This window comes from Mixophyes fleayi, chromosome 11 (assembly GCF_038048845.1).
Source record: "Mixophyes fleayi isolate aMixFle1 chromosome 11, aMixFle1.hap1, whole genome shotgun sequence".
Lineage (NCBI taxonomy): Eukaryota > Metazoa > Chordata > Amphibia > Anura > Limnodynastidae > Mixophyes > Mixophyes fleayi.
Genome location: NC_134412.1, coordinates 90,233,459 through 90,377,637, shown reverse-complemented (window position 1 = coordinate 90,377,637; position 144,179 = coordinate 90,233,459). Strand labels below are relative to the sequence as shown.

Here is a 144,179-nt window from a genome sequence, read left to right as displayed (position 1 = left end):
TCCTTCGGCCTCAACTATCATCTCTACGCTGACGACACTCAACTTTACCTCTCCTCTCCTGTTCTCTCTCCCTCCCTCCTCTCTAGGGTGTCCACCTGCCTCTCTGCCATCTCCTCCTGGATGTCCTCTCGATTCCTCAAACTTAACCTCTCTATCACTGTCGACAACACCTCTATCTCCCCTGTCCCCCAACTTCGCTGCCTCGGGTTCATCCTCGACTCCTCTCTCTCCTTTGGCCCCCACATTCTCTCTCTTGCTAAATCCTGCCGCTTCCAGCTGCGTAACATCGCACGCATCCGGCCCTTCCTTTCCCAAGATGCCACTAAATGTCTTATTCACTCTCTGATCCTCTCCCACATAGACTACTGTAACCTCCTCCTTACTGGCCTCCCCCACTCTCACCTCGCTCCCCTTCGATCTGTACTTAACGCTGCTGCTAGGCTCATCTTCCTTTCTCGCCGCTCCTCTTCTGTCTCCCCCCTCTACCAATCCCTTCACTGGCTCCCCTTACCCTACAGAATCCTGTTCAAGCTCCTCACTCTTACATACAAGGCCCTCGCCAACTCCACAGCACCCTACATCTCCTCCCTCCTCTCTATTCATGCTCCATCCCGCCCTCTCCGATCGGCCAATGACCATCGCCTCTCTTCCCCCCTGATCACCTCCTCCCACACGCGTATCCAAGACTTCTCCCGCACTGCCCTCCTCCACTGGAACCAGCTCCCCCGCTCCATCAGAACTTCCCCTAATCTGTCCAGTTTCAAACGGTGTTTAAAAACTCACCTTTTTCTTAAAGCTTTCCAGTCTCCCACTTAACTTCCTACCTTTTCTTCTGACTCTTCCCCCTCATTCCCCTTCCCCTATCCTTATCCTCCGTTCCTCCTTCTCTCCCTCTCTCCCCTGTGTCTCTCTGTCAGTCTTCCCCTCCCCTTAGATTGTATGCTCCTTCGAGCAGGGTCTTCACTCCTCCTGTCTTCCACCACTTTTACTCTGCTCACCAGCTACCTAGCCTTACTCCTTGAGGACCCTCTTCCCCCATCCCCTCTCGCTTCCTCCTCTTCCCCTGGGGGTCTCCCTATAATCCGTGCCCTCCCTCCTTGGTGCCGTTGTTGGCTGACCTTCCCCCGCCCTTCTAGCTGTGCCTTGAGCTCACTGAGTTACTGTGATTATTGTTTACTGTTCTGTGCCATCTCTCCTCGTATTGTTATTTTGTTTGTCTCTGTACGGCGCCGCGGACACCTAGTGGCACCTTATAAATAAAAATTAATAATAATAATAATTCTGTTAAATAAAACATTTACTGTAAAAACTACTCACATTATGTCACTGCCCCTGTCACATGTAGCCCTGTCCTCACTAATACAGCACTCATCTCCTAACATATTATATGCTGCTGGGGTCCCTGCTCCTTCCACTATATAACTCTCAGTCTGTGACTTCCTTCTGCCTCCATTCCCCTCCTCACATCATGTCACTGCCCCTGTCACATGTAGCCCTGTCCTCACTAACACATCACTCATCTCCTGATATACTCTGTGCTGCTGGGGACCCTGCTCCTTCCACTATATAACTCTCAGTCTGTGACTTCCTGCTGCCTCCATTACATTTATCTAAATTTATCATTTTAATATTATGCATGGACTGTGTATTTCTCTTGGAAGGTGACCTACTGCGAAATGTGATTAAATTTCATTTTGACACAAACCTAAAACTTTATTGTACATATGGTTTTCCTATAAAGGGTTTTTTATCATGACCACCTCCCCTCTTTAAAAAAACATTAGTGTAGAAGCTTCTACTAAATCGATAGGCTGTCTGTAATGAATGTTGGTACCAGGCAAGAATATGTATGACTCCTCTGCGTGTAGAATACATACATGTCAGCTTTATCAGAGTTCTCATCTAACTTCCATATATCTCTAGGTAGAGTGCAGAATTAATTTTCAACTGCGTTCAGCGCCTCCTGCCCCTAGGAAATCAATAGGCTGGAGTCTCAGTAATAAGTAGTACAATCTTCAACAGCTCCCAATCCCATTTTGTGGTATAAAATGTGCAGCTTGTGTTCACCCTTCCCATGCGCCATTTGCGTTTCAATTTTGCCATATGCGGTTCACGCTAAGATTAGCATTTTTAAATGTTTTGATTTTTAAACACTGCTTAAATAATATTTGTAAATATTACAAAAAAAGTTAAATGTTTTTCATTGAAAACAGTGAACACTACACTAAAGTCCCGATGTCTCAGTACGCGTTTCGCCTTTCAAGCTTAAAAAAGTTAAAATGTATCAATTTAAACATGTTTGAGGTGTTTTTTCTTTGTGTGAACTGTTTCAAACATGCCTGAGCAGATGGTAAGTATATGTGAACATTTTTGAACAGACCGGAACATGGTCGAACCTGTTAGGCTTTATATATCTTGATGATTTTTTTGTATTTAAATCTATCTAAAATTCGAGAAATTCCATGAAATTTGCACATTTTTTAACCACTTCGACAAACTTGAGAAGCAATTTGCAGCAAGTTCAAGCAACTCAAATTTCTACAGTCTATAAATGGCACCAATTATGTGTAGATGGTATAAGAAAGACAGTTTTATTGTTATCTCTTTTAAGACAGCTATACTAGTAAAAAAAAGAAAAAAGTACAGGATTGCCTCAACATCCCTCAACCAGCCCCCCCACTGCCCCGAGAGACTCTTCTAAACATACAAAGCGGATTTTGAGTTACTGGGATTCATACCCAATGACATTAGTATGCTTTACATCAAGTAATTCCAGGAACTGTGAGGGATAAACCCTCACATCTTATGTCTTCCAGGAACACCACGAGCCAGGAATCTATAGTACAAAACAGCGTCGCAACTGCCGGATTCCATCTTATGAATTCTAATCTGTATAGAGTTAGCAGGACGAAGCTTCAAGACTTGAAACTGTATTTCTGTGACTACTTGTAACACAGATATGAGACGGAGACAGGTGTACTGAATGTATTCACTCAAAAGTCAGGTTCAGCCTACTAAGTGGCAGTAGACGGCAGTATTAGCTATTCAGTGATTATACAGTAACCTATTGATTCATTGATTTTAGCACATTTAGAAGTGACAAGCTCTTGAGGGCATATTTTTAAAGGGGCGAAAAGACCTCTTGCATGCGGAATTGGTTTTTTTTTGCAGGCGGTAAGTTTGTTTTGCATATCGAAGGTTACCTCCCCTATTGACGGTAAAATACCCGGGGCATTTAACATTTAACGCAGCGGTACCTTGTGCCTCTGCAAAACTTGCCCTGTTTTTGCTATCACGCTATGGTGATAATAGATGGAGTCATTTAAAAAAATGTTTTATTTGTTGAAATGTTTTAAACATCTTCGTTATTTAAAAAGCATGCATATATCAGGGGAGACTGGAAAAGCTACAGAATCGCTCATCTGTCCCTGCAAGATTTTCGTGATAAATTGCGACATTAGTCATCCTTATCACTCCCCATCTGGGCTGCATTGATAAGTTGGTCCCCAGAGGGAAAGACTGCTGGTAACAACTGCAACTTCCAAACAGCAAACTCTAAGGGACATATTTACTAAACTGCGGGTTTGAAAAAGTGGAGATGTTGCCTATAGCAACCAATCAATTTGTAGTTAGCCTTTATTTAGTACATTCTACTAAATGATAGCCACAATCTGATTGGTTGCTATAGGCAACATCTCCGCTTCTTCAAACCTGCAGTTTAGTAAATATTCCCCTAAGACTTTTGTGTTCCTATTGTTGTGTCCAGTTTTCCTATATTGTCCTGTCAGCAGCTACTATGCAACCTATTAAATTTCAATGACGAGCAAACCCCAAGTGTTTGTTACCAAAGAACTGCGTTGTGAGCAATATTATTTACTTACGTAACCTAATGATTTTCCGGCCATTTCTTAACTATCCTTGTTATTAAATTAAATTACGTGGCTAAGGCGACATTAGCAGCTAACAGCGGCGTTGTGATGCTATAAATTGGCTCCCTTGTTTGTAGTGTATAAGTCGGATCTCGGGAAGTGTAATGAGAATGTTGCCATTTCCCGAGCCCTAGACTATAATTGGTCACTGGGGGGGTCAGTGAGTGTTATAAAGAATTGCTAAGTCATTGATGTAAGATATGATTGATAGCTCTTGCAGCCCATTTATTGCAGGTATTTACTGAAATGAGTTTCAAGTTCATTATAAGATAAACCGCACACATGGTTCTAGAGATGGGACGGAAGCTTACGGTTTAAAGAGGGCATTTGAGTAAAGGGTGCAAATTAGTTTATTATTTTGCACATAAGTTAAATCCTGGCTGGTTTTTCATGTAGCACACAAATATCAACTTTAAATTTCAGTGAACAAATAAACTATCAAGTATTTGTGTGCTACATGAAAAAACAGCCAGTATTTAACTTATGTGCAAAATAATAAACTCATTTGCACCCCTTGCATTGTAACATGGTTTGTCCCGGAGAAAACTGAAGTAAGAAAATTTACTCAATTTCTTGCTTAACTTTCCTTAATGAATCAGGCCCTATATTATTCCCAAGCTCATTATTATAGTTTTAGTTGTTTAACTTTTTTACTCTATTCTGAGACAGCCTAGGGAAAAGTCTCTTCTTGACATATCTCCATGTTAGACGAACTCGTCTCTGCTAGCATATTCTGAGCACATCACATACCCATTGTCATACGTTATAAAGTAGAGTTGATATTGTTTCTGGGACTGAAGTGATCTTTTCTTTAGTGTTGCTGGAACTGTGAGTATGTTTGGGTTATATATTGTGTAGAGGAGCTTGTATTGTCTGCAGCTCTTTCCAGGTAGGTGTATGTATGTACCTAACGTTTATTCAAAATCACCACTAATGTATGAAGCGCTTAACAAAATTTAAGAAATATATATACAAGAAAACCATATACAATAAATGGTACTTTGCAGCATAAAAGAAATGCTCTCAATGACCTGACCTAAACAACTGAATTTCAAGCACTATGTTGTTAAAATATAAAAAATAACACTAAGAGAAATTTGTTTTCAAAGCAAAATTGCAGGTATCAAAACATGAGTATTGAAAATATTTTGCAAATATTCAGTTTGCAAAACCTCTAAATTAAAATATATATTTCACATCTTAAATACCTAAATTAAGCCAAATCGGTAAATAAATAAGAATGGAGTGACTACAATCACAAATCTCAAAAAAGCAACACACTTTATTTAATGCACTGTTCATCAAAAAATATAAACCATTTAAAAAACATATAAGGAAGGGTGACTCATATACATGTGGACTGTCAAATATATACGTATCATCCCTTATAAGGAGGAAACCGATTTCAAATATCCTTAGATAAATCACATCATAAATTGTATAACTTCTACAAATGTCATATATGCTGAAGTGTTAATGCATATAGTATGATAATATATCAAGGAACAATTAATGCCATCCTTACAGGGTAACTCTCTTAACTGATGCTGCCTAGTTAAAATCATTGGAAGCACAACTTGCTGAAATAATTTCTGGTTCTTGAAATAGGGGTTCTGCCTGAAATTGCTTGTTTAAAACTCATTAACATACTGTGGCGACCGTATGGCAAGGACTGTGTATCTGTATCTTTCTAAGGAGAAAGTTGGAAGTGAAGGGAGGGAAGGGAGCTTTGGTGACAGCTCGGTGTGGAGCTGCCAAAATGGCCAGTTGAAGATGGACAAGGGATTGGTACAGAGGAGAACTGGATTACGTTAGACAGGACCTCAGAAGAAAATCCACAGTGACTAGGTGAGAAAGGAACCTTAGTAATACAAGGACTATAGATGTAGGTGGGGCAGCACGGGGGCTAAGTGGTAAGCACTTCTGCCTTACAGCACTGGGGTCGTGAGTTTAATTCCTGACCATGGCTTTATCTGTGAGGAGTTTGTATGTTCTTCCCGTGTTGCGTGGGTTCCCTCCAGGTGCTCCGGTTTTCTCCCACAATCCAAAAGCATACTGGTAGGTTAATTGGCTGCTAACAAATTGACCCTAGTCTGTATGTGTGTTAGGGAATTTAGATTGTAAGCCCCCATGGGGTAGGGACTGATGTGAGTTCTCTGTACAGCACTGCGGAATTAGTGGCGCTATATAAATAAATGATGATGATGATGTCTAAGTGGGAAGTGGCCTATACATATCATTTTTTTAACATGCACACTAACTTTAAGCCTTGAAGTCTCTGCATCTTAGTATTTCCTAACTACACTCTGTGTGATATCACATGCTGTGACCACAACCAATCAAAAACCACTGACGGTATAACTTCTCTTATTCTAACTTATCCATTTCTAATTAAAGTCCAATTGCTATTCCAGCAGTCTCAGAGGACCCTGACTAATACAAGATTTGCTGAACAACGCTCAATTATTGATGGTTTTACAGTATGGCCTTTCACCACAAAGTGGGAGTTTTCTATTACATACTGTACATTATGAAAATAAAGGGATTATTTTTTTCCTAAGTTTTCTATGTAACTATCTGCCTTTGTTGTTCAATACCTCTTCAGTGTTTCAAGGTAAAGAGCTAGCATGTCAGTGGAAATAAATCGAGGTTACAGCATTAGTGCTGCATTTTGCAGAACATAGTGTGCAAAGGGCAAGGTCTGTGGAATATACGTTGCTTTCTGGACAATGAACATGTAATTGATAACACGGTCGGAAATGCGTTCGTGGGTAGTTTTAGAATGTGAATGTTGTGTTCATTGTATTCCAGGAACATAAACAGCTATGAATATGGGGCCAGAGCTACCATTAACCTCTTTCAAACATTAAAAAAAACGATGAGAAAAAAACACTATAAAGGTGAAAATATTAAAGTAGAACTTAAAAACATATTCGCCCAAATAGTAGAGCCACGTAACATTCTATTGGGTCTAGTCATTAGCACCGTGTGGTAACTATCACTATGCATCATGGTAAATCAAAGAGATACATAATAAATTACCGCCACAATTTACCATGCCGGACTGGCTCTTCCACCAAGCTGTTTTTGCTTCTTTAGCGTAACGCTGCCGGTTGATGGAGGCAGTGCTGTGCACTTTAACAGACAAGGGATGCAGCAAAGGCTCGATCCCATTGTAATAAAAAGCAATGCTATTCGCAGCTTACTGATTTGACTAGACCTGCTGTTCCCATAGAGGTCTATGGGAAGAGTTTGACTTTTCGAAGCTAGTACTCAAAACCTAATGCCATCTCGGTACGGTGTAACTTATCTTCTCAAATGGAGTGCAGTCCCACCGGAGACGATCTTCACTGGCTCCTCATCTCCTTAGCCTTGAGTTGACTTTACTACTAATGCTCGATGAAACATCTAGACAAGAGTTCCGTTGCAGAGAGGGATTTGCGTTGAAGATCTCCCGGCAGGTAAGCATTCTTAAACAGAGGCGGTACAATTTTCTGTACCGCTTCGATCAGCTACGACACAGATCCTAAAGTACCGCCGCACCATGCCCACCAATGTTAGATAGATCCCTATGCCTGGGATCCTTTGGTAAATGTACAAAGCGGATCATCCAATCCGCTCTCAACTGACAAACCTACACCGAGCCATTTGAATGTGTCCTCCTTGAGAAGTTCCGCGCTAGCAGGAGGGAGAATTTCATTGCAGGTGTAGTAATAGGCGATTTGGGTATCCAAAGGTGACTTATTGGCGTTAGGTCCTATTAGAACCCATACACAAACCAGAGCCCAGGGCTTTTTTCCGAACCACAAGAATTACTGAATCTATTAAATGTAGATCCTTATTGCGTCTGACTGTATCCATCTGTCGAATAACGGAACATTGCAGGAATTCCGCGTGATGATGTCTCTCTGCAGCAGACCCACAAGATGTAGCCGTCTGAAAGTCTCCTATACCTTCTGTGTGCCAGAATCGCACAGGATCTAAAACTAAGAGATAAGGCAGCAAAACAAGACAAGAGAATGAGAACAAACAACGGCAAAAAAAAAAAATAGAGGCATTCTACAGACAACAATAAGGACAAGCTAATATAGACATCCAGACGACAATGGGCAATAAACAATGAGGGGCGCACAAAATAATGGAAGGTGTGACACTGGAAAGACGTGAAAAAGGGGCACATAATGGAGGCACAGAACATGGAAGTAAGAGGGGAAAGATAATGGAGTGTTGACCACCTTGAGAAAGACACACAGTGGGGGAGGAATAAGGTAGGTGTGATGTATTGTTTTATATCTCCAGTTTATTTGTGTGTCGGGCATTATAAGGAGCTGGGATTGGCAGTAACACCCAGAGTGTTGAAGAGCGCTCTAGGTCTAGAGCTACACCTTGACTTCAGTGGACCCTGGCATGTGGCCCTTGAGGTTCTATTACTTAGGGAAGGAGAGGAAATGGTTTCATGGAGTCCATCTTTACTTCCCAACCACTGAATGTTACAAACCAATGGAGCGTTGGCCTCCTTGTCTACCGCGTGCTTCTTCTGAGAGTGTTGAAACTGCTAGTCCTCGCTGTCCATGACAGCTGGCGTTGCACCTGGAACCATTTCATTCACGTTCTGACACCCAGATCATAGCATTTAGCACTTGAAAACCACGTGCAGCTTTCTCACCTAGGGCCTGATTCATGTCTGAAGGCAATTTAGATGTAAGTGCTGTGTTTTAAAAGACCACCCAATTTATGTGTAGGTTCAAGATAAGTCTCGATTTCAATCTGGTTGTAAGTGCATTGGGCCTGATTCACAAAGGCACGTATCTGACGATTATGAGCGTATCGAAAGCGAAATCACTCTGCGCATGCCCAAAACCGGGACATACACCAGTCTTCTAACGCAAAGGACACTTACTATAGCCTATGATTTCGGGGACTGAATGGGGCGAGGAAGGGGCGTTTTGCCATAGTCAATGTACAGTAAGGGCGTGCTAAACTCAAGCGCACAGAGCACATTCGAATGAGCATGGGCATCTTGTATCTCTTGCTTCAGCTAAAGGGCTAGTCTAAGTCCTGATCACTAGTGATGACAGTCTTGTATGCATGCTATAACATGTGTTTTGTCTTTTGTGAGCTAACAGCAATGTACAGTGTTGGTGTTACCTGGTACAACTTATGTACTTTTCTTCCTATGCCTATAAAGAGGGACTCCGCCGGTGGTTCTCTTTATGATACAATGGGAATCCGCCGGCGGTTCTCTTTATGATACAATGGGAATCCGCCGGCGGTTCTCTTTCCTATTTCTCCTAAATGCTTCTGTCTCTGCTGCCACAATCAGTACTCTACCTGCCCCATAGCTAACATTCACCTGCAATGTTTCGTCCCCTGTATGTTCCGCTATCTATCCCTTTCATTTTCCTGACTAAAATTTCCTTCTATCAAAGCTTACAGCAGCTATTCTACTTTACTCTGTTACCTCTCACTTTCCGTCATGCTCTGGTTACTTTCCATTATCCCTCCTATTTACTGAGGTTACTAGTAGTCTTGCTGTCTTCAGGTTTTGCTGTTTACCTGTCCCCCGTTCTCTGCGTCATCCTCTTCTCTCTATCTGGTTTTGTCTATGGAGGTTTCTCTTTGTTTCTGTTTTAATTATTTTGTTTAGTTAAGTATGATTTTCTAATGTATCTCTGTATTTTACTTTACTTTATATTTCTTCTGCTAATCCTGTCTTCACTCACCTTTTTCTGAGTGTGCATAGCATCACTCATTCAGTGTTTTTAACGCCCAAATGTCGTCCCCACACAGAGCGACGGTCGCTGCCAAGGAGGACAAGCAGCCATCAATTTCCAACATGTAAAGTTTCTCTCTCTCTCTCTTTCCGCCCTCTTTCTGTGTTCCTCAGCTAAACCCATACCTCTTTGCGGGGGTCCCTGGAGAAGACCAGAGGCACGTTAGACTCTACACCTGCCAACACCAGCAGGTACATTCCAGTCTTATACTAGTTGTGACATGGTCATTACTTGGTTTCTTGACTATTCTTCTGGTTACTCAAAGTGTAACCCAAAGTGTTGGATAAAAGGACAAGAACTGGTGGCGTGCAAGGGGCATAGTCACCCACAATCCTTAGGGCAACAAAACCACCTCTAAACACATCTTACCCTGATATAAGTTATGTCTTTCTGTATGTCATATAACAAGCAACGGCTAAGCAAAAAAAATCTGCCCAAACGTTAAGTTATTCTGCTGTGCAGTTTGTGAATCTGAACAATTCGATATCTGGATCTTGCAGAAAAATTCAGCTCAAAGATTTTTCAGCGCATAAAATATCCAACGCTTTGAATGTCATGTTATATTCGCTATTGTCGCGCAGTTCTGGATAAGAGATACTAATGATCTCGCCTGGTCGTATCATCCAGAGGGGCTCACATGACAATGCTCGTGGCAAGGAAACACCGACCCCTTCAATTTCAGATTATTTCCTGGCAGAGAATCATCCCTGAGAGCTTGGGTCTAACTGCGCTGATCTGACACTCCATAAATGTTATAAACGTTCTCAGAGCTAATTACAAACAATGCTAGAAAAATTCAAATTTGCATGTAAATTGTTAGAAAAGAGAGCGAGAATTAACATCCGAAGCCTGAATTAAATGCAATCATCCAGGTTCTGGAAATGTACATTTCCAGGTGTCGTCTCTGCACAATTCATCACATTAGAAATGTAGGAAATGATAAATGGGACCATGGACCGTGTGAGACAGGGAGGACAGCTACTGTCACAGGACAGGTGTTTGGGTGCGCTAAAGGTTTACGGATGAGCTAAACTGCAAAACACCATCTATAATAATAATATTCTGTGCTGTCGTATCTGCTTGCACACCAAAGGTCTTCCCTTGGAGGTCGGGGGTACAATAGAGGTGAATATGCCTGTAAGGAATTATTTACGGGAACAGGGCCCTTTTGAACTGTGAATGTTCTTGTGGTGATGATCAAGTAGAATATGATCTGTAAATGAGCATTGGAATAGGACAACGTTCTGCAAATGCTCATCGGAACAGGACAACGTTCTGCAAATTCTCATCGGAACAGTACAACGTTCCGCAAATGCTTATCGGAACAGAACAACGTTCCGCAAATGCTTATCGGAACAGGACAACGTTACGCAAATGCTTATACGAACAGGAAAACGTTCGGCAAACGCTGATTGGAACAGGACAATGTTCTGAAAATGCTTATCGGAACAGGGCAATGTTCCGCAAATGCTTATCGGAACAGAACAACGTTCCGCAAATGCTTATCGGAACAGAACAACGTTCCGCAAATGCTTATCGGAACAGGACAACGTTCGGCAAACGCTGATCGGAACAGGACAATGTTCTGAAAATGCTGATGCAAACAGGACAACATTCTGCAGATGCTTATTGAAATAGCACAACACTCTGCAAATGCTCATTGGAATAGGAAAATGTTCTGCATATCTTTGCGACGTTTGGTAAACTAATAATTAAAATAAAAGCACTGCAATATGAATATATGTAAAGTCATTCTAGAAAAACTCTTTAGAAATGTGTATTAAGATATAAGATAAGGTGTAAAATATTGTATTTCCGCTGGGAAACAGTATTTTGCGATTCTCTTTGTAATTAGAAACTTACAAGAGCTTCTTCATTTTTTTACTCTTCAGGATCATAGTACCATTTAAAGGTTCCGCAGGATCCCTCAATTGGCTGAAGCCCCCCAAGGCAGCCCCCTTTATATGTTGGAAAATAGGAATATGTGAGAAAAGTGATTTATGGCCCTTTGGCTCTTACAAAATGTAATATGTCTATATTTAGATTACCTAAACTGTAGGGGGTAGATTTATCCAACCTTCTAAAAAGTAAAAGAGGAGGTCTTGCCTACAGCAACCAATCAGATTCTAGCTATCATGTATCTAGTACATTCTAGAACATATTAGCTAGAATCTGATTGGTTGCTATGGGCAACAACTTCACTCTTCCTTTTTAGAATGTTTAGTAAATCCCTGAGTGTTTTACTTATGTGTCACAGAATCATGAGCAAACGTAAAATACTGCCATAATCTACAGTACTTATATTGCAATGTTGTTTGTAATATTGAAAAGTAATAATAATATCCTGGAAAACATGTCCCCGTTGACATCTGTCCATCTGTGCTCTTCATGCACAAGGCCGGTTTTGAAGACAAGGGGCCTGATTCATTAGTGATCTTATCTGTCGTTTTTTGCTTATCTTAAGCAAATCCACTCTGTTCATGCCCAGAAAAGGGAGATAAGAAGCAAAATCCACTGTGTAAGTGAAGAATTTCTTAAGTTAAGATGAAAATCCATCTTAACTTCACTCTTATCTCCCTGTTTCTTCTTAAAATAAGCATCTTAACTTTTGCACAAGATATGATTACTAATGAATCAGGCCCAAGGCCTTGCCATGGATGTCTGGCATTGCTGGGCCCCTCTCACCTATGGGGCCTGAAGGGGCCACACGACCATTGAGTGCACTCCACCTCCAAACGCAATGGTTTTGTCGCTTCTGATTGGTCCACCCAGCTCAATTCAAGGTGCAAACTAAAAGTGCCCCTGGTGTGCAGAGACGCACTATGCAAACGTGTGAGCATCACCTCGAAAACCACCCTCTGACCACTTTAGTACAAGCCCTTTTTATTATAATTAATCATTTAGATTTTGTCTGACATTGATGCTCAGTTTAGCCTAATTTATTTAAATCAACCATTTTGCCACATAAAGTAAACACCTTTCATGGCTATTTATAAAACCCTAAAAGGCCAGTTTGTGAACACAAAACTACCGTAAAAAAAAACAACATAAATCATAATTGCAATCAGTGAAACTAAAGAGCAAAATCAAAATGCACAGGAAATAAAACAGCGAATCAACTGAAACAAACTTTGTTTACATCTAGTATGAGAGTGAAACACCTTTTGTTGGAGTTTCAAGCAAAACGGAAATTTCACGCCAAAAGTAAACTTGTGGCACCCCCACGCCGGGGAACATGTACAGAGTAGAAAGAGGACCCTGTTAGTATCGGAACTGAGTGTCTTGAGTGAGAGCTGATGCAGCCAACCCTACATATGTAACCCTAGACATAGGCCGGCCTTCAGGTAAAATTTTATAAGGACTTATTTAAACCAATACAGTGGAAAACGCTCGCCCTTTAAACTCAATTTCTAAGGTTGAATTCAAAGTTTGCAGCTCACAGATAAAAATGTTTTCCCTGCTGGAGTTTAGGTGGGTATATTTGCTAGGATGGAGGTACAGAGTGAGACATTGATAACCCCTTCTCTCTCCAGCACAAGTTGTTACACAGTACCATCATTCATTTATGTCTCTTCCACTAAGAACCATCGCATTAGAGGTGACCTGCAAATCTTCTCCAGCACCTAATCCCCCAGATCCTTGTTATGACCTTCAGCAAGGCATTGCAACTACTTAAATGTGACTTGTGCCCTCCTTACTAAATCATTACTAAATCTCTGACTACACAGAGATTTAGCGAGACCCCTTACTTCTGGGGTAGGGTGGGTCCCTGCCACATCTGAAAGCCCCTGTGTTTGGCAGGAGAGGTCCAAACTAAATAGACATAATATATATTTTGCACTCATTTTGACCGGTGAAACAAAGAGGAGTGTAAAAGATGATTCCAAGTAAAGAGAACTACGCCAAAGCGATAGAAATAGGCAAAATAGTTGAAAATGTAATTAGTAGCTGATAAACATTAATAAAATCATGTCAGAGTATGCATACAAGATAGAGAAATATGAAATATGTCAGCCCTTTATAAAGAATAGACAATAATAATAATGAGAATTGACAAGAAACCAGCGATATGAATTAGACACTTCAGGAACGAGATTTGTTAGGCACCTAATCAATCGATCGGCTGCAATGACGTATAAATATTAGCTCAGCCCAATAAAAATGGCCGCCTGCACCAGGTACCCTTCAAACTTTTCTACAAGAAAGTATTTTTGGATTCATTTACAGTCTTCTCGTCTAATTTACACATATCCCTGGAGAAAGGGTCCTCGGTGGATGAATGCAAAGAAGTTCAACTGCACCTCTAGAATTCTATTGCAATGACCCTTCATTCCGCATCATGTGACCTTGTCCATTGTCGAAGAAGCCGGCATCGTTTTCTGCACTTTGAACAGAGTACAATCTGCCCAGCGCGGGCTTCATTCTGATTCCGAAAGGTACCCAGAGCAAGCCGCTAGCTGAAATTAGCTCTGAATAATATTTATGAAAGACATTTACAATGAATTTTAATCTGCCCCATTAGTTGACTTGCGAATGTTCCCAGAGATGAGGCTGAGAGGGGTTTGGAATATTAAGTTCTTAAAGGTTACGAGGGACGTTTCATTTGGTACGCTGTTATCCCAACTAATTGGATTCCTAATCACCTGGAGGTTACGATCTCCGTGCAGGTGCCTGGATTAAGAATCATCGCCCAATTAGCCAAGCATCATCTTCCCCACCTCGGCAGCTTGAAATTTGCTTGATTGTCCCTAACGCCCGAGTCGAGAACTCGATGGCCAACAAAATCTCAGCTACAAAACGCAAACAATGCAACAACATTTCTACCAGCACATTTAATAACCGCAGGCAACATTTTAAAAGTCATCCCCTGCTGCCTTTACATTTTAGAGGATTATATTTCAGTCACTGCTTCTTCTTTTTTTTTTTTTTTTAAAGAGTGATTTTTAAAATGTTTCACAGCTACTTCAATCCTGGCTTCATGTTGTAAAACTGTGGGAGGCTATAGTGATGGGGACACAGTTCTGTCTGTTTTCGGATAACTGCAGGAAAAAGAATCTTAGGCTTGTCCTTGTTATTAGCCCATTACAGCAGTCAGTGTGCACGAAACCCAGCGTACGGGTGTCTGAGAGCACACAAAATGTTCCAGTGTATGAAAATGCAGAGCTGAAGAGAGGAACATTTTCGGTGGCTGTGCTTTGAGGCACGCTCTTAGCATTATTTGACAGTAACTATCTCCTGCAGGCTGAAAGCTAAGTGCTCGGACAACAAAAATGATTCCATCTAGCGCCTGTAGGAAAATATGGATTAGGAAGAACGCTTGAAATCTATGAATGGTACTGTGAGCTGTAATCATTTTGTTCCATTCTCTAAAGCTGCCTCTGTCAGCTGTCGTGCATCAATTTGTAGGTATACAACAGGCCTGTGATCCAGAGTGAGAGGCTCTTACCGGCCGGACTGTGGGACTCAGGAGCCAATTATGAAAATGTGCTGATAATGATTATTTATTTTTTTAACGCTTACTGCCGTGTTAGAAAAAATATTTTGTTGACGGAATTAATTCAATAAATCTTGACGATATTTAGCTGCCGCGGCAATACTGGCCTGGAGCAGTGAGGGTTGACCTACTGCTTGGCCAGTGGCTGCCGATATGTGCATGCCGGAATTGGCTTGCTCGTGCACAGTGAAACTGAAAGCTCAGATTTACTTTGTCCTGTCACCTAGGCCGCTTTTTATTGCTCACTGCATTTTTTTCAGGGCCGTCTTTCAGACTGGGCACGATAGGCAGGTGCCCGGGGGCCCCGGGGCAAGGGGGCCCAAGGCAGGACTCTCAATGAAAATAAATAATCCTGTACAAAAACAAAACAAAACAAAAAACTTACCTTTTGCCATCACCTGACCGTTCAGGTCAAGTGGTCAGGTCAGGTGGCGATCCGGCTCCCTCCCTGGTCCCCTCTTCCGTGCTGCGCTCACAGTGAATGTTGGGCGTGATGACGAAGAGCCCTCTACTACAATGCTCTCCCCCCATAGGAGCACAGCTGCAAATGTACACATACGGTAATGTACGCCAGTATGAGCTGTTTGTGAATGAACTGTATGTGCCTGAGCTGGCGCACATTATTATATGTGTAATTGCCTTTTTGGAACGTATTAAAATGCGGTATATAGCAGTGCCCACAGACATCTATAGGGACTGCTCTGGATGTAAAAAAAAATGCAACGCAGCAGATATCTAAGATATCTGTTAACGAATTTGCACACTTCTTAAATGTGCGTCAGTTCCCTGAAAACAGCCGTTTCCGGGAGAATTTAATGAAAAAAACAATAATAAATCGGCCTCCATGGGTGGAACGGAGCACGGCGAATGATGCTCTTTTCTCGTTGGAAACGCGTGGAAAGGATTCACGTGATGCCAATCTTAGTCCGTAGAACAGCGAACATCTGCAGCTAGTTTAAGTGACATCAATAGCAGGAAATGAGAAAGAAAGACTGGGGGAATTGAGTTTAATAAGGGACTTTTTGCAAATACATTATAATAAGCTGTCGAAGTCAGCAAATTGGATAAAGTAATTTCAATTAATATCGAGCAAACTTGGTTGTCTTTGTCTGAAATTATGCGTAGAGCACGCTACGGCGTGGAAGGGCATATCCAGCCGCAACACGTGGCAATAACAAGGTTTTACACTTTTACTCACATTTACACGAACACACACACTTGTAAATAGTACACATTAATTGTAATTGCAACACATAGTTATTTATGTCGAAATATAGTAGTATTTATGTTTAGTAAGATAAGATATATGCATTTAAGTGAAACCCAAGGTTCAGGTTGCAGGAACTGTGTCATGTTTAGTATCATTTTAATCTCCTATTCATCAGCAATTGTCCGGTTCATTCGCCGAAGAGATCGCATATTGCATAATCTAGTTAGTGATGTTAGGGAATAAATGTTTAAAGTGATACTGACTTTAAAATGCTAATAGACTAGTTGAAACTGGAGTCTTGGCAGGAAAGTCGGAGCACATCCCCTGGAGAGATGACCCCCACCTTTGGATATTTTGGTTTGAACTGGCCTATGACCTGCAGTTCCCTGGACCTTCCTGAAGCCTGGACCAATAGAAGCAAGCCACATCATTTGCATTGTTTTACCCTATTTCTGACTGCATATAAGCAGGAACTTTGGGCTTAGTGACCAGTCTTCTTTGACCACAGCCTTCAGACCTGAATGACTGTTCACTGGATCCAGAGCGCCTGCGAAAAGTAACGGCTGTACTTATTATTATTTCGCTTGAATTATTCTGCTACTTTTGGATAATAAATTACTTTGTGCTTTTGATACACAAATCGAGATTCGACAATCGTTATTGGATAGCGACAAAACGTGCATAACAAAGCTTATATTGCAAAATAAGATTTTACTCAAGCTGCTTTGTTAACATTGCATTTTTCACTAATAACCTTAATGGTTTGGCGATCGGAATGTATACATAGTACAGTCATGGCCAAAAGTTTTGAGAGTGACAAAAATATTATTTTTCACAAAGTCTGCTGCCTCAGTTTCTATGATCGCAAATTGCATATATACCTCAGAATGTCATGAAGAGTGATCAGATGAATTGCAATTAATTTTAAAGTCCCTCTTTGCCATGACAATGAACTTTATCTCAAAAACAACATTTCCCCTGCATTTCAGCCCTGCCACAAAAGGACCAGCTGACATCAGATCAGTGATTCTCTGGTTAACACAGGTGAGAGTGTTGACGAGGACAAGGCTGGATATCACTCTGTCATGCTGATTGAGTTAGAATAACAGACTGGAATCTTTAAAAGGAGAGTGGTGCTTGAAATCATTGTTCATCCTCTGTTAACCATGGTTATCTGCATGCACAGTGAGGATGGCCTGGTGTCAAGAAGGCCAGCAAAGAAGCCACTTCTCTCCAGGAAAAACAGACCGGACAGACCGATATTCTGGAAAAGGTACAGGGATTGGACTGCTGAGGATTATGGTAAAATCATTTTCTCTGATAAATCCCCTTTCAGATTGTTTGGGGCATCTGGAAAAACACTTGTCCGGAGAAGGAAAGGTGACCGCTACTATCAGTCCTGTGTCATGTCAACAGTAAAACATCCTGAGACCATTCATGTGTGGGGTTGCTTCTCAGCCAAGGGAGTGGGCTCACTCACAATTTTGCCTAAGAACACAGCCATGAATAAAGAATGGTACCAAAACATCCTCCAAGAGCATCTCTTCACGACCATGAACAGTTTGGTGAAGAACAATGTCTTTTCCAGCATGATGGAGCACCTTGCCATAAGGCCAAAGTGATAATTAAGTGGCTCAAAGATCAAAACATCGACATTTTGGGTCTATGGCCAGGAAACTCCCCAGCCCTTAATCCCATTGAGAACTTGTGGTCAATCCGCAAGAGGCGGGTGGACAAACAAAAACCCAAAAATTCTGACAAACTCCAAGCATTGATTAGCAAAGAATGGGCGGCCATCAGTCAGTATGTGGCCCAGAAGCTGATTGACAGCATGCCAGGGCGAATTACAAAGGTCTTTAAAAATTATTGTCAACACTGCAATTATTGACTCTTTGTCATGACTGTATATTGCAAAACCTATAACGGTCTATCTATCAAAGGGCTAGAAACCCTGCTGTCTGTGGAAACGGGAGATTTTTTTAACGCATAGGAATTACGCCAAACGATAACTGCGGAAGCAGAAGCCTATTTATCAAGTATCGCTGCAGTACTTGTACCACCGTTCTGTTAACAGCGTGACCGTTAAAGCTTTACAATTTCAAAATGAATTGGGTTCTTATATTATTATTATATCGAACATTTTTGTTTTATAGCTAAAAGTTTATTTTTGTTTTACATGTTAGATTTTACTTGATATTTTATTTTGGGTGATAAAATGATGGTAAATTGTGGTGATAAGTATTTTTTTGCTGCCATGATAAGCAGTGATACAAAATAATACTTTTGCCGCAACAAGGATGATAAAGATAGACAGATCGGATAGTGTTGGACAGGGGTGAATATTAGGTTTTAGTCTCTCGTCTCCAGAGATGCCAGACTGATTGTTTATGCTGTGTGGACCTCGTCTGGAGGGTGTTGCTGTTATGCAGAAAAGACGATAGAAGTGTAACCACCAAACCGCTTGTCAATCACGGCACAGAATGCCCTTTCACACTCTTTCCGGCTTATAGCTTTCAAGTTGTTCCTTTATGTTCAGTAACCTTCTTCTCCCTAAAGGAATATGAAGACGTATCATTGAGGAACTCTGTAACAGAGAAAAATATAGATGTCTCTATTGCTGCGTTCTAGAAACAGCTGTTGTCTGTTTTTAATTAATATCTGGCAATAACATAAATACAGAGATTGATGTATAAACCGAAATTAAACAACATTGCCATAATATGGCACTAAAAATATTATCTCTAACTAAAACGTACTTAATATGTGTTGGTGTCAGTGACTGTGAAGTTAATATAAATAAAATCTCTAAAATAAATTATTTTAGCTTTTTATTAGGGCTGTGCCAATAATAAGGCGACATGAGGCAGCTGTCTCAGGCCGCAGGTTTTTGGGGGACAAGGAAATAAAGGGAATTACTATAAGATGCCATATTTATTGATGGAAAAACTTAAATTATCGAGTATGGATTGTTTTGGTAGATGTAATATGGCCCAAAAATGACAATAATTTTTCCTTTAAAGTGAACAAATATACAGTCAGGTCCATAAATATTGGGACATCGACACAATTCTCATATTTTGGGCTCTATACACCACCGCAATGGATTTGAAATGAAACTAACAAGATGCGCTTTAACTGCAGACTTTCAGCTTTAATTTGAGGGCATTTACATCCAAATCAGGTGAACGGTGTAGGAATTACAGCGGTTTCTATACGTGCCTCCCACGTTTTAAGGGACCAAACGTAATGGGACAATCAACTCAAAAGCTATTTCATGGACATGTGTGGGCTATTCCCTCGTTATTTCATCATCAGTTAAGCTGGTACAAGGTTTGGAGTTGATTCTAGATGTGACATTTGCATTTGGAATCTATTGCTGTCGACTCTCAATATGAGATCCAAAGAGCTGTCACTATCAGTGAAGCAAGCCATCATTAGGCTGGAAAATCAAAACAAACCAATCAGAGAGATAGCAAAAACATTAGGTGTGGCCAAATCAACTGTTTGGAACATTCTTAAAAAGAAAGAATGCACCCGAGAGCTCAGCAACAGCAAAAGACTCTGTGCTGCTGGGGGCCCTGCTCCTTCCACTATATAACTCTCAGTCTGTGACTTCCTGCTGCCTCCATTCCCCTCCTCACATCATGTCACTGCCCCTGTCACATGCAGCCCTGTCCTCACTAACACATCACTCATCCCCTGATATACTCTGTGCTGCTGGGGACTCTGCTCCTTCCACTTTATAACTCTCAGTCTGTGGCTTCCTGCTGCCTCCATTCCCCTCCTCACATTATGTCTCTGCCCCTGTCACATGCAGCCCTGTCCTCACTAACACATCACTCATCTCCTGATATACTCTGTGCTGCTGGGGGCCCTGCTCCTTCCACTATATAACTCTCAGTCTGTGACTTCCTGCTGCCTCCATTCCCCTCCTCACATCATGTCACTGCCCCTGTCACATGCAGCCCTGTCCTCACTAACACATCACTCATCTCCTGATATACTCTGTGCTGCTGGGGACTCTGCTCCTTCCACTTTATAACTCTCAGTCTGTGGCTTCCTGCTGCCTCCATTCCCCTCCTCACATTATGTCTCTGCCCCTGTCACATGCAGCCCTGTCCTCACTAATATAATCACAATGCCTGTTTCCAAATCAGCTCATCTCCTGCTTCAGTGAACATTCCAAATATTTGATTGGCTACAGGTTCTTTTATCCATGCCCACTTCAAAATTGTGGGCACACGGGACAAGCAGGAGATGCTTATTGATAACAAGCTGTTCTGATCCTAGTCAATTGCACCTTAAAAACTTGCACTTGTTGTGGAGTCCTAAAAAAGTTAATTAAGTCAAAAGTACCATCCATTGTATTAACCATAAATCAGTACATCATATGCAGATTTAAATTGTTCCAATGCTGTTTTTTTCTATCAAGTATAGTAATTCATATTTGTGATTGAATTGAAGAAAACAAATTGTAGTAGACAGCAAGGGGTACATACAGACATCAATAAAAAAAAAGTTAAACAGGGTTTTACAAACCAGTGACCAGGATTTTGTGCAAAACCTAAAGCATCTTTTATATAATTGCCCCCGGCACGCTGCTGTCCTCTTCAGTTGTCTTTACTGATTTATACCTGTAGTAATGAACTTAGATGACCATTGGACACTGCACTAAGACATCTTTCATCTCTATTCTCAGCCTTCTCAGTACTTTTCAGCATCAGTTACCGTCACACAACCTATAAGGAGAAGTCCTTAGCAGCGTTGTAACTCTGTCACGGCAGGGGAACTGGCTATAAGCAGCCCATCAATCTTTATTTCAAATATTCAAATCTTACAAAGACCTGTTGAAAACTATCTGTAATCACTGGGATGAAGACCGTTTGATTCTATGCTTTGTAATTGGTTAAGTACGTTGGAGATGTGAGAGACATGAGTGACTTACATATAGAGCTTCGGTGTTAGGAACCCCTCCAGCCGGCACAACACAGCCCAGAGTCTACTCCGTCAGTCAGGTGTTCACTGGAGCCCCTGATAGTGGGGACAGACTGGGCCGCAGACTGACAGAGGGTCGTGAAGTGTGTACCGGCTGGGGAGAACCCAGGCAAGCGTAGTGGGGTCCAAGCAGAGGTCAGGGGTCACGAGCAGACAGGGAGTACGGTATTCAAGCCAGAGGTCAGGGGTCACAAGAAGCACAAGCAAAGTCCAAATCCAAGCCAAGGGTCATACACGAGAAATCAGCAGCGAGTCCAAAAAACAGGAACAAGGCAGGGAGCAGGTTAAGCTGACTGGACACAGGAACTATAACCGGCAGTGAGGCTGCAGACCTCACTGCCTTAAGTACTGAAGACCACCAATCAGAGCCTAGCTCTGAATCAAGCACAGCCCCTGTAGATTAATCAGCCCACAGGCTGGCCTGTCACACATGCGCCCAGCTACTCAGCCTGCCGGAGCGCCTACAGCCTATTTTCGGGGTCTGGCCATTGCCCTGGAAACGGACGGCCCGAAATACCGGAAGTGACGTCATGGTGACGGCCGGGACGTCGGAGAGAGGTAAAGTGTGTCGCGGCGGTGCCCGCGGCCGCCGCGACTGTCTAACATTCGGGTGATGTCTTCAGTGCTCCTGTCTTGGACTCCTTGGAGGTCATTTATGAAGCCTGCTCTTTGAGCAATGGAAAACACCTAGCTTGTACGCCGAAGCATCTGGATTGTCCGTCAAGTTTTCTTCAAAGTGGGCACCTACTTTGAGACCTTAAGAGTCGCCTCTACCTCCAAGGGAGCCAAGGTGAGAGGTGAGCCAGAAAAATCTCTAGAGGCCTCGCAGCGACAAATGTAAACATCACATCAACTGTATAGATCCAGATCTTCTGGTGGATTTGCACTTCCTAACTTGAAATTATATTATTTTGCCTCTCAATTGGTCCACCTTAGGGCATGGGTTTCGGACCCCGATTACCATGAGCTACATTTGGTGTTGGTACACCAATTTAATTCTAATCACACTCCCTTACAGTCACTGCTGGCGGGGCGGCTTGGTATGCGGGCGCCTCCGCTCCTGATTCAGGCAGTTAAGATTTGGACAATCTGTAATAAAATAATGAAACAAACTGACATTGATCCATATACTCCTATCTGGGGGGCAAAGAAATTTGAGAAGTTGAATACAGTGAAGAGGGCCAGGGAGTGGTCTCGGTTGGGTGTGGTGTCGGTAGGTCAGGTTTATGATACAAATGTACTTAAATCCTTCAAACAGTTGGTTGGGGAATTCTCTGTACCCAGAACAATGTTTTATTCTTACCTTCAGTTACGACACGCCCTAAACACACAATTTAAAGGGGAGACTTTGGTGTTTGGGGTGGATCCACTGAGGAAACAATTACAGGCCTTGGGTTATAGAGGTCTGATCTCTCGAATGTATTCATGTCTTCTGTATGAATCCACTGCAGATGATTTGGATGGTTTGAGGAATCAGTGGGAAATAGATATTGGCCCTTTATCAGACAAGGAGTGGGAAATGGTTACAGACAGTACTAAAGGTTATACTTCATCATTAAAATTTCAACAAATACAGGTGTTTATCTTACACAGGGCCTACTTTACCCCTATTAGATTGGCAAAATTTCGCCCGGATGCTACCCCTAACTGTCCGAAATGCAATTCGATCAATGCTAACTTTTGGCACCTTCTATGGGAGTGTTCATGTATACAAATCTTCTGGCGAAGGATCAGGAGATGTATTCAGGTTACTGGAATTGAAGTGTCTCTTAGTTCACCGGCCACTTGTCTCTTTGGGCTCCGATTGAAGGGGAAAGTTAATAAACTGACAAAAATGTACATTTCACAGTTATTGATGTTGGCTAAGGTCTGTATAGCGAGGCTGTGGTTGGCCCCGACGAGTCCCACGGTTAAAAATTGGAAGGCACTGGTCAATACCACCATAAGGCACGAGAGATTTGTTTATACTAGCAGACAGGCTCTGAAGGAATTTGAGAATATATGGTACAGATGGTTAGAGTCTCCATTCTATCCTATGTCATCTAGTACAGATGCTCTATCTACTTAAATATATGGCTACCGCAGTTCTTATAATAAGTATCTGAGTCCATGTAATAAACCCTGCATGTGTAACATACTTATGTATAAGCATTTACGATGTATGATCCTGAATGAATATAGCACATTTATTATTATTATGCTTTAATGTAATCTTGTAAATTCCGTCATTTAATTCCGATATGTATGCGATTGTTTTTCTTTTCTTTTTGTTGTTTAGTATGTTTATATCTTAAAAAATTTCAATAAAAATACTGGATTTAAAAAAAAAAAACATCACATCAAAGTCCAAACTCCAACCAATGTATAACCAAACCTATGGGCAGAATGCAGGAGAATGGGCTGCTCTCCCTGGGGGTCCGGGATACCAACCCGGAATTTGGGAGTGTCCTGAACATTCCGGCAGACCGAGCAAGTATGAGTAGGAGCACAGGTGTACATACTTTTGCAGAGCAGTCCGAAAGCGAGAATTCGTTTTGCGGAGCAACATGAGATAGTTGGTGAAGAGGGTGCCTTTTTATGTGGTGGATTTACTGTATAGGTTGTAAAGGAGGTTTGTGACACTTTTGTGTGTATTTTTGTTATGTCAGGATGGGATTGATTTTTACTTAAGTTAAAAATGCTGCTCCTTTTTTACGGACCGTCAAATTTACAGACGGTTGGCGACCTTCGTATGTGCGGAATTGGGGATATTTAAGGCCTACAGACGTTAGGCCCTTTCGATGCCCAAGTAATAAAAGGCATTTAAGGACTCGAAGCTAGTGCAGGAATTGCGAGTAAAAACAATGTTTTGCACGCTCATTAAATTTAAATTATACAAAAAAAAAAAAACCAGAACATTTGACTGTAAAGCTGCTATATTTTAGACAACAAGTCCTTCACAGAAAGCAATGTAAACAGACAAACCAGCTGCTTATTTAGGGGAAGAAAATGGAAACGCAGAGAAACAGCATAATAAAGAAATGTATTTATGGGTTTTCTGTGTGCAGTTTTCCGCAGCAATCTGTTGCGCAGAACAATTTAAAAATTAAAAATAAAAATGACAACTCCTCGCACAGAATCCAAAGTGTGTTCTTTATAGTGCCGTTGCCGTCTGTATCCACATGAACAGGCCAGAGAGGTACAAGAGTCTGGTGTGAATCATTAACTCCTGCAATGACATTTATCTTTAGAGGCGGCTGAGAGCTAAGGCTGTAGTGAGGATTCAGCAAGAGCCAGAGCCTGACCAGTGACATAACCTACGCAATTTAGATTCCCTTAGATTGTACGCTCCTCTGAGCAGGGCCATCTCTCCTCCTGTTTCCACCACTTCTAACTCTGCTCTCCAGCTACTTAGCCCTCCTCCTCGAGGGTCCTCCACCCCACGTCCACTCTCGCTCCCTCCTCCCCCCTGGGGGTCTCCCTGTCTTCCGCGCCCTCCTTCTTGGGCCCCGTCGTTTGCAGATCCTCCCTCCCCCTTCCCCGCCCTCTCTAGCTGTGCATTGAGCGTACTGAGTTGCTGTGTTTACTGTACTGTGCTGTCTCCCATTGTATTGTGATTTTGTTTGTCTCTGTACGGCGCTGCGGATGCCTTGTGGCGCCTTATAAATAAATATTAATAATAATAATAATAATTTCCAGACTATCCATTCACCTCTAAGAATACCCACTAAATATAGGTACGACCCACTTAGCCTTCTCTCCTATCTACTGTAACTCTCCAACCCCATTTGTTACCAACGCGCTTTCTTCTGTCTGTATTGGTGCTGAATTAATTCACCATATTAACCCGCAACACATTTATTCCGAGATTGACTTGTAGATTCTTCTCTTCCAGTGATGAGGTGTTACTTCGCTGTTCTCAGCTTTCACTCTGCAGATTGGTTCCTGCAGCAACGAAAAGCTTTATTCCCGAGTCCTGGCCTTCGTCTCGGAATGTGTTTTCATTCTCTGCTGCTTCTAATCTGCCAGAGTGAGACATTGGAATCTATTTTCACAAAGTTTGTGATGTAAGCCGAGGACTTTGAGGATTTGTTCACAGTTGGGTTTTGTTAAAGGTTCCAAATTTCCGTGGACTATCGCATGTTTTGAGGACATGTTCCTGTAAATTTCCTACAGTGGCATGGTGGGAGAGGTCTGCGAGGTACCGAGGGCATGGTGTAGGGAGGCCTAAATTGGGCCGTGATGGTATGGAGTCTGGGGATCCAGATGGTGCAGAGGACTATGTTCAGGATGGGGCAGGGACCTAGAAGGAGCAGGGGCCATGTTGCTGTCCCGGCCTAGGTAGTGAAGGAGCCCGGAATGTGGCAAGGAAGGTATGACAGTGGCATTGTGGTCAAAGGGGTAAAACAACAGCAAGGCAATATTATAACAGTGATGTTATGCTGGAGCAGTACAATGGCATACAGGCCCTGATTATTCAATAGGCTGACTACTCTGCAGCCTAGGGCACAAGGGTATTTTGGGCAGGGGGGGGGCGCAAAAAGGTGACAGGGAGGGGTATAAACTGAAATTAATTTTAAAATATTACAGAATAGTTGTTCTCCAAAGTAATATGAAAGAAAAATGTAGTAAGGTTTTAATATTGATATATTACCTGGGTGAAGGCTAAAGACAAGGAATCATCCTTGGGTGGGTGCTCGAGGATAAGCGAGTAGGAGAGACCAGGATGGTGACAGGTGTAAGCGTGGAGCCGGGATTTGAAAACACAAAAACATAAAGTTCTCCATAAAATGGGAAGGGGAAGGAAACCAGATTTTTAATTAAGGGCAGAGTTCATTTCTACCTACGCGTATTAACCTGGCATGGAGGCGAGGGGGCGCTATGAGTGTATTAGCCTAGGGCGGCCTGCATAGACAATGCAGTGCAATAATGGAAGAGTTAAGAGCAGTAAATATATAAAGGCAATGTGATATAGAGTAGGGGAATTAGGGCCAGGAGAGAAGTGAAGAGATAGGGGCAGAAGTGAGATAGTGATACAGCAGAGGTGAGAGAGTGTGTGGAAAGCTGAAGTAGTAAGTGAAAGGGTGAGAGAGAGAGGGAGAGAGGGGGGGAGAGAGAGGGGGGAGAGAGAGAGAGAGAGAGAGAGAGAGAGAGAGAGAGAGAGAGAGAGAGAGAGGGAGAGAGGGAGGGAGAGAGGGGGGGGAGAGAGAAGGGGAGAGAGAAGGGGAGAGAGAGAGAGAGGGAGGGAGGGAGAGGGGAGAGGGAGAGGGGAGAGAGAGAGGGGGAGAGAGAGAGAGAGAGAGGGAGGGAGAGAGAGAGGGGAGAGAGAGAGAGGGGGGAGAGAGAGAAGGGGAGAGAGAAGGGGAGAGAGAGAGAGAGGGAGGGAGAGGGGGGAGAGAGAGAGAGGGGAGAGAGAGAGGGGGGAGAGAGAGAAGGAGGGAGGGAGAGAGGGGGAGAGAGAGAAGGGGAGAGAGAAGGGGAGAGAGAGAGAGAGAGAGAGAGAGGGAGGGAGGGAGAGGGGGGAGAGAGAGAGAGGGGAGAGAGAGAGAGGGGAGAGAGAGAGGGGGGAGAGAGAGAAGGAGGGAGAGAGAGAGGGGGGAGAGAGAGGGTAGGGGGAGGGAGAGAGAGAGAGAGGGTAGGTGAGAGAGAGAGGGGGGAGAGAGAGAAGGAGGGAGAGAGAGGGGGGAGAGAGAGGGTAGGGGGAGGGAGAGAGAGAGAGAGGGTAGGTGAGAGAGAGAGGGGGGAGAGTGAAAAAGATAGGGGGGGAGAGAGAAAGAGAGAGGGGCGGGGGAGAGAGAGAGAGGGGTGCGAGAGAGAGATGGGGGAGAGGGGTGAGAGAGAGAAAGGGACAGGGGGAGAGAGGGGTGGGGGAAACAGAAAGAGACAGGGGGGAGAGAGAAAGAGAGCTGGGGTTGAGAACTGGATGGTGAGAATGAGGGAAACAAGAGAGAGAAGACAAAGATATAATTACCATGTTACAATGTCCAGGAACATGAACTAAGAAGTACAGTGGCAGACTGCAGTCGATGACGTTAGTTATTGGCAGACAACAGAGGTCGCTCCCTGTCTCTTGAACTGTGTCGTTTTCCTGTGCAATTCCATAACACTTTGTAAGAAAAACCAAACAAGTTCTTTGTGCTCATCCGCAGAAGTAAAAAATTGCGATATACACCAAAAATGCAACTCAACATGAGCTCCTTAGTGTAGAAAACCCCCAACACGTCTTCCTTTAGAATGAAGGCTCAGATATAGCTGGGATGAAAACAAACTAGCTACATCTGTATAAACTGGTCAGCTGATAAAAGGGCAAAACTATTCTACTGAACATAAGCAGGAGGAGTGTCTTAAACTATGCTTCACTGACCTGCAGTCTGACACAGTGTTATACTCAACTCTCCTCGCTTTGGCGCCATTCTCACTCACTGCATCGGGACAGCGTTTCCGGGTATGGGCGCTCTCATGACTGCATGTCATGGCTGGGAATTTGATTTCACTATGTATATAGACCTTGCTCCTGATTGATTCTTGTGTACGAGTTCTTGCCTGTTTGACCATTCTTGCTGTCCTGCTTTTGTGCACCGATCTTGGCTTGTTGACTACTCGCTGTCTCTGTGTTAGCTACCTTAGTGCTACAGAGCTTGGCTGCCCTGATCTCCATCCCGCCTATTGTTCCTGTACTCCGCTAACAGATTGTATTACCAGACCCGACTAGTCTAGACCTTGCTCCTGCCTGCTGATTCGGTTCTTCATTGTCAGATTGTGAACTAGACTCCGGCTTGTCCTGACTCCATCTTGCCTGCTGACTTTCCTGCCAGTTTGTGTACTGGACCCTGCTGTCTGACCAATCTCTACGTTATCATCTATTGGCCGCCTGTCACTCCTTGTTCCACATTGCTACATCTAGAGGGAGACCAGTGGACCCTCAACCTGAGAGCTCTCGGCAGCAAAGCCCATCCCACCTTGTGGCGTTTCTTGGTGAACACCGGGGGGCTCGTTAGACTCCCATCTGTTACACACAGGTCATAGATTAGGTGAGGATGAGAGGTGTAGCAGTTGATGGACATACTTGTAAAAAACACTGTTTACAAAACATATTACCCAGTGCTGAACATTAAGTGCACAATGATTTAAATACTTTACCGATAACAAGAAACTGTAGGTAAAGATGCCCCTGTCCAATTGAGTTTACAATCTAAGAGGTGTGGGGAATAATTGTTGCATAAGATAGCAGAATACAAACTGTAGTTGCTTACGGGGAAAGTGCGTGGGGCCACTGTAAGGCGTAAGCATTATCAGCCACTAGTTACCGAAGCAGCCGTTGGCGGCTGGAATTTCAGTGCAGCTACCGGTGGTGCCGTACGGTTGGAGTGCATGTGCAATGTTGGTCAGCAGTAAGTGAATGGAGAGGTGCAAGGTTGGGAATCTATAGCTGCCTGAACCACAGAGAAAATAGATGTGTAGTGTCAGTCCGTCTCCCAACTTTGTTATTAGACAACATCTTACACTATGTCAATAAGCAACACTTTGCAACTTATCCGTACTTCTTATTTACAGAAAGCAATGTGACTACAGAAAAGTGTCTTTTGCAGGCTTATTGTAGCAAGTTTTCCTCTGTTCCGAAATAAATCGAGAATTTGGAACCCTCCCGTCCCCCTCTAGAATTCCTGGATTCTTCAGGAGTTACTCTGTGGTTTGGTCTTTCAGACCCAGAGACCAGATCTGAACAAAAGCATCTGGTCCTTCTAATGATTGTGCATTTGGTACAGTCACGACATGCTGGTCACTACCACATGTAAAGAACATGACGACTACGGGATCACTGACCTTTTCATACAACTAAATCGCCATACAATCTAATGGCCCAAACTTGCTTCATAAATGACACAACTAGCCCACGTTACCAACTGGTCCACGATGATAGGAATACAATAGTCTCCAAACCAAAACATACCAACCCCAAGGTTTCATCTCACTTAGTAGAGGGAACTGATCGCCTTCACCCGAATTAGAACCGTTCCCAGTGTCGTAACTAGGGGCGACCCACCAGGCCACAACGCTGAAGAGGGGAGCAGTTTATCAATATTTTAATTTAACTTCATTTGGTTAAAACTGAAGGATATGGGGGGGGCATTTTTCTTTCTGGCCCCAGGCGCTAACATTTTAAATTATGGCTCTGACCGTTCCTTGACTCTTATCTTTATTAGGTAAAAAGTTAAGAGCGTCTTACATCAACAGAAGTTATTTTTTTGGTAAGATTTCCAGCTTGGTTTAGGTGACCTCTTAAACAGACAGGTTACGCTGACTGCAGAAACGTGTTTTTGATGTAGTATTCCCTGGCGGAGACTTCATACATCCAGAGATCTTCTCTGTCTATATGTCATGCTAGTAATAGATTGCTTTGGGACTCGTGAGAAGAATCGCATGACTAAACACCAGCTTAAAGTGCATTCGTCAAAGAGGGAAAAAAATAACTTTTTCTTTCCCTTTTTGGGATTCATGCGTAATGATGAGTGAATTAAAGTAACAACAAAGCCAGCTGATATATCCCGCAAAGCTTAAACAGATAAGCAAAGGAGAAGAGGAAGGAAGGTTAATGAAGACGTTGGAGAATTACAGCGGCACAGCAACGAGACGGGAAGATCTAAAGGTGAGCGCAACATGCTGACAGGCCGGAGAGGCAGCCTTACACATTAATCCCAGCATCTATTGCTATATATATAGACACATCCAAGATTTCTGCAGCCAGGAAAATAAAAACGAAACACTTTGACGGGGCCAAAAGGAGGATTGTCTGAATAAGAACAAAGCTCTGAGGTTCTATAAATTGTTTGCAGCTCTTTCGTCTGTCCTGCTAAACCTGTAGGATTAAAATGTTATGAAGCTTGTTTCCAGTGTCCCCACGAACATGTTATATATCAGTGCTAAATGAATACATGGGACAATGCACCCTTTAAAAGGTTGTATGTGTCCCTGCTGAGTTCTGTGACCAGGTACAAGCTGAGCTTAACAAAAAAATAAAGGACCCAAAAATATTACATTTTTGTTCAGTGATGGAAGTTGTAGACAATATACATCCAGATCACCGGGGAGTAGATTTACCAAAGATTCTAAAAAGGAAAAGGGGAAGTGTTACCCATAGCAACCAATCAGATTGTAGCTATCATTTATGACACATTCTAGAACATGATCGCTAGAATCTGAGTGGTTGCTACGGGCAACACTTCCACTTTTCCTTTCTAGAAGCTTTGGTAAATCTAAACCCAGAGGGTAAATTAATCAAGCGGCGGGTTTGAAAAAGTGGAGATGTTGCCTATAGCAGCCAATCAGATTCTGGCCGTCATTTTGTAGAATGTACTAAATAAATGGTAACTAGAATCTGATTGGTTGCTAAAGGCAACATCTCCACTTTTTCAAACCCGCAGCTGGATAACTTTACCCCAAGAACTTCAATTCAATTTTTTTTTTTTTAAATTGAGCCATCAATTTAACCACCTAGGGCAATGTTTCGGCCATCAGGGTGTTCAGATTGCGGTCATGTTCTACGCGTATTATAGCGACTTAATAAAATCAGTTGATGACTGAAACGTTGCCTGATGCAGTTAGATTGTTGGTTCAATAGACAATTCAGCATCCAATTAAAGTCTTAGTTCAGCTAGTGACCCAAGGTCTCCCGTGATTGCTCCGTGAGTACCGTGTATCCACGCATTTCATTATCACCAGCATTTGCCCACAATGACTAGCAACGAAGCCTCTCTATAAATGATCTTCTAACGTTGGTAACTATGGGTCTGTCTGGCAATAAGTGTATTCGCTCTTTGTGTACAATGACTGAAAGCTGACATTTCCCAGCAGAAAACACATATTTGTTGAGCTTCTCCTTGAAGATACAGTGGTTAGGACAAAAATAGGACAAGAATTTATCTTGTCTTGAAATCACAAGTCATTGCACCTGATCAGTACCGCAGGGACTCATAATTAGGGAGCTGTCAGGGGAGATGGATATGAGCGATGTCTGGCTGATTCTTCATCAGCAATGCTATGGTAGCTACCACTTTCACATTAACATGCCAAAAAGCTGTTAAATCTTAATTGGATTGACCATATTTGTACTCGGCTGACATAGATTACTTCCACTTTCTTTTTAAATTCTAAACAGACATCAATTGCAAAGACAGAGAGTGTGTGCGTGCGTGTGTCTCTGTGCGTGCGTGTGTGTGTGTCTGTGTGCGTGCGTGTGTCTGTGTGTGCATGTGTGTGTGTCTGTGTGTGTCTGTGTACGTGTCTGTGTACGTGCGTGTGTGTGTCTATGTGCGTGCGTGTGTCTGTGTGCGTGCATGCGTGTGTGTGTCTGTGTGCGTGCATGCGTGTGTGTGTGTGTGCTTGTGTGTGTGTCTGTGTCTGTGTGCGTGCGTACGTGCGCATGTGTGTCTGTGTGCGTGTGTGTGTGTGTCTGTGTGTGTCTGTGTGCGTGTCTGTGTGCATGCGTGTCTCTGTGTACGTGCGTGTGTGTGTGTGTCTGTGTGTGTGCGTGTGTCTGTGTGCGTGCATGCGTGTGTGTGTCTATGTGCGTGCGTGTGTCTGTGTGCGTGCATGCGTGTGTGTGTCTGTGTGCGTGTGTGTGTCTGTGTGTGTGTGCGTGTGTGTCTGTGTGCGTGCGTGCGTGTGTCTGTGTGTGTGCGTGCATGTGTCTGTGTGTGCGTGCGTGTGTGTGTCTGTGTATGCGTACGGGTGTGTGTCTGTGTGCATTATTTCCACAAGTCTTATTTATATTACTAAAACACTTAATGGCATATAAATTAAAATAGAAATAAATTAAAATAGAAGTAAACCTAAAAAGCAAAACCATGGGGGTATATTTGCTAAACTGCGGGTTTGAAAAGGTGAAGTTGTCTATAGCAACCATTCAGATTCTAAATGTGTGTAGAATGTACTAAACAAATGACAGCTAGAATCTGATTGGTTACTATAGACAACATCTCCACTTTTTCAAACCCGCAGTTTAGTAAATACACTCCCCTGTGTGTAAAAGCTCCATGCAAGAGGCATTAAATCATACATGATAGAGACACAATGGCAAAATATAACTATTCCTAGTCCACGTGCTGAAGCTCGTAGTTCAATATCCGCCCTGAACCAAACTAATTTTGGGAGCTGGTACAGAGTTGGGCACAAAATGGGAATAAATTACTCTTAAATAAAAGTGCACGGATAAACAGCGTATTTCCGCCCATATGCCAACAAGCCATCATCATTAACGTGTATTTGCTTCTGCCCTATAGCACCTCCAAACAGGCGCATGCGTGTTGGCGTAAACTCGGCTAACGTTAGTACGTTAGAGGCCCCTTCTAACGTACTAACGTTAGTACGTTAGAAGCCCCTTCCCTGTCCCACCGCTCAGTGAGTTCCCCGTCCCACCGCTCCAGGCACAGGCGGGTGTAAGTGGCAGAACCTTGCAAGCCTGTATAAGCATATTTGAGCGCGCCCACGTTCTGGGCACTCACAGAGCAGTTTTCACGCCAGCTGTGCTGCGCAAACTGGCGTAGGCTCCAACGTTAATAAATGAACCATACTCTTACACCAATTTTTGCCCTATTTTTTTTTGTTTGCATCAATAAAAATAAACAAATCTGCCCGATGAGATTGGCAAGGCATGCTGGAACTACTAGTCCTACAACAGATGGAGCGCCACTAGTTGCAGCACAGTTCTACACAACTACCTTTATCCAACATCGTCTTCACCCTACTTATTCCATTCCAGCAGACGTCCCATTATTAAGCCTGTTATTGTCCCTTTATTACGGTAAATGTTGAGAGTGTCGCACATTATGGCTCTTTTCATCCAAAAATATTTGCAAACAACCAGCTTTGAAAAATGATGTCATTATTGTCTGCGGATTACCATATAAAACATCCGTTCCCTTTATTTTATTCCTGACGTGCTTAATTTTTGAGGAGCTAGATCACCGCGCTGCGCCCTGCGATTTATTACCCAGCCTGGCGTTAGTACAATGGTCTTGTGAAACAATGATTCCCGTCCGCTCATTACCATCCATTTTGCAGTTCTTTTAAATGACTCCAGATCTTCTCTCTCCTTTGAATACGTTCCCCCCACACACAAAACAAAAATATTCAATAAATAGCACAAGCAAGGCTATGCTGCACATTCATTTAAAAATAAATAACTGTTGAATTGCTTTCGGCAGACATACATATATATGCATTTTACAGCAAATGGTCTAGTTGGAGTTTTATTTGATTTTTTTGTTTCTTTCTCTCTCTCTCCAAACTTTTATGATGCTTCATCTTTGGAGATTGCAGAAGAATATAATTAGTAAGTTTCAGGCAATTGCAGCTGTCTACAAGTTATAAATGAGTTGGTCGTTTCCTCCTAGCACTCCTGCGCATGCAACATGTACATAAATTAACATCCCAGTAAATAGTCAAGAGGCCGGAGTACTCATTTACGAGGTTATGTTATCCTATGATTTAATCTTTCACTGCAAATTTATTTGCAAAAAAACAAATATGCTTTATGTCACTGGTGCACAACATGTGGCCCAGTTTCGGGAGCCGGGACAAATATAGGTAGCCAGAAACACTATTGCAGTATTTCTGACCACGCATCCAGGTTCCCCCTATATCTGTCCCACATTGTATTGGGTCATAGCTGCAGTGGCAACCAGCTATTCCTCAGTGAGGTCGGTCTGGCAGTGAATCAGAAGGAAAGAGCTTCTCTGCAGACTGTCCTTGTGCTACTTAGGACCTTGGTCTCAGGCTCTATGAGGGGCATTAATCTCGGTGTATTGACTATTCTATTAGCTAGATGGGAAGCAGGTAAAGAACTGGGAATTGTTCAAAAGTGGACAACCACTTTAAGTTGAATTAAACCTTATTTGTGTGTACCTGAACTGATAATACTTATGTACTTGGTGAATAGGCAACAATACCAGCACAGAACGACAGGGATAGCGCAATCAAATTACAATACATTTCAGACAGTGGTGTAGCTAAATACGACTTGGTCTAGTGCAAAATAGGAACAGTGAGCACCCACATATGCGTAAACAGTGATCTTATCTTATGGTGCTCCTACAGACAGCCTCCAAACACTGCTGAACAGGTCATACTGGTTCTTCTGTGATAGCAAACCTTCACTCGTCCTGCTCATCCTCCACCTGCCCCCTTAACCTTATCCCACTCCTGCTGCCTGCTCCCCCATCACCCACCATCTCCTAACCCTGTCTTCTGGTACCTTCCCCTCCTGGTATCTTCCTCTCCTCCTGTCCTGGTCTTCCCCATACTTACATAAACCCTACCTTGACCCTGTCTCATGGTCTAATTACTGCCCCTTCTTCCGTCTACTGTCCTCCTCCAAGGTTCTTGAGAAGGTTGTCTATAGTCATCTTACCACCTTCCTCTCCTCGCATTCACCCCTCGATCTGTTTCAATCTGGCTTTTGAAGCCTACGGACCACAGGAAATGCCCTCACCAAGGTCAATAATAACCTCCTCCCTGCCAAACCTAGAGGTCATTACTCATCCTTCCAGACCTCGCTGCGACATTTAGCACTGTTTGCACTTGCAAACCTCTAACTCCAATGACATCCACGACACTGCCCTCACCCACAGCTTCTCCCTCTCTGAGTCCTCAAATCCCTCCTAGATTGGGGCCCTCTCTCCTAGTGTATTCCTTACATAATTATGCAATTCTGCCCATTGTAATTATGTCAATTTGTTTCTAATAGGCTGCGAGCCGAGTCTTGAACCCTCGGGGTAAAATTTTCCAGGAAACCCCTGTAAATAAAGGATATTAATAAATAAAATGATTGGGGTAATAGGGGTTTCAGAGACTCTGTACAAGACTACAACCCTCTGCCCCCCTTACCGACATTGCTGTGTGACCAGATAATATTGCCCGCTAGACACTCTTTAACTCTGCATTCTGCCTAGAGCCGCTAGACCAATATGCGGTGTATGTAACTTGACCTCATGTATCAGACTCCCATTGTCCTATAGATTGTAAGCTTGCGGGCAGGGTCTTACCTCTCTGTCTGTCTGTATTACCCAGTATTATTTTATTACTGTGTTTGTTCCCAATTGTACAGCGCTACGGAATATGCTGGCACTATAACATTAAATGTTGATGATGATGATGACGACTTTGGGCTCAAAGGCATTTGCAACCACTAATTTCATCCATATACCCATACTAAATATTTCTGCAGGACTCCCATATGCTGGATAGATAGAACAGATCTTTCAAGGATAAAGGTCTGTTTCTAACAGAAGTTCGTTCTGCAATAACCATATGTTCTCTGCTCTCGCTGCATACAGTGAGTGGGCTGCAGTTTCCAAGGTGTACTCAGTATTCTGGTTCATAATGTTCAGCTGTAAAGCCCTGAATAAAAGTTAGACTCAGGAGAGCTATTATACTGTCCATGGAACTGGTTTTATAATACCTTAACCCCAGGCTCTAAGTTATTAACATTGTAAAATATAAAAAAAATCTATATAATAGTTGTTAAATACAGTTTTTCTACGTTCTTTGGAAGAAAATAATAACAAAATATTCATCCCGTCTGAACTCATCGCCAATTTATCTATAGGGCAGACGCAGGATTTGTAGAGGGGGGGGGTCCCACACCACGCCGCCAGTGGGCGTGACCAGCATACATGTGGGCGTGGCTATAATTTTAGACAGTGCTTGGCTGCTCTCCAACTCTTCCTATCCCCATAATATACATGGGCAATGCTGCGTGCACTACTGTTAGGTGCACGCAGCTCTCCCTTTTCAAGCAGAGCTGTGTGAAGCGGGGGCAGGGTCCAGCCATCTCAATTATACAGTGCCCCAGGCTTGGAGGGGGGTTTCCAGGCACTAGGAACCCCCGCTCCCTTCAGTTTGCCTATGGGTATATCTCCCAATAGTTCTGATAGTGCAGTCCTGATATTTGGTTTTAAATAGGGGTGTGGCCTGTGGCTTGACAGACAGGATCAGTCGGAGGGCGTGTTTTGTACTCATTTTTTATCATCTGTTGGGAGGTATGAATTAGTCAAATGATAATAAGAGACCTGATACGTTGCTATGGGTTACAGCTTATGGTCTACCTGCACCACTTTACTGAATAAGCCCCATAGTGACAACATGATGTGCAATAATTCCCTATATCTGGGTTCTGTGTACATACAGTACGTAATTCTCATATAATTTACTGTCTAGAGCTGTTTGTACACCTGATCACTAAAAATGGTACTTGGTGTCAATGTTATTAATAAGCTGAAACAAAACGGGAAAGGAAAAGGGGGGTTGCCATAATTTGCACTACGTGGCTGAGAAGATAACTGGGGAGATATACTGTAATAGTTTCTTACAAAATGACTGAAACTGATGCCTTGAGAACTAATGTTAATATTAAAACTTGGAGATAGATTTACTAACCCTTCTAAAAAGGTAATGTGGAGGTGTTGCCCATAGCAACCAATCAGGTACTAGCGGCCATTTATCTACTATGTTCTGGAACATGATAGCTCACGTCTGATTGGTTGCTATGAGCAACACCTCCACTTTTCCTTTTTAGCAGACCTTGGGGTCTCTGTACAAAAATATATATAAACTGCATCACTTGCCATTCAAAAGAAGCCTGAGAAAAATATAATGAAAATATGCCATTTTGTCTTTCAAGAAATGTTAAGAATATGCTTTGTTTATATGTGTGAATAACTAATAATGTATTAATATAATGCACAAGTGATGCAAATATATGAATAGACCCCTGTCAATAATATCTGTATAAATGGTTCTGTTATCACTTCGGTTCTTTCAGGAAAACCTGTGCATTAAAAGGTAAAATGCAGCCCACACTTTAAGGGGTATATTTACTAAACTGCGGGTTTGAAAAAAGTGGAAATGTTGCCTATAGCAACCAATCAGATTCTAGCTGTCATTTTGTAGAATGCACTAAATAAATAACAAGAATCTGATTGGTTGCTATCGGCAACATCTTCACTTTTTTCAAACCCCTAGTTTAGTAAATATACCCCTAAGTCTTTTTTAACTAAAAGTTCTCATATTTTCTCCATTGCCGTAGTGTCCATGTTGAGTGCAAGAAAACACAATTCGGCTTTATAACCTCTGGCGGATTTAGAAATGTCAAAATAATAATCTGAGTAAATAACTGACAGTTATCTATCAAATATAGCCTCTGCCAAAACACAACCAATCAAAGTCTTTTATTTTTCCAGCTTTGTATGCAAAATGAAAGCAAAATGTGTGATTGGTCACTACATGTTTCAGCACAAGTAGCCTAGGAATGTGGTCCCAAAAATGCCTTTCGACCCCCTCTAGTGAAATATTTTTTAATTCCTTTTTTATTCAAGCATAGCAGATATTCAAGTTGCATATATTGAATATAAAGTGCGCTATAAGTTGTTATATATAGCTGTGCGATACAATAAAACAACACCAGGGGGTAAATGTATCAAGCTGAGATTTTTCGGCGGGTTTGAAAAACCAATCAGATTCTAGCTATCATTTATTTAGTACATTATACAAAATGATTGCTAGAATCTGATTGGTTGCTATAGGCAACAGCTCCCCTTTTCAAAACCGCCGGAAAACTATCAGCTTAATACATTTACCTCCAGGTGTACAGTTTCACCTAATCAAAGGAAAACGTATCTACAGTTTTCACATGAAAATAGTTAACTGTTACAGCTAGGTATGTTGAGTTATTACATGGAGTGGGAGTACCTGTGTTAGGACAACTGGTAAATAAAGTAGCCAAACTTAGGGGCCTATGTATTAATGGCTGCATATGCCTCCCGTTAAATACCACCCCTTATCGCAATGAAAAGTTTTGCGGCCATTTATTAAAAAATCACCTCTCGACAGCGCATCGGATAGAAGTCTGCATCGGCTATGACTTTCTTTATGTCACGCCAGAGGATCTGTCCGTACCCAGACTGGGTGGTGTCGCTGGTGACTACGTACACAAAGCTGGGTGGCCTGATTATGTTCCTTTGCATGTAGGTGAAAGGACAAGAACAAAACCAGAATGCTGGATGATGGAACCGAAACAGAACTGGAATGCTGGATGACGGAACTGGAATAGAACCGGAATGCTGGATGACGGAACTGGAATAGAACCGGAATGCTGGATGACGGAACCGGAACAGAACTGGAATGCTGGATGACGGAACCGGAATGCTGGGTGACAGAACCGGAACAGAACTGGAATGCTGGATGACGGAACTGGAATAGAACCGGAATGCTGGATGACGGAACCGGAAAAGAACTGGAATGCTGGATGACGGAACCGGAATGCTGGGTGACAGAACCGGAACAGAACCGGAATGCTGGATGACGGAACCGGAACAGAATCGGAATGCTGGATGATGGAACCGGAACAGAACCGGAATGCTGGGTGATGGAACCGGAATGCTGGCTGATGGAACCGGAACAGAACCGGAATACTGGATGTCGGAACCGGAACGGAACTGGACTGGAATTGGAATGCAGACTGCACTGTCTGAGCTGGAAGGATAGAAAGACTGCAGACTGCTGGGAACCAGGTTGGCGTTTGAAAATAATAACGTTGCACTGGCAACAGGTAAGGGCTCCCAGAAGTTCTTTTATAGTAGTTGATGATTCCTGATTGGAGACTGTGGTCAGCTAGGCAGAAGCAGCACTGTGAATTGCTGAGATGGATCAGGTGACTATATCCAAGTCACCTTCCAGGAACTGGTTTTGGAGGGAAACCACTACTGGAGGCTGCTATCCCCTGATTGCCTGGGAGGAATCATGTGACTGAATCCAAGATGGCAGCGCCCATACCCCGATTCTGGAAGGATCTCTGGAGTGGAGACAGACTGGGCAGCATTTTGCAGAGAGATCTGACACCAGCAGAGCCTGAGGAACGTAGTGACAGCTTGGATAGACAACGGAGAGATAAGTGACACCTTACTTCTAAACTGCGGAGACTTTACTGCGCATGTGAGGGCTTAGGGTGGAGACATTCTGCAGTAGGGTAGAGGGCCTTCCTGCTCTACCGGAGGGTAGAGCATGAAGGCTGCAGAAAGAGATCTGAAGATCCCTCTACTGCAATGCTCTCCCCATAGGGGCTAACGCCAACTTCAGATGACGTTAGCCGTCGGGGTCAAGCTCTGAAAAGCTATGTACAACGAATGTTGTACCAAGTGGTGCGGACAAAGCACCTTCAGACGTGACGCTTTGCCATGTTCTAAGGAACTTTGTAAATTTTGTCTTTTTGAAGTTGTGCTCGCAGCCAATCCATCCTAAAAAGATGAAAAAGCTTTGCCCTAAACAAAAATAAAAAATGCATAGTGCACTTAATTCACATTTGGAGGGCGGTTTTATTGTCGAAACAGCCAGTTTTAGAAATTCTGATTTAATTTGGTAAGACAACCAATATCGCCCCAATAGTTAACTAGATGGTCGTTGTCGAACCCCTAAACCCACAGCCAGAAACTTTTAGGACAGCTCCAAAGAAAATGGAAAAGTTCAGGCATCGGAGCGTCACATTCTGGACAGCAGCGGTTCTCAGAAAATCCAGTAAGAAGCCTTGTATGTAGTGATAAATAGGCTATATGGTATATGTGGAGAAACATTTCCGCATAGGTGGTAGCGAGGAGAAATCCAAGGGACGACGTGGGTAATTGCTCAGACCACTGTACCAGACCAGATTTGGTTTTTGCATAGTCTAACATGGTCATGTAAGAAGTAATTACACAGAGCTATTGCTTCATGTTTTGGGGAGTGTTGAAGAAGAGGACATCTAAAGTCTTGTCCCAGTTAGAGGCTGAGAGTGCCCCAGCCACACCGCTGATGTGATATTCAGCTTGAAGAAGACAAAACAATCTGCTCATAATTTTTTGCATCGTTTGCAAATCTATATGTCTTTTGCAATAAACCATTGATAGTTATGCTTCGCCCCAAGTGGTCCGGTCAGCTTTAGCAAACCTCTACTTAACATTTTCCTCATGCTCTGAATGAAGATATTACTGCTGAGGGAGAGATTGTACAGTGCAGGCAGCGTGAGCAGATCTTTAAACATTTATATGACGATATAACTTATGGATCCCACTGAGACTCGTACGATGGTGGCAGTAGAAGTCAGCACTCGGAAAACAGAAACTAATGTTCTCTCTGCCTCTTCCCAGCACATGCTTATCTCACCCTTACAGATGGCTCAGTGCTCTGACATTCAGCGATGGTCTAGTCTGGCCTCCCGGAAGATGCAGCATTATTAAACGCGTAACGGGAACAGCGATAATCTTACAGAAAAAGTTCCGCTTACATGTGTTGGACACAACATACACAGGGTATGAAACGTGTGTATTACATCTTCTTTATTTTGTTACCATGAAGAAATACACTGCGATGTGCTGATACAATCCCAGGTATGTCCTGGGGTAAATATCTCGGGCCTCATTTAGTGTTGCTCCTTTTTTTTTGTTGCCCCTACCTCTACCCCTTGGTGTTTATTCTAGTAACCGCACACAATTTACAGTATTTGCAGATCAAATAATTAACAAATATTTATGGGAGTTACAGTGTACAGGTGAGTTACATTGGCTACACAGAATGGAGGTGGCAATTTTTTGGCCCGAACCAATATTCACTAGAACGGAAGATGTCAAAATACAAAGGGGCACATTTATCAATCTTCTCATAAAGTGAAAAATAGTTTCCAATCCTCGCATTGATAAGGATTGAACTATTTCTAAAATTTATGAAAAACGCAACACAGAAACGGCAGTTCCGATAAACTGCTGTTTCTGTGATAAAAAAAATCACACTTCCCCCGCCTCTTTGGAACGTGATGCCTGTGGATCTCCTCCTGGTCCTCTTCATTTTTCTTCATACTAGAACTATCGTTGCAGAGAGAGAGCGGTGAGTGACAGGGAGGGATCATGTGATCCCTCCACACATGCGCTCTCCAGCTCTGCTCTTCGGAGCAGAGCTGACAGCACTGAAATCCTTCAATTATGATAATGTACGCCAGCTTCAGCTTCATGACAAATTCCTGAAAAAAAATGTTTTTCCGGAACTTGTTAGATTGCGGTTGGGAGCAGACACCATACCATTGAATGGTGACTGCTCCCAAAAACGAAAATATGCCCCATAGTTGTTCAAAACTCCGTATAGATCTATTCAGAAACGTAAAAGTACTAGATGGTATTTAACGGACGTAAGTACACTAGCGCTATGATCTATGTCTCTGCTGAATGGGGCTACCCCAAAAAGCTCTTGCAATGTGCAGAGCAAAGGAGAAGTAGGAAAACGTGTCTGTCGGATATACCTCCCTGAGCCTTTAGTTCTAGACCTCACTGCCATAATCCATCCGAATATTCTTCAGTCTTTATGTCTGCACCTCACCTCTGGAATTCTCCACCGGGGGGTTATTAATTAAATAAAATCAGTAACTATGGACAGGTTGAATTCCAGTGTCTGGTTCCAAGCACTTCTGTTGATCAAACCTCTGGAACAAATGATAGATTTATCAAACATTCTAAAGGGGAAAAGTGGAGGTGTTGCCCATAGCAACCAATCAGATTCTAGCTATTATTTAACTAGTCCATGCTAGAAAATGATAGCTGGAATTTGATTGGTTGCTATGGGCAACACCTTCTTTAGAATGTTTGCTAAATCTACCCCTGTATCTGATTCTCTTGTCTCTATGGTCGTAACTCAAGTCTATAATATATTGTCAAACTTCATCAACCTTCCCTAAACCTGGAATTCCCTGGCATCCATTTCTCCTACAGCCTGTAGTTCTGAACGTCACACAACTCCCAACCGTCCCGATTTCAGTGGGACAGTCCCGATCACACAACTCCCAACCATCCCGATTTGAGTGGGACAGTCCCGAATTTAGGGCACTGTCCCGCCCTAGGGACATATTTGTACCATGGGTGGTAACATTGGGGGGAGGGAGATATCTAATGAGCAGCCTAGGGATGCAACCCTCTGGGAGTGTGGCCACTCCCCCATTGTGACATAAACCTCCCTCCATCATGATGTGACCACTCCCCCATTGTGACATGACCACTCCCCCTGTCCCGCTGCTGGGGACTTGCATGTTAAATCAGACTCTCCCTCCATCTTTAATACCACCATCCTTTGCTACATGCAAAAGCAGCCAGTATTTAACACATATTTTAATATTTGCACGCAAATAATACCCCCAAAATTTGCATTTACACCCCTTGTGCTGCATCATGGTTCGCTCAGATGCAAATTTGCTCCCTATAGCTGGATTTGCTCCTAATGCTACGTGAGTCTTCAGCCCTGCGCTTCAAGTGTTTTGTTATACTGTGTGATATGACCCTATTTTTCCATTGTCCCCCTTTCCTCCATTTAGATTGTAAGCTCTTGCTATCAGGCCCCTTTGGATCAGTCTGTATTTGTAGATGATGTTACATGTAACCAATACAGTGTTGCTGCTGCTATACACGGAGGATAATCTGTTTATTTGTTGTAGAAAAACAGCTATATGGAAAGCTCTCATGAGCAGGGACCCGCTTGCCTAATAGCTCTCTACCTATTTGTAATTATTTACCTTGTTATAGTACTTCACGGCTCTACAGAGCTGCAAAATATGTTGTCACTCAATGATAATAACAGGAGTGTTTCATAGGCTATGGCAATTCAATAAGTGCATTATAGACTTGTATTTGGTGGCACTGCCATCTGCTGGTGGAGTATGAAATCGCTGTTTGTTGTTGTCTCTATGGTACAACTGCTGTTACCCGGAAACCCTGGGATAATCTTTAGCATCTACTGCTATGTAATATTTTGACAATTGCAGTTTTATGCATTCTGATGTGAAATGTTATTGTACTTACGCATGTGGGTATACTGCAGTCTGTTCTGTCTGTACCTACCGATGACAAGTACTGTGAAGGCAGAGCGGACTTACACCCAGATTCAAATTGGGTTTGGATACAGTCGGAACTGTCACGAGCCGCCGCGGCTCGCTTCCTGTGTCCTCTGGCGTCCCGGCCGTCACCTTGACGACCGGGACGTCATTTCCAGTTCCTGGCCGGCCGTTGCCAAGGCAACGGTCCGACGCTTCTCATCTGGCGCTGCGTCCCGGCGGTACTAGTAGCCGGGCGCATGCGCGCTAATTAACACAGCCTGTGGGCTGATTAATTTAATTAGTATAGGGGCTGTGTGAGAATCAGAGCTAGGCTCTGATTGGTGGTTTGTGGTATTTAGGGCAGTGAGGTCTGCAGCCTCACTGCCGGTTATAGCGTTCTGCCCTCAGTTCTGCTGCCTGCTTGTTCTCTCTGTTGGTTATTGCTACCTTGGATTGACTACCCGTGTTTTGACCTCTGCTTGTTCCTGGACCTGTGAACCTTCTCTTCTGACCTTGACCTTTTTGCCTGGATTCCGGATTTTGCTTCTTTGCCTGTGTGTCTGACCCTTCGCTTGTCCCTGGATTTTGTATCTGTGCTAGTGACCTTTGACCTTGGATTCCCTCTTCACTACAGCCCGCCAATCACTCCACACCTGGGTGCTCCTTTAAGTCAGTATACGTTACTCGACCCTCGGTCGGCCCGCATCCAAGTCTGTCCCCACCACTAGGGGCTCCAGCAAACACCGGGCCTTCAGAGTAGTCCCCGAGTTTCACTGTACTGGCTTGGGAGTTCCTAACAGGAACTACGCACAAATTCCGTGCTCTTTTTAAGCATACAATTTACACGCAAGTTGTGTTCATACATGAATCGGGCCTGAGGTATGCTGAGTAATGCCATACTTGCCAACTCTCCCAAAATGTCCGGGAGACTCCCGCATTTTGCGAGAGTCTCACAGACTCCCGGGAGAGTGTGGCAATCTCCCGCATCTGGCAGAATTCTGCCCACTCCACTTCCTAGTGTAGTGGGCAGAATTTGGGCCAAAACGACGCATTTCACCGGGAATCGCTGCGTTTGGCCCCGCCCCCTGCTGTCATTACGGGGGTGGAGCCAAAATGACGCCGATTTTGGAGCCCCGCCCCCATCACGCCCACCGCTCCCGGAAGCCAACTTCAGCAAGTTGGCAAGTATGAGTAATGCACCCAGAGCACGGAATAAAGACCACAGCAGAGATAAATGTGTAATAGGCAAAATCTGGTCCAGGCAGCAAACAAGATAATCGGGGTCACAAGCAAAAGTCAGATACCAGGAAGCAGACAGAAGAGCACAGACCTATAACCAGGGCCGCCATCAGGGGGGTACGGGGGGTACTGTTGTACTGGGCCCGGGCTCACCAGGGGGCCCGGTACAACAGCGCAACACATACTTCCCTGGGGGCCCGCTGTCTTGCAGTCCGCTGGTCTCCGCTACTCTGGCTGTCACCGTGACAGCCAGGCACCAGAATGCGATTGCAGGGGTGGAGGAATCATTCCCCTGCGATCATGTGACCCCCAGGTAAGTATGTGTTGCGCTGTTGCTCATGGGGGGGGGGGTACGGGGGGGCCGTACCGGGCCCCATGATTTCTGAAGGCGGCCCTGACTATAACTATTCGCTGACACATGCTATTTAAGGTAGCAAGAACCAATGAGGAACAGCCACAGATCAGCCTCCAGGTTATATATCAGATCCTGTGATCGCACTACACAGGTAAAGACCTGAATGCTTGTTAACAGCACAGCAATTAACTCCTAACTGCTCAGAGTAGTTACCTGCTGTTCCTAACTCCTCCACTAGGTGTTGGTGACAGATATCATTTACAAAGTCTGACAAAGCTGTATTATACTGTAACTCACCTGTTAGATGCAACAAATCGCATTCTTTCACATGAAAAGACATCATGTTTTGTTGCATGGTGTCACGTGACAGAGTTATCATCACCATCATCATCACTCACATCAGTCCCTGCCCCATTGGAGCTTACAGTCTAAATTCCCTAATATACACAGAGACACACAGACAGACACACAGACTAGGGTCAATTTGATAGCAGCCAATTAACCTACCAGTATGTTTTTGGAGTGTGGGAGGAAACCCACGCAAACACGGGGAGAACATACAAATACCACACAGATAAGGCCATGGTCGGGAAATTAACTCATGACCCCAGTGCTGCGAGGCAGAAGTGCTAACCACTGAGCCACCGTGCTGCCCCAGGTATGACTTAAGCCAACAAAAAACCGAGGGGGGGCAGGGGTGTTGCACGTCAAAATCACATGTTGTTGCTTGTGAGTTTCCTATGCTAAGATAATTGCACGTGTAGCTGTACTCTCTTGCTGTTATGCATGAAGCAATATCATGCAAACTGTCCCGAAATTGTGTTGTCGAAATAATGGATTGGACCATATCTGGAGATCTGGGCAGTAGATGGACACTCACCGGTCCCCAAATCTGGAGACTTATTGGTCAAACTGGAACAGATAATAATGGTCGGCACTTTTGGTCAGCAACAAGATTGGCTAATCTGTGTGGCATTCTAATAAAGTCAAGCCTCTGAGTTTGAGAACCGCTGCTCAAAATGGATAAAGTAAAGTTTGTCTTTTGGCTTTTTCACTCTGAAACCATGGCATCAATTTGTCAAGGGGAAGGGGGGGGGGGGGGGGGCACTATTGCTTTTTTTGCCAGCCATTGGGCTTTTGGTGCTTCGTCCTATATATTAAAGGGGTTATCTTGTACGATAACCCAGCTGGTGTTAAGTATCGTTGGCACATGCCGAAGAAGGCTTCCCCATGGTCTAGCCTGGATATTAAGTACAGCAGCGGTAATGTTACTGCTGCAATGCCTGTTTTGTTAATACCTGGTGGGTGTGAGACTGGGTTCATATAAGGACGGGGGATTTTCGCATTAGACAGTTGGGTGCCGGGATCCGAGACATACGCAGTATCTCAGAGTTTCAGATGAGGGGTGGCCTGTGGTCTGAAGCCGCAAAACAGTTTGAGAGACCTGGAAGCTGAGTGACCTTTAAGTGGACAAAGAGCGAACTATAGAGAAAGACTGATGACCTGCACATGGAGAGTCTACATGCCTATATGGAGCTATGGAGCCTGGAATGCAAGGAGTCGGCGTTACTAATGTGAGTTAAACGTTAAACCTCTTTACTACAACTGAGATACTAAGCACTGTGCAGGAGGAGAAACACTTCTTATGTAACTACCACAACTAAACTAGTGTGCAGGAGGAAGGGTTTATTAGTTATTTAACTACTGAAATTAAACTAATGTGCAGGAGGAAAGAGAAGGGATATGGAGATATTGTTTCAAAAGGTAAGAACTGTGCAGGAAGAGAGAAGTGTAAACAAATTGTATCTTTTATTATTTTGGGAAATAGCGCCCATTTACTTTGTCATCTGAAACTCACTTACACCTTTTTACCAACCCTGTATGTGCAGTGGAGGGGGGGGGGGGGGAGGGGCACTGTACATTGAAATTCCAGCCGAGACTGAGAAGAGGAAGCAGAGGTGTAACTACCAGCAGGGCAGCCCGTGCAACTGTTACGGGTATAGTCAGGTGGGCTTGGTGGTATGTATGCTTCTGTCACGGAGATATGCAGTGGGGCTAGACGTGGGAGCTGAAGGCTCAAGCGATGCTATACTGCATATGGGCCGGACCCTGATCAGGGCAGCTTTGTCCTGATTGGTGGGAAGGTTGGGGGTGGATTCTGTACACTGCTGCTCTGCATGGAAATGAAGGGTTGTGGAGAGGAGAGGACAGAAAGGGGCAGCCTAGTGCTTTAAAAGTACTAGTCACCCCCCCCCCCCTCCAGTCCCGCTGCCGTTGGGACAAACATTGGGAGGTATGTGCATGCTCCGAAAGGCAGAGCCTCTGTAGGGCATGTAGACATATTGCCCCCACCAAAAATATTGTTATGGGTCTCTGTGGTCATGCGTTTACCCCCAGGGAGGAAGCAGGAGCCAGCCTGTGTAGGACCAAATCAGAGAGGTAGATGTCTATGTGAGATGCACCTACACTGGTCCTGCAGGGGTTACAGAAGCAACAGAAGTCCTGTCCAATTGGACCACACATTGGATGAGATTGGGCTGCTCAGTTACTAAGCTTATTGGGATCATTATCAAGCATGAGGGTCTTACAGGGGTCATTTGCCTGATGTTGGTTGCGTCTACGCACATGATTGGCAGGCTGAAAGCTATTCACCAGCCTCTACTTGATATAAGATTAATAAACCAGCAGAGGAATTTCAGAGCCCTGAAGCAGACAATATAATCAAGAATTACAGCAAAAACCTGTTCTGCTGCTAGCAGACGGCAGTGTTACTGGAAACAACACCACCGGGAGTTTAACATTTTCCACCCTAGTAGGGTAGAAGATCTCAGCGCTGGCCCACTAGTGTATGGAGGATGACCCTGATGTCGTCCCACGGAAAGTAAACAGAACTTTGTATTTTATTTAATCTCAGTGAACTTCCCCCAAATCTATTTTCTTCTGGGCTGATTTATCAATTATATACAAATACAAGACGTGACATAATAGCTCCTTGTATAAAGACATAGCATTACCTCTACACCCCCTTCCACACATTGCTGCCAAGGCTTGTTGGGACTTGTAGTTCCACAGTAGCATGTCACTTTTGTTCTTTTTTTTACTTAAAACTAGCACTCTGGCACCAACAGAAATGCCAGGATGAGCCCCAGCATTATTTAGAAAGGGGCTGATTGGTGGGATGAGAGCCCACTTGTTTGATGGGAACAATTTCACTAGGGGCTTCACATTATGACGGACCGGCAACAACGTTGAGCATCTCGCTACTATAGTACGACCAACCCAGCTTGGCAAAGCCTGGCGCTGGTAACCAAATTTACAGGGTGGCCAGTGTTCTGTGACCCTCTGCAAAAGTGGCAATAAGCCCAAGCTATGGCAATGATGCTGATAATTAATTTGGGAGGAAGGGGCACACTGTTTTTTAAATGAGTTTATATATTTTACACGATTAGTCAGCTGTAATTTAAGTTGATGATGATGAGTTTAGAACAGCCCTTAAGGGACATGCAGTAGATTCACCTCCTAAAAGGTGTATCTAAAGATATGTTTATCATAAACAGGTTATATCTCCGGGGGAGGGGGGATATACACTCACGTGTCCCCCACATTACTGTACTAAGCTTGCACATTAATGATCCCAACCCCTCTCCAGTTGTAGGGGCCCACAATGGCATTTTATGTGTATCTATAAAATTGGGTGTATTTTTTTTTGCGCATGGATAGTGTGAGAAAGCCCATTCTTACAAGGCCTGCGCAATTATCATGTTGATCACATGACTGACGACCATTTGGTCAGATATCGCACTTTCATATTTTATCCTATCAAAGCACATCATGTAGTTTCATTCGATTTTAAACACGTCCTAAAAATGACAATCAACTATAGAACTATGTCGGGCAGATGTGGCAGTGTGTACGACGCACTCACGCCCAGCAGTGTAGGCGGATCTCTGTAGTGTGTACAGAATGCCGATCTTTTCGGCAGATGGTTATGAGAGATGAAGATCACAGATCTGTAGATAAATTGTATAGGTGTATACACAAGAATCTGCATGCTCATCAGGACTTTCAGTCGTTGGTAACATCGTTACAGAAAATCGCATCTGCACTAATTTTCTGTACTGAGTACCCAGCTTTAGATATACTAAATTAGTTGTACATTTTAGTAAGACTGTAGGGTTAGGTTTCATGTCACACATCAACATTTTCTACATTGTTGTGTAGTAGGGATATAAAGCAGTTCTACAGTGATCCAATCAGCTTACAATCTATAATATTTTAATTTGATTTCCATTACTACTATTTCTATATTTATGTCTATAATTATGGCCTATGGGCTTTTTTTACACATCATGCTTAGACGAGGAAGGTCATAACTGGATTTCACAATCAAGAGCGTCAGCGAGTGAGTGAAGAAAACATAAGTGTCCATCCTGTAACTGGGAAAAGACTCCAAATATGTTTTAGGGTGCGATTCTCCAGTGCATGTGATATGTGTGAAAAATTCATAACTAACAATAATAAGAGAAGTACAATATTCCATACTTGCCAACTCTCCCTGAATGTCAGGGAGACTCCCTGAAATAGGGGTGATCTCCCTCACTCCCTCAAGAGTCTGGCATTCTCCCTGATGCTGAGCCAGTACAAGACGTGGTTGGCTTCGCCATCTGTGCCATGATGACACAGTTCAGAAATTGTGTCCTATATCCATGTATTGATGCCTATGGAGGTGGCCATTTTCATGGAGACCTAGATTTAATCAAAGACTGACAGGTAAGACAACATGACTTCAGTAATGGAGACAGAAATGTAAAGGACACTTCAGCCTCTAGAGATTCATTAGCTGCTTTTCTTTAACACATAGTTGTCTAATCTCCCGGATTGTCCAGGAGACTCCCGCTTTTCTGGGAAGCCTCCCGGGAGATAATAGATAAGATAGATAAGTGGGGGGGGGGGGGGGGGGCAGGGCTTAATGATGCAAAAATTGTGCCAATCGTTTATGGGGCGGGGCCAAAATTATGCAATTCGTCAAGCCCCGCCCCTGCACGCCCCCCTCCTCCGGACTTTCCCTGAAGCCAACAAGGAAAAGTTGGCAAGTATGCAATATTCATTGTTTTGCTTTAATGTACAGTAAATCCAAGCAAAATTTTCTAAATTTACAAAGATATAAAGGAATATCTTAAGTGATCTTGTTTTCTAAATAGGGTTGTTTTTTGGACAGTCGTTGGTGTTTCAATTCTTGATAAAGAAAATAAAACCGTTACACAAAAAAAACCCCGTAAGAGTTTCCTTTTATTTCAATAGCAACCAACTTCTTCGGATGTGTAAATAAACTAAACCTGTTTTCTCACACACAGACGTAGATGGATATACATTATACCCAAGTCAGATTACATTGCTCATGGGGAAAACAGCTGAAAAATTATTTCTTTTCTGCTTTATTCGTCCATTTGCCCTTTAAAATACATAGAAAATAAAGGGATTAGTATTCAACAGCTTTACCACAAAAGCGATCTCTGTCCTCCTCCCAAAAAATAAATACAAACAGAATTTGGGTACCCAAAGTAATGACAGTTATTCTCGATTCAAGACATAGTTAAAATGCAGAATTTGTCCTGGTTATTAAGGTGTAAAAACCTCTCGTCTCTCGGTAGCAAAAGGTGAAACTGGGGCATTTACGAAGCATAATATATGCAAAGGAATACGTGGTCAGCAACTCTGACATTGCAGTTCTAAACCTCAGTGTATCCATTCTATAAGAGACATTGTTATTATAGGAACCTGTCCATCTTTGTGCTAACGCGTTCATTCAAAAGCAGGCTCATTGGACACCTACAGTTCCCTATAATGTAGATGTGCCTGCAAGCACCTCAAATCACCCTTTAAAACTCAATATTTAATGGTAATGTACTGTTGGAACATTAAGAGAAGCTTTAGTAGAACATGAAGATCATTATAATGCAGAGACTCTACGTAGAAGTTGCCTGTGGGTGGTGGGATGATTATGTGTCCATTCAGGATGATGAAAGTACATTACTTGGGGACTCGCACACAGCAGCCAATTTAAAAGCAATCAGTCTTGCTGTTACAGCGAGGACACTAGACATTGTTTTATTTCAGGACTAAACTTCTAGTTTAAACACAACCCCCCTATGGTAGTATCAGTACGTGGAGCAGGGACAGGTACAGATCCAGGATTGTATCTCTGAATCGTGAAACGCGTGTGCCCCAAATTGACACAAATAGTGCAATGTCATCAGTTTACTGGTAGACTGTAGGTTCCTTTGATACAGAAATGTCAGATCCTCATGAGAAGCTTGGGTAGAGACCCTGCTGGTGCGAGAACAATACCAAACACGTAGAAAAGTCCGACCAACAGGTTCAACTTGGCTGTTTTCTGTGGGATCCCGGTGAAGTTCTGGCTTCTGAACTGTCGCTCTAGAGAAAAGGCTAAGGGGATGGTGAGGAGCGGCAAGGCCATGCTGATGGTGTAACGAGTGGCCAGGATACAGAAGATCACATATGGGAGAAAGACCAGCAGGTTGAACAGCATGTAGGACAGCATTGGGCCAATGAGGATAGCCATTGTGACAATGCCAGCTTGCCGGTCGGAGTCCATGTCTCTGGTGTTATTGCTGTGTAGGATGGCTTCGGTGCTCAGAGCCAGCGGTACAGCATACAACAAGGGAGTGGCGGATAGGTATCCGACTTGTACTGCATGGGCAAACATGACCGCCAAGGGCCCGAATGTAATGAGGATAACCAAGTCTCCCAGGGCCACATACTTGAATCCAATTCCTACGAGAAACACAAAAAATCATCAACCGGTCTATTATAGTACATAACAATATGCATTATATTATTCCAAAAAAAACAAATCTACTTTCCCTACAGTTCAATAAAACCCGGGGCCTGCAGTATTTTTGCAACCGGACAATAGACAGGCTGAAGAATTGCAGCTCAGTACATCCATATTATCAAGCAGATGCATTAATTAAAGCTTAGGGTCTGCACACAATATCACACACTGTCTAACCCTTAACAGTTCACATTAATGGGCTTTAAACACATTCTGGCCGCACTTCACTGTTAAAGTTTGCATCAGAAACCACAATATAGTTTATATAAAGAACTTTACAGGGTCCCATCTCTGTTATTCCAGGAAGAATTGCAGGGTTTCATTTGATCAGCTAGTACCGTTGAGCCAATTAGGAATACAATAAAAGCTTTTTTTCAGAACAGTAACTTAATTTTGAAAAACCTACCTCCAGTATAAAGGAATGAACTTGACAACCCCCCAAAATATATCAAAGCCATGTGCTCCAACTTCAGCTTAGACAGGAAGTACAGACAACCGGCGCACACACATCCCAAGGTGTAGAGGAAGACACCAAAGCGGACCACATCCTGGGGTTCCAAGATCTGGTCTACTAGAGTCCTGTCGTCGCTTTTCTTGTGGTCGATACCTTTAGAGAAGTCATAGTAAGTGTTCACCAGATTGCCAGCTCCGTGGACGGCCAGGACAGCCACCGCACAGACCAAGAACACCAGGATGTCCAAAGTGCCTTCAGAACGGTAGGCGAGGGCAGTGCCCAAGGTCACGGGGATAAGAGAGGCGCTAAAACTCCAAGGACGGAGAGCCAGGACGTAGGAAGCGCATTTCACTTTCCAACCAACGGTCTTAAGCACCTCTCTGTCTATTAGTGGTTCTCCAGGGCCGTTTGAGAATGAAGTGGAGTCTACTAGATTGTTGCTGAGCTCCACTTCATTGAAGTCCTCTGTGCTAATGCTAATGTTATTGACACAGTTGTCAGGCTTCATGCTCCCGGTTTAAAAAAAATGCAAGGTGCATTCGTAGAAGCAGTGTGGCTGGACTTCTGCAAGATAAGTAACACAATTATTTCAAAATGGGAGAAGCATTATCAAAATATATTAATACTGTGCAAGAAGAATATGGACTTCTACAGTATATTTGATAAGAAGAAAACACTCATTAGGTTTCGCTGTTGAAGAGTCTGGTTGGCAACACTAGTTTAGCTTGTCTACGAGAGCATCTGGTTACAGACCAGAACTTCTGCACGCAGTGCTAGAATACTCTAAGAAATTATATACACAGATTTTACATTAAAAAAAAATATCTACTAGCAATGAAAACATTTTTATTCAAGTTGACTGATATAGATGATCAACTAATATTATGAACATTAAGGTCTTAGAAATAAGATGGGGATTACATTTTCAAAATAGACCTAATTGTTTGCTACATACACTCTAGCAAAGTGTATCTAACCGGTACCTTTACCGCTGCTCCATCTTTTGTCTATACTCGCCAAGGCGTCAAACAGTCAACGTTATAGGATTTTAACTGACCAAAGCAAATAGTTTTTTTAAACTACTGAACTTGTATTGTCATGATTATTATGCTTGTTGTATCTTATTAAAACATAAATAAAGCTTAAAACATTACAGATTATGGAGATCTGAAACCACTTCCAAATAATTCCACCAATACACAGGCAGATCACCAGGTACTATATCTTAATTTAGAAACACTCATACAATGGTCGGAGAATGAGGGCATCACCATTAATATCTAAAAGACTGATCAGAATTGGGGGATGTTTGGGACCTATATACCCTGCAATTTGCTGCCATTTACATCCACAAATGATGCAACAAGTTGACAGACATGCAGGGGGTATGGGCATCTTATGAGGGATGTACATGATAAGAACATGCGCACATTAGATAAAATCAAGCAAATCCTTACTACAAAAACACTTCTCCTGATAGCAACTGTAGTAAAATACTATTTTCATGCCAGTATTTTAATTGCTTTTATCCATAGGACATCTTTAGATGCTATATACATGGAAATAGTTTAATGAATGAACGTCTAAAAGGAAATGCAGCATTATAATTACCTGTATCCACTAGGAAACTCTAAAAGAAAACTAGATCAGCAGGAATGGTAGGGATTCCCTTATGAATCATTTTCTGGGATCCTCAAATGTCTCCACAAGAAGAAAACTGAAAGTATAGATGAAAAAAAGTTGAGTTGATGCTGTTATATACAATAACACAAGTCTTAGGGCAGGCTTATGTACGCATAGGGCGCTCCTGGTCTGAAGGAACTACAAGTCACAGCTTAACCTGTCAGTCAGAGGCTGCCAGGGCATGCTGGGACTTTTAGTTCCACAGCTGTTGGGAGAGCCACAGGTCACCATTTATTAAAATACATTAGTCCTATAAAACGAGTGCACAGCCACATAACCCCAGTATGAAGATTTGTCATCTCACCTTTCCCCTGTTTCTACTTCTCGACGTGTCCCCTGGGCGCCGCCATCTTTGCGGAGTCACAACAGTTTTACCACCTCCCCGCCGCTCGGTATCACTGCGCGCTCGTGTTCCTGCGCGCACTATATAACGTGCGAATGTCGATTTTTATAATATTATAAAACCTTCCTGTTAGAAATACCGATGTGTGTGTGATAATGCTGAAATCTGGAGGGGAGGAGAGGACACTGATTTCCTATCGGGGGATTATCAGTGTGACCAGTGGTTTCGCATTTTATAAATAGACATAGTGGCAATTTGCCCTTTAATTCCATGGGAAGTCCGATGTGTTCATACGTTTTCCCTGGGAAATTTTGGAACTGGGAATATCCCTATGATTCAATATTGGTCAACAGGACAATATTCCAACATTAGATGCAATTGTCACTGTCAATTAATGTTTTCTGTATAAGTTCATATTCATAATATTTATTAACAAGGAGTACTTAAATTGCAAAACATGACATTGTAACCAAGTGAAATAACCTTGACATTAGTGCACAGAAAGCAATGCGATTCCTCTGAACCAGTGTCCATGGAGTTATTTTAAAATATTGGTAACTATGTAAATACCATTTGTGGGGTATATTTACTAAACTGTGGGTTTGAAAAAGTGGAGATGTTGCCTATAGCAACCAATCAGATTCTAGTTATCATTTATTTAGTACATTTTACAAAATAACAGCTAGAATCTGATTGGTTGCTAAAGGCAACATCTCCACTTTTTCAAACCCGCAGTTTAGTAAATATACCCCGTGCCTTAAATCGAATACAGTGAACCCTCTGTGGATTCTCATTTTTTGGTGCCATAGACTAGAATGTACCCAGATGAGGAGGGTGTTACAGGGCAGTAAGTGTGGCAATCACTTTTCTATGCATTTTTTATAGAACTATTTTTTTTTTTACAGTATTATTAATTTCCAGCCAGGAGATGACATTCCCTGCAATAGTAATTCTGAACTGATGAGATTCCAAGTAATCTTCAGTAGCAAAGGAGCCCTAACTAGGGCACACTATAGAGCAGTGGTCAGAGAACAGGGGTAAAATTACCCCAAATGGGGTAAAAATGAAATTCCTGGGGTAATGCTGCCGATTCACATGCTGTCAGTTGGATTGTAGACCCCTTTAAATGTGAAATTGCTGTTGTACCAGAAGAGCCTCAAGGGTTGGCAGAGGCACTTCTTGAGCTTTGATGCAATAATAAAGCACATATTGCATTTAAAAAAAAACAAAGCAGATCTGTCATTTTTGGATGCCAACAGCTGCAAAGGCATTCAAAATTGCACATGAAGAGGCAGGCAAAAAGTTGCATACTATTAATACTATTTGCAACAACCCACCTTTGCGAACAAGGATTTTCCACTCTAACGAACATAAAAACAAAGCAGAGATATCGATTGTACGCTGAAGACTGTATCCAAATTGCTCGGACATCAAAATACCCCAATATTGATGCTCTCATATAAAAAATGAAACAACATCATTTCTCCAAAACCTGAAGTTTTGAAGTTGAAGCTTTCAAAGAAATTTTGAATAGATTCAATAAAATTTTGAATTCCAATAATTAATATGTGATTTCCTTCCTTTCACATCAAGGGGTAATATCGGCGTTTCTAAATATATTTTGGGGTAAAAGGTAAAAAAGTTCCCTAGCCCCTGCTATAGGGCAACTAGCAAGGACCAGACCGCAGTGCAGTGTAGGACAAACTGGCATATTACGGGAGTTGCTTCTAGTTTGTCAACTTAGAGGGCAAAAGCCACACTGTTTTTAATTTAGGATTACTGGGAGAATCAGAATGGAGAAGAGCAAAAACATTTTTGTGTGGAATTAGGAGAGATATGTAAAATGTCACTTACCTTTGCTCTCCCACTCCAACTACAGATGCAATGCCTCTACTATAACAGTTCCAGTAAGAAAAACTGTCCAGCAAATTGCTTCAACTATGTAGCTTTCAATGCTGCTGATTGCGGCTTGTCCCACATCAACTGTACAATCATAATGTAGGCAATATTTACAAATTGCTGACAGGTGTTATAACTTATGACTAGTTCAGGAACTGAGATTGCAAATAATTTATTTAGCGACAGTGATAGTTTAATATCCTGTGTTATGTCAACATTTCATGTGTTTGTCTGGAATAAACATCAGGTGCAGCGCCCAAAGGGAGTGAGTATCTCTAGAACTGTGGAGACCCTAGCCTTGAAAACCCATGATTCTTCTAGTTATGGGGAGTGGGTACATTGTGGAAACAAATAACTGGAGTGTTCCTTAAAAAAATGTAATGCAATAAAAATATTTATCTATGAACCTGGTTGACTCACTAGAACATCAGGCCATGACTCAAGCAATACTATTCCCTGCTAATACCTGAACCACAAGTTTTAAACATTTAAAAAAACAAAACTTTTTATTTATAACAACAACAGAGAGTACAAAAAATATAAAGGAAAAACACATTTGTCAAACACAAAAGAAAGGGCTATTCAACAAATAGTAAATCGGTAGTATTACAGGTGGCAGTCTTGAAAATACACAGAGTACATAAGTGGACTGTTGGTATTTATTCTTTTTACGGGTATAGTGGAATGAGAGGGGATCCCGGTAAGGAGTTGTGAAGACCCGGGATATTAGAACTTAAACTCACGAAGGGTACCCTGGGACTTCTGGGTCAAGTCACGCAGATGGGACACATGGAAATACACAACAATATCGTTATTAGAGAGTTGTCTAATACAAGTTCTCAAAATCAGCAAAAGGATGAAAACAATCGACTATAAACCCGTCTAACAGGTCTCAATAAACCCCAGTTTAGTGCTAGTCTTCCCAGAACTATTCCACACTGTCCATGACTAATGTCCAACTGATCGAGATATGATATGATGGCGTAGGACCACGTGAGTCTCATAGACCTACTGTTGAGCAGAGCCAGCAAGTCCACGAAAAGCTTGTAGTCCAGTAATCACTATACCGCCAGGCACAGTCCTCAGCACACTGACAGCAGCCGAGACTCCAGCGTCAGTGACTTTCAATAGTCAAATGACACCCACCTACAGAGCTCCCTAGCACCCTCTTCTATAAAGGGGTTCCAATTTCCACAACCAAAATCCATCCTACCAAGGGTTGTTTTTAGGAAAAGGTCTCCCTTGATTGGTAGAGTTCAATAAGGGGCTGTACAAGAGAGTAGTCATCTGTCAGAGACAAATGATTCCCCCGCCCCCCCTGCTGCTTTCAGGCCACAATGTCTGACTCAGTCCTAGGTGGAAACAATGGGATCTTGATGTAATTAATCCCTTGCTGATGGTGGGTGATAACCAGTTATTTTAATCCCTTCTTGTGATTTCAGAGGGACTCCCAGCCCCCTGTCCTTAGTGTCTTTACAGGACTTGACTGGCCCAGAATAGACCATCACACCTGGCCCTGTTTACAAATAGCTGACCCCTCCATCCTCTACTCTGGCTGACTGCTGGGAAGTAACAATCCTGTTTATGTCCATTCTGTCACTGGAGGAAGTATGAAAAGAGTAAAAGATAGAAACACAGAATTTGACGGCAGATAAGAACCATCACCATCATCATTTATTTATACCACTTGGCCCATCTAGTCTGCCCATTATTTAACCTATGGTAACCTCAAACCCTATTTGATCCTTAGTAGTTCTTTATAAGGATATCCTTATGTCTATCCCAAGCATGTTTAAATTGCTCTACTGTATCAGCCTCTACCACCTCTGATGGGAGGCTATTGCCCTTATCCACTACCCTTTCTGTTCCCATTCTTCAGAAGTTTGAAACTTTAACCAACTTTTTAGTGACTTACTGACATTGCGGGTTTAGCTTGGGCTAGATCAGGGTCGCTTTTCAGAAGAAGAAGGTCAGGTAGTTATTGGGGAAGAGACCAGGTAGCTGTTATAATTCACTCCTGAAGCGATGGGGTACTTAGGGGTGGGGGGTGGAGCAATTTTAAACTAAAACTGAAACACAAACCATGAACAATGGAATTCAGAGTGACTGAATGTGCGGCTGCTGCTTCAGCTGGGTCACTGGTGGGAAGGTGGAAGTCTGGAGACCATGTGTCTACTAACACCAAGCAGTACAGATCAGGGAATATTAATAACAAGGGACATTGTCAATGACTACTGCAATATGTAACCTGGGCCTGCACAGGCAGAGTGTTATAAGACAACCACAGCACATGATGGAAGGGTTTACTTGTACAATGCTCAGACTGGAGACCAGTAACCGGCTTCAGTCCCTGACAGTCGGAACCAATTTGCCCCGGAACGTTCGCGCACGGGGACCTGTTCCCGGTGTGCTCCCCATACGTCACCGGAAGTTACATCCGGGACACAGCTGGGCCCGTCCGCTCGGCGGGATGGCTGTAAGGTGACCGGGAGGAAGCGGCCGGGCTGTAATCACGGTAAGCGGTGTGTCCAGCTGCTCGTCCCCTGGTCCGTGTGACGTCCTCCCGGGAAGTGTCCGCCGCCATCATCGGGATAAACAGTCCCTGTGGTTACAGCCCGCCCGTGTGCACACATACATCATACATAACACAGTTATATATATATATATATATATACACACACACACATACATGCCACACAATTCTTATATAAATATATACATACATAACACACAGTCCCTATATTTACACAGTGTGTGTATATATGTATGGTCATTCCATTACATATATATATATATACACACACACACATGCATACAACACGGTCCCTATATGTACACATTCTGTGTGTGTGTGTGTATATAAATATATATGATATAAAACATGGTCATTCCATTATATATATATATATATATATATATATATATATATATATATATATATATACACACACATACCCACACACACTGTCCCTATATTTACACATTGGGTGTGTGTATATGTATACATGGTCGATCCATTTTATATATATATATATATATATATATATATATACACTGTGGCTAGATTTACAAAACTGCGGGTTTAAAAAAGTTGAGATGCTGCCTATAGCAACCAATCAGATTCTAGCTGTCATTTAGTGCATTCTATAAAATGATAGCTAGAATATGATTGGTTGCTATAGGCAGCATCTCAACTTTTTTAAACCCGCAGTTTTGTAAATCTAGCCACAGTGTGTGTGTGTGTGTATACACACACACACACACTCTTACTTTCCTTATACACTGCCCATGTAAGCCCGTTTCACATGGTCGGTAAATACACTGACCTTGATAATACAGTGTCTCTGATACCACTACCCCTGACCTTATGTTGTATCCAAAGTAAAGTCCACAACAGAGATAAACAACTTACCGTAATAATCATTGTTTCTTTATAAGGTGCCTCAAGAGTCCCCAGCACCAGACAGTCCGTACAATAAGATCATACGAATAAACAAATTAAACATCCTGACAAACCATAGGTATAGAAGGTTGAAGGAGAATGCACAGGAGTGAGAGAGGTAGAGACTGAGAGGGCCCTGCTCTTGAAAGCTTACAATCTAGAGGGGGAGGGTGATGCTGAAACAATAGGAGCTAGGAGGCTGGTAGTACTCTCTGTGTACTCAGGTGGGGGCAGGGTAGGCTATAATTAAGAGGTGGGTTTTGAGAGAGCTCTTAGAAGGTTGGGGGGAGTCTGGTCAGTTCCATAAGAGGAGAGTGAGTGACACAACACAAGAGAAGTGTTGGAGGCGGGAGTAAGAGGTGGTTATTAGAAGAGAGGCGATGGCTGAGGGGGAGTGCTTTGAGGGTGAGTTGCTTGATATAGAGATATATGTAAAAAATATGTGTAAGCTTTCAGCAAAAAGTTATTTAAGTTACAAGACATGTATAAACCCATAACATCACAGTGGAAAACCCTTTAAATAAGAACACCATTCAGTCTTATGAGGGTAGCAAACTGTCCAAAGGTATAAAGTTCTATGTGACTCACTTTCAGATAATGGTCATTGTGTGTTCACCCTTTGAGTTCATATTGACACAATCAGATACTAAAGAGTAACAGACCTAAACCAGACCAGAATAATGAGATACACTGATGTATCAAGCTGTTTTCCTTGCATTTGTTGTTCCCCATTTAAATGCATCTTTTGGGACACTTATGAAATGTCCTAAATATCCCTGTATTATAGTACTTTGTTTATCACCTGCCCTCCACAATGTTTTTTTACACTTCATTTACAGCAGTCACACACCCCACCGCCCCCCCCTAATGCTTCTGTCTTGTCTGCTACACACTAATTATCTGCTTGCATACAAATTAGCTGGGTGACTGGTTCCTACAGCACTATTTAACAAAGGTTATCTTTGTGAGCACATGGGACTTTACCCCTTGTCTCTTGTAGATTGTAAACTGAAGATCAGGACCCTCTCACCTTCTTTTTCATTGTTGCTGTATTTAATTGTGGAATCTTCAACTTGTTTCTTCTCCCTGTTGTTCAGTGCAGTGAAGTATGTTTGCACTATATAAGTGATAAGAACAAAATTCTATTTGGCTACAACCTCTAGTTTTTATTGTAAAATCTGCACGTGATAACTCTTCTTTCCAGATGTATTTATATTTGCTGGCCACTTTATTAGGTACACCTGCTTTTTAATGGAATTATCTATTTAGCCAATCTAGTAGTAGCAACTGAATGTATAAAAAGCATGCATGGTCAAGCGGTTCAGATGTTGTTCACCTCAAACACCAGAATGGGGAGAAAAATTACCTAAGTAACTTTGCCAGATTGTTTGTGGCGCATGGGGGGCTTTGCGTATCTCTCAGAACATGCTAATCTACTTTGATTTTTCACACACAACAGTCTGTAAACTTTACAGAGAATGGTACGCAAGACTTGCAGCGAGAGGTAGTTTTTGTGGGTGAAAACGCGTTGTTAATGAGCAGGGTCAGAGGAGAATGGTCAGACTGGTTCAAGCTGACTGGAAGGCGATCGTAACTCAATTCAATCGTAATCTAACAGCAGGACTACACACCATGTTCCTGGGGGGAGATCACGTCAACTAAATCTTATTGACTTGTTTGACTGGGTGACTTAAGTAATAGTTCAAGGAGGGGCTGTAGATATAGCTTATCTAGACTTCAGTAAGGCTTCCGACACTGTCCCACATCGAAGACTGTTAAATAAACTCAAAAACTTAGGATCGGATTCTAAGATGGTGGAATGGATCAGATCTTGTTTGCAGGATACAAAACAGAGAGTTATAGTAAATGGAGTACATTCACAGGAGGGATATGTTACCAGTGGAATAGCCCAGGGATCCGTACTTGGACCAGTGCTTTTTAATATCTTTATTGGAGACACTGCAATTGGTATTGAAGGGAAAGTATGCATTTTTGCAGATGACACAAAGATATGCAACAGAGTACACCAGGAGGGATAAAACAAATGATTGATGATCTAGGTAGACTAGAGAAATGGTGAAGAGTGGCAACTACAGTTTAATGCCAAAAAATGCAAAATCATGCACTTGGGTCTCAAAAACCCAGAAGCTAAATATAGTATTAATGGCACTATAATGAAAACTACTGAGGAGAAAAGTGGTCTAGGGCAGCACGGTGGCTCAGTGGATAGCACTTCTGTCTTACAGCACTGGGGTCATGAGTTCAATTCCTGACCATGGCTTTATCTGTGAGGCGTTAGGAGTCACTATTTCAGATCAAGTAAGCAATGTAACAAAGCAATGAAGGCAAGTCAGATGCTTGGTTACATAGGGAGAGGAATCAGTAGCAGAAAGAAGTAATAATACCACTGTATAGGTCATTGGTACGGCCTCATCTAGAATACGGTGTTCAGTTCTGGAGGCCATATCTCCAGAGGGATATAAATACATTAGAAACTGTACAAAGAAGGGCAACTAAAATGGTTCATGGTCTACAGCACAAAACTTACCCGGAAAGACTAAAAGATTTTATTATGTATAGTTTGGTGCAGAGAAGGGAAAGGGGGACATGATAGAAAGTTTCAAATATATCAAGGGTATAACAGGAGGGAAACATTAAAAGGAAGAGAAGTACTAAAACATGAGGACATGTACTGACACTGCGGGGAAGTAGGTTCAGAGGAAATCTGAGGAAAACTACTTCACAGAAAGGGTAGTGGGTAAGTGGAATAGCCTCCCATTAGAGGTGGTAGAGGTTAATACAGTAGAGCGATTTAAACATGCTTGGGGTAGACCTAAGAATATCCTTACAAAAGAACTAAGGATCAAATAGGGTTGGAGGTTACCATTGGTTAAACAATGGGCAGATTAGATGGGGCAAATGGTTCTTATCTTCCATCAAATTCTATATATTTCTATGTTCCTATGTTACAATCTGCAGACACAGAAATACAGAAATTTCCGATCATTTTTCTTTGCATCCCATAAAGGTGCACAGAAAATGAGCTGATGTATCTTACTGTAATAGCCGGCAATGTGCACACGTGGACATCGAGGTAACGTTTAAAGGCGCTGAATTGAGTCTGCCTCAAAGAGTCAGTTTTATAAAAACAAACCAAAAAGGAGTAAACTTGTCTGTATATAGAGATTGTGTTGTAAATATCAAGTTCGGTATTGGAATCTTAGTTGTACTGATGATTTGTACAATATTCCATCTTAGTAGATATTCTGGTGCTGTTGATGGCCATTATTATTATATTTCCTATTAAAATAGTATTCTCTGTATTTTATAGAGTTTGTTGTTCAATAAATGCAATTTTGTTATGACCATTTAACTTTGTCTATTGTTGTTTCCACAATTGTAAAATAACCCTGGTTGCATTTGCAGATATTTTTACGTTTATTTTAAACGTTGTTTTTGCATCGTGCTAGGAATTAATGCAACACCTGCTTGTAGCCCTTCAGCTTGGCTGACAGCTGTCACATTACACAAACCTGCAGCACTGTTCTTGGTAGAGACAAACCCTGAAAAAGTTTTTGCAGTTTTAAACAACAGAGATGACTCCTATGGCTAAAGCCTTATGGACATGAATACAATATAACGGTGATGATTTACACAGTAATCCAGGCTAATCCATATTGCTACAGGAATAGATGATTGGTACCATATATTTGGCATATCCATTTTTCCTCTACACAGCTATATGAGAACTTGCATCAGAGGAGGCTCATGTTTAGTTTCTGAGGAGAACATCAGTAGTCTCACAATCATCATCAGTACAGAGAACTCACTCATATCAGTCCCTGCCCCATTGGAGCTTAGTCTAAATTCCCTAATATAGACACACACACACACACAGACTAGGGTCAATTTTGATAGCAGCCAATTAACCTACCAGTATGTTTTTGGAGTGTGGGAGGAAACCGGAGCACCCGGAGGAAACCCACGCAAACACAGGGAGAATATACAAACTCCACACAGATAAGGCCATGGTCGGGACTTGAACTCATGACCCCAGTGCTGTGAGGCAGAAGTGCTAACCACTGAGCCACCGTGCTGTCCTAGCCAAGTCTCTTGTCTATAATCAATATGGATTATTGATGTCGCCTACATGGATTTACATGCATATGACGTGTTGAATTTTAGACACCTGATGTGTTTTCATTTGCCCTGCAGGCCCCCATGAGGTCACCTTTGTAGATTCTGCCGGTCTTGACATGGCCTCAACCAACATGTCCACCATAATGACAACGCTGCAGCAGTTCGCCACCGGCCTGAGGAGCAGAAGTGAAGAGGCTCGTACCAAGGCGGCCAAAGACCTGCAGCATTATGTCACCACTGAGCTGCGAGAAGTGAGTGGGCCCTATTAATGTGGAGCGGGTACTGGCTCTTTTCTCCCTACTGAACAGACCAAGTTGGGGTGTAAAGTAGGGTTTATTCGGACAGTTCGCTCAGGCACCAGCCCAACTTCTTTCTAAAATTCTCTGCCCACCCACGAGGATTCAAAATTCATTTTTCGCATTGTGCTAAACCCTTACTGGTATAATTTGTTGTGCAGACAAACTTTTGTCAAACAGTAGATTCCTCATTTTAAAACTGGACATTTTAACTTGCATGGGGCCGATAATCTTAATAATCCATTTTCTGTGCCATCTTCTGTCTGACTTTTCACCCCTTGCCAATTAGCATGGCACCAAGAAGCGCCACCTTTATATTTTTGTGAGGTTATTTGTTGAACCGCACGGCTTTCACTAGACCTTAAACATTGAGCCTCTATATGCTGCTCACTGAACATATGGTTGGTATCAATAGCACATTTGTGAAATGCGTTGTGCGCCAAAAACAGAGCAAGCAGCGTTCCGTGTCCGTCAGATCCGTGACAATGTACAGACCATGTATTCCTTATAGTCCTCTGTCTTACAACTAGTTTTAATTCTCACTCTAGATATAGTGACTATACCATTTGTGAATGAGAAACCGCTCATAAGGCCTGGGCAGCCTCCACTTGGTAGACGATGGTTCTGGTTTAAGATATCCACAGACGTTTTTGCTTTTGTATTCATTTTATTTTCCCTTATGGGTTGTAATATAATATTCCCACTGAGTGTAGTTATTTATCTGTAGACTTTCTGTTTTTGTAGGTTTGTGCTGAATTATAGTATAGTTAGGTTGCAGATTAATATGAAGGTAACTTTACAGGATGTTAGCAGAGATTGAGCTTCATCAGTCCTGATAGTCAATCTGTCACATAGGGATCTGCAAACCATGCAATGGAGGAAGTATAGACCACATACCCGTAATAGATTAGTTGTTAATGTTTTATTACCAGGGAAACGTATTCTCTGTCCTGAAATGTATTACACAAGTAGCAGCTAATCGCAGAGCTGCTTGGTGGAGCAGAGAGATACATTGTTTCCTCTGCTAAGCCCCACTTCCTGTAGCGCTTAATCATGAAAGGGGCTGATCATAGAGGTCTATTGAAGAGGACTGGATGGATTATATACAGGAAACCGCATGGTTCCTGACTTCCTGTTTGTTATATGGATGGGCAGGTTTTATTCAGGGATGCTGTCCAAATGTGGACATCTATCTATCCCATTGCCTTCACAATTTTGACACAAGATGACATTATTCTACTACACTGTATCACACCGCTCTCAAATACTCTCAAGCACTCAATGAGAGCCGATAAAATATTACTTGGCTTTATGCAAATTCACCTTTCTGTCCCTCACCCGAGGTGAAACGTACAAGTAGGGATTACTGATTACTCCTGTCACACCTACTGATTAAAGATCAATTATCATGAAGCCAGAAAGCAGCTAAACAATACCCTGAAACTGCGGCTCCCTTAGACCCCGTTCACACGAACGTTAAAATCCAGCACTAAAAGTGCAGTTACTGCACAGGGACAAAGCCTAGTAAACGTGCTCTGACGCCAGGGCACCTGAAAGTAACGTAACAAATGCACACGGTGCTCACTCTGTGTCAATATCAGTGTTGCCTTTAGCGTTCGTGATCATAAATGCTGGATAAAACACTAGTTCTGTGGGAGCACTCGTTAAGTACAAGCCCTTAGTGTGACCAGCAGTCATTAAACTGGTAATTATGACGCCACTCTTTGATCTATATGATCACATTTCGGAAGGTTTTAAGTTATGTTTTCTTGAGCGGCATTTCTGAACAAGACACACAAAGCTCAGACTAGAAACGTACAGAGACCATTAAGTTGCCCTTAACCGCAGCATTACATACACCTAATTTATCACATTGTATGGAAAGATTTACTTATGCCTGTGCTATGATATGCCTTTGCCTATTGCATTAACTTTAAGTTTTTTAACTTTAAGTGTAGAGATGCTGCTTTAGAACAGATGAACAGAATAATGTCAGTATAACGGCAGGGAGATTACTGTTCAAGAATCAAAACGTTCCAAAACTGTTTTACCACGAAGAAGTTACATAGAGATCATGTGTCATTCCCAGGTCAGCCAGGAGGAGGCGACACAGTTCTACGATGAGCTCAACCATTTCATCTTCGAGTTTGTTTCCAGCTCTGACGTGAGCGAGAGGAAAGGAGGGATCCTAGCTATAGGTATGCTATGTGCCCTGTGTGTGTACGTTTTAGGGTTAGCAATTATTTAGTATAGCAGGAAAGTCGCCCCCGTTTTCATAATCTTTCTGTGACGGCCTATTCTTTCTGTACCTCGCTACTGCTCTGTCGCTTTCTGCTGCATTAGTAATTTAGTGCTACAGTGATGGTAGAAGCCCGATGTGCTATGTGCCCCCCCGGTGCTGCCTGTCATGGGGGTGCCTGAAAATGCTCATGGTGATGGTGGACACCTGTGCACAGAGTACGGCACTTACCGCTACAGCACTTACCGCTACAGCACCTTGATTTTTCAGCGGCACCACTTTCCTTTGCCCTGGCCTTTTGGCTGGGTGCAAGGATAATTTTTAGATTTCCAGCCAAGTAACTGGGGTCTTAATTGGCGTTGTTTGGTTATTTATACTAGCACGTCTTTTATACGTTTTTGTAGGTTTGTTTTGACTTCACATTTTACCAGGGATTTGAGTATAGACCCTTTACGGGCTACCCTCTCCTCAAGTTTTCGTGGGCTCCCTCAATATGTGGGGGAGCTGAACAGTCGGTTCCTCTGGGGACAGCTCTGGCCTACCTGCGGGGAGAAAGGCGCCTGCGCGAGCCTTGCGTTGGGGTGGGCATGAAGACACTTACCTCCTTAAGGGGCCTTTTCGCTCCAGAGGTCGGGAATGTGAGGGGGACCTCCCTAGCTTTGGCAAAGGAGTCCCTGAAGACCCTTGTCTCTCTCTGGGGCATTTTTGCCACCTGGGGGATGGGGAGGAATGGGGCCCTTTTCCTTTAGGGATGGACCCACAAGACCCATCCCCCAGTTCAGTCTTTGCATGCACCTCGGGCTTCAGTCAAACGATAAACTCACAGTAGAAAAGTTCTTGTATGGTGGACAGTTTAGTTTTGTGTCAGTGAGGGCTTTGTATCCAGATTACTATTAAGAATGTTTGTGCTTTAGGTTTTTACACAATGATTCTGCTTCTAAATGAGCTGTTTTGCTCAGTTTTCATTTCCCTCACAGTCAGCCTGATCGGGGTGGAGGGCGGAAATGCCACCCGAATCAGCAGATTTGCCAACTACCTACGTAACCTGCTGCCCTCCAGCGACACCGCTGTCATGGAGATGGCCTCCAAAGCCATGGGGCGCCTTGCCATGGCGGGGGACACTTTCACCGCCGAGTACGTGGAGTTTGAGGTGAAACGCGCCCTGGAGTGGTTGGGAGCTGACCGTAATGAGGGACGGAGACACGCTGCCGTGAGTTCAATTCCTCCCGTGTATGGGTCATGTGCGCAGTATTGTAACGTTCTATTATTTTATGATTATTCTATAAGTTATCTATTTTCAGACAAATATACCTTTCATGCCAGTATCTTTATCTGACCTACTCTGCATCTCTCTATATTGCACATTGTATATTTATTGTAATTATACGCACAGTGGAAGGAGATACTTTGTGGGCTAGGCTGATATACATGAAACTGCAGCCTATTAATTATCTTGGTACCAGTATCATCAAAGTTGAAGCAGCCATTCTATGAGCTGAACCATTGTTCATGATAATTCAGGCTACTGGTGATGTCACGGTTTCCCGTGAAGTGATACATTGCATTCTTTCCTGTACCTGCTCACCCTTTGTCTGTAGTGGATGTTGTATTTCAGTAATAGGCTCCGTGTATTCCAGAAGTCGAGTGTTAAATCTCCGTGTTCCTCTCTGCAGGTTCTAGTGCTGCGGGAACTGGCTGTCAGCGCGCCCACGTTCTTCTTCCAGCAGGTCCAGCCGTTCTTTGACAGCATCTTCTATGGTGTGTGGGATTCCAAACAGGCAATTCGGGAGGGAGCAGTGGCGGCTCTGCGAGCCTGTCTGATCCTGACCACACAGCGGGAGCCCAAGGAGCTACAGAAACCCCTGTGGTACAGGGTATGGATCTGTTCTCTCTATGTCATGTAGCAGCTGTATGTCTTTTGTGGACCACAGAACGTACCAACATTTTAGACTTGACATTCACATCAGTCCCTGCCCAATTTATTTAATGTTTTTATCATAATCTATAACTTGTAATCTATATACAATCAGAGTGTCAATTATGTATGTGCTTTCTTCTCATCATGCATTTATCTGTCATTTAGCAAACGTATGAGGAAGCTGAGCGAGGGTTTGATGAGACATTATCTAAGGAGAAGGGAATGAACCGAGATGACCGGATCCATGGAGCTCTCCTGATTATTAATGAATTAGTGAGGATCAGCAGCATGGAAGGGGAGGTAAGATAGAAAATAATAAAAATAGCGATTACTTTTATATCAACTTGTATTCAAGTCTTAGTAGTGTTTTTTCTTTTTATAAATTTATTTTTAAAATCTAAACCTTGCCCTTTACACAATTGCATAAGATCCTCTGTGCTTAGTCTAAATTACCAAAACACACACACACACACACACACACACACACACACACACGTCAATTTTAGTAGCAGCCAATTAACCTACTAGTATGTTTTTTGGAGTGCGGGAGGAAACCCACGCAAACATGGGCAGAACATACAAACTCCACACAGATAAGCCCATCGTTGGTAATTGAACTCATGACCCCAGTTCTGTGAGGCAGAAGTGCTAACCACTGAGCCACCGTGCTGCACAATGTTATTTCATGATACTCAGCGCATCTCCTTATTGTCAGGACCATCACGCACTAGATTCTAACGTTTAATACTGGACTCTCTGATTTTTCCTCTAGCGCCTGAGAGAAGAGATGGAAGAGATTACCCAGCAGCAGCTGGTACATGACAAACACTGCAAGGACCTCATGACTTTTGGCCTGAAGCCGCGTCATATCACACCCTTTGCCAGTTTCCAGTCAGTGCAGCCCCAGCCTTCCAATGCTTTGCTGAGCCTTTTGGGGTACACGGGGCAGCAGGGGATTCTGGGATATGGATCTGCGCCGATGCCAGACAAATCCACCTTGGTGGAAAGCCGCACGTGCCGGGAACTAGTGGAAGAGAAGTTTGATCAGGTAGGTGTGTAGTGGCATCTCTCTCTCATCCATATACTTCTGTAGGTTTTGTCTAACTTCATTTTTATTTTTTTCCCTCGCAGATTTGTCGTTGGGTCTTAAAGTGCCGAAGTAGCAAAAACCCTTTAATTCAGATGACCATTTTGCACGTTCTCCCGCGTCTGGCTGCGTTCAGGCCTTCTGCGTTCACGGGTAAGTTTAGCGTTGACTGCTGGGACAACCAGTCTCTTCATGTTCTGTTCTTTGCCGTCTTTCGCTAGTCTTCAGTTGCTGTAAAATACTGAATTTGTTCTGTGTACTTTTTCCTTAGCGGATCAATACCTCCCAGACACCATGAGCCACCTACTGAGCTGTGTGCGCAAGGAGAAGGAGCGCACTGTGGCCTTCCAAGCGCTGGGACTCATCTCTGTCGCTGTCAGGGCAGAGATACGTTGTTATCTGCCCAAAATCCTGGAACATGTCAAATCCGCTCTGCCTCCTAAAGACTTCGCTCACAAGTGAGTGTGCGCCGTTCTTGTTTAACCCAAGTTTGAGAACTGCAAAATAACGACATGGCTGAAATAAAATCATATTTCCACATGTTTTATCTAACATGCAACACAGTATAGAGGGGAAGTGTAACCTGTGGTCACCAGACCAGAGCTCTTCTAGATGAAACACATTCTTTTAAGGGAACCGGTCACCAGTTTGTTGACATAGAGGAAGCCCATTGTTTTTGCTTATCTAATGCCCAAGGCACTGTGTAATAAGCAAATAAATTGGCAATGTAGACAGGCTAGCTTTATGTTGTTTCTGGAAGTGTCAATGAATGTAGTGCTCATAGCACTAGTATCGATACTGTTCTCATCACACCTCAGCATCTTAAGAAGTTTGTGCGATTGGCGTCGGAACACATTCTGTATTCATTCTTCATTTCCTGTTTGTTAAAGTAACACGGTTTGAAGTGGGTGGGGCTAGAACATCCTGTAACCAATCAGATTGTTTTAGTGAATTAATGGTTGTAAGTCGTGGACAGTGTGATAATATGAGGGGGAGGGGATTGGAGACAAATGGAAAGCCAAATATATTGTGGAAATTGTACTTGGTGGGGGTAACACATCTGTGAGCCAAATGTGACCATTTAGCAGCCCTGATATATGAGATTGCGGGGTATTTTAGTGATGAATAACCAATACTAATTCTGATGTATTTCAACCATTTGGTCTTATGTAGACTTCACTGTCCCCAGTTAAATGTGTTGTTTTTCTCTACATAGGAGACAGAAGTCTATGCAGGTGGATGCAACAGTCTTTACTTGTATTAGTATGTTGGCTCGATCGATGGGACCGGCCATCCAGCAGGACATTAAAGAGCTGCTAGAACCCATGCTGTCTGTGGGCCTGAGGTGAGTAGTATTAGGGTCACACTGGAAAAGTTTAGTACCGTGTCTCGGGGTTACTAATAGACTATTGCTTTCTCCCAGCCCCGCGTTGACCGCTGTGCTTTATGACCTGAGCCGACACATCCCTCAGCTGAAGAAAGACATCCAGGACGGGCTACTGAAAATGCTGTCGATGGTTCTCATGCACAAACCTCTCCGACATCCAGGGATGCCCAAAGGCCTGGCACATCAGCTGTCGTCTCCTAGCCTCACCAATATCCCCGAAGCCAGCGACGTGGGCAGCATTACTTTGGCTCTCCGCACCTTAGGCACTTTTGAGTTTGAAGGTAAGGGCCTAGATGGAGGTCTTTTAGTAGACTTAGTAGACTTTAGTAGACTAGATCTTTAGACATACTGTGTTTCTTGATGAAATAACAACCTTACTTTGTGTCCCTTACCTTGGAAGCTTTCAGACAAATTAAATATTTTGCCCTATGATAGATTCATTCTAGGGTGTGACATGTTCTCCTGGAAAGTCAGCTCAAGGTCATTTAGTCAAGGTCAGGCATGGCCTTAAGTCTGAAAGGCCAAAGAACATTGGGCAGGTAATTTGTTTTAAGTCCATCAGACCCCTTGAGTGGGTCAATCAATGGAAGTCTCTGTTCCCCTTGACCATGACACACGAGGAACGGTCAAGCAAACAGCATTTTCCAGGGAGGTTTATGGGTTTCAGTAAGGGAAAATCACTATCTTGGCTGCAAAGGACATAAGACTCTTTCAACCACAGAGCCAAAGTAAATGTCTGATTGCATGTTGGTCGCCCCTTTTTCTGTCTTGTCAAGACCTGGACCACATGTGGCAGCACTGGGAGTCTGTATACAAGAACAAGTCCTTCTGGTTTGTGAAGGGCAGACTGTAGATTCAGACACTTCCACCTCTTCTAGCAGAAGTGCTAGATGGCTTCTGTCATTGGTACCTCCCCCCACCAACCATCTTCACAAGATTCCTAGGTCCACTAAATGTGTGCTTTATTCAGCGCTCCCTCCTCCTTTACATGTTCCATCAGACACTCTCTTTGTAGCTCAGAATCAGGGGTCATTACCTGATTCTAGAATAAAGAAAGTGCAAACATGCCTACAATTCTAATTTCTAAACCCCAACAGCTTTTCACATTTATTTTTTTTAATAGTTCTGAATGCATCCAATGTATTAAGTTTAGATGGCTTATAAATTAAGTATTTTAGACCAGTCATCCAATCCATGTCTCTAGGGGTTTTTATCAGTAGACATAAAGGAATGATATACCCTTTAAAATACTACCCAATAATGGATCATGTCTCTTGCTGCCCTATGTATGGGTGAAGATGAAGAGCACTTTACAGTTTGAAACAGACAGTAAATGTAAAGAATGAATGTGTTGTTTGTTATAGGTGATCTATTCACTTAAACCTTTAACTGAATACATGTCTTCCCAGTGATTTTTATAATGACAAACCTGTATTACAAGAATCTGCTTCACACACAACAAACTGTCATATAATACAGCAATACTGTATGAACAGCTGAAAGATATCTTCATGTTTGACATCTGTCCAGCAACAATATCATCATCTTTCAGCATGATAGAAATGTTAGGACCTATGGTATCCACATCAACATTTGTTGATGTCTTGTGTTTGAACAATACATTCACCTTCTCTCTCGATTCATTAAATCCAATTCATTCAGTTGCAGAGTTACCTGTAAAGCTCCAGTAATCTCCGCCCAGTTCTAGAACACTGTGTATACTCTTGTTTTATATGTGATATTATTCTGTTCTGCTCCGTCCAGGTCACTCGCTGACCCAGTTTGTGCGTCATTGTGCCGATCACTTCCTCAATAGCGAACACAAGGAGATTCGGATGGAAGCCGCCCGCACCTGCTCCCGATTGCTCACTCCCTCCATCCAGCTTCTTAGTGGCCATGGACATGTGAGTCAGACCGCTGTTCAGGTTGTGGCCGATGTTCTGAGCAAACTGCTTGTGGTGGGAATTACAGATCCAGGTAACATTGGATAATGTGGACTCTCTGTATTGGGACAATCAGGAGTGATGCAGGTCTCTGAATGCAGTGTACGTTTCTGTTCCCCCTCGCAGACCCTGATATCCGGTACTGTGTCTTGGCGTCATTAGACGAACGCTTTGACTCTCACCTGGCCCAGGCGGAGAACCTTCAGGCTTTGTTCGTGGCCTTGAATGATGAAGTGTTTGAGATACGGGAACTGTCAATCTGCACCATTGGCCGCCTTAGCAGTATGAACCCGGCCTTTGTAATGCCTTTCCTGCGCAAGATGCTCATCCAGGTGAGTAGCGCTTGGTGGTTCTTTATGCTCCCCTTGAACTTTGATATGAGGACAAGTCCGTCACCTGGATGTATGTGTTGGGTCTTGTTTATTGAAAAGTCAAGAGAGCGGAGACTGTCCATCAAATCACCCAGCACTTCTTATTGGTTGGGAGAACTGTTGAAGTGGAGGGGCTGCAGAGGGATGATGGCACTGCCAGCGTATGCTGCTTGGCATATTGTGTGAATGGATTGGGGGGGGGTGTAAAACAAAAAGTAATTTTGCAACGAATGAAACCGCCTCACTCGGCTACCTAGGTCACGGTTACATTTTCTGTCGTCAGATCTTGACAGAGTTGGAGCACAGCGGTGTTGGAAGGAACAAGGAGCAAAGCGCACGGATGCTGGGACACCTTGTATCCAATGCACCGCGTCTTATCCGCCCTTACATGGAGCCCATCCTTAAGGTAACGTTTCTCCTGGGGTCTCTTCTGCTACTTATGGAACTTCTGAGTTTATTTTTCTATAACATTCCAAGCATGTTGGGATATGTAACCCCATTCCCTCCTCCCCATTCCCTCCTCCTACCATTGTGTCTCTGTCCGTCCTACCCTCCCCTTGGATTGTACGCTCCTCCGAGCAGGGCCTCCTCTCCTGTTCTCCACCACCTTGACTCTGCTCTCCAGCTCCTTGTCTCCTCCGTGAGGTCCTCCGGCCCCTGTCTCTGCCCCGCTGGGGGCGCTCACCTCTAATCTAGCTGTACATTGAGCTTCTGAGTTACTGTGATTTCTGTTAACTGTTCCGTGCTGTCTCACCCTGTATCGTGTTTCTGTCTGTCCCTGTACGGCGCTACGGATACCTAGTGGCGCCCTATAAATAAAAATTAATAATAATAATGTTGGGATATGTAACTTTGCACAGAGAACGTCATTTTACAAATTTGCATAGAAGTCTGAACGGTTATATTGCTGGGCCTGTTAAGGTAAACTGACAGTCAGACTCCACTTAAATCGTTCCCTTAGTGTTCAAAAGAGTCTAGTTGTACAATACTAAAATCTCTGGAGAACATAAAACTACTGTTTCATTAAACAAGGAGAGCTCTATAGAATGGCAATGAGGAACAAAGTATATGTTGAAAGTACATTTTGACTTAAAGAAATGGATTGATTTTCAATATAATGGGTAGTACCTGGATAATGGTTGCCCACTGTGTCTCTACAAGAACCATGCACAGCAGTGTCACCGGCTGACACTCTTCCTGCTGCTTTATGGTCAGGATTGCCTGTTATCTAGCGACAATGCAGCCACCCTACTGTTTAGCAGTATAGCGGGGAGTGACAAACCAGAGATGATGAGGGTGATTGCTACAGAGATAACCAGCTTTGACAATCTGTCTCGCCAGCTGTTGTGGAATAAAGTGCCAGCAAGCCCTATCAGACTTTCCTCAACAGCAGGTGGGTGGCGGGTTGCTTGCCTCTGGCGTAGGGCAATGATGGGGGTTGTAGTTCCACTACAGCTGGAGTATCACAGTTTGTCCTTCAACAGATGTATGTACATGTTGGGACATTAAGGTTACTTTTTCCTAATGCATTCAAATAATGTGTAACACTTCCTTTCATTAGGTATGGCTTGTCGTAAATTACGCTTACAGTAAATCATTCAGGCAGAAGATTTCTAACAGGTTCTCTATGTGTTATCCCAGGCTCTGATCTTAAAGCTGCGCGACCCAGATCCCAACCCCGGGGTTGTGACAAACGTCTTGGCAACAATCGGAGAGCTCGCCCAGGTAAGAGCGGATAAAGCGTAGCCTTTGTCTCCTCACCGAGGAGGCAGACATTTTGTGTGAGGAATCTGCAGTATGTGACGGCACTAGGATCCAGTGACGTCAATGAGACCAGAAACAATGAATGTGTTTTCAACATACACAATTTTATGTCTGTGACAGCTGCACTTCAATGTGTTATTCTTGTATCTGCTCTTGTGTGTAATGGGCTGAATTTTCTACCACCAGGTCAGTGGGTTAGAGATGAGGAAGTGGATGGATGAATTATTCCCCATCATCATGGACATGCTACAAGATTCCTCATTGCTGGCTAAAAGACAGGTCAGTAACGTGATGTCTCCTGGTCAGTGCTGGAGTGGTGGCAAGTAGTCTGACCCCTTCATGCTTTCCTCCCTAGGTTGCCTTGTGGACTCTGGGACAGCTGGTGGCCAGCACAGGCTACGTGGTAGAACCGTACAGGAAATATCCTTCTCTGCTGGAGGTGCTGCTCAATTTCCTAAAGACCGAGCAAAACCAGGGCATCCGCCGTGAGGTGAGCTAACCCGTCCATCCGACTTATCGCTGCACTGTAGTCGGATATTCCAAGACAACTGAGCGCTGAATTGGCATGTATTCTTCATTCTAGGCTATCCGTGTGCTGGGCCTCCTGGGGGCTTTGGACCCATACAAACACAAAGTAAATATCGGAATGATCGACCAGTCCAGAGACGCTTCAGCTCTAAGTTTGTCCGAGTCTAAGACCAACCAGGATTCTGGTAAGAACGTGTCATTAGAAGATGTCAATTCATTACTGCATTTTATCAAAATGAATGGAAAAAAAAATAACATGCGCTATCTAGGTTTTCATCCATAAACCCGTTCTATCAACCGTCGGTCAAGTTAGACGCACAAAATGACGGAGACTGTATTCATTAGGCTGCACCCTATCCAGTGACTAGGAATGTTGTGCCTCAGCGATGTCACTAGATCTTACTGTATTGATAGGCTGCATTATAATGGCTCAGAACCAATATGGCGGCCTCCATGGAGTGTGACAGGTGGGATATAATTTCTTTATCCACCAGCTATTGCTGGGGATGGGAAACAAGATATAATGGTGGCTCCTCTTGTCTTTCTATTTAACACTTCTGCTTCCACAGTGTGTTTTCATGTCATTACACAAGGTGATATTTTCTTTCTCTTCTGCTTTAGCTGACTATAGTACCAGTGAAATGCTGGTGAACATGGGGAACTTACCCCTAGATGAGTTCTATCCAGCAGTGTCTGTGGTCACACTAATGCGGATCCTGAGGGACCAATCTCTGTCCAATCATCACACCATGGTGGTACAAGCCATCACCTTCATCTTCAAGTCTCTAGGACTGAAATGCGTGCAGTTTCTACCTCAGGTGATGCCGACCTTCCTGAGCGTTATCCGCTTGTGTGACAACAATGTTCGGGAGGTATGTATCTAGACTCGGAACGTTTGTATCCATATGTGTTGTTGGCCATGCTATCCACGCGTTTCTGGGTTTTCTGTGTAATGTTGTTATATTGGAGCAGAGAGGCCTAGGTATTTGGAGAGAATCAGGAATAACGTCCTGTAAAACATATGATTGTTATCCCTGTATTGAGCCCTAATAGTTTCTTAAACCCATAAGGCAGAGGCTGCAGGTGGTCTTGGGAAGCTGGGCCCAAAAATCACTTTGGCTGCTAGTTAGAAAGACTGCAATGTATAACAACCGTAGTACAGTAACTCCTGTTTCTAAACTGCATTTTAATATTCAATGCTACAAAGCTTCCTGCTCGTTCTTCCATTTAGCACTGTCCAGCTCTCAGTATTACAACGTACAGATATGTATATACAGAGAGTCTGATGACAACGCGCAGCGGCTGAATGTAGTGGAGTCGGTGCGATCTTTGTAGTTATGTTACAGTACACTTGTTATGGTTTGGAGGTGTGAAGTTTTGGGAGTGTTCGCAATCATTATTAATTTTGTTTCTTTTCTCCACAGTCTCACCAACCTTCTCCTCAAGTAAGTCATGAAGAAACACCAGCAGGCAAATGTGAATTGTGTTATCTCCTATATCTTCTACACTAGTACATGTTATAACTAATGATGACAATTGTTTATCTAGATGTTACTACTTGTTCAGTTCACCATAATGTTTTAACTTCATCTTTCATTTGTAAGGAGTGTCTACGTTAAAAAATATTTCAAATTACTCAAGATCAGGGAGAGGGGTGCGCTGAACACTAATTTTTAATAGATCACTATATTTGTACATAATGTCAGTTCGTTTATAGGGCAACTAAATGCATATTGATTCAATGCAAATGAACTGCTTTAAAAATACCAAAATAAATACAGAATCGAAATATGTGGCAGTGAGGTGGGGCCGAGGGGGTCTCTGTGGGAGAGGGGTGGGGCCGAGGGGGTCTCTGTGGGAGAGGGGTGGGGCCGAGGGGATCTCTGTGGGAGAGGGGTGGGGCCGAGGGGGTCTCTGTGGGAGAGGGGTGGGGCCGAGGGGGTCTCTGTGGGAGAGGGGTGGGGCCGAGGGGGTCTCTGTGGGAGAGGGGTGGGGCCGAGGGGGTCTCTGTGGGAGAGGGGTGGGGCCGAGGGGGTCTCTGTGGGAGAGGGGTGGGGCCGAGGGGGTCTCTGTGGGAGAGGGGTGGGGCCGAGGGGGTCTCGGTGGGAGAGGGGTGGGGCCGAGGGGGTCTCGGTGCGGCCGAGGGACTCGTATGGTCTTATTCTTGTGTGCTGCCCCTATAGAAATACTGTGTGCGGTTTCGCACCAAGAATTGGGCTGTCATTGGCAGCCTAAGACACCCTCTCTAACTGGTAGTGTTGCTATACTGCTTTCTTTTTTCACCCTACATCAGTCTAACACGATTTCCTTTTCTCTCTCTCGTCTTTTCTCATTTGATTTTGGCCCAGAAGAGGACAGGACTGATGTCGCCTCAGGTAAGTGACCTCCCATTGCTTCTGATGAGAACCGTTTTAGAAGAAAGGCCACAAAGACTTTGGGCGATCTGGCAGATTAAAGCAGATTAAAAGACAGTTTGAACAACTTATTATAATACAGATTTATGAAGACCTATTAAAGTGCAAAGTAAAGCCACAATTAATGTTAATATGGAAGGTCGTAAAATATATTACATAGATGAGTAACATAACATATGGAGTAACTGACATTGTTATACATAGTTTCCATGTTAGAAGGGAGGTTACTCTTTCAACACGCAGACAGTGACTGACAGCTTGGCTGGCAGACTTGATTAGAGGAGTACGGTTGGGAATTGGTTGATTCGTACACTGGGGAAGGGGCGGTGATGTGTTGGCAACTCAGCCTTTCATTATACATCATCACCATTTATTTATATAGCGCCACTAATTCCGCAACATTGTACAGAGAACATTGGGGGTTACAGTCTAAATCCCGGCACGCATGCACACGTCAATTTGTTAGCAGCCAATTAACCTACCAGAATGTTTTTGGAGTGTGGGAGGAAACCGGAGCACCCGGAGGAAACCCACATAAACACGGGGAGAACATACAAACTCCACACAGATAAGGCCATGGTCGGGAATTGAACTCATGACCCCAGTTCTGTAAGCACATGTGCTAACCACTGAGCCACCGTGCTGCCCACCATCCCAACATCATCAGTGGGTCTTTTGGTTCTGTTCCTGTTCTCATCTGTGAATTTTTTTTTTTCTTTTTACTTCTCTACAGTTCATGTTTCAGCAGTTGGGGATGTTGGTTTCCTTTGTGCGAAGCCATATCCGCCCCTACATGGAGGAGATCTTCGCCCTGATAAGAGTATGTATTAATGTGGCTTTTTGCTTCATCTCATGAGTGGTAATAAGCGTCTTTGATTAATGATTGTTTGACATGTGTTAGTCATTGCTTTGATGAAGGTCTTTATTTAAGAGCAACAGAACGAAACAGTCTTTTGTCACTTTCGAATTCCAGCAATAAATTCTCTGATAGGGGGAGAAAAAAAAAAGAAACTCTTCCCTCAGTCACGGATATACATCTGAATGCTGACAGTATGAGTTGATATAAGGCGTTTTAACCATGAGAAACTTTAGATGTAGCGATGAGCATTATTCTTGGTAGAACTTGTTCACTGGCCTCTAAATCATTGGATAGGGAGTCTCTGTTATGTATTGTGCTCATGACGAGGGCCGCCATCTTGGGGTGGGTACAGTTGTAGGGGCCCCGGACTGACTAGGGGGGGCTGCCGGTGATGACCATCCTGGCCCTGAACTTCTGATTCGGGGATCTCAGAAGCAGTCGGCGGCTGGGATTATTGGAGGTCTGGTCATGTGGTTGCACTGGGCTGCACGTTACACCTCTGTGGTGGGAGGAGGGGTGGGGAGCCCCTATACAGTGTTAATATCTTATGACTCGGTAACGTGGAGTTGTGAGGGGTCACTTATCCACTTCCAGCGTGGCATTGGTAGTGTCTAATCCTTTTTTGTCTTGCAGGATTACTGGACCATGAACAACCCCATACAGAGCACGATCATTTTGCTCATTGAGCAGATTGTGCTAGCGCTGGGGGGAGAGTTTAAGCTGTACCTGCCTCAGCTCATCCCTCACATGCTGCGAGTGTTCATGCACGACAGCAGCGCGGGCCGGTCCGTGACTATTAAGGTAAGCAATGGGATAGAGAATGGAATGGATTTCTATATAAACGCTATGACTGCTATAATATGTGTTTTAATCCCTCCTCAGCTTCTGAATGCTATCCAGATGTTTGGGGCCAATCTAGACGACTATTTACATCTCCTGTTACCACCCATTGTAAAGCTGTTTGATGCACCGGATTCTCCTCTACCAGCTCGAAAGTAAGAAACGATTTATTGCTGAACATACTGAGCTTATGTGTACACATATAATAAAATGTACCACATGGATGTACCACAGGAAAGGAAACTGTCTTTTAATAAAACAATGGAGTTAAGCGTGATACGGCCTGGTGTATTCAGGCAGCTTCATAGCCTTAGAAGAACGTAAAGAAAAGCAAGAAGAATTAGTTTGTGGCAGATAAATGCAATGGGAAAAGAGTATCCTGTTATGTTGGTGGGAGGTGTTGCTATAATGCTGCCCATGAGGGAATAGCAAGTTATTACATTGCTATGCTTTCTTCATTTGTCTTCCCTTGAAGAGTACCTATCACATATTCACAGAGAAAGGGGCTGTTTTATTTACTGTGCCAAGTTTCCTAAGAAGGCTGTTCATGAATTCACTAGAAACTGGTGATGTCACTGAGGTTTCAGGGACTAATATTGGTTCGACCCACATTGTAGCGGCTGTGACTGCACGTAGGGGACTGGTAGGTGTTAAGCAGCGGTGGACAAGAAATGCATTCTCTGCAGTCAGTAATGTACGATGTACCCTAGAGAGTGATTCCTCTGGTTTATGTTTAGCAGAAGCACAGATGGTTTTGCTTTCAGCTGTTAAGTCTGCAGATAATGTGTTTGCATCATTCAAGTAAATTCCAGCTGATAAAGAAACAAATGTGTGTGTGTGTGTGTGTGTGTGTGTGTGTGTGTGTGTGTTACAGTTGAAAGTGAACCTGTTGCCTTAGGTGGTTGGTGTTTGTTTATCTAGTGCCTTGTGCTGTTTTTCTCTGTGCCCTGTTTGCCTCCGGAGCCATATGGAGGAAGCTGGCTTGGGAGAATGCATAGTGCAGACTTAAGCTTAACTCAGTCAGAGTCAGACAGTCGGCATACAGGGGACACTGTATTACTTCCCAGCAACTAAGGCATAGCTAGATGTACTATGGCAGTAGTATTACAGGGCTCACCCTTTACACTGCCAACCACAAACTTAAACTGGCATTATAGTGAAGGTAGTGTTCTAAAAAGTTCTCATATTTCTATGAATATATTTTTAATGTATTTAGCGAATATACCCAGAAGTTTGTGCAAGGATGGAGTTACAAGGGAGCGTTATAAAGAGGGAGCACTATACACGAGAACACAGGGAGCTAATTCTTAGGGATATGTTGAGATGCCCCTCACGCCATGCCCCTTCTCCTAGCATAGTACCAGTCACATGGACTTTTTTCCTAATAGACATGCGGGAAAGTCTATGGATGCTCTGTTATTGAGCTCTCGATTTGTGAGAATATGCGTTTGTCTCTGCTAGCATAAAGTATACTCTTGGTTGAGTCAGGAGAGGAACTCGTGGCTTAAATAGAACAGTGATAAAAGTATTGTTGGGAATAGAAGCACTTGTGCTGCTAGCTCCCTCTCCTGCACTAGGCGCTGCCTGACCTGCAGTGTAAACGCCATGGACAGTCCTGTCCCTATTATATGCAGTAGTGATGGGACTGTCACTCAGAGGGGCGGTGGTGGTGTTACATGGTAAAGTGGCATTTCCTGTCCATATGGGGCTGGTTTAGGGTAATTCCGGGTAGGTTTCCTGGGAGGACCAGGTAATTCTCCTGCATACTGCCCACTTCTTAGTTAAGGAGCCTCAATGACGCGAATTGCAATATTTTGACTAACCCTCCAAGAACCCCCCTCTTGACAAAATGTTGCCTTTTGTTGTGTGGATGGGCTATAATGACGTAATTTACTGTGACCCGCACCCTCCAGCCACGTCCCCCTACCGGAGGACAAAAAGTCAGTGTTGGCGAGTGATTTAGGGCTGCACTGCTTCCCTTAGAACCAGATGGAAGAGGTTTACACTCAGACCCACCTCGTCAGACCTCTCCGGACCTTGTCCTGCCCTCCAGTGATGTCTCGATGACAATACTCATTCTCTCCACAGGGTGGCTCTGGAGACCGTAGATCGCCTGACCGAATCGCTGGATTTCACAGACTACGCCTCCAGGATAATCCATCCTATCGTTCGCACGCTGGATGTCAGCCCCGAGCTGAGACAAACCGCCATGGATACACTGTCTTCATTGGTCTTCCAGCTGGGGAAGAAGGTACAGAGATATCCTAAACATCCCTTACAGTACTGTCTCCTAGCAGTCCTTACGGAGAATGGCACAAGATTGCCATGGTGATCAGATTACTATAACATTTCCTGGCACTTTGTCCGTTTATCATGGTAAAGAGATTACAAACATTCTTTGGCCCTATCTTCATATTGGACATTGTTGTGATTTGACAATTGTTACTGTGCCCTTTTTATACAGTGGAGGAGAACTGAAAGATAATGTCACAAATAATTTTTGTGTGCGAATGTGTTCTAAATAAAATCTCACTTATGTTTTCCCAATCATCTGACTGCTGCAAGACCTTTAACAGTCCCAGCAGAAGATCCTCTCTCGCTCGGTTGGAGCTTTCCTCAAACTCCTACTGGCATTGCTTCTCTCTTGGATGAATGAGGAGCTTTTCTGTGTAGCATCTTGACCGTACCTCTGAGCAGCAGAGAGGGTCTCCTGCTCGGAATGGTAAAGGTGTTGCAGGAGATTGAGGATCGTGGTACCTACATTTTGCGTTTTCGATGGATTTATCCCTCAACCATTGCTGACCGTAAACTTTTGTTGGAAGTTTAAAACCTGTTGATATTGGAGTCCGCTGGGGAAAGGTTTCTACGCACACCAGACTTCTTGGTTGTAACTGTTCAATGGCTTTCGCTCAGCTGGACAACAAAGGGGTTACATATAACTTCCATAAAAGCTGCTGGAGAGAAATACCCCAAAGCGTTCTCCTCCTGCAGGAAGCGGGTGGATAGGCTGCTAATCCTGGGAAGAGGACCCCCTCCTCTCCTTATAAACCCCCCCCCCCCCCGTTCCTTCTGCTCCTAGTCCACTTATGTGCTCCTCTACATGAGAACAGAGGTCTTATTTTATCACATTTATGTTTAATTGTTCCCCATTCCTTATTTCCTAGATTGAGGCTGTACCCTAGAGCAGGACACAGGGTCCTCTAATTTGCTCTCACCCTGCCTCTGGCCCCCACCTCAGCCTGCAGTGGACACTCAGCTGCTTAGAGTGAGAATGGCAATATCTGACCCCTGCATTTTCACAGTCGCTCCATTCCTAACACTGCAGTGACTGGAGCAGGGGGTTTAAATGGGGGGTGGAATATCTAAGAGCCCTGGTGGTCTGTCACTCAATTCAGGGGATTTAGCAGTGGTTTACGACACCTAGTTAGCGTCTATCTGGAATACTTCACATCAAAGGAAAAGGCAGTATGTCAGATGTTTTACATGTGTATTTTTTTTCCTGTTTCCAGTTCCAGATATTTATTCCAATGGTGAACAAGGTGCTGCTGAAACACAGAATTCTACACCAGCGCTATGAAGTCCTGACATGCAGAATATTAAAGGTAGTAAAAGTTTTCATTTTCCAGATGTGTTGTAAAGTGTCACTACTTCCACCACCCACTAGGAGGCAGTGCACCAAAGGCAGAGAAACTGTTGACAATCTGCATTTATGCAGCTGGATAAAGCAATCCAACATTTTTACTGACAGGGGTCATAGTGCATTTTTATAAAGAAGAATGAATCTCTAACATTTCCCCAGTAATTTTGTCTTCCCCTACTATGGAGACCTACTAGGGTCCCTGTCTTATTGACAAATCTCCATTGAGTGGACCTTCCCCCATTCTAACTGTGTGTGTTTGTGAATAGGGAGAGGGGTTATTTTACATTTGGTTGCGGTGCTACTTTAATTATTTTTGATTTTTAAAGCAATCTGGATTAAACATGCCGTTTCTTTAGAACAGCCAAGTTTCGTACCAGTCTAAGCAAATCCCAGGGCTCTTGATGACTGTGAACTATGTATAACAACAGGGTTTAGTTTTAAAGGAGGAGTGTAGATGATTAAGGAGTAGTCCAGCTAAAAAAACATAAGTATTGAGTCAAATGACTCACGGGTAAAAAAAAATAATTAACTTCCCAACACTATTGCCTCCCTCCCGTAATTCAATTTAGAAGGTTCCTGATACACTCCGCATGTGTGTCTGGCAGCCATAAATGGCTGTGAGTTCTTGGCCTGTCAAGAGTATTCTCAGGCCCCTGTGAAACTACTTCTATGCAGCAGGAAGCTATTGGTTCACACAGTCACTCCCCCCCCCCACCTGCAGTTCAGCTCTGATTGGGTCAGAGCCTTATTCACACCTCCACACAAATACTTCGTGCCTGCCTGCCCTCACCCCCCCGTTAGCACCTCTGTGTGCTTCATACACAGTCAGCCTACTGTTTTATATGCTGTTGCGGCTGTCACTTTTATCCTTTTGCCTCACTTATGTCAACCATGTTGCTTCTCTCTTCACACAGGGGTACACACTTGCTGATGAGGAAGAGGACCCACTGATTTATCAGCATAGAGCCCTGAAAGGAAACCAGGGAGAGACTTTTTCCAGCGGGCCTTTGGACAGCGGGCCGATGAAGAAACTACATGTTAGCACCACTAATTTGCAGAAGGTATGGCAGGAACCACCCTTGTCTGGTGGTATTAGTTGACTTATCCCCTACACCTACCTGTGCGCTCAACCAGCATGCAGCCTATCAGTGTGCTAGGAAGCGGTGACATCACTGAAGACCGGCCTAATGTATATTAGTGAGTCCTATTCATGAGATACTGACTTCTGGTGAATTGATAGGCTGAGTATTCAGGCCACAAATGACTGTATCCGCTGTGTGTAAGGGAAAGGTCCTCTTCAAAGTCCAGACATTATATTTGGTTTCTTGACTTCACAGGCTTGGGGAGCAGCTCGCAGGGTCTCCAAAGACGATTGGCTAGAGTGGCTGAGACGGCTCAGCGTGGAGCTGCTTAAAGATTCCTCCTCGCCCGCCCTTCGCTCGTGTTGGTCTTTGGCGCAGGCTTACAATCCGCTGGCCAGGTGGGTGCTCTGCTTCCACGTCTTATTCTGGCGATATAAATAGATGTCTCTTTATGGGACTGAATGTTTGTCTCTTCCGTTTGGCTGCAGAGATCTGTTTAACGCGGCCTTCCTCTCCTGCTGGTCCGAGCTGAACGAAGATCAACAGGATGAGCTGATCCGCAGCATTGAAATGGCCCTGACCGCTCAGGACATTGCGGAAGTCACACAGACCCTGCTGAACCTGGCGGAGTTTATGGAGCATAGCGATAAGGTATGTGAGGACCTGATGGACAGCCCAATCATTTTACGTGTGGTTCTCTCTAAACTTTAAAATTGCAGATGACTTTAATGTATCGTCTCATTTGACAGGGATAGGCTTGCTCTGCCACCCATTACATGTGGCGTTTCTGCCTTTTTAGTACAGTTTTCGCACACATTTTGGTAGGGGGTGATCCTGCCTCTATATTTAACCAGTCCAGGTTGATTCTCTTCTTGCATGTGAATCAGCCAGCAGCATGTTCTCACTTCTAGCATTGTACTCTGTTTCAGCAGTCTTTCTGTACTGGCGCCACTAGGAGATTTATTGTAAAAACTCCTTCCGCAAGTGTTTTCCAGCGTTACTGCCCTGGAATATAGCGCCACATCCAAGACAAAATCAGCATGTAGGGATTGTAGCCATAACCCAGTATAGAGGTCCTGTTGCTGATACTGCTACCCTTAGTCTCAGTGTGGCGCTGTGCCTACTGGATTTCCCAGGGGGCAGTGTGTCGCCCTCGTTCATTTGAAGGCACGATTAGAAGCCCCATCAGCTGCTGCTGCAGCCTCTTCACTGGACCACGGGGCATGAGAGATCCTTTATAAAAGGAAACATTGCCCCAATTGTAACTAGTAAAACATGTCCCGCAGCACATGAAGACTGTCGGGGGGGGGGGGGGGGGGGCGCGGCTACACCTTCTGCAACTTTTGCTAAATACATTGCGTGTTCTGTCCAGCTAGCAAAAGTCCTAGGTCAGTTAACATAGACTATAATGACCTTTTCTGTTGCAAGAGAAAATGCATTAAAATGTGTTGCAATATTTCTGTTTTTAAATTATAACTCCAGTTCCCGCCCCTCTCCAATTAGCAGATGTCTTGGGCCACCACAGTCCGGAAGAACACCCTGGGGGTTAGGAAAGGCACTCTTATCATCAAAAATATAGCTAATGACAGTAGGTGCAACACCTTCGGGGACGCCCCATTCAATTAAAAATCAAACCTCAAGGGCCATGGTCTTGCCCAACCCTCTGAGATTTTAACTTCAGACATTGCGTTGAGTTTGCGTTTCTCATTCAACCCTGTTGTTGACTGTCTGAGATGATCTGATGCTGGGCTGAGTTCTCCCAATCTGAGGGAGCTGCCTGACTTAGGACCTCTCTGTTTTTCATATTGTGGGAGGAAGGGTGTTAATTATAATGTTCCATGTGCCTGGAATTATCCTTTAACGCTGTAGGACCAAATCCTTTGTTTTGTGGTCGGTCCACTTTCACTTTGTGCCATTGTACAGTTCTCTCTGTCAGCTGTCCTGTAACTGTTTGTTTTTTAGGGCCCCTTGCCATTACGAGATGACAATGGAGTGGTACTTCTTGGAGAAAGGGCATCTAAGTGCCGAGCCTATGCCAAAGCTCTCCATTACAAAGAGCTGGAGTTCCAGAAAGGAGCTTCACCATCTATTTTGGAGTCCCTCATCAGGTAAGGAGTGAGGGCCCGGGGGATTTGGGCATTGTTGAGGTAGTATGTGCATTTTTTTTTTTGCATGTGTGATCTACATTGTGACATTTGACCCCTCGTTACTGTAGTTCTTTTTTAGGAGAAACATACAGTAATGGTAACTTCATACATTCCGTTCCTTCCTGTTTCCTATTATAGAGTCCCCAGTTGTCACAGTCTACTGATCCCCGTGACTCCCCAGTTGTCACAGTCTACTGATCCCCGTGACTCCCCAGTTGTCACAGTCTACTGATCCCCGTGACTCCCCAGTTGTCACAGTCTACTGATCCCCGTGACTCCCCAGTTGTCACAGTCTACTGATCCCCGTGACTCCCCAGTTGTCACAGTCTACTGATCCCCGTGACTCCCCAGTTGTCACAGTCTACTGATCCCCGTGACTCCCCAGTTGTCACAGTCTACTGATCCCCGTGACTCCCCAGTTGTCACAGTCTACTGATCCCCGTGACTCCCCAGTTGTCGCAGTCTACTGATCCCCCCCCCGACTCCCCAGTTGTCGCAGTCTACTGATCCCCGTGACTCCCCAGTTGTCGCAGTCTACTGATCCCCGTGACTCCCCAGTTGTCGCAGTCTACTGATCCCCGTGACTCCCCAGTTGTCGCAGTCTACTGATCCCCGTGACTCCCCAGTTGTCGCAGTCTACTGATCCCCGTGGCTCCCCAGTTGTCGCAGTCTACTGATCCCCGTGGCTCCCCAGTTGTCGCAGTCTACTGATCCCCGTGGCTCCCCAGTTGTCGCAGTCTACTGATCCCCGTGGCTCCCCAGTTGTCGCAGTCTACTGATCCCCGTGGCTCCCCAGTTGTCGCAGTCTACTGATCCCCGTGGCTCCCCAGTTGTCACAGTCTATTGATCCCCGTGGCTCCCCAGTTGTCGCAGTCTATTGATCCCCGTGGCTCCCCAGTTGTCGCAGTCTACTGATCCCCGTGGCTCCCCAGTTGTCGCAGTCTACTGATCCCCGTGGCTCCCCAGTTGTCGCAGTCTACTGATCCCCGTGGCTCCCCAGTTGTCGCAGTCTACTGATCCCCGTGGCTCCCCAGTTGTCGCAGTCTACTGATCCCCGTGGCTCCCCAGTTGTCGCAGTCTACTGATCCCCGTGGCTCCCCAGTTGTCGCAGTCTACTGATCCCCGTGGCTCCCCAGTTGTCGCAGTCTACTGATCCCCGTGACTCCCCAGTTGTCGCAGTCTACTGATCCCCGTGACTCCCCAGTTGTCGCAGTCTACTGATCCCCGCCCGACTCCCCAGTTGTCGCAGTCTACTGATCCCCGTGACTCCCCAGTTGTCGCAGTCTACTGATCCCCGCCCGACTCCCCAGTTGTCGCAGTCTACTGATCCCCCCCCCCCCCTCGACTCCCCAGTTGTCGCAGTCTACTGATCCCCCCCCGCCCCTAGTGTTGCGTCAGATTCATGATCTTTTAGGGCATGATCACCGTCTTCTGTATTTTCTTTACAATGAACAGACTTATGTCTGGAACCTATATTATTGTTCGCCTATTTTGAAATATGTGAACATCTGTAAGCCTCAAACACCCCCAGTGCTTTTTTTATGACCGTTATCCAATTTCATCGGGCATTAGCTTTAACTATTGTTTTTCTTTATTGATTATGTAATTTCTTTTACCGCTGATTTGTGTATTATTTTTAAAATATATAATGGTTAAGAAACTGTATAAAATCTTATATTAAATCCCGATTAATAGTTTATAAGTTGGTAGTGGACAAATAGCTTTGCAGAGATGTGTAGATTGTGCTATTGTTTCATGTGGAAGTATTTATGTATAATACACTTTACAAACTATAACTGTACAGTAGTTATTTTTCTGCCTTGTATATGGTGATTCATTACATTTTGCGGATACAGAAAATCAGACACAAGTATTTTACAAAAAAAACAAAACTTTTATTATTGGGCTCTTTAAGCCAACAGTATAACTTTTTCTTTCCAGTTTCATGAAGCAAATAAAAATAGACTTTACAGTATCCTAAAGCAATCACATCGCGGGGAATGATCTATGTACAAACTCTCTCCATAGTGTCTCTCTGGTCAGGGATAAATAGGGCTGCAGCTGCCCCTAGTGGTTGACTTAGGGATTGGTTCCCCTTATAAATACATCCGTTATCCCTCTAGCTGTGTTTTGTTCAGTGTGTTCATCTTTCTGCCGTTCACTTCCCGGTTTCCTCTCTAGGGAGGATTTAAGGGTAATTGTGTGTCTGTCACTAAGAGATCACAGGATTACCTGTGCATGAGCGCAGTGGTCGTAGATTATTATTAATTATTACATCATCAGCCCAATGAGCCGCCAGTTATAGGCTTCCTAATTGCTGCCCCCCGTTGTTCAGCCTATCGAGTCATTGGGACTAGCTGTTTGTATACACAGTGCAGGCAGTCTCTACAAGAAAAGAAAGGAAGTAGGATTACGCCTGGTGAAGGCGCTACTGCTGGTGTTGAGGTCATTGGCTGCTCAGTGGATGGCGTTCTCCCTCAAGGCTGGACATCCTGAGCTCGTATTTTCATCTCCACCCGCCTCAGAGAATAGGTAGACCCATGCCAGCCGTACCAGCTGATGCCGTCTGTGTGCTTGATGTGGTCGCCGTTGCGGTAGAAGATGCCATTGAGGTTTGAGTCTGTGCAGCAGTTGTACCAGTAGCCGCCTGTAGGAAATGTAGCGTCAAGTTACTTCACTTAAGCATAGCAACATGGAGATTTGCTAACTTGCTGCAAAAGGGCAGTTTCCCATAGCAACCGCTCAGCAATAATCTTCTATTGGTCTAGTACAGGCCTGGCCAACCTGTGGAACTACAAGCCCCGGCATGCTTCGCCTGTACATAGCCAGCCAATAACTGGCAAAGCATGCTGGGAGTTGTAGTGTCACAACACTTGGAGAGCCACAGGTTGGCCAAACCCGGTCTAGTACAATGTGGTCTCCTGTAAGCAAATATGTGATCACACCCCAGGGTCCACTAAAGTGGAGAGCGCAGGATTCCCAGTCCGCAAAACAAAACTGGAAAATCCAAAGAGACTCTTAGCCAATGGGCTTAGAAAAATATTCTAGCGGTTGGTAGTTATTGCTATTGTAGTCAATGAATGCACATCTTCCCTAGCTCCTTATAATATCCTGTTATCTCCTCTATTTCCCAGACTGGCTTCTGAATGCTGAATTATCTCATTAATTTTATCTGCTTATTTGTTGTCGTTTTTTTATCAGTTGGTTAAGAAGCAGCTAGGTCTGGCACACTAGCAACAAATGTTTATTCCTAAATTATTTTGCAAGTGTAGCGTCACAAGGAAGGTGAAATAGGTTTATTGAAGTGTTATGTTGATGTATTGAGTGTCTCGTGCTCACCTTTGCGCAGTCCAGCGCAGTCGTCCAGGCACTTGTCGTTGTCCTTGTCCTTGGTGCTGAAGGCAGTGTTGTTGTGGTAGCGCAGGGAGTCTCTGCCGGCGTTTCCGCTGTAGTTGCCCAGGAAGAGACGGTAACTGTTTTGCTCATTACCGATGGAGAACTGAGCGTATTCTGCATATCGGACGCGTCCTTCCCAGTCCTAGTGTGGGAGACAGAAAGTATTAGAAATTAATTTACAAACTTGTAAACCTCTTAACAGAAGATAGCCCTTCAGTTTGTTTGAGAATCTCAGCATTTAAAAGCTCTCGAGATGGCAAATCGTGGGAGCCAGAGAGCAGCGTAAGGATAGGGGAGATTTGGGACTAAACAGTTGGCAGATTTCGCTAAAGTGTAAGAGAGTCCCTACTCCTTTATCTAACTACACCAAAAATAAAAACAATATTCCAACCGTGTCTAATTTTCTGTGCTATGGACCTGTCCGTCTAGTTCTCCCAACTGATTTGCCAAGTCTTGAAAGAATTTTGGTGAAGTCGTGTTCCACTTATAGCATGAACGGATTCTGGGGGTGCACAGTATATTCACCTCAAGTTCTACTCTCAGGACCGTCGGTCTGCGAGTCAGGCGATAAATGTTCTCGTTTCCCAGCCAGAAGTCTCCCCGAATGGTGCCAAAGCCGTCGCGATACTGCTTCCACTCTCTGTTGAACGAGGTCAGACCGACCTTCCGCCTCTGTATAAGAGTCCAGCCACCTCCTTGGGTCTCCATGTCGCAGAAAACCTGATGGTGATAGAAATGGGCAGAGATGATATTATGGTTTATTTACATAGTGACAATCCTATTACGCCGCGCAGTACAGAGGAAACTGAAGTACCCGGAACAAACCAACGCAAACACGGGGAGATCATACAAACGCCAGGGCCCTGGCTGAAGTCCAATTCATGACCTCAGTGGTGTGAGGCAACAATGCTGAACACTGCTGTCTAAAAAATATAGTTATATGTAATCTCGGCGTTAAAAACAAACAAAAAAAAAAAACAAAGAGCAAGAACTATTTGGAATATGTTTTACCTCCAGTTCTGCACTCCCCAAAAACTCATCCGCAGGCAACTTGTAGACGCCCGATATCTTGTAGTTCTTCTGGTAGAGTGATGAGCAGTCGTAAACGGCATCTGTTAAATGAGAAATATTTAATAAGAAAATAAGCTTCTGAGAATAGTTTGTGCGCATTTCAAATTCTTTCCTATATCTCTCCAGGACTTATAAGATGTAACTACTCAATGTTGTAAATCATTTACATATCTCAGACAAGTTGTTAGCAGCAATAATAAAAGTGTTAAGAGCACCTGTAGCCTGCCTGCGGGCATCCATACTTGGAGTGCAGATTTATGTTTACCTGCCTGTCAAAATCTGTCTTTGCCCCTCTCTTTGGACACCTGCGGAATTTCTTACTACGAAGATCATCGTAAGCATCCTGCCCCCTGTAGAAATCCAGCGTCGGATCGTTCTACCTCCTGCTCTAAGTGAAGTGTGTCTCTTCCACCCACGTGTCTGCAAATCCCTCACATCCCTTGGTGTCGGTGTCTCTGCTTTTTTAAGCCTCGATAGAAGTCAGAGCTCTTTGATTACCCCGAGGGATTGCAGAGTCTGAGATTTGTTTTACAATTTTCTGACACTAATCCGAGCTGTGGGAAGAGGGGGGGGGGGGTCCTGTGCATCTTCTGTGCATGCGATGTCACGGACGAGGCTGGGAAATTGTACTGGCACAGCGGAGAGACAAGTTTCTGCTGGAAAATGATTTAAAGGGAGCTTGTGTGTTTGTTCGTGTGTTGATGTCCGTGCTAAGCAACTGTCACCTGGGCTGTGTGCTACACTTACAAGGATCGTTAATTACTCTGAGCTAGATGTAATTGCGAGTGCATCCTCTTACCTGCCGTGGTCTGAGGCTGCGTCTGGGCTGCCAGCCGTGTGATCTGTATCTGGTTGTCCATCTCCGAGTATTTCTCCTCCGCGTCCGTCAGGCGCGTCTCTATCTGCTTGTAGCTGCCCTCCAGCTGCATCACCTGCATGACCACGTTCACCCAGTCCGTCTGCTGCTTCTTGCTCAGCTCCTCCAGCTGGCTGCTGAGGTTGGCGATTTGGACCTTCAGACCTTTCACCTCTTCACAGCAGCTGTTGGCCTTCAGCGGCCCGTTAAGGCCAGTGGGCTTTTTCTTGGGAGCTTTCTGCGACAGGGCAGGGGAAGCTCCTAGAGAGAATGCAAACATGATGCAGGCGAACGATCGGATGTTCATGGTGACAAAGCGAACGCAGGTATCTGTGCAGAATGAAGTCTTCCTCCTGGGTTTGGTAGCTGCTGTCTTTTATGAATGTTCTGTTGGAGCTGAGGGGTTTTTATGCAGAAAGTGACTGATTTGCTCTCTCTGTTTCTCTGATCTGAAGAATGAAACTTTTGCAGCATCTTAAATATCTCCATCTCCTTCCTCGCTCACCCTCCCACCCCAGCTCGTCTCCTCCTCCTCACCAGGTGCCAGCCTGCCTGCTCCATTCCTCCAGACGTACCAAAACTAGGGGTGGGGCTTGGCCAGACCTTGCATCTGTATCCCAGTAGTATAATCTTTCAACAGCAACGCAATCGGTGTTAACCCTTTTGTACATAGTGAGGGGCACACAGTAACCAGCTGTAGGGGTCAGGAATGTGCAGGGTACAGATTGGAAAGAATCATTGAAGCTTCCCCAGGTGACATCATCCTATTGCATTAAGACTGAATTTCTCTTTACACTCCGATCGTGTGAAAGCCTTTGATGTTTGTCTTTTGCTTCTTGGACAACAACCCAGCAGTCACTACGGTGACCTGTTGTCTTTAGCACTAGCGTGCAACAATTCTAGCATTCAATGGGATGTGCATCTCCAGCATGTCTGTCTGGCAGCACACAGCAAGCTGCTACGCATAGAGGGACTGTGACATTTCTATGGAGACTTCAAATAGAAGACAGGAGGGTAATATTATGGAAAAGTAGCTACAATTAAGCCTCCGAATTTCACGCCATCTGGCGGCATCTGCTGCCTTTCTGACACTGGCAGAAACACCATAACAAGCGGATTTGGCCACCCCGCCCTACAGGAATACTGGTCCCCCGGGTCCTATCCTCCTTCTGACGCCAGCTGAAAAACAGTCCCCTCATCTCGTAAGAATGTGAGCACAAAGAAGGGGGGAAAAGTCCATAGTGAGAGGGAGGTGTGCGGAGAAAAAGGGGGATAAAAGGAACCAAAAATAAATAAATTTAAAAAAATAAAAATAAATCAAAAACAAAAAATCGGGGTCTGCACTGGAAGTAACCGGTAGCAAACAACCCCCCCAGATTCTTACATTGTAAAACACCTTGTGCTGCTGGTGGTTTCTATCACATGTCCCACGAGGCAGATCAGTGATTGGATGGGGAATGAGGGGGGGCTGGTGGGGGGCATTCATTAACCTTTTAACAATCTTCTGCCAGAGAGTAGAAGCTTTGCAGGATTAGTCATCACGTGGAAGAAGCTGGTGCCCCGTGTTGGAGAAATAAACGGTTTTCTGGAAATTAGAGAGGAAGTCGTTAAGTCTTAAGTACGTCCATTATGTAACTCCCTAGACCATATACTTGCCATGTACATCGTGTGGCGGCTGCTGAATTATCTTTTCATAGACGACCGAAGAGGCTGCCCTGGGATTGTTCTTGATGTTTTGGAACTTTCGGATACTCTTTTCATCATTTTCTTACCAAGCTCTTTTGTTTTCTTAATTTTCATAGCAGCTGCAACAAATTTAAAGTCCTTAAATATTCCGCCTGTTTCAACCTTTTTTTTTTTTTCTTTTCTTATTGGAGCCATTGAATAGCCATTTGGGGTTTTCAGACAAAACTACCAATCATTGATTCTGCGTTTATATCATCGGGCAGGTCCGCTTATTACCCTTGCCTTAGGGTACAGCAGAGCTCTGTGGCTACCGCTGCATTGCAGCTCTGGGTCTTGTTCCAGAGGAAACGCAAAAAAAATATTTACTCGATGATTTAAATGTACTGCTGCAATGCACAGGAGAGCACTATAAAGGATAAAGAGATGGATTTTGTAAGAGTCTCAGCAGGGCATATAAGCTTTACCAAAATATTTTTTTTCTAGGCTCCAGTTGAACAGCTCCCCTAGTGGTTATACTATAATTTAACTGTAGAATACTTGATTGACTTTGCAAAGATATAACTTTCATCATCACCATTTATTTATATAGCACGGATACCGCAGCGCTGTACAAAGAATTCACTCGCATCAGTCCCTGCCCCATTGGAGCTTACAGTCTAAGTTCCCACACACACACACACACAGACACACAGACAGACAGAGAGAGACTAGGGTCAATTTTGATAGCAGCCAATTAACCTACTAATGTGTTTGGAATGTGAGAGGAAACCGGAGCACCCGGAGGAAACCCACGCAAACACAGGGAGAACATGCAAACTCCACACAGATAAGGCCATGGTCGGGATTCGAACTCATGACCCCAGCGCTGTGAGGTAGAAGTGCTAACCACTGAGCCACCGTGCTTCCCAACTTTAGAACATAGCATTGGCACAGGGAGCACCCTCTATTTAATAGGGTAGGCATTTATGGAAACTGGTGCTAAAGAAAAATATTTTGTCCTCTACAGCAACTAGTCAAATGTGTGATTTGAGCAAAACCATCTTTCTTCTTTGCATCCGTTTTTATAAATGTTCTCCAACTTTTTTAATACATACCAAAAAGCACCAAAAAATCAGTGGCTTCTATAAAATGAAGACTACTTTTTTTTTTTTAAATATTTTCCTGCTGCTGGTTCACTGGGATATTTCCATGTCCACATGGTGTAAAATCTCAAGGTAGTTTATTAATGATTTAAAAAGAACAATCAACACCAATCCATGTCTATTACAATAGAACACACAGTTAAAATGTAACACCATAACATCCGAAGACCCTAACTAAGAATGATACTAGGAACAGGTCTATATTAAAGGTCTCTATGACAATCCGCTATGTAGTCGGGGTTACTCATTTATTACTAAACAGCCTATCTCTGTGATAAACTGCAATGGGGTTGGTCAATTTAATTGGTTTAAGCCAAATTTGTGTAAAACCTTAGATTGTGGAAACGACTGGACCTAATTTGCATCCTCTGTCCACTATTGAGCTAATTTTCTGTATGAAGCCTCATCTCTCTAATGAGCTAAGCAGAGTTACTGGAGAATTTTTTTTTTTTTATATGTATATTTTTTGTCCCTCTGAATGGAACTGAATAATTTGAATACCACAAACATTTTTCTCTGAATAAGTTACGTTGCTGGCGATAGCTTATTGGAGAACCTAAGTACTTGCTTTAAGTTGGCCATTGACAGTGCAACAATCGCCAAACAAAATCTAACATTTGGAGCAATCTGTATCTCAGAGGATTTGCTGCCTTCTCGTCTCCTTAACCCAAGCCTCCAAAATGTGTATATGAAGTAGTGAAATACATCTACTCGTTCATTCTTATCAGTATTATAGGTTGAACTGAGAAGCGGTTTCACTGTATAATTAACAGGTGGAATTGCCTCTATGGGGAGGTTTAGTGTAGGCCAACTCAATCTTTATACTCTGTGACAGCTACACTGCCCCCTGCAGGCTAGATGGCTGTTAGTGAGACACAGTATGAGCGAATGCAAAGAGCTTAGAGGTATCTGTCTGAAATGGGGGAAGGTTCAAAAGTGCCTTTCCTCTCTTTAAAATCTGATGATTGTTAGTTTGGAGTGTGCCAATGACGCAGTGGGCATTTTGTGGGCATAGCCAATTTTTTTAGATCACAGTATCAGTCCTCGGAGTCACTAGTTTCTAGTTATTTGATAGGCTGCATTCTCATAAATATCATCATCATCATTTATTTATATAGCGCCAACATATTCCGTAGCGCTTTACGATTGGGGACAAACATAATAAACTAATAAACAAACTGTGTAAAACAGACAGGTGAGAAGGCCCTGCTCGCAAGCTTACAATCTATGGGACAATGGGAGATTGACACATGAGGTTAAGTCTACATTTTGCATCTTGGCCCAGCCAGACTGCAAAGGTAAAAGTGACTCATAAGCTAAATGATCCTGTCACACAACAATGTTGGTCAGGGGGTAGTTGTCTTGTGTGAAATTGTGTAACAGGCTAAAGGTAGTGAGGTTAAGAGGGTGGGTGAGGAATATTATAAGCTTGTCTGAATAGGTCGTTTTCAGAGAACGCTTGAAAGTTTGTAGACCAGAGGAGAGTCTTATTGTGCGAGGGAGAGAGTTCCATAGAGTGGGTGCAGCCCGAAAAAAGTCCTGTAACCGGGAATAGGATGATGTAATGAGGGTGGATGAGAGACGCAGATCTTTTGCAGAACAGAGTTGCCGAGTTGGGAGATGTTTTGAGACAAGAGAGGAGATGTATGTTGGTGCAGCTTTGTTGGTGGCCTTGTAGGTTAGTAAAAGTATTTTATATTGGATTCGGTAGAAGACAGGCAGCCAGTGTAGACATATAGAGTGATTCAACAGAGGAATAACGATTTCCAAGGAAAATCAGTCTTGCCGCAGCATGCAAAATAGATTGTAGGGGTTTGAGTCTGTTTTTGGGAAGACCAGTAAGGAGGGAATTGCAATAGTCAATGCGGGAGATAAGTGCATGAATTAAGGTTTTAGCAGTGTCTTGCGTGAGATATGTGCAGATTCTGGAAGTGTTCTTTAGATGTATGTAACATGATTTAGATATAGAGGCAATGTGGGGAACAAAGGATAGGTGTGAGTCAAGGATTACACCTAGGCAGCGAGCTTGTGGGGTGGGATTTATGGTCATGTTATCAACAGAGATAGAAATGTCAGGTATGCTCTTGTTGGCGGGTGGGAATATTATTAACTCTGTTTTAGAAAGATTAAGTTTGAGTTGGCGAGAGGACACCCAAGATGAAATGGCAGAAAGACAGTCAGTTACACGGGACAACAGAGATGTCGAGAGATCAGGAGAGGATAGATAGATTTGGGTATCATCCGCATAGAGATGATACTGAAAGGAACTTATTAGATTTCCAAGAGAAGCGGTATAGATAGAGAACAGCAGAGGACCTAGCACTGAGCCTTGTGGTACTCCAACTGATGGGGGAAGCGGAGCAGAGGTGGCTCCAGAGAAATTAACAGTGAAAGAGCGATTAGAGAGGTAGGATGAGAACCAGGATAGAACAGTGTCTTGAAGCCCTAGGGATTGCAGCGTTTGTATGAGAAGAGAGTGGTCAACGGTGTCAAATGCAGCCGAGAGATCCAGGAGAATTAGGAGAGAGTAATGGCGTTCAGTTTTAGCAGTGACCAGATCATTGACAACCTTGGTCAGCGCAGTCTCTGTGGAGTGTTGAGAACGAAAGCCAGACTGAAGAGGATCCAACAGGTTGTTTGCGGAAAGAAGGCGAGTGTAGGCAAGTCTCTCTAGAAGCTTGGAGGGGCAAGGGAGCTGAGAGATGGGACGGTAATTTGAGAAAGCGTTTGGGTCGTAGTTTTGTTTTTTTAGCATAGGAGTAATCACTGCATGCTTGTATAGTGATGGAAAGATGCCAGTAGAGAGTGAGAACAGGAGACAGGGATCTACCAATTTGTGAGGGAATAGGATCAAGAGGACAGGAGGTAGAGTAGGAAGATAAGAGAGTAGAAATCTCCTCTTCATTTGTGGGGTCAAATGAAGAGAGGGTGTCAGAGGGTAGTGGGAAGGAATTGAGCTGATTGCTTGTCGAGCAATCGGCTCAATATATTGTGTGTGTAAATATCTGTATAGCCAACAAATGGCTACCTCCGATGTGTCGGCAATGGCTCATTTTTATTTTTTCTATTTTTTTTTTAATGCGTGCTTGTGTGTATGTATATATTGTGTGTATGTATATATTGTGTGTATAATTTTTTAATGTACTAAGGAGAAGTATAATTGTCAGTAAGGCTTAAGCTCCCATGTTTAGTGCCGCACCCATGCTGCGATAGACAAACCTTCTAGGGGCGCTCTTTATCCCGCTATATCTGTACTTCCCAATCACGCAAGGCGTCATGTACTGTGATTCCCATGGCAGGTCATAGGAGTGCCTAATAATACTGTCATTAAAGCTCATTGTGTGGGTTTATGTAACATGAGGAGGAGGTTAAAAGGTGCCTTAATTCTCTCCTTGTACTTTTCTCACTTTCATGTTTCTTTTGAGGTTTTGGCTGGGGTCCCCCTAACCCTGCTTCAGCTGCTATCGCACAAGCGTTCTATTGTCCTGGCACCCATGTACCATAATATCACACCTCCAGGGAGAGCTGACGAGAGGCAGGCTAAGCCCCTTCGCACAGCCTGCACGTCTGGGCTGCAGATGTGAGAGCTCCTTTCAGGCAGCCTCTCAAGAGAAGGAAATCTAATGTTTGACATTGGCTCTCTCCCCTGGTGTAGTGTAAATAAATATAACCTGCTGGTCTGCGGTCTCCTTCACTCAAGTGTCGAGCTCCTGAACCGCAGAGCGGCCAATAAATGGGAAGAGACAGCTCTTTATGTGGGGGAGATTTGCACAGTGTGATTGCTGTAGATTGAATCGTGGAGCTTGTAGATTAAAGACCCAGATGTGAGACTGTGCCGTGCACTTATCAACATTAGTATCTGGAGGTCTCACTAACACATGGCAGGTTTCCCACACCAGAGTCTAAATCATTATAAATACTCCCTTCTTCCTCTCTCCAGCCGTCCTGAGCACATCAGATCTGTGTCTCATTGAGCTGCGGCCTGTCTCGCATTCTGACATTTCGTTTTACAAACCGCAGAAACGTGGTTTGTGCTGTAAGCTTCCGTGCTTGATAAATTGCATTTGTCTGTTTTAATTGTACACATGTTGAATTCATGGAGGAAATTAAATCGGAGCCTTAATATTTTCAGAGAACTGTTCTTGTCCGTATTTAAGATGGGAAAAAAAAATAGGTAAAGTGCCTTTTATGTGACTTAAATAGAAAGCTGCAGCAGATCCCAGCGTCCTAGTTGGCTAGCTCTTCCCATTGGAGCTTTCATAACAAAGGAGCCACTGTTTGGGATGTCTCCGTGAGCTGTTAGTGCCCCAGAGGGATGGATACTTGTATGTATTTACTGACCAATGTTAGACTTGTTTGTTATTTTTGCTAGCTTTATATTTGCTAAATGGAAAATATGACATTCATAGATGGGAGACAGAGATGTGCATTGTCCTGTTATTCCTTGGAGTTGTGATTTTCATTCATGGTCTCTTGGAATATTATAAAATAAAAAGCAAACAGTTTCCTACTTTTGTGAATTCATGTTTGATCTTATTCACAACGTGAGCCATAGGAAATAAGGTAGTTTTGTTTTAGTATGTTTTTTCCTTTTCTATTATTAATTCACATATTGTAAAAGAGGAGTTTCCTTCTATCCGTTCCTGAGTTTAAACGCACACAAAGGAGGACTTGTTACGTAGCCAATGAGCACTACTTAAGCTGCGTCTGGATCGTCTTCCCAGCGCCCACCAATGTGCCCGACTTACCTTCTGGTCTCGGATGAGACGTTTCTGCGCGTATTTCAGCGAAAGTGACTTCCTCTATAACCGTAGTCGACTCGTACATTGTCACCTGTGTCTGATGGGGAGGAAAAATGAAGTGGTTGGTAATGTGGTTTTGGAGGGATTAGGCTGGAAAGTTATATGAAGAGATCTGTTGTTCCTGTCTGCTTTGCATAAAGTCCCTAAGCTCAGGACACATCCGTCACGCTGTTTAATCTGACGAGTTACAGCAAATTCAATCTCTCTTATGGATGACCATAATGGTAAAATTGTTTTTATTCGTAAACATTAGACCTACAACACCTGTTCATTTGAAGGGGAAAAAAAAATATTTTCAAAATAATTCCACTTTATTTCCAGCTGCGTGGGTTCAGTCTAATTCTCACCTGCCTAATCCAGTAGATTCCAGTAGATTGTATGACAGGCCGCGGAGAGCGGAATGAGTTCATCTTACAGGCTGTCAGTGTAAAGGAGCAGGCTGCCTGTCAGGCAATACAACCACATGGAAATGCTGCTTTGTGGAATGATAGGGTCAGGTAGAAACAGTGTTCCATAGGCCGGCAGTCTTATCCTAGTATCTGAATACACAGAGACGTCCCTTATTGGGTTCATACATGCAGACTAGCTAATATCCGCTCACACTAATACTGACATTTTACCTTTGTACGTACATTGTTGCAAACATGTCTGCACTTTTTATGAGTAAATAAATAGCAGCAATTTGTTATGGATTTCATACGCCCAGCATCATGATGAAAGATTGGTTTCTGGTTCTTACCACTTGCCCTATGAGCTGACACTTGACTCCTTCATGATGTATTAGAGTTTTTGCTTGTGTATATTTACTAAACTGTGGGTTTGAAAAATTGGTGATGTTGCCTATAGCAACCAATCAGATTCTAGCTGTCATTTTGTAGAATGTACTAAATAAACTAGTATCTGGTTGCTATTGGCAACATCTCCACTTTTTCAAACCCGCAGTTTAGTAACGTTTAGTTCTGTTCATTGTAAATCTTTAAAAAAAAAACCAACCCAACTATTTTAATATTCATTTTTATAGCATATCACTGTTATATACTATAATTGCTAATAAGAGTAGGATTATGCTACACAGTGTGGTCTAATGTAGCATCTGAGATGCATTTATATGTAAACGGTAGCAAGGACCTTGCTCACAAGAGCTTACACTCTGCCGCTTGCTGCCTGTTCTCTGTTTATTTCTCTGACCTCGGTATTCGTGCTTCTATAGAATAACATTCTACTGCGTTGCTGGGATTGTTCTGCATTATTGCTGATTACGTAACTGCTCGGCGGCCTTCCACCTCTCTGAATGCCTGTCTCGCTATGTTATGAAATAACGTGTACTTTTACAGGAGGGAATCTCATTTACTCATTCTCCTCTTCTGTCTCCCCCCAGCATTAACAATAAGCTCCAGCAGCCCGAGGCAGCCTCTGGTGTCTTAGAGTTTGCCATGAAGCATTATGGGGAACTGGTAAGTGTGTCCTGAGTTCAAGGTAACTGTATAACCAAACTGGTTTATATAAATATATATGCACAGAAGAATAACATACAACACCGTGCGTGTGTGGTTTGAGGGCCCTTTATTAAGGTGTCAAGTTTGGTCAACACTTCTGGCTGTTAAGCAAACATTGGAGGGATCTGAATTAAGGTGTCAGATGGACAGAGGGCGTATTAAAGGGGGTATGAGCAAAGTGTCTATCATGGATGCAAGTCCCTGGATAAGGTTGTTGCACAAAGACCCCACTGTTTTGAGTGGATGGCAGTGAGAGCAGCTGTAATTACTTCCTGCGGGCTCTGCGGTTGCTGTAAATGAGATGTCTTCAGATTACATCACCCCCTCTCTGAGAATAACGTCATTGTGCGGGGCACCGCAAGGAGGGTCGACCTGTATCTACAGGCACTCGCAAATCTCTTTCAAAGCTAAATCCTCTGTCGGAGGTCTAGCTTTCTCTGTTGATTCGGGATATCCCCAGAGTAGCATTCCTTAAGACCCAGGGCAGGCAGCGGTGACCTCAGCAGATAGACCGTCTCTCTCAGTAATGTAAGCGAGTAAGAGCTTTCTTGAACTCCATCCACGATGGACACCTCCTGACGTGCTCCTAAACCACAGCTTTCCAGGCATCTTTAAGATCTTTATCCAAAGAATCCCACAGCCCCGTAAACCCTCAACCACAAGGTCTCTGAGACAAGGGAGTTTGTTTTCTCTGCAGACAGGCTCACATTTTACTGGTTTCCTCCATGTTACTTACAATAACTATGTATACATGGTACATCTTAGTTTATATACTCTTCTTCTCCTGTGTAACATAACTCTATATAATCAGTGCACTCGAACATCAGAAACAAGGTGCCCTCTAACTTTTTTAAAGCCACTTTTCAATCAGTGATTAGTTTGTCGACGCATGAGCCACACGGCATGGGACCTTTATAGGTAGGAGCGGTCATGCAAAATAAAGGGAGTCGTTTTATTTGGGATGTGGTTGTTGTGTTTTTTCTTTTTATAATAATCTTTCAAAAGTGGCATACTTTATATGGGAGGTTATAATATAACGCATCACAGGTAGCAATGATCGCGTTTTTCCCGAACTGCAAATGACCGATGTTCTCTATACAGGAAAGGTCATCCGCGCACGGCATGCGTAGGTCATCCGTGCCTGGCACGTATTGTACAGCACTTGCTAGATATCTATTGGTGGGAGTACATTGTAGAGCAATACTGTCACGAGTCACCTTTTGCACATATGACCCCTTCTAACGCCCAGACACCTGTTGCGTATATGACATCCCCATCCCAACCCCTCCCCGGGTGCCAGGCACCTGTTGGGTATGACACCCCATCCCACCCCTCCCCGGGTGCCAGGCACCTGTTGGGTATGACACCCCATCCCACCCCTCCCCGGGTGCCAGGCACCTGTTGGGTATGACACCCCATCCCACCCCTCCCCGGGTGCCAGGCACCTGTTGGGTATGACACCCCATCCCACCCCTCCCCGGGTGCCAGGCACCTGTTGGGTATGACACCCCACCCCACCCCTCCCCGGGTGCCAGGCACCTGTTGGGTATGACACCCCACCCCTCCCCGGGTGCCAGGCACCTGTTGCGTATATGACATCCCCATCCCAACCCCTCCCCGGGTGCCAGGCACCTGTTGGGTATGACACCCCATCCCACCCCTCCCCGGGTGCCAGGCACCTGTTGGGTATGACACCCCACCCCACCCCTCCCCGGGTGCCAGGCACCTGTTGGGTATGACACCCCACCCCTCCCCGGGTGCCAGGCACCTGTTGGGTATGACACCCCATCCCACCTCTCCCCGGGTGCCAGGCACCTGTTGGGTATGACACCCCATCCCACCCCTCCCCGGGTGCCAGGCACCTGTTGGGTATGACACCCCACCCCACCTCACCCCGGGTGCCAGGCACCTGTTGGGTATGACACCCCACCCCACCTCACCCCGGGTGCCAGGCACCTGTTGGGTATGACACCCCATCCCACCTCTCCCCGGGTGCCAGGCACCTGTTGGGTATGACACCCCATCCCACCTCTCCCCGGGTGCCAGGCACCTGTTGGGTATGACACCCCATCCCACCTCTCCCCGGGTGCCAGGCACCTGTTGGGTATGACACCCCATCCCACCCCTCCCCGGGTGCCAGGCACCTGTTGGGTATGACACCCCATCCCACCTCACCCCGGGTGCCAGGCACCTGTTGGGTATGACACCCCGTCCCACCCCTCCCCGGGTGCCAGGCACCTGTTGGGTATGACACCCCACCCCACCTCACCCCGGGTGCCAGGTACCTGTTGGGTATGACACCCCATCCCACCCCTCCCCGGGTGCCAGGCACCTGTTGGGTATGACACCCCACCCCACCCCTCCCCGGGTGCCAGGCACCTGTTGGGTATGACACCCCACCCCACCTCACCCCGGGTGCCAGGTACCTGTTGGGTATGACACCCCATCCCACCCCACCCCGGGTGCCAGGCACCTGTTGGGTATGACACCCCACCCCACCCCACCCCACCCCGGGTGCCAGGCACCTGTTGGGTATGACACCCCATCCCACCCCTCCCCAGGTGCCAGGCACCTGTTGGGTATGACACCCCATCCCACCTCACCCCGGGTGCCAGGCACCTGTTGGGTATGACACCCCATCCCACCCCTCCCCGGGTGCCAGGCACCTGTTGGGTATGACACCCCATCCCACCTCTCCCCGGGTGCCAGGCACCTGTTGGGTATGACACCCCATCCCACCCCTCCCCGGGTGCCAGGCACCTGTTGGGTATGACACCCCATCCCACCTCACCCCGGGTGCCAGGCACCTGTTGGGTATGACACCCCGTCCCACCCCTCCCCGGGTGCCAGGCACCTGTTGGGTATGACACCCCACCCCACCTCACCCCGGGTGCCAGGCATATAATGAATGAATTATAGGCACCTTCTACATCTCTAGATTCAGGAGATGAATGTGGGATGTCACATACCTGCAAAAATAAATAATTCTCAAGTGTAGTTTTGAATCTGACGCTTTACAAACCTCATATAAAGGGAAGTAAACCTTGACAAACCCATATACTAAGGACCCTTAGGAGTCTAATCGAGACTAATAGCGTAAACCCCTCAATTGTCTCTCTAGAAGTCAATCAAGTTTGTTCACCTTTCTATAAAAGGAATGAGATCTATTTGAAACCTCCATTATTCTTCTTCTTCTTCTTTCCCAACGTTTTAAAATCCTCTGCTTAATGCCAACTCTTCATCTGTTCGGAGCTTGACAATTGGCATTGCAAAAAAAAAAAAAAAAAAGACTAAACCATCTTAAATCCAGAGGCATTGTGCCACCTGGTATTTCCTCTACTGGAACCAGAGAAGGAAAAGAGAAAAAATGTAATGTTGGGCGGCGGGTCAGACTCGCGAGCCCAACCACAAAAGCAGATTAATCGGGTTGTGTTAATGCCAGCTGTACAGGGAGAGTTATATAGAGAAGTCCAGGAAGAGAGGTCCGGGGGTCTTGCGGGAGCCCACTTAGAGGTAAAGACTTATGGGACCAAATGGGCCCTTTCACTGGAAGGGCATCCGATACCTTGACTGCAACTTTAAGTCAAAACTTGCTAAGAAGCTTTTTACAATGTGTGGCTCCATTATTATCACAATCAAACGAAAAGGAAATCTCCAGAATATCAGTGACCGGTTTCAGCCTACAGAGTTTGCGGATGGTACTCAGAGAGGTGTGTGTGGTTTTGTACCTTGGAATTTCATCTGCAGCTGCCAAAACAGTCCTGTTTGAACCATTAATCCTGAACCAGTAACATCCTTTTGGAGGGGTTCTAAACGATCTGGGACAGGGGCCCCTATGGGCTCTATTTATTTGCATTTGATCAGGTTCAAAGTCAGGAGCATATTTCATAGCCAAGTCTCAGACTTTTCTAGGTCAGGAGGAACGGTCTCTAGGATACGGTTTTATCCTAAGATTGTTTGTTTGTTCTAGGCCGATTTGTCTAGATCTTCCCAAAATTCTGTAAGCTGACGGAATTTGCCCTGCTAGGGCCATGTTGTCTAGATTATTATGCATGCCAATCAACTTCTTTGTTGTCTAATATGTTCACCCGTTCTCCCAGGGCTGAGACCTCTGTCTCCACTACTTTGATGGATTTAGTAAGATTTGTGGTCCGTACGAAGAGCAATAAACTTTCCCAGCTCCTTTTTTATGTGTTTTTCTTGAGAACAAGCTCCGTCTGTTTCTACAGAGGCTTCTTACTCCCCTAAAGCCTCTGCTGTGTGTTGCAAGGAGTGGGTGATCTCTTGATTTGGCCTACCGAGTAGTTTTCGGTTTGCATAATTGTATCATATGTACTGATTGTCCTGGAATTTCCAAGCAAATGTAGGACAAAGCGTGACTTGAACCTTACGAAGGCCTGTATGCTATGACCGTAGCTCCCAGGTTAAGCGGCCATAGTGACTTGGTAGCAGACATTAAAGTCCTGCTCTGAATGCAGCAGAGGGGATGCGATTAGTAGCAATGATCTACAGCGGTGGGGAACAGCTGGGGAAAGTGTAACGCAGGACAAGAACAGTCCTATATATAGCACATGGAGCTGCATCTAGGTTTTGTAATGTTTTCCCTCCCTCCAAATAACTGAATTCATTAAAAAACACAGTGCATTATAAAAACCTCAAACTTGAATAATATTGGGAATCATGAAGGAATTTTATGATCTGCAAAAGTGCTTTGTCTGCGCATTCGTTTATTTATATAGTCATGGAGCGCCTTTTTATCATTCATAATCCTATAATGTACTGTATAGTTAGTTTATATTTCATTCAAAGTATGTTGCCATAGACCTGGTTTAAACCATAGCGACAGTCCGATTCCAACTAACTCTTCCAGTACAGATTCAAACATGAAAGCAAATGTGTCTACTTGGTTGATGTGGTTTCCAGCACCGTTCATGTATGTTTTAAAGGACTCTTTTCTTTTCTTTTTTTTTTTTTTTTGCCCTTCAACCCGAGAGATGTAAAAGTATACTACACACATGGGGCAGTGGAAATTATTTAAAAAAATGCGTAAACCTTTGAAAGGCTGAGCAGAATCTGATTATCCTTTATACTAATATAAAGGATAGTTTTTGTTTTGTTTTTTGTTTTTTTTTTATTATTTTCCTGAAGGTTTGGTCATCATCTGGTGCTTTTCTATTCTCCACTAGACCTTTGTGTAGTCTGGAAAATCATTTTTGAGATATACGATATATCTGATTTTCATATAAAGTTTGCCTTGGACAGGGTGGGTGTCTGGTTAGAAATGAGTTCTATGTTCGTTCTGTGTATATTCTAAGCGACAGCCGCAGTAGTATCCAGGAATTCTTACATTCTTAAGCAAAAGATAGCTTTGTTTAGTGGTATTTGTCACCAGATCTTGCAAAATAGATTGAGTCACTGTTCCTCTTGTCCTCGACAGGAGATCCAAGCCACCTGGTACGAGAAACTCCACGAATGGGAGGATGCCCTTGTCGCTTATGAGAAGAAGATTGAGGTGAACAAGGATGATTCCGAGTTGATCTTGGGACGCATGCGCTGCCTGGAAGCTCTGGGAGAATGGTAAGGGACTTATGTCAGACACTGACGTTTTATTCTATACTTCCATTTACTTGTCGTCAGTCCTTCACTGGCTTCAAGCTCAGCGGTGAACCTGAGCAAGAGATACTACATTGGACAGCTTGGAAAGAGTTCTTTTGTGGTTTGAGCTTAATGTTGTTCAAGTGTGTTAAATGAACAGATTATAGGTGATGGAACAGCTGCGTGGGTATGATTGTCCATTAGGTTGTTTTAGGCTAGATTGGCTGCAAATTGTGGTGTATGGGCCCAGAAAGACAGACTATCCCAACCAACATCTGCTCAGGATCTATCGGGTGTAAGTTGGAACTGACGAGACTTGTAACATTCATCTGCTCACACCGACTCTACCCCATGGGATCCAACCATATCTGCCAGAGTTTGGACTGTCCTGCTCAGTAAAGGACTTTAGCCGATCACACATGCTGCCATATTGCCAAGTGAAAGGCCCCAAATCAGCCGCAATCTGCCATCCACCTACATGTCGTCCCGGAAGTCTGACCCGCATTAGAGTCCAGAGTTCAACAGCTGAATATTATCTTAGTCAATTTAGTGGCCAGGTGATATATAAAAAAAAGTCTTAATATGTCTGATACGATCGGGTCACTGTTTCTGGTTATATGTTTAATGTTTCCCCAACAACAGGAAACTATTTTTAGTTGAATACCTGAAGTGAAGTTATTGCTTTATCACAATGCTGATTTTTATTTTATTTCTACAATTTTTTTTTTTATTTTCTAGATTGGGTAATGTAATCCCCCCTCTTTATATGTCCCCCGTCCCTTTATAACACCACCCCCACTTACCACCAGGTATATTCTCTGTCCAAAAGTGCATTCAAAGGTCTTCTCTTATAAAGAGGATGACGTATAAGTCTACCCAAGCCATACCACCAGGTTTGGCCTGTGGTTTAAGCTGGCGTTATCAAGAGGGAGCAATGTATGTGCCCTAGATAAATCATTGTAGGCAACGTGTACAGAACTAGTAACTGTATATTGATGCAGGAAATGAAGACGACGGCATCACATGGGTTGAACCTTAGCAGCAGGTGGATTTGTAGGCAGGAGGGTGCTGGCCATCTGTCAGATTCTGCTCAGCTTTTCAAAGGTTTGCTCATTATTTTTTCAAATTTCCACTAGCCCGCCGTGCATCCCCTCCATCGGCTGCTCTGTGTGGTTCCTGCAGAGATTACCGCTGCACGGGGGACGTTTCTGTGGCTGTTTCTTGCCCCTTATTTACTGTGCTCTGCGTTAGGGAAGTGATTGCACCTCGGGCTCGACCAAAACACCTTCTACTGTACACCAGTTTTCTTACATGCCCGCTGTGTTTTGAAGGGGAGAATGAATTGACAGCTTAAAGCACAACTCTAGAATACAACAACCTGTAGTGACACAGCAGCTCCCATTGCTAAATAGGAAGTTACCAATTTGTCTCCGTATACAAGAGACATATCAAGGGTAGCACGGTGGCGTAGTGGTTAGCACTTCTGCCTCACAGCACTGGAGTCATGAGTTCGATTCCTGACCATGGCCTTATCTGTGTGGAGTTTGTATGTTCTCCCCGTATTTGCGTGGGTTTCCTATCACATTCCAAAAACATACTAGTAGGTTAATTGGCTGCTATCAAATTTACCTTAGTCTCTGTGTGTATGTGGGAATTTAGACTGTAAGCTCCAATGGGGCAGGGACTGATGTGAGTGAGTTCTCTGTACAGTGCTTCGGAATTAGTGGCGCTATATATATATATAGCTGATGAATACAGGCAGAGCTGAATGTGCTTTATTATATGTATAACTACTGCAACACAGTGATGTTTCTGCTGGAACATATTTATAGCATATTACTTACACCTAACCAGGTGTGCACGTCAGTCCTTCACACACAGTGCTCCTGCAACACGGTTAGGAGGAGACGATAAAGCTGCTAATTGGGGATAATGCAGCGAACTTAAGTTTATTTTGTTTGCGTTTGAGGGAATTTCCATGTCGTGCCGACCTCTAGAAAGTTCCCTTAAGGGACCGATAATAAATACGTCCCCTGCAGGTGTCCAACATTTGCTCTGCTCCTTCGTGAACATTTTTGCAAATGTTTCCATGTGTCGCACACAGGCTGAGTCTGTTCCCTGGAGGATGTAAGTTTCTTTACACAAATTAAGCGTTTTTCTGCTCTTTTAACGCAGTTCCTAATTTCAATGAAATGCTTTTAAAATCCACCCAAGTTTTTTTTTTGGGGGGGGGGGGGGGGGGGCGGGCTAGGGACCAGTGACAGCCCCCAAGCACAGTGCAGAGTGACCATTGTGTGAGCTGAACCAGGATTTATGGGAACCTTCATTGAATGATGCGGCTGCGTTCTGAGGAATATCCGCTCACACGATGGCCTGTGTGATATCGCTGGTTCTTTAGTTAATGGATAAGGCTGCATTATCGCAAACTTTAGTTCAGCGCTCACAATAGCTGATAATTTCGGCCTCTACCTTAAGCTGTAGTTTACCTGAGCTGTGTTCCCCAGGCTCGGTTCCTAGAAAACATTGACCGTACCAATGTAATTGTGAATGTTAAAACGTCTGTGAGTCTCCCAGTAGAGCTGTGAATGCAGCACGGCTGGTATTGTATCACCGAAGGGACTTAACTGTCTGCTAGTAAAATTAGTCTACACTGTATATATTTCCGAGTGAGATGAGCGAAGGACATCACAAGCGCCATCTGTTTGTTCCTTATTTGCTGGGTTGTAATGCAGAGTGCAAGCAGTGCGTATAACAGCGGGGGGGCATTTAGTACCCCGTTATATATTGTATAGATGAAATCTGACATTGTTGTGGTTAATCCTTGTTTAATAGACCCTGTCTTCCAATAAAGGACTAGTAAACGTACATATACGTATAGCTTGCATGATATAAAGAAAAATATTTCCTTGAATCTCATATTTTTGTAAGAGTTTCAGGAACTTACCATAGCTGAAAATATTTTATAGGTAACAGTAGCGCGGAAAATGCTGTTGTCACGGAGATCATTTCCATTTTGCTGTACCCATGGCCACTCGAGCACTCCTACTAAAACCTCTAAAAAGGGAAAAGTGGAGGTGTTGCCCATAGCAACCGATCAGATTCTAACTCATGTTCTAGAATGTACAGGATAAATGATAGCTAGAATCCGGTTGCTATGGGAAACACCTCCACTTGTCCTATTTAGGGTTTGGGACCAGAAGATCACATGACATGCTGGTTTAGTTTTCCATTGACCCCTTGATGTACAGGTTTCAATGTTCCCCATTTTACAAAAAGCTCCCTGTGTCTTGCTCAAATAACACTAGCTGGGTGATAATACCAATAAAGTCCCCCCCACACTCCCTGTTTTTTTGTGTGATATCTAAAATGTGGCTAGCAACACACATTGATAAAAGCAAACCTTATTATGTTATGCTAAGGCTTGACGTGAATATATGTCTGCGTTTAATGCCCTGCGCTCCCTTTACTTAATGTTGAAGTATTCCACTTGTCCTGTACTGCGAGAGGCAAATATTTTACAATGGTCACTTCAAGGTCTCCCTTTGTCTCTGACCTGAGGTTAAGTCCTTGTCAGAGTCTGAGCCGGCCATGTAAATAACGGTGACATCCAGGGAGAGTCTGTGTGTGTGTGTGTGTGGGCTCCACGGGTCACTGACACGGCTGTGAACACAAGCACTCTGTAAATATGGCCATGTGTGTCTCGCTCTGTGTCTCTTTGTCACTCGCACCACTTCCCCTGTATGAAGTGTACTCTGCGTGGTCAGATAAGACAAACAATTGTTATGGTTTGTGACAGTAAATGTTAGTACCACACATGCTGTTTATTTAATAGCTGGTGCATAAATTTGCTTTTTTTTGTAAAGAAAAGAAAGATAACTACGAGCACAAAATAAAATCTTAAATTCCGCATTTCTCTCCATAACCTGAGGCCGTTGCGGTATTTGCATAATGATCTTTAGATATCAGTTAAATAAATCCATTGATGGTTAGTGCAGAGTATAAGTGCTGTATATTGGGTTTTTACCATTGGGCTGAGTCTAAAAATATCCTGCTGAAGGAAGGCTTCCAAGTCATGGCTGGTAGACCTTCATAAGCACAGACCATGGATTTCTCATCTGGCTTTTCTAGGCCCTGCCATGTTTTGAGCTCCTGTATCTGTGCAGTACAATCTGTACAAGGTGAGGTCTTGATCTTTCTTTTATATTATAATGTATAACGACTGACGAAGGTGCAGAAAGAAGACTGGAGAGAGCATTGCATGTAGGGGTGTGAGCTCCACCAGACCATAGAGGGCGCCACACTGGAAAATGACTTGTGATGTATGACAGGAGATGTCACCATAGAGCTGATAAAATCCCTACTGATTATAGAGCAATGTAGACTCTAAGCAAATACTAAAGATGGTATAGAGCAGGCCTGTCCAACCTGCGGCCCTCCAGGTGTTGTGAAACTACAAGCCCCAGCATGCTTTGCCAGTAGACAACCTGTTGATAGCTGGAAGGGCATGCTGGGACTTGTAGTTTCACAACATCTGGAGGGCCGCAGGTTGGACAGGCCTGGTATAGAGTTTACTCTTGAAGGGGAATACTGATGCCTCTAAACTGAGTACTACATAGATTAAAGTGTATTATAGTGAAATATTACTTAAAGTGCAGATGACACCTACACGCAGGGAAGGTATCCCACAGCATGACAGTCTGTGATGTCACTGGCTCCTAGTGACTGGATTGGCTGCAGTCTCAGTGATGTCACTGGCTCCTAGTGAACAGATTGGCTGTATTATGAATAGTGGTTCTGTCTACAGAATGCCTGCACTCTGTCTGTCTGTGTAGGGAGCACAGTTTATTAACAGCAATGTACGTTTTATAAAACTTCTTACTGAATAAAATAATTATACTCCCACAATGCGCCAGATTTTTACTTTATTGAATAGTTATTGAACTAACTGAGATATATTTGTACTAGAGAAGAGAAATTACACCCACTCTGTAAATACAATTATGAGGAACAATATGCTCTCTGTGCACAATGGCTGATGTCGTGGTGTTTTACTGCTCATCACTCTAACTTAGAGTGAGAATGAGGCTTTTTTAAGGTAGGTTATATTTTCCTTTTAATTCCACCTGGAGTTAGATCCAGTCTGTCCGTCCCAGTGCTTCTATGGGCAGGAAACGTTTACCATATGGCCGGCAATTAATATGTTTACAAGTCATCTGAGGACCATGGAAGGGAAATGACAGGAGCATAAATCAGAGACATATAGAAGTATAGAGCTGGGAGTGAGTAGACTGAGGTTATGTTCATATACTTATAGCAGCATTTCTACTGCGGTCACAGACCCCAGAGGGGGATCACAGGAAAGCATGTATAAATATTAAACTGTCCTGTAACTGCCCTCCGGCTGACAACAACATAATCTAGTTATTGGCAAAGTAAGAAAAACAATCTGGGCCACATTTACTGTTAGAAGTAAAATCCATTTGAAAGGAATAAATTTACGCCTGGAGAAACCACGTTGTGATACCAGGGCTGCAAACGCATGAGGGGGAAGATGTTGCATGTAGCACACAAATGTTGGCCAGCTTTACATTTGCACTGTGATTTAGAGTTAAGCTAAGACACGCCCCCCAACTCTAAATCGGTCACAACATTTTGCACTGCCCCCCCCCCCCCCCCCCCCCCCCTCCAGCGCAGTTGCTTGATTTACTTCTTAAATCAGCCTCTCTGCTTAAAGCTTTTAGACAGTTCTCTACATCATATTCAGCGTCTTGCTGTATAGAACTTGTTTTTTCTGTGAGATCACTGACAAAATGGTTGTTAAATATGAATGTCTCTGGTTGATAGATATTTTGGATGATTGAGTGTATTTATCAGAAATAGTGAATGATGGCTGTGTGGCAAGTTGTCCGGCCCTTTGATCTATGCCTCTAGATCGCTTGTGGACCACATGTTGCTGCCGGTAGGATAGTTGTTGCCAAGTGATTAAATGTACCATTTAAACTGACCCGTTTAAGGCCGCTGTGCGCCACTAAATGATTTTTATATCTAGGTTTATACTTACAGTCCTGAGGCTTTTACAAAATAGTGCACCCTCATTATACTCCCATTTTTCTGACTGTGCTTATCAGACACGTATTTATAGCATAAGGCAATGAGATCTATTTTCTCCGCTCCAGGGTAAAGTTTGCAGTTTTGCAATAAAATAAATGTTAGACACTGGACCATGGACAGGCCCCTTAGAAAGAATTCACCGAGCAAGATGTGTGGACGTGGTAATATATATTTTTAGTATTTACAGCCACAGTGTGGCTCCGCCATGGGTAATTATTAGGACTTTATATGTCAGACACTCGTAAACTTGTTCCAGCCAAGCCCAGGTTTAGCCTAGAAGACGGCTTCACATCCCCTGCGTCCGTTTTCAATTATGTGATGTATTCACTTTCAATTACTTTGCATTTGTATACAGACGTTGTACATTATTGCTGTTGGGATATAGTAATTTATACAATGAGATCCTTACACACAATATAATGTTGTTCAGCTTGTAGTCAAGGGCACTGACTACGGTGGTGCTGAGAGAGAGTTACTTGAATCTTACCAAACGCCAAATTAAGTTGTCAGCTTCGTGGGCCTAAAATGATGTGTATACAGTCCTGTGTATGCACTATATTAAACATAATTAATGTGTGTGTGTGTGTGTGTGTGTAGTAGGTAGGACCCGGTTGTTTTGGTAAAGGCAAAACGCGTAACAAGCCATTCTGTGGGTAGAACTAGTATCCATGAGAATGCAGCCAATCATCTGATTAGCAGCCTGTGACAACACTGAGAATGCAGCCAATCATCACTAGGGACCTATGACACTCTAGTGCCCAGTGATAACAGGAAGAATAATGGTTCAGCACAGCAGTTAGCTGCATGCACGATGTTTAGGCTACGGTGTCACATTAACACGAGTAGATTTAATGTTTCTGGAACTTCAAACCCTTTACATGGCTCATTTATTGGAAGAATACGTGTAATTTAAAACCTATAAAATGCAATCAGAATGAAGCAGGGTGAAGGCATTTGGGCTCCTTGTACCCTCTAAATGATGTGGGGGGGGGGGGGTCTCCTTTTTTATGTGTAGATGGACCATGGAGAGAATGCTGTTCATTTATATCAACCCAACAGCCTGCGGGGGAACAGCCCTATAGTGTGTTCTCAGCACTGCAGGAATGTATCCACTGACTGCAATCTGGTGACAGGTTTACTATGTATCCCCCACCAAATCTCTGGAGGCACAATGCAGACCTCAATGTTATACTTACAGATCATATGGTCCAGCACTGTGTGTCTGGCGCTAGGTGGAATGAATTCCCCAGTACCTCTTAAAATATAAGCCCACGTGGGCAAGTCAGTTTTTAGCTTTTATGTTGTACATAATTTGTATCATCGCATTATTAATAAAGGATAATAATGAGCGTCACCCAAAGATAGTGCCAATCTTTGCACCCCCTTGACTCAATCTTGGTCGCGGTTTCATGCCCCTGAAAAAACTGTTGCAGAAGTAGGGGTGTGATGTCACAAAACTGTCTGCGCTATTGTAAATAAGCGTCATTGATACCCTCTCGCACTACCCCTGCCTTACACACTGCTAGTGTCTTACTGTGTGGCAACAATGTTACGGCACACTGCTAAACAGTCCACAGTTCTAAGGAGTAGCGAATACATTTAATTAAAAATGTAATAATTACTATGTTAGTACATCACTTTATTATCAAATGGGGGATATGAAAATGAGGGTTTACACCCTTAACATTTCTCAATTAAAATGATTAATTAGAAAATAAATGAAATTCATTTTCTTTCTTTTACTATTTAACAGGCCCAACCTGCCTGGTTGTACTTCCATTAGAGGTACAGTAAGTAGACTGGGCCGGTTCTACATACTAAGTAGAGGGAACTTTGTCCTGGAGTCGCTCTGCAGAATGTAATCTCGTGTTAATACTGTGCTGTGAGACCTAGCTGCCCTCTGTATCATAATCACCATTTATTTACATAGCGCCACTAATTCCGCATCGCTGTACAGAAAACTCGCTCACATCAGTCCCTGCCCTATTGGGGCTTACAGTCTAAATTCCCTAACATATACAGACTAGGGTCAATTTAATAGCAGCCAATTAACCTACCAGTATGTTTTTGAAGTGTGGGAGGAAACCGGAGCACCCGGAGGAAACCCACGCAAACACGGGGAGAACATACAAACTCCACACAGATAAGGCCATGGTCGGGAATTGAACTCATGACCCCAGTGCTGTGAGGCAAAAGTGCTAACCACTGAGCCACTGTGCTGCCCTGAGAGGGTTAACCCGCTCCCTCATCAGCGATGATTATATAAATATATAGTACAGAATAAAATTCTATCCAGCGGGAGTTTGTACAGATGCGCGTTTCTGACCATGGACATACAGAGTGTAATCTAATAATGGAGATGTATAGTCACTGCATAGGCACACACAGACTTTCTAGAAGCAGGCTATGTCCTGTCTCAGATATGTCTAACAAATATCACTTACCATCAGATTTCCTCCAGCCTAAACAAGTCCAACACATTTTCTCCATGAAGTTTGCAATTATGACGAGAGAGGAAATGTAAGTGTGATGGGGTATAGGAAAATACTTGTCTGATCGAGTAAGCTGGAATGTTGACATAGGATCTAACGCAAATTCATTGTTAATGGGATTGCCATGGCGACGTGAGGGACAGACTCGCGGGACAGTCAATTAAACCGGAGAGTACATTTTTCTCTCTGTCCTCTGCGCAGCCAAGAAAAACATTTTGACTTGAATGCGATGAAAAGATTTGTATTTTTTATTTGTTCCTTTTACTGTAGAAAAAGCACAATTTGTAGGATTAACACGGCAGGCTTTAGGTGGTTAGGCCGGTGTATAGACAAACTATTCACAGACTGACTTTGTTTGTCGGATTGTGATGGGAAAATTGCTTTAATAACATTTTAAGGAGGTATTGTTCCTATGGTAAATCCGAAGCAGGTGTTGCTGGTAAGCCTGTCTCTTTCTAGGGCAGACGTGGTTTCTGCATTTGAGAAGTTTAAAGATTTATCTTTTATTTATTTTGTGATCTGCTCCAAAACCTCCAGCCTCTTGCCCCCAGGTGAACGTCTTATGTAATCTGTGGCTGTCTGAGATTTGGAGTTGTGTCCTGAATGGGAACCGTTATTGTAATGAAGGAAATTTTTCTTGATGAATATTGGACTTATTTTTGTCCCTTATTTCCCAATGTCTGCATCTCTGTTCCTGACAATAAGTCCTTACTGGAATGCTCCTGCCAATTCCACTTTACCTGCACCTGCTAAGCAGGTAGTTCTACACCTGTTGTGGTCCCAGCACTTCCACAGCAGTTGAAGAGCCACAGACTACCTCTGGCATTACATGCTGAGACTTGTAGTTCAACAGCTGGAGCCACAAGTTACAGTTAGACGTTCCATGTGCTTTTTTGCTTTATCTGCTAATATTGTCACTATATAATTATTTATAAACCCTTCCAGCTGTGTTTTGAGAGGATCTCTTGGGTTTGTTTAGATCTGTAAATGTCTTCTCTGTCTGATATTTGTGTAAGTGTTGTGTTTGTATAGGTGTGTAAATGTGTGTGTGTATGAACATACTTACTGCTTGTGTATCTTTACATTGTATTCTCCTTTCAGCTATATTGGCTGGATGTTGATGTATGTTATATGAAATGTAGTTAACCTTTAAAGAATGTTTCACATTTAGTATGCTCAGGGATATATGTATATATTTTAGAAATTGTAAGAAGTTTTGCAGAGGATGTTAGAAGCAGAAGTAAAGATGGCATATTTAGAAGTAGCTTATTACAAGGGACGTGCTACCTTCAAACTTCTTGGGGAATTTCACCATAAGTACAACCGTTGGATTGTCAGGAAACTGATCTTGTGATTCATCAACTGTTTTTGCACATCGACAAGTTCTTCAGAAGTGCTATAAAAATGTGACCTGGTATGCATTAAACAGAGCAGATTCTACATACTTGCCAACTCTCCCAAAATTTGGGTAGGTCTCCCGGACTCCCGGGAGAGCAGGCAAGTATCCAGCATATGGCAACTTGCTCCTCCAAATGACTCTATTCACTGTGAATCGCGTCATTTGGCTCCGCCCCCTGCAACAAAAACAACATGGAGGGGGGGGGGGGTTAGGTGCAAAATGACACGATTGGATGAGTCCCTCCCGCACTCCAACCACGCCCCCTGCCTGGGATCTCCTAGAATTAACTTTTCAAAGGTTGGCAGGTATGAGATTCTATACAGAAGAGATGGTGTTGTATATATTCTGTTCTCCGATCGATCGTCATGCTTGCAGGAAGAGCTCCTTTGATTGTATATAAGCTCGGCATCAATCCACGGATAGCATACGTTGGATTTGACAATGTCTTCAACTTCTTGACTACTCCTAAAAGAACCTAAACAATACAGTCTATTATTCGGCCAAATGTGCTGTCTTGTATTTAATTGCAGATCAGAACAATTGTATTTACTCAGAAAATCATTAGTTGCTTTCTGTGGGCTGCCATATTTTCACAGGTATACCTGTCACAGATCATATGCCCATTGCATTGTTATCAGAAATTATATAGCAAACCTTTATTTCGATCTTTGTTACATTGCCTTAAAGAGAGATTATTCTGATTTGTGAAGTGTCACAGTGGTTAGCATTGTTGGTTCACAGCGCTGGGTTCATTGACGAATAACCGCCATCCATGTGGAATTTATATATTCTCCCCATGTTTGTTTGGGTTTTCTCCAAGTACACCTTTTCTTTGCGCAGTCCAAAAATATTTGTAGGTTAATTGGCTTTTGACAACAATGGGCCTGTGCGTATTTAGACTGTAAGCCCCAATGGTGCAGGGGCAGACATGAGCGAGTTCTCTGTACAGCGCTGCGGAATATGATGGATGCTATAGAAGTAGCAGTAATAATTATTCCATTGCTTTCAGCATAAAGTACACAGAATGTCATGGTATCATTACTTATAACACGTGTATCCCTTTCATTGTTAAAAATTGTAATTATTTAAATAGTTTTTTTGGGTTTTTTTAATACTACTTGCAAGAGTAACCACTGCCTATACACAGATGAAGCGGCCATTTTGTGAGTGGGAAAAATATTCATGAAAATACCGGCAACAAATTTAGCAGGGTACGGTGTGCCTCGCGCCTCCGTTCCTTGAGCGTTGATAGGTTTATATTAGCTAAGCCCATGAAAAGCTGCTCCCACTGTTTATAGGATGCATAGCCCACTGGTGTAGCAGGGTCCTGTAACTGAGGTGCCTCCCAATGCTTAATATATATATATATATATATATATATATATATATATATATATATATATATATATATATATATATATATAATCAACTTTAGCTGTGATTGCCCACGTACCCTATACGCACAGGAGATCAACATTCTATTTGCTGAGCCAATATTTGTAGGCAGCCAATCAATGCACTGGGAATTTGTATCGTCGCGGCTTCCTGGTGAGTTCCTGTGTTCCATCCACAGCGTTCTGAGTTCTATGTGTATAGGAGATGGAGACAGTTGCCAGCATTAGGCTAATCAGCCGTCTCTGTACGAATCACAGTCTAGCCCTGAGCTGTGTGTGTGTGTAATTGTGTCTAACCCCATCTGCCCATGTCATTCTCTTACAGGGGGCAACTCCATCAGCAGTGTTGTGAGAACTGGACTAACGTCAACGAGGAAGCCTGTGCCAAGATGGCGAGGATGGCTGCAGCTGCGGCCTGGGGATTAGGTAGGACGTCTGGGAAATGTAAAGCACTAACGCTGTCATGTCTACACATTCCTCCATCGAGCGTACACAGCTGTGTCACTGATTCAGTGCTGTATAACAGAACAGACATAGCAGCCTAATGTCAGTATAAGCTGCTGGGGTCCCTGCTTCTCCTTACACCAACCCTATACCTGCCGTCTGCAGTGACTCAATCACTGTGGTCTGTCTGCTTATCCTAAACTTCTTTCTCTACCTCTACAACTGGATCACATTTCCTAATCGCTGATTGGGGGGACAGTTTAATCTTCTCACGTTTCCCAAGCCCGTTATGCTTTAGAACTCGGTCACATGACCGTTTAACTCCAATTAGCCGTTGTAAATATGTGAGTTCAGAGCTCCGTTCACATTCATCATTCGGCGTGTTCTGACAGTGTAATTATCCACCGAATTAGCAGCATTGTGCAGAAATAAATCAGATTGAAGCCCAGTGCTGACATTACACATGGCTCAGCAGCATGTTTCTGGAAGTGCTAACACGTGATCATTAAATATTTCCTGAATCCATTAGCGCCTCTAAGGCCTGGGGATGTAGCATATATAGGCATACCTACCTGGTCACCATCTGACATACGCAAGTGTTCATGTTTAAAATTAATTTCTGCAAATTCCTAACACGCAGGGAATGTAATTTTAGTTCTAACAATAATATATTCTCATTCCTCAAAATGGTAAACATTTCTGTGCACAGATACGACGTAAGTTTGTCTGTGACTGTCATTGTGGCTTTTGTGTTTGATTTAAAATGAAGCTGAAGATACTGTTACCAATGCTGGCCACGCGCTGCTGTGTTGCAGCAAATTATGGGCCCGATACCTCACTCTGTATATCCCACAATCAACCCTGAAGCCTGAATATAATATCTAGGCCCATCTACAACTGGGGATTGTCTGATTACATCACACGATTCTCCTGTCCAGTGTGAAAGCCGTATTTTCCTGTGTGTAAAGGTTCCTGACCCCAAGATCGGTCTTCCAGCTCCCACCTCTGAAGCGGTTGTCCGTTTTTGGATTATACTTTTTGTAGAAGGCTGGCCGGCCTCTTTAATGGTCTTTTAGAATCCTAAAGAGAGAGATGGAGGCTCTGGAATGAATGTTTCTTGACCTCTGAACTGTAGGAAGAAGTTCAGAACTGCAGACGGAAGGGAGTGACAATCAATCAAATGTAATTTATTTAACTGAAATATTTTGTAATAAGTAAAGTGTTACAGACCAGGGTTAGATTTATCAACCAGTCTGTCCTGATCCAAGTTTACAGGTCAATGCTCCGTTCAGATAGCGGCAAAACTTCTGCACATACAGAAGCTAAAATCAAACATAATTTCTAAACTTCCAGTTATTTCTTCTATAATTACGCTTTTCCCTGTGTTTTTCGTCTGTTGATTTGAACACATCGCTGTGTACCGTGCCAGTAGTTTAAAGCTTTCTGCATTGTATCAGCTGAGCAGGAGAAGCCCCCCGGATTGTGTCGTGACTCCTGTGTTCACCTTTCAGAGCATTGGGACAGTATGGAGGAGTACACCTGCTTGATCCCAAGAGATACCCACGATGGAGCCTTTTATAGAGCCGTGCTGGCTCTCCACCAAGATCTCTTCTCACTCGCCCAGCAGGTAAGTGATCAGTGGTACAAAACCAACCGCTCCATGCTCCTCTCTGACCTCATCTCACCCTGTAACCTCTTGTCTGGCAGTGCATTGATAAAGCCAGGGACATGCTTGATGCCGAGCTGACTGCAATGGCTGGAGAAAGCTACAGCCGGGCCTACGGGGTAAGTATGCCTGTTATGAGTTAATGCCCCTGTGACCTGTGCTCTATGGAGGCTGATGATTTGTGGACTGAACAGATAGTCATGAGAATGCAGCCAATCAACTCGCTAGGAATCGGTGAAAGCACTGATGCAGAATGACTCGGATGTCACTGGGTTCTAGTTACTTAGGTTGAATTAATATTTCTGGTGTTAACCTAATCTTTTCATGTTCCATATATACTTGTGGTTCACAGTGTCCTTACGCTTTGTAGTGTGAGCACTATTGGAGGCTGAGTAATATCTTGTATTTCCCTAGGCCATGGTCACCTGTCAGATGCTGTCCGAGCTGGAGGAAGTAATCCAATATAAACTGGTACCTGAGAGGCGGGAGATTATTCGCCAGACCTGGTGGGATCGGCTACAGGTGGGTAACGCCAGGGTTTGGGAGGGTAGAAGGCTCACGTTGGCAGAATGGAACGGAGTAAATCTAGTAGGAAATGCAATCGGGTTTTTGTTGGTTGAAGAGACACATTTTTGTGCTTTACGCCGAAGGTACAGGGTGTGAAAAGAACAGGGAAATAGACTTCTATTAATACCACTGTTTACACGTCTCTCGCTCGGAAGAACATTCTTGGGATCCCAGTCGCATTTCTAATGTACCCTGTAGTGTCTGGACGAATGTTTATTAGGTGTGGAGGAGGTGGGGTGGGGGGCAGGTATTTCTCACCTTCTGCAGCCAGATAGTCTGCGCTTAGTATAGGCACACGCTGGCACGCAGTCGCACCCATGACACATGCAGCCAGACTTTGGTACGTGGTGACTTACTCTCTGTGCAGACAATTTGTGCTAGGGGCGGGGATTACAGGCCAAAGCCTGTATGTTCCTGGCCAAGTGTCCTGTGAATATTGACATCTGGGAAATGCAGAAAGTGAGCACAGCCAGAGGAACAACAATTGCCAATAAAATCCAGGCTTCGTGTGTCTGGAAGGTGCATTATTATTATCAATTCCTAATAATCTGCCAGTGTCGTCCTCACAGCATCAGCGCCATTCACATATTTTGGGAGAACGCTGCCTTTGTGTGTCTTTGGAAATTTGATAATGTTTATCCTTAGCAGTGGATAATGTAACATTGAACCTGTTTTCTGCCCTTTTATAAACCTACAGTCATGTGACCATTGTGTGTGTTTTTGTTGTACAGGGCTGTCAGCGGATTGTTGAAGACTGGCAGAAGATCTTGATGGTCCAGTCCCTGGTGGTCAGTCCTCACGAGGACATGCGGACTTGGTTGAAATACGCCAGCCTGTGCAGCAAGAGCGGCCGTCTGGTGAGAACACCTTGCCTGCCCTTATTTGCCTGTTTTAACATGTCAGTCAGCACGGAATGGGTTTGTCCCTGTATCTTGTTCCTTTGCTGCCAAATAATCTGACATTGAGATACACCATGCATTCGCTTCATTATAAGAATTTATAGCTTATTTTACGCGTTCTATTTAAGGGTCTGTACACGTGGCCTTTTTGTATCCTGCGTCTTCTATAAATTTTATTTCTGTTTAGAAAAGTGAATTAACCAATAAAAGCAGAAAATGTTCTCCCTGGTTGACAGTAATGAAAATGCACACGGACTGTTTTACTGCGTTGTAAGATCTTCTTTTTGGTCCAGATTTAGATATGTATCTTGCTGCTATTATGAACTTGTGAGCCGGAGATCTCAGCCTAGATAAGAAAGATAGATAGATAAGATCGATAAGATAGACTAGATTAGATAGACTAGATAAGATAGGTAGATAAGATAGGTGGATAAGATAGGTAGATAGGATAGGTAGGTAGATAGGATAGGTAGATAGGATAGGATAGATAGGATTGGATAGATAGGATTAGATAGATAGGATTAGATAGATAGGATAGATAGATTAGATAGATAAGATATATATCTTAAACCCCCCCCCCACTGGAACAAGCTCCCTCCCTCCATCAGGACTTCCCCTAACCTGTCCAGTTTCAAACAGGCTTTAAAAACCCACCTTTTTCTTAGTCTTCCAGTCTCCCACTTAACTACCTACCTTATCCTCTGCCTCTCCCTCTTCTTTCCTCTTCCATGCCTCCGTCCCTCTACTCTCCCTCTCTCCCCTGCGTTTCTCCGTCTGTCCACCCCTCCCCTTAGATTGTACGCTCCTCTGAGCAGGGCCATCTCTCCTCCTGTTTCCACCACTTCTAACTCTGCTCTCCAGCTACTTTGCCCTCCTCCTCGAGGGTCCTCCTCCCCCATTGGGGGTCTCCCTGTCTTCCGCGCCCTCCTTTTGGGCCCCGTCATTTGCGGATACTCCCCCCGCCCTCACTAGCTGTGCATTGAGCTTACCGAGTTACTGTGCTGTCTCACCTTGTATTGTAATTCGTTTTTGTCCCTGTACGGCGCCACGGACACCTTGTGGCGCCCTATAAATAAAAATTAATAATAATCTATCTTTCTAATCTATCTTATATATCTATCTTATCTTATATATCTTATCTTGTATATCTATCTTATATATCTATCTTATCTATCTTTTTAGATAGATATATTAGATAAGATAGATATATTTGAAAAAAGAGTTATGTATGTAGCCAGTTAAAAGAGAATCTTATATTGTTAACTGTGAAGCATATAGATTGATCCAAGTCAGTAATTTGATTGGTGAGATTAACTTTCACAGAAATACGGTAGCGTGCAAAGAGATGCCGCTGAATGTTTGTTTTTCTGACATTGAAGGAAAGGTATGACGTGTTTTCCCTCTGAACTATTTAGGCACGATTTAGGTGTAGACAGTCTACCGACGCAGCACATAACAGCGTCCCCTTCTTCTGCTCCGCAGGCTCTGTCTCACAAGACGCTGGTGATGTTGCTGGGCGTGGATCCAGCGCTGGAGAGCGACCAGCCCTTACCTACGGCACACCCGCAAGTGACTTACGCCTACATGAAGTACATGTGGAAGAGCACACGAAAGGTACTAACCGTACATCCATGCTGTGTGCACAACGGAGATCACACACAGGCTGACAGTGACTCAAGAGTTCCGGACAGTGCTGTTTTCCTTAGCAGTCTGGGAGCCGTGCCATCACGCAGCCGGGACATCGCGTGCAACGAGAAAAGCAGATACAGGGGGAGGGAGGGAACTGTCTGTGGGTTCTGTTTGCACATTCAGGTTTGTTATGGTTTTAGCTCCTTTTTATTATATCGATACATGGAAGTTTTTTGAAAATGGATTCATCCGTTCCAGATTTGGTGAAATGAGGCCTAATAGCACGGTGTCATGCATTGCAGACCCCTGAATTCCTATGTTTCTGTATAACGCATCCCTCTGCTCCTCCATTCCTCTTTCTCCTTCAGTGGACTGATTGGAATTCTCTGCATGCATCTTGTCTGCTTCAAAATCCATATGTGCCGCCCCCACCCCCCAAATTCCTTATCCCTTTTCATATCTGCTGCCCAAGCCCCTTATTTAACTCTTTCATATTTGCCCCCAAAGACCTTCTGCTTCCCTCAAGTGTTTCTGTATTTCTCGTTCCTGCTGCCTTTGGCCGCTAACCCTTGCCCTTTATTTTCTACTTTGTCCATTTGAATTTCTCTCTCTTCTTCCAACATGCCCCTCGTGCGACGCAGATAGAGGCGTTCCAGCACATGCAGAAGTTTGTGAACAACGTGCAGCTGCAGACGCAGCACCTGGCGGATGACCCGCAGCGCAAGCAGGAGCTGCAAAAACTCATGGCCAGGTCAGCAGCTTGCCGCCTTGTTGCCGGCTGCTCTGTGGCACAGCGCTTTTGGCCGATGTCCAGTACATTGGGCTAAGTAGTCATTAAAGGATTGTCGAGGTTTGTGTGTTGTATGGCGTCGGACCTAATCTCCACATTGCTTTTCAGGTGTTTTCTGAAGCTTGGGGAATGGCAGCTGAACTTGCAAGGCATCAATGAGTGCACCATCCCCAACGTGTTAGAATATTACAATGCCGCGACAGAGCACGACCACAACTGGTACAAGGTAAGTTGCTTTGTGCCGTGGGGAATGCATCTCGGTTGCTTCAGCTGAGTCTTCCGAAACCATTACCAAATAAGTATTGACGGGCTCCTGATTCGCTAACGCCGCTGTCTTCCCCGCAGGCCTGGCATGCCTGGGCTGTCATGAACTTTGAGGCCGTGCTACATTTCAAGCATCAAATCCACCCGCGGGAAGAGAAGAAGGTCCGTCACCCGAGCAATGCCAGTGCCAACACTGAGGGCAGCGAGAGTGAGAGTGAAGGAGAGAGCACGGAAAACAGTCCTGTGCCCTCTCCTGTACAGAAGAAGCCACCGGAGGTATGCGATGCAAGAGGAGAATGAATGGAAGCCAACATTGGCTTATGTACCCAAGGACAAACCATGTGTCTGTCTGAGCGAATTAACCCCTTTTCTCCAGGTGAAACAAATTAACCTGTCTACACAGGGTAGGGGCAGCCCTTTTATTGGTCTCAACCAATATTCATGAGAATGTAGCCAATCAATTCAGTAAGACATAGTGATATCACAAAGGCTCCATTGATAGACTGCATGCAGGTAACAGGTAATATTGTAAGGTGTCGTACACTGTGCCTCTTCCTCTATACACGTGGCACTTTGTCTCTGCGCTGCGTTCACCAAACTCAAGCGCCACTGCAAATAGAGCTCATTGATTCCTATGTAGGAAGTGTCCAGTGATGCACACAAGGGCTCCGAGTGCCCTCTGGACAAACGGGTGAAGTGTGTCCCCTCTGCCTCCTTGTGCCGTGCAGCGTTCACGTTTCACACTAGTGTCTACATAGAGTTCACACATCTTTATCTGCGCTGCCTGTTGAGCTGCATTCGCCACAAGGTGAACGTACAACAGGTTTAAGGAGAACCCCGTGTGTACGAGCGTTAGAAGTGGAGATACATTAGTAACCGATTTGTCTATTTATTTCGGTCTTTGAGTAGTGCTTTAGGTGACAGATCATGTCTTACGTTCTGTGGCTGAGTGATCTCATGTGACCTTGTGATTTGCATACAGGACATCTCGCACACGCTTCTACAATACACAGTGCCAGCTGTGCAGGGATTTTTCCGCTCCATCTCTCTATCCCGTGGAAACAACCTGCAGGATACCTTAAGGTAAGAGGTCCCCTCTGGCTGCCTGCAGCACGTGCGCTCCTTTCCCTGTCTCCGTACCCCGCACAATTTCCTCTTGGGCAGCGTCTTGTTCCCCCACCCTGGGATATCAGAGGGCGGCAGGTAAGGACACAACCATTTCCTGGATAAAAAAGAGGATATGATGGACGCCGGAGGCAGATCAGCTCCGTGCTTGGTGTAGTTATAACAGACTGCAACGCCAGAGAGAGACACCATTTAGGAGAGGGAGCAGATTCCTGAGAGATTTGGAATTTTTTCTATAGTTACTTGGGAGATGTTAAGATACCTGCATACAAAGGATGGTCGCGGACTGTGTGTGTATATATCTGTGTATATAGTTATTGTCTTACGTCACGCAATCCGAGCGGACTCCCGATTACCGTTGATAAACCCTAAATATTCTGCAATGTCAAATAAAGAGCCCAACTCTAAAGCATTTTCTTAACTACAAATAAAATAGACAATCATGGATTATATAAGTAGCCCCCCCCCCCCCTTTTCAGAAATGTTCTTTGTTTTGATAAGCCACCATAGAGACGTCTGTCTGGTTATGAGAATACATAGATGAGATGACCGTTCTTTTACTTGCAGAGTTCTCACTCTTTGGTTCGACTACGGTCACTGGTCGGATGTGAATGAAGCTCTTGTTGAAGGGATCAAAACCATTCAGATAGACACCTGGCTGCAGGTGAGGACATTTCACAGTGACGCTAAATAACGCTTAGTGTTGGTCACAGAGGGAACGGCTCTCATGTTACCCACATATCTTTAGTTGTGTTAGGAGTAGTTTTCAAAGGTGCTTTGTTTATTTTTGCTGCTTTCTCTTTGTAAAAATATTTTGCTGATTGCTCCATATCTTTTATTGTGTTTTCCATTAAATCATTCATTTTTAATTTTCTGCAAAACATTGCAACTTAAAGAGCAAATTAAACCACTGTTTGAAATTTAATGTCTACCAAAGACTGTGTATTAAATATTATTTCTTTATCATCCTACACTGGAGTACCACGGGGGTATAGAGGTCGGTGAAATTGGCTGTTGGCAAATCGGTTTCTTTTAGTACCTGCAGGAGCAGGGCTGTTTATGTAGCTGCCAGGGGCAGCTTCTTCTCTAATAGTTTCCTTATTTATGGGAAAAAAAAATTTGGGTCTATTCTGGGGCACCCGCTCAACCATAGCAACGGCAAAGCGCACTGAGCCGGCAGTGGTGTATTACATCTTATGTTAAACACTTTGTTCGTCATGCGCGCTCTCTTCTCAGCAGCAGGTTGCCATGATAGTAGGGAGGAGCTTCTCTGAGCAGACAGCGTCTGACTGACAGCTCTGTGGAAATGTATTGTGTGGATTCATACACAGGGACAGTGATGTCTCAGTAACCCTGCTACATTCAGTTGCCTTATACAGTTCCTACCTACCGTACACCGGTCACCCAGCTGAGCTGACAATATATGACTGTAGAATCATGTAACCGTGGCGATACAATCGTGGATATAGTGATGGTGCCTATGCAATAGGGGGACCTGACTGGATGTTTGTCATCAGCAATCAAGCAATCGTGCTTACCCTCTTCTGTTTGGGAGGGAAGATAAAATATCCTCTGTTTGAGAGCAGCTAATTTAGGAACATTTTCCTTTATAAAGAGGACGAATAAAGATTTTTAATAGTTTGTTTTTTAATGTTCGTAGGTGATTCCGCAGCTCATCGCAAGAATAGATACTCCCAGGCCTCTTGTTGGCCGGTTGATCCACCAACTGCTCACAGATATTGGACGATATCACCCCCAGGTAAGTAAAGGATCTATATACCTCACAATAGTACTTTTGTGTTGCCTTTATTGTGGAGTAATCAAGGATTTTGGATACCGTCAAAAACCATATGCAAACCCCCTTGAAGGGCAACTATTTAGTTCTGCAGAAGCATCAGGGAGAAGGAATAGGTTGAGCTGTAAAGATTTTAAAGAACCATGGCTTTAAAAGGTTAATACAATCTAATGTTTGTACAATGTTACAGGTTGTAAGTGCTGACAAGCAGGGTCGTCTTCTAGTGTTTTTTACATAATTAAGGCATTCTGTGGGCTGTAATTATGTAAATTTTGATGTGTTTAATTGTCGTTTTGTATCTTTGTAATTTTGTTTTTTGTTCAATATCCCCCATATGTACGGCGCTGTGGAACCCTTATGTACCCTCATGAATAAATGACATGATAAAGGGATTATCCTCCTTCAGAGCCCCTTACTAACATATATTCATTTTAATTGCTTGTATTTAATGTATTATAAGTGTTACTGGATCATTCCTTTTTTCTTCCTGACTTCCACCTGTGCTTTTTAGTCCTGTTTTGTATCATCAGTTTATTTCCATTGACCCCAAAAACACGACCATTTTTCTGTATAGTCTGCAATGGATGCTATTGTGATCCAGAGATCACATTGTATCCCACAACAATGAAAATAAAAACTAATGATATGAATACTTGGCTTAGAAGCACAGAAGTGACAGGAAAGTAAAGTACATGTTGCAGAAGGGTAGGTACAGGCTGTTAAAGTCACCTGAAGGTGGAATCCCCCCCTCTTTAAGTTATCCTTTAATGATAGCTCTCCGCTGCCTATAGAGTGGGTGCTGGTAATATTGGTAATAATCACCGGGTTGAGTTGGTCGTTGGCAGGTGAAGCCTGGTTATCACGGGGAGTCAGACCGGAATGCACTTTCACTGGGATGGGTGACAGCAAATCAGCCCTGGAATTTACAATGAAATTGGATATTTTCCTTCACGGGCAGCACATGCTGCAGGAATGAAGTGTTTGTAGTTATAAGAATCCTTTGTAACGCTCGGGAACAGCGAGACAGATAAGGACCGTCTGTTTTTATTTTATAAACCCCTTTTCTGGAATTACGATCACTGACTCTCATTACTGGAAGAGAGAATTAAAACAAAGGACAAAGAACAATAGGGCTGAGATTTCCATGGAAGGCCGCGCAGATTGCTGTTGATAAAACGTTGTGTATACTTGGAGGCAATCTGGAGAGCTTAGCAAGAAGATTGGTATTTTGTTGTGCGTCTGGTAACGTTCATTATGGCGGGGCCTGGGGCTCTCCATGGACAAATTAGCAGAACGGTTGCTGGATGGATATCGTGAGTGTAAAGGGTGGTAGGACGGTTCACCCCCCACTACACCTATTTCAGCTCCCTCCCTGCATGTTTCCCTTACTTGTGTGCAAACTGAAGAGTAGGTTATGATAGTAGGAGAAACCATGCTTACCTTATAACTGCGACCCTACCCTGGTGTCTCCCAAGTCCTGGTTGTAAGTTGTCTAATAACCTTTGATGGAATTCCCAGGTGCCTTCTTCCCCAGACTCTCTGTGCAGAGCCTACAGTGGTTGTATGTCAAGTATGATTAGTGGCTATTACTAAATCTGCTACTCTAGATAGTAGCACAGTATGAAAATAAAGCTTATAGACAGATAATGCCTTTAACATTGTGTGGAAATGTCATGTGATAGTTGGCGGAGATGTAAGTAACAACAGTGTAGTAACCAAGAAAGGACCAGGCACAAACATTGGAGCTCAATCACAAAACAGAGAATACTGTAATGCGGCCTTCAGGAGATAATGTTGAGGTCAGGCCTGGCCAACCTGTTAAGCTGTCAAGCTAACTACTGGCAAAGGATGCTGGGGCTTGTAGTTCCAGAACACCTGGAGAGCCACAGGTTGGCCAGGCCTGGACTAGAGTCCCAGGTAATGGAAGTGTTCACTGCTTTCATCTTAATTGCATTTGTTTCTCCTCTATGGTTTGGAACTGTTTTTTTTAGTGTATTGCTCTGATTTGTGGCTTATCCCAATCTTCCATTCCTGTGTGCAATATCTAGCTGGGTAATTGTCCCCACGGAACCTTGTTGATTATAATTCCTTCCCCTGACTATGGCTCATTAGTTTAGAGGAAGGAGTGCACGCGTGACCTTTTGTCCTGTGCAGCACGTGTGGACAGCTTTTATATGATCTGGTGCTTCCGTCCCACAGGCTCTGATTTACCCCCTCACCGTGGCCTCCAAATCGACAACCACCGCACGTCACAGTGCAGCAAACAAGATCCTGAAGAACATGTGTGAACACAGCAACACGCTAGTACAGCAAGCTATGATGGTACGTGACCACATCAGGTGTCCATTATACACGGGGTGCATTTAAAGGGGAGCATTCCAAAATATCTCTTTCCATCCATTAGCTAAGTGGCTACGGTATTGTTTAAATTCTTCCTTGTACCATAACATCAGACACAGCTGGACAATGCTCCTTACTACAGAGAGCTGCGGAGCACTAAAGTCTTTCTCAAAACAGATGAGAAAAACGACAGTATTATAAAGGAAGATGGAAAACGGACATTGGTCATTTTATTGGTACAGTTGGCCAAAAATTGCAATTTTAATTAGCACGTGTCCCAATTTTTTTAGTGCATGAGTCAGATATTAGTTCATATATATATAAAATGTTATCATTTAGTTGCTTTTTTTTATTTTTTCTGCAAATTAGAGTTTGGGTTAGGTGCCTCCCTAGATATTACTGGATAATATGCGCTGGTCATTGTTTCATTTTAAAGGAACATACTATGAAAAGTACTTTTATAGATCTACTTGTGCTGAAAAAAACACGATGATCCCATATCTGAGACATGTTTAGGCTTCATGCTTGGGGCAGGGGAACATAAATCTGTCTGTGGCTTGGGTGGTGGTATTGATGCCCCGTGTAAAGGGAGACAGGAAACAAATACATGATAAAAGTAAGATTGTAGCCAGCTAAACAACCACCGTGCTCCACTGTTACAGCTGTCAGGAGCCTGGAAAGATCACATGAGGAATGTAGTCCTTTCTTACTATATCTTATGTGTAGGTGGAGACTCCCTTTGACTCATCATAACAAAACTAATTCCGAACACTGAACAAGCAGCAGCAAACAACCCCTACTTATAATCCGATCATTTCCCCCTCTGATGTAGGCGTTCTGCTCTTAATGTTATGTCTGGTTCTTCCTGTGCTAGGTGAGCGAGGAGCTGATCCGAGTGGCCATCCTATGGCATGAGATGTGGCACGAGGGTCTGGAGGAAGCATCCCGCCTATATTTCGGAGAGAGGAACGTGAAAGGCATGTTTGCTGTGCTGGATCCTCTTCATGCCATGATGGAGAGGGGACCTCAGACTCTAAAGGAAACTTCTTTTAATCAGGTATGTTCTTTCATTCCTCCACGTTGCTGGCATGTGAACTTATCACCTGGGATTAACGTCTGATTGATAAGTGACATCTAACGATTGCTGGAAACTTTCTTACTCTGACTTTTGGATTAATTGTGCTCTAACTTGTCTGATCTTTTACTCCTGCTGTTTTCTCTGCCTCCCCCTCTTTGCCCTCATCGGAACATTATTCCTTCTTGCCCTGAAGGCCTATGGTAGAGACCTGATGGAAGCCCAGGACTGGTGTCGAAAGTACATGAAATCTGGAAATGTGAAGGATCTGACACAGGCGTGGGATCTGTATTACCACGTCTTCAGACGTATCTCCAAACAGCTGCCTCAGGTGAATTGGTGGAGCTGCCGACCTTCATTTTTCTTTTTCCAACTTCTCATCTCGCAGAAGCGGTAGTATCTATTTTGATTATAATGTTTTCTGTGTTTCTGTTTCAGCTTACCTCCTTGGAACTTCAGTACGTTTCTCCCAAACTTCTAATGTGCAGAGACTTGGAATTGGCTGTGCCAGGAACATATGACCCCAATCAACCAATAATACGCATCCAATCCATCGCTCCTTCTCTTCAGGTCATCACCTCCAAACAGAGGCCTCGGAAGCTAACACTAATGGGTGTGTGATCTCTCCTCATTTGGCTTTGGGACTAAAATTAGCTTTGATCCGGGTTACTTCAAAGTTCCTGTTACTCTTTCAGGAAGCAACGGGCACGAGTTCATGTTCCTGCTGAAGGGACACGAGGACCTTCGTCAGGACGAGAGGGTGATGCAGCTTTTTGGACTAGTAAACACTCTCTTGGCCAATGACCCAGCATCTCTGCGTAAAAACCTCAGGTAACGCTCTCGGAACCTCCGACGCGTTTCATTTGTACAGGTGAATAAAAGGTAACGAATGTATGTTGTTTTGTCGCGATAGTATCCAGAGGTACGCCGTTATACCTCTGTCCACCAACTCGGGGCTGATTGGGTGGGTGCCTCATTGTGACACGCTGCACGCCCTAATCCGAGACTATCGGGAGAAGAAGAAGATCCTGCTGAACATCGAGCATCGCATCATGCTGAGGGTAACCTAAAAAAAAAAAAAACATTATAGGCTAAACATTAAACGTTAAACTACAAAGATGTAATCCTTCCCTCTTGGTTGCAGATGGCTCCGGATTATGATCATCTCACCCTCATGCAGAAGGTGGAGGTGTTTGAACATGCTGTGAATAACACTGCCGGGGATGACCTGGCCAAACTACTTTGGCTAAAAAGTCCCAGCTCGGAGGTAAGACACTCTTGCCTCTGACTTCTGTGATTGGGCTAATAAGTAACTCTTGTTCTGAAGAAGTGACTTCTGGGAAATGCTGGCTACGTCTTAATATATGAGGTGACTGTTTGCAGGTTGTTGCTGGGGAATTACTCCAAACTCTCCGTAACTCTGATGGTTCATTATGGGGTTAACAAAATCCTTTGTTTTATTATTTTCAGATTTGTGTTTTATATCCCCCTTTCTCCCATTATTTCAGGTCTGGTTTGACAGGAGAACAAATTATACCCGTTCTTTGGCTGTGATGTCTATGGTGGGCTACATCCTAGGTCTGGGTGACAGGTATGTGGTAGATATATGGAAGATGGGTTGTAGAAGGTTGCTGGGATATATGAGAAACGACATGCCAGCCAAAGGTGTGATATGGGCAGAGGCAGCTGGTGTAACATGGGAGATAGGCGCTAACGGGTATGTGGTATAATTACTAGGAAGCGACAGGTAAGTTGCTGTATTTGGGATATAAATGGCGATAGGTGGGACATTTTGATCAACAGGCTATTGGTGATTAAGATAGTTGTCTGAAATTTAAGAAATGGGTTGTGATACCTGGGGGTTGGTGGGCGGGGGTTGGACTGTGGTTGGTGGGCGGAGGTTGGACTGCAGCTAGTAGGTAAATGGAATATTAAGTAGATGGACGGAGACACGAAGATGTTGATCTGTAGGAGAAGTATTGTGCATTCTTAATATCGGCATTGTCAGATAATCTATTGTCCTCTTTTTTTATACAGACACCCTTCTAACCTGATGCTGGATCGGCTCAGCGGGAAAATCCTACACATTGACTTTGGGGACTGTTTCGAGGTAATCCCTTACCTGCTACACCAAATGTTTAGTGTTTACATTTCCATCTCAGAGAAGTCATGGTAAATTACCAAAAAGGATTTTGAATAAACTATAAGACAGAGACACTGACCCTTAGAGGCCTTTTACAAAGACGTATATAGAGGGACAGATGGTTCCTGGTTATTGCTGTAGAATAAGCCAGAAGATCATTAGAAGCGGTCACTAGATCTGTGTGTAATTAGCACTGCCGGTACAGGAGACGTTGCAGTCACTGGGTTAACTGCACGTGTCTGTGTAGGATGTTCTGAGACTCCTGGCTCCCTGCTATGTACACACGTCTATCCTAAACATTCAATGACATCATTGTCTCGGCAGTGTCAGACATACATGTTAGGGATTTGTGAACAGTGATGTAATGGGGTCATTACAAGCTCTCATAGTTTACTGATTACATGTCCTTGGATAAAACTATTTTACTTAAATCTGATTATGACTAAACACTAGTTAATAATATCATCTACACAACCAAAGGTTTAACCTAAAGCAGATGGTCTGTAGTGAGCAGCTTGGAGCAAACATGTGGATGGATCTGAGTAAACACCACCGAGGAGACATAACATGTTAGGAGATGTGTTGATCTACTGAAGATCCTGTGTATCTTCTATCTTCATGTGCATGTGTTGCCCCAGACTGTACCATGTGACCTGCTGATGCAGCAGTGGTAATCCCAGTTGATCACTTCTCCAAATGCTTTTTCTCTAGTACCAATAAGACTGTACTAAAGCCGCATTTAGTTGACTTACTGTTATTTTTTAAGGTGGCCATGACCAGGGAGAAGTTTCCTGAAAAGATCCCATTCCGTCTAACCAGAATGCTGACCAATGCAATGGAGGTGAGTATAGCTGCATATACGTGCATGTAACGGACCCATACATTCGTTGCACTCTTATATCGCCACGTGCCGTCCACAGGTCACTGGCCTCGATGGAAACTACCGCATCACGTGCCATACCGTCATGGAGGTGTTGCGGGAACACAAGGACAGCGTTATGGCTGTGCTGGAAGCCTTTGTGTATGATCCCCTTCTCAACTGGAGGCTTATGGATAGTGAGTACTGCAGGGGTGTGCCGAGTCCTCTTATTAACACTATTAATCCTTTCTGAGCTACAGTCAGGAATTCTGGGTAACTTATTTGCCTGTCTTCTGGGAAATAACCGATTTATTCCTCTAGCCATGACTTGTGGATAATGCCCTGGTTATTGCCTGTAGCCATGGCTTTTGGGACATAACCTATTTATCTAGGGCCTTTGTGTAATAATTTATTTATTGCATGTAGCCTGAGCTTCTGCGTAATAACCTCTAATAGGGCTCAGAAAATTGAGTTGCCTCAAATAATTTTATCCTTGTTTACTGACTAATCTACACATGAACACAATGTTTTCTGACAGTTAAGGCTTCTGGGTAATAGCGATGGTTTTGCCTACAGCTGGGGCTTTGGGGGTAATATTTTACTTTTTATGCAACCAGGAATTCTGATATCAAACATTTTAGAATAGCTGTAGGTTGCTCTTCTGTGTACCTGCAGCTTGGTAATAGCCATGTGGCTACTAACCTAGTTCCATGTCCGTAGTCAGGACCAGGGTCTAAAAAGGGGTACATGGCTCTGTGAAGGTGGTGACTGCGTGCTGGTGGCACAACGCTTACAAAGATTGTAAAATATATTCCACACGATGTAGGTTGCCAACGTTTTGTTTTTTTTGTTTTTTTACATTAAAACTCCAACAAGATGCTTTTGTGGTGTTTGTGTTATAAATGGACAACATTTAATTGATAGAATTGCAGATGAATAAAAGAACAATAAAAGTGTCTAAAAAGAGATCCGTCCCCCAGTTGCAGCAGATAGATAGAGATATATATATATATATATTCTCTTAATTGCAGGCCATATATTGCACGAGAAACATCATGTAGATACTTGGGATGCGGGGACCTACACAGGACCTGGGGGCATTTACTTGTGATGAATGTTTAGAACTCCTAGTGATTATAGAGAGGCAGCGACAGTAGGAGTGATGGCAGCCGGCACCTCTGCTTTAACTTGTTACTCACGGCTTGGTCCACCGGCCCAGTAAACTACTTATGGAGAGGCCTATAGCGACCCGCAGGCCATATGTCGTGCACCCCTCGGTCTAGCGATGGCTTCTAGCCATCGTTGCTGATTTAGTGAAATACTTAAGAATTTGCTATCAAACCATAGCAAGTTTCCTCTGTACATTGTTTTTCCGAACACTTTACAATCGCACACATTTGTGCAGTCCTACATGTTAAATACTCATAGGCTGGTGACAAACAAAGTAAGAGATTTCCAGCCAGGGTTCAGAACAGCTGTCTCTAATATCTCTGCTACGACCCCCTCTCTCTTTGCTGCAATGCTCTGTATTAATGCTGCTTAATAAACAGCTCTCCTGTGTACTTTTAGAAAACAACAGGTGGTGAAATCCAGCATTCAGGGGGTTTATTTTTTTACCGGACCATGGCAGGGCTGATCAGATGAACAGAATTACTCTCTTAATTTACACCTTTTCTTGCTGATGCCTAAATAAGCAAGTGAACCATTGACGATTTTTACCTAGTCCCATTGGCCGCAGGTTTGAGTTTGGGTCTTGAGCGGTTCAGGTGTATTGCAGGTGCTATCGGGAACTGCATGTTTGGTCCACAGTCACAACTGGACAGGACTCTACACATTAGGTACCTACAGATCAATATATAGAGCAGCCTCACAATAAACATTAGTATAGAATTACATTGTGTTTTGAACCCTTTACATGTGATCCATTTAAACATAGCATGCATTAAGATAACAAATCAGACTTACCCTGTGGGTCTCTAGCTGTGGTGGAACTACATTCCCCAGCATGCTTTGCAAGCCGTATATTTGCACTGCATGCTGGGAACGTAGTGACCACATCTAGAGAACCACAAGATTCCTAAGCCTGCCCTGATTAATAATTAGAGCATTTGCATGTACTAACACACTACATCCGTAGCAAGTGGGAGATTGAAACTAAACGGGATGTCTAGGGTTTTTTATTATTATTAATGCATTGTAACTTTATCGATCAGTACAATATTTTGAGATGGCGCCTTCAAGCTGCCCATGCGCTTGTTTGCTAATTTTTTTGCAGATAATAACTATTCTTGGTTAGTTCCCTCAGACGGCTCCATGCTGAAAGTAGGGGGAATAAAAGCAGATGCGCTTCTGTATAAATCCTCACGTAGCCTCTCATCACCCTCTCCAATGATAATCTTTTTACAGCCAATATAAAAGCCAACAAACGCTCTCGTACACGGACAGACTCCTACTCAGCCGGACAGTCTGTGGGTGAGTTTAATCAGAACGTTCCAACGACCCTGGAGCCTCTGTTTCCTTAACGCTAGTCCTATAAAAGAGTATCCACAATTAACACTTCAGGCTAATCCTCATCCAGTGATCAGCTGCTATTGGGTGAGGGGGGGGGGGCGGGGGCAATTTGTGTTGCTGAACAACTTGGAAGTAATGCAGAGGAGCGTCTCAGGCTGAAGCCTGGTGTCTGGTTCAGCGGTAGTTTGTCTCCCTGTGTGTGTGGGCTCCCTGACCCTTCCTGTGTTATGTGTCTCCCAATGCAGACAGTAGCTGGGGTAATACAGGAAACACAGACACCTATATAACAGTCATGACAGATTGTTTTGCTCCCGGTGGACTTTGTTTGCTATTGTGGTGCAGACTTCTGATTGGTCCCAAACTTTTAAAAAACAAACAAAACAATATCACATCCCTAAAGTGACAAGATGATTTGCAATCTATTGACTTTTTTTGCTGTCTTCTATTGGGAAAATAAGCTTATGCATTTTCTAACCAATCTACTTGTGAGCTGAAGATTACAGCTGGAATTCAGTTAGAAAAAGTAGCAGTCTGGACTTTCAAGCCCCCCTTCCCTTCCCTGTTCCCTACAGCAGCATTGGCAGTAAGACTACTGTTACTTGAGCAATGCTGCAGCTCTCCAACACGTTTAGCCCGTAAGGCGCTAATACAAAGAGCATTTTGGCCTGACTGGCAAGTGTACCGATCTCTGTCAGACATGTTTACCGTCATATCTAAAAGATCTGGCCGAACGCCTAGATCCAATAGGGTACAAATGGCACAATCTGTCAAATCTTGGTCATCCGAACCCATCATATATCCCGTCCGTCCTGACTGTAATTAGGTGATGCGCCATCAGGTGTTGGCCCATACACACTGCCACTTGCTGACAGTTTGGTCTAAAACGATCTGCGAAGCCATGAACTTAGCTGCAGGTAGGGGCATCCTTGGCTGATAAAGGTAAATGTTTTTCAGAGTAATAAAAGTTTTGCAGTTGGGGAATATTTCCTGCCTGTGTTGTGGTAATCAAATAAGAGTAAGGAAACAGACGAAGCAGGCATTCTAGTCTTTAAGATAGAAACATGGACACTTGCTCTACAGTGTTGGGTAAAAGAATGAAAAGAGATGGCAAAAGTTGTTTGCTTACAATAATGTTCTCTTGATAAATTTGTATTCTAATTATTTTTAGACATTAACATGGGTTAATATGGGATGGTAGATGCAGTGTAACTAGTAGTATATATTGGCTGAATTAGAATGTACCGGTCACGCCTATGGTTTCTGATCTTAGTACAGCGTACACATAGCTGGTATCATTTAGGAGAAGCTATAAACACCTCCTGCTTCGATGGCATTGTTTTTTTACCGTGATGTGTATACAGCCCTGATCCTTGTATAAACAACACGCGTGTTCTCAGTGTCCTGTAATAGGATCACTCGGGGCTGCCGCCAAAATTTCAGAACGTAATTTCCCAATTTCTGCAAGTTATGGCTTAAAAGAGAACTCAAAACACATTTTAACAACGTTGCGCCAGTGGGCAGTAAAAGGAAAATAATGGTTTTGTTTCCATACTGTAAACTTAAGAGTTTCCCATTAAATGTCATCCACCGAAATATCTATTTTGTATTTTTGATCATCGTTTTTATCGCCAGTATTAAAGTTTTACATAAACCTCAACAAATAAAGGGAGGATGGGAGGGGTGAGAAGGAAAAAAATGTTTTCTAAATCGTTTCAAGTAATTTGGTTTCAAATCTATATTTGTAATAATGTGGAATGACATAGTGTATACTATAATAGGAGGTTGGTTATAGTGAGTGGTGTTTCTGAATACTGATGCACAGGAAGATTTACTGTAATCAGACATTTGGGCGCACTGGGCTTTTGTATCCGTTTTCAAAATTTTTCCTGGATATCTTTTTGCATAAAAGCCAAATGCATTAAAATTGTATAACCTGATAGAAACAAGTTTTAGTTTAGCGTTGCACCTTCTTTTCAGATACAATTGCTTCTCTCTTTGGTTGGGACTTTTATTTAAACCATTTAGATCAGGGTTCCTCTGCTTCGTGGGGTTGTGACACTGTCTACGGACACATATATACCACACAAGTCATCTTTCATACGACACACAAAATGTTAATAAATCATGAATAAATCTGTATGTTTGAAAACCATTTACAGTTACAATATTCTTCATTTAGAATCTCAGCTACACATGTTCACCGTATTTCAGGAATTTGGTTTTTTGTTTTCCTGGTACCCCTGAATTTATTTTGACATTCATCACTTTTTTATAATGAACTAGTATTCGCCCTGTTTAGTTAATAGGAACTAGTAGCATCAATAAGGGCTGAGGCACAATGTGATTTTTGTTTCAGTGCTGTTAAAGAGTTCATAGGCTGCTTTCTAATTGGTATTGATTCTGCTCACAAAAATGTCTGCCCCCACTGTGATACAGGCCCCACCTGTTGGTGCGCCGTGCAGGGTTTACCTGTAGGGGTCACTAGTGGAAGCAGGATAAAGCAAGAATTAAAGCTCTTACTTTATACATAGTTAGTGATCTATCTACATCTCTCAGGATTCTGTTCCAGCCCTTATCTCGGCACCTAGAGGTGTGTGGGGTCTCATCCAGCCCTTTCCTCTGCTCCCAGAGGTGGGTGGGGTCTGATCCAGCCCTTTCCTCGGCACCTAGAGGTGTGTGGGGTCTGATCTAGCCCTTACCTCGGCACCTAGAGGTGGGTGGGGTCTGATCCAGCCCTTACCTTGGCACCTAGAGGTGTGTGGGGTCTCATCCAGCCCTTTCCTCTGCTCCCAGAGGTGGGTGGGGTCTCATCCAGCCCTTTCCTCGGCACCTAGAGGTGGGTGGGGTCTGATCCAGCCCTTACCTCAGCACCTAGAGGTGGGTGGGGTCTGATCCAGCCCTTACCTCGGCACCTAGAGGTGTGTTGCAGTCTCATCCAGCCCTTTCCTCGGCACCCAGAGGTGTCTGGGGTCTGATCCAGCCCTTTCCTCGGCACCTAGAGGTGCATGGGGTCTGATCTAGCCCTTACCTCGGCACCTAGAGGTGCGTGGGATCTGATCCAGCCCTTACCTCGGCACCTAGAGGTGCGTAGGGTCTGATCCAGCCCTTACCTCGGCACCTAGAGGTGCGTAGGGTCTGATCCAGCCCTTACCTCGGCACCTAGAGGTGCGTAGGGTCTGATCCAGCCCTTACCTCGGCACCTAGAGGTGCGTAGGGTCTGATCCAGCCCTTACCTTGGCACCTAGAGGTGCGTAGGGTCTGATCCAGCCCTTACCTCGGCACCTAGAGGTGCGTAGGGTCTGATCCAGCCCTTACCTCGGCACCTAGAGGTGGGTGGGGTCTGATCCAGCCCTTACATCGGCACCTAGAGGTGCGTAGGGTCTGATCCAGCCCTTACCTTGGCACCTAGAGGTGCGTAGGGTCTGATCCAGCCCTTACCTCGGCACCTAGAGGTGCGTAGGGTCTGATCCAGCCCTTACCTCGGCACCTAGAGGTGAGTAGGGTCTGATCCAGCCATTATCCCTTCTAGAACATGGACTATTATTGTTACAATTGGTTTCTATGACAATGTCTTATGGTGCTCCATGGACTTTTTATGTAGCCATTGTATTGTTGGGTTTCCATTGACTTTATCATTGAGCCTCATAGTTTTGCCCATTCTATGCTATGCAGGACAAGTTTTGTATGTCCCCACACATTGCACTGACAGATAAAGAAATGGAGAATTAAATCTGTTTCTCATAGGCCTGTACGGTCAGTGCAGTTGGTCCCATCTGTATTTTTCGCTCAGCAAGAAAGAGAAAACAAGTTATTTTCTGTAAATTTCTACAGCTCTGCTAAATGGGAAAACTGTCGTGATTGGTGGAGATTGCTATTTATAGAGACAAAAAAAAGCTTCAATTCTTGCTTTGTACTCTACTAGTGACACCTACAGGTTAACCCCACACATTACACTACAGGCCATGATAGGGATGTAATGTTGAGAATGAATCTTTGTATCACTAAACCAATCTAGAACATCTGTATACAGCACATGGCTTCTTGTGTTGGATCTAACATGTAATGTTCCCCAGTAACTATCCACACACCTGCAGTGTATTGTAGTCATTCTGTAGTAAGCCTTGTATTATTTGTACTTAGCTGCGGTCTTTTTCTCAGAAATGCTGGAGACGGTAGAGCTCGGTGAGACTGCGCATAAGAAGCCGGGAAGTACAGTTCCGGAGTCCATCCATACATACAGTAAGTTCAGCGCAGACCCACTAAAGCTTAACTTAATAGGAAATCTCCAGATACGTTGTTGGTGCAAAGGCAGCAAATTTATTGGGGAATATGCAGTGTTTGCATGAAGTTAATGTAGAATTTTCTGAACTAACATTAAACAGCGCATGTCGCCCATACAGTGATGTTACCATTAACTAGTTATGTGATTGGCTGCACACTTAGGGATACTGGCTCCACCCACAAAATGTCAGCCTGCACTGTGTGGGGCAATAGGAGCACTTTAACAACCACAGATCTAAAATAAATGATGTAATGTTTTGTCTGGCCCCCTTACCCCGATCAGTCTGGGCCTCGTCGCTGGGAAAATCTTCATCTGTGCAGGGGTAAAACGGAAGAATTGGTGCCACCTATGTGCAGAGTAGTGTACTGCGCCCTCTGCCGTGTCGCTATATCACTTTCCCATTATGACGTTGAAGAATCCCATCAGCCTTTCGATTCTTCCTTTGTGGGTGATCCATTTATTCTCTGGTACTCCCAACACAGAGGAGAACGGGGCCTCTGGGGATGGGACCAGGGTACTATATTTTTAGAAGGACAGTAAAGTATCATGCCACCGATTTAAATGCAGAAAGTGGATAAGTTGCTACAACTAAACTGAAAAGTCTGCTTTACTATATTCTGCCACTCGTACCAGTCTTAAAGCCACGTGCAGTCTGAGATATTTATCACGCAGGTTGTGTGAAAAAATATAAATATACAAAGCATTTGTACACTTATGTAAGCTAATACTCACCTAATACATACAGCCAGATCAAATTAAACCGATTACTCTGAATTAGGGTATATTGTACCATTTATTTTTTTCTAGGATTCAGTAAAACTTGTGTTCAACGGCTGCTGTATTGCAGAGATGGATATGAACACTTTCATTTGTTACAGAGCGTGCTAAACAGCTATCGGCCTGCTTTATTTCACAAAAGAGAAATACAATTATTAACTTTAGAAAATTCCTTTTTAATCAACACAGCAAGAAAGCCCTTCCCCGTTACCTAGAATGAGTTATCCAGCACTGAAGTGCTCAGTCCATCTGTAGATTTGCGATATATGAGAAGTAAGATTGATTTAGCAAAAGTGTGTTCACAAGTGAACATCCCCCTTTTAATATACACATAAATAACAGAGAACCCCTTTTATATATAAATGACAATGACTTTATACTCTGTGTAAAATGATTATGGAACATGCTGGGGTACTTGTCTGTCTTGTTGAGCAGCGAAATGGTGCTCATGGGTGTAGTTGCTGCAGTGGTGGACAAGTAAACCATCCTCCTCACTGTCACGTGTGTGTTACCTTGTAGCAGTCACCAATAGAGACAGGATAAAACATATATTGAAGCTCCTCCTCTTCTCCATAATTGACTTCACCCCTCAGAATCTGTCTCCTCCTGTAGGAAGTAGAACAGGGGGACTCTTCATAATATTCATAATGAAGGAAATGAAAGGGCTTCGTTTAGAAAATATGCAAGATAACAGTGTATTTTCATAAATGTTGACAGGTTATGTTGTATTTTTTTATGTTTTAGGACATAAGTTTCTTAGTGAATGTCCTTTGATGGTGCCTACTGTATTGTAATAAAACATCTGTTTCTTTTGCAGTCGGTGATGGTTTGGTTCAGCCCGAAGCTTTGAATAAAAAAGCTATTCAGATTATCAACAGGGTGCGAGATAAACTAACAGGTAAATCAGGGCAATGCCACGGCCAGACAGGAGCTGAAAACTAACCCCGTCGTCTTACCCCGTTGTTTGCTATGATATAGGAACAGTAAAGCCATGTTGTCCAATTTCATTATTAGATCATATTATTATCTATATAGTATCAACCTATTATGCAGCACTGTACAATTACAGAATGTTCATTCATATTAGTAACTGTCCCAGTTGAGCTTACACTCTAAATTCCCTACCATAGGCACAGACTCGCATGCACTAGGGCCAATCTTAGTCACAAGCCCAATAACCTCCTAGTTATTCGACAATGGGAGGAAACCAGAGCACCAGGAGGAATCTCATGATAACACAGGGTGAACATACAAATGCCACTTGGCTAAGCACCCTAACTGGATTTGAACACACGGATCTAGCAATGCTGGTACTAGAATAGTGGATTATTTTTGGAGGTAGCTTTCTGGGATTGCACTAATTCAACAATGAAATTCACTAGGGCACAGAAAGCGGTTAAATAAAACCTTCACACATGTAATGCCTTAGTCATTAGCAAGACAATTCCTTAATAACTTCTGTCTTCTCAGGTCGAGACTTTTCACATGAAGAAACGCTAGACGTGGCCACGCAGGTAGAACTCCTGATTAAACAAGCCACGTCACATGAGAACCTCTGTCAGTGTTACATTGGATGGTAAGTTTGCAATGGTCAAATCTATATATTAACAGTGGGGTTTGACATGATTTTAGAAAGGTTTCATCCCTTCTTTCCTCTTCCTTGTAGGTGTCCGTTCTGGTAGAGACCGTTGTGACTTGCATTGTATCGGTGGAGCCTGTCGGCTATGAACTGTACATTAGATACAGACTCTCAGGGGTCACCGGTGAACGATGAGTCTATCCTTAACGGTGGGCGCTGAATCAACCACAAGCAACTTGTTTATCTACTCCCAGCCACATTGAATTAATTTGGGTTGGGATGGACTGTATATAGAGATTGCACTGTGCCACACCAATCATGCTCTTCAGTGGCAGGGACGATGAGGCGACCGTGAACAATCTGGCCGTATAACGCAGAGCCTTGTACTTAACGTCTGGACGACAACTGTTACCCAGCTTCAAATCAAGATTCATAGGAAATAATTAGATGGGTAGCCGAATACGATGTAGCTGTGAAGAATTATGATTGTTGATAACTGAAATTAACGTGACACACAGTGCTTTAGTGCGGGTTTGTTTACATATTATGATTTTTATATACTTTTTGGGTATTGCATGAAATCTTAGCATTGAATTCTTCACAGTCATCTGAAATGCACATTTTCAAAAGAAAGAATGCAAAACAAAACCCAAATTCTTTTAGACCCTCAAATTCACTGGAACCTGTGAAAATATTCTTGACCGAGGAAAGTTAGTATAAGATAATTTCATCATCCTCTACTACCTACTTTCATCATTCTCTACTACATAAACCCGATATACAATTTGTATTCCACGAAAAAGTAAAGCTGACATGTCCTTGAACCTGTAACGGTTTTTATTCACCTATTTAGTAAAGTACGTCTTATAAATAACCTCCTGTGTTGGCATATTTCAAGTAATAATAAAATTCTGTTCTGCTGGCCTAAAATTAAGGTAAGTTTACAAAATAGAATTAGAATTCTGCCCTGGAAAGTTTTGAAGCTCCCGCAGTAATAGAGAAGAGAGATGTTGGTGACTGTAGCCTAAAGGGATCTCCACGGCTGTCCATGTCGTCTTAGTCCTCCTGTATAGCAGTCTGGTGGGGAAGGGGGGGGGTTACTTAATTGTGTGGTGTCTGCAGTGGTCCGATAGTCTTCTACCACTCCAAATTGCCCTGTCTTTATTTTGAAGCCAGGATATGTTCCTGATTACCAACCAGACGGTACGACTCTGAGAATTCCCCAGGGCTGATCACTGACCGTCATTCAGTGGCAGAACAAGGGTGACATTAAAGATGACTTTGTTGGTCTCAGTTAAGGGACTCACAGCTGACTGATACAGGGGAGATAGGGATATCTGTGTTTAGATACTTGGATATGTGACTGTGGTCAATCTATTCTCTAGATACTATGAGATTGGTACCACTCCATGTCAGTAAAGTTACATACAGGTAGAAACTTTGGGGGAATTCTGTGTATTATGTTCCGGGATATGTTGCTGAGGCCAAGTATTCCTCAATGCTCCTCTTAAGTGATTTAATGACAATTAGTCCAGTAAATAACACATCTGCTCTCCCATATCGCCCTGACTTATACATGTGGCAGAAGGAGACATAAATGATGTTTTAGCATGAAGATATTTATTGTGTAACTGTTATTGCCACAGAGGAGCCAGGTTTATTTAATTGAAGGGCAAACATTCATTTGTCTGGTTTATTTTTGTTTTTCTTTGTCAATATTTAGTACAAGGGCATTACCGTTCCTGCACATAGATGTTTGGTTTCAGAAATATTTGCTTTTAGGTCTAGAATATTGATCTGGTTCACATGA

The 144,179-nt window shown here is 43.6% G+C and overlaps 3 protein-coding genes across 12 annotated transcripts; 1 reads left to right on the top strand and 2 right to left on the bottom strand.

Annotated features, from left to right (window-relative positions):
• Positions 1-50,109: 50,109 nt before the first annotated feature.
• UBIAD1 (UbiA prenyltransferase domain containing 1) lies at positions 50,110-59,591 on the bottom strand. 3 transcript variants are annotated; one of them, XM_075190203.1, is made up of 4 exons: positions 59,500-59,591; positions 53,774-53,879; positions 52,115-52,726; positions 50,110-51,647 (listed from the first exon to the last, which is right to left on the bottom strand). In XM_075190203.1, exons 3-4 carry the CDS (start codon positions 52,668-52,670, stop codon positions 51,148-51,150), a joined length of 1,056 nt encoding a protein of 351 aa, XP_075046304.1. In that variant the 5' UTR covers positions 52,671-52,726; positions 53,774-53,879; positions 59,500-59,591; the 3' UTR covers positions 50,110-51,147. The 3 variants fall into 3 exon arrangements, with proteins under 3 accessions (XP_075046304.1, XP_075046305.1, XP_075046303.1); XM_075190204.1 differs by lacking the exon at positions 59,500-59,591 and adding an exon at positions 58,003-58,344; XM_075190202.1 differs by lacking the exon at positions 59,500-59,591 and adding an exon at positions 54,150-54,349.
• MTOR (mechanistic target of rapamycin kinase) lies at positions 58,518-143,243 on the top strand. Of its 8 annotated transcripts, none has more exons than XM_075190201.1 (60): positions 58,518-58,602; positions 63,745-63,920; positions 66,055-66,163; positions 67,182-67,414; positions 67,878-68,078; positions 68,288-68,422; positions 68,895-69,170; positions 69,254-69,362; positions 69,481-69,667; positions 70,426-70,554; positions 70,633-70,877; positions 72,361-72,573; positions 72,666-72,871; positions 73,194-73,316; positions 74,552-74,635; positions 74,861-74,953; positions 75,030-75,164; positions 75,258-75,387; positions 75,824-76,074; positions 76,627-76,647; positions 77,554-77,577; positions 78,350-78,436; positions 79,109-79,276; positions 79,358-79,470; positions 81,404-81,566; positions 82,825-82,917; positions 83,870-84,016; positions 84,293-84,435; positions 84,526-84,688; positions 86,000-86,145; positions 100,516-100,591; positions 106,071-106,210; positions 117,950-118,050; positions 119,580-119,695; positions 119,776-119,853; positions 120,149-120,256; positions 121,033-121,158; positions 122,683-122,814; positions 123,471-123,580; positions 123,728-123,845; positions 123,965-124,159; positions 124,866-124,966; positions 125,576-125,672; positions 126,669-126,767; positions 129,003-129,125; positions 130,018-130,200; positions 130,415-130,549; positions 130,657-130,831; positions 130,914-131,049; positions 131,132-131,279; positions 131,363-131,485; positions 131,727-131,809; positions 132,256-132,328; positions 133,128-133,202; positions 133,282-133,417; positions 135,627-135,692; positions 139,890-139,970; positions 141,608-141,688; positions 142,261-142,366; positions 142,457-143,243. In XM_075190201.1, exons 2-60 carry the CDS (start codon positions 63,786-63,788, stop codon positions 142,470-142,472), a joined length of 7,599 nt encoding a protein of 2,532 aa, XP_075046302.1. In that variant the 5' UTR covers positions 58,518-58,602; positions 63,745-63,785; the 3' UTR covers positions 142,473-143,243. The 8 variants fall into 8 exon arrangements, with proteins under 8 accessions (XP_075046302.1, XP_075046296.1, XP_075046301.1 ...); XM_075190195.1 differs by having other exon boundaries at positions 119,526-119,695; positions 122,683-123,012; XM_075190200.1 differs by having other exon boundaries at positions 67,164-67,414.
• Positions 88,094-92,486, bottom strand: ANGPTL7 (angiopoietin like 7). The gene is made up of 5 exons (XM_075190193.1): positions 91,451-92,486; positions 90,592-90,692; positions 90,106-90,300; positions 89,524-89,722; positions 88,094-88,831 (listed from the first exon to the last, which is right to left on the bottom strand). The coding sequence occupies exons 1-5, from the start codon at positions 91,812-91,814 to the stop codon at positions 88,662-88,664; spliced, it is 1,029 nt and encodes a 342-aa protein (XP_075046294.1). The 5' UTR covers positions 91,815-92,486; the 3' UTR covers positions 88,094-88,661.
• Positions 143,244-144,179: the final 936 nt, after the last annotated feature.

Excerpts from the sequence above, each read along its gene's own strand:
- UBIAD1 (XM_075190203.1), bottom strand. The coding sequence starts at position 52,670 with ATGAAGCCTGACAACTGTGTCAATAACATTAGCATTAGCACAGAGGAC. Across the intron at positions 51,648-52,114 it reads TTCATTCCTTTATACTGGAG|GAATTGGATTCAAGTATGTG; the intron begins GTAGGTTTTTCA and ends TGTTTCTCGTAG.
- MTOR (XM_075190194.1), top strand. The coding sequence starts at position 63,786 with ATGGCCTCAACCAACATGTCCACCATAATGACAACGCTGCAGCAGTTC. Across the intron at positions 123,581-123,727 it reads CTGCAAAAACTCATGGCCAG|GTGTTTTCTGAAGCTTGGGG; the intron begins GTCAGCAGCTTG and ends ATTGCTTTTCAG. Across the intron at positions 126,768-129,002 it reads TTGGACGATATCACCCCCAG|GCTCTGATTTACCCCCTCAC; the intron begins GTAAGTAAAGGA and ends TCCGTCCCACAG.
- ANGPTL7 (XM_075190193.1), bottom strand. The coding sequence starts at position 91,814 with ATGAACATCCGATCGTTCGCCTGCATCATGTTTGCATTCTCTCTAGGA. Across the intron at positions 90,301-90,591 it reads TGGGGAGTGCAGAACTGGAG|GTTTTCTGCGACATGGAGAC; the intron begins GTAAAACATATT and ends TATCACCATCAG. Across the intron at positions 88,832-89,523 it reads CTGCGCTGGACTGCGCAAAG|GCGGCTACTGGTACAACTGC; the intron begins GTGAGCACGAGA and ends CATTTCCTACAG.